Source organism: Lactuca sativa, chromosome 9, assembly GCF_002870075.4.
Source record: "Lactuca sativa cultivar Salinas chromosome 9, Lsat_Salinas_v11, whole genome shotgun sequence".
NCBI lineage: Eukaryota > Viridiplantae > Streptophyta > Magnoliopsida > Asterales > Asteraceae > Lactuca > Lactuca sativa.
In genome coordinates this window covers 83,424,670-83,568,848 of record NC_056631.2, presented here as the reverse complement: position 1 = coordinate 83,568,848, position 144,179 = coordinate 83,424,670, and the positions used below count along the sequence as shown (strand labels likewise).

Genomic DNA, 144,179 nt, shown 5'->3' with positions numbered 1-144,179 from the left:
AAAGTAACTAAAACTTTAATAATTCTCAATCTTAGTTACTTTAGGAAAAATGTAAAATAGGTGCTAACCCATGAAATTACACTTTGTACCTTACCAAGTCGTTAGTGGAGCATGTGTGGTTAACTGGCACACTAACAAGCCCTAGTAAGAGTGATAAAGGGTTAACCGGCACATCGATTAGGTGATAAAGTTAAGGGTACCAAGTCAATTTGCATGGTTATTCACACCTTTTTTGTGATCCTCGACATCCCATTCATAAACTTGAGAGGGCACAATCGAGATTTAAACATGCCATTGAAAGTTCAGTGAATCTCAAAAGATCTAGGAGTTTCAAATCCAATTAAAACTTAATAATTTATTTTGTTTTTCATGGTGGAAATTGGTAAATCGTCATTTACCTACCTTCAAATATTTTATAGCTTGGATTACGACATCTTTCTTCCAAGTTATGAAATAGTTTTTTGGGTCCTAGCCTTAATAATTCATTTGGGTGACTTATTAAGGACTCTTTATCTAATCTAAACTTGTCTTTCTTTCTTTTCAAATGTATTCCAACACTGCTATTGGCTCAAACCCTATATGCTCCTTTTCCATCATGAACTTATGTGGGAAAATCACTTTTGATGGGTCTAATTTCAATGAATGGATTAGGAACATCAGGATGATTACTCGCTACGAGAGGAAGGAGTATGTCCTTGATAAGGAACTGAGGGTTATTGATGAGTCGACTGCTACTCCTGAGGAGATTGCTGAGTACACTACCCATGAGAAAGATGCCACTAAGGTGTCTTGCATCATGTTGGCCACAATGACAGCAGATCTCCAAAAATCCTATGAAGATTTCCACCCTTTTGAGATGCACCAGGACATGATGGAAAGGTACCATTAGAGTGCTTTTCAGGAGAGGTATGGAATCATTTCCTCCATGATAACAACTAGGATGAAGGATGGTGAACCCATCACCAGCCACTTGCAGAAAATGCAAAGGTTCGTGGACCGGTTGCTAAAGCTTAATGTGGACTTTCCTGAGGACATGGCGATTGATATCATTCTCCATTCCTTACCTCTAAGTTATGATCAGTTTCGCATGACTTATCATATGAACAAAGAGGAAGTTACTCTTAGCAAACTTCAAGGACTTTTAAGGACCGCTGAAAGTGGACTTAAAGGTAAATCGGCTGTTACTCCTACTCATACTACAACCCCTGTTCTGACAATTAGGCACGGAAAGGGGAAGAAGAGGAAGACCCCTTCGAAGGGTACCAAGGGAAAGTCTCTTGATGGATCCTTTTCAAGTGGAACCAAAAGTGGTTCCATTCCTCCTTCTTCAAACCCAAAGGAAGCACAATGCTTCTACTGCCATGAAAAGGGGCACTGGAAGCGAAGCTGCCCCAAGTACTTGCAAGATGTTAGGGATGGGAAAGTAAAACCCACCCATGAAGGTATTTACACTGTATTGTCTAATAACTCGTCGCATACTGATTCTTGGGTTCTTGATACAGGTTGTGGTATTCACATTTGTGCTGATTTGCAGGGCCTAAGAAGAAGTGAAGAAGTGGAGCACGGGAAGATAAACTTAATCATGGGCAATAGGAAAGCATCACCTTTGACCAAGATTGGAGTTTATTCTTTATTGCTTAGTAATGGGTTAAATTTAGATTTGAATAAATGTTGTTACTCGTCTAAAATGGCGAGAAATATTATTTCCTTTCATAGTTTATACAAGCAAGGATTCGCATTTTCATTTGATAATAAAATTGGTGCTATTAATGCTTTTTATAATGATGTGTTTTATTTTAAAGCATTACCTTGTGATGGTGTATATGAAATTGTGTCGATTGTAGACAACCTAGGAAATAATGTATTACATATTGATTCTTCGATTAGCTTGGATAAAGCATCCTTGTGGCATTGTCGTCTTGGACATGTTAACAAGAAGCGCATAGGCCAACTCCAAAAGGCTGGAGTTTTGGAATCTTTTGACCTAAAGTCGGATGATAGTTGCGAGTCTTTTTTACTTGGAAAAATGACAAAGTCACCATTCATTGGTACTTGTGCTAGGGGTGAAGGTTTGTTGGACCTCATACACACAGATGTGTGTGGACCCTTCAAAACCGCCACAAGGGATGCTAACCGCTACTATGTGACTTTTACTGATGATTACAGCAGATATTGCTATATCTACTTAATCAAACATAAGTCAGAAACCTTTGAAAATTTCAAAGAGTTTAAGCAGGAAGTGGATAATCAGCTGGGCAGGAACATCAAGATACTCCGATCCGATTGGGGAGGAGAGTATCTTAGTATCGAGTTCCTTGACTATCTTAAGGAATGTGGAATTGTTTCACAATTGACACCTCCTAGGACACCACAACTGAATGGTGTGGCTGAGAGGCACAATCGAACCTTGTTGGACGTGGTTCGTTCCATGATGAGTCGAGCTTCGTTACCAATCTCATTCTGGGGGTATGCCTTAGATACTGCCACCCATATCCTTAATCTAGTCTCTACTAAAAAGGTTGCCAAAACACCTCATGAGATGTAGACTGTGAAAGTTCCCAATTTAGACCACATCAAGATTTGGGGTTGTGAGGCATTCGTGAGGTGCGAGACTCACGACAAGCTCGAAACTCGAAGTGAGAGGTGTGTTTTCATTGGCTCTAGGATCAACTCTCCTCAAAACTCCTACACATAACATCTCTTTTAATTATTATTTCATACTTATAACCCCTTTAAGGGTCAACTCTTATAACATCCCCAATTTCACGGCCAGAAAAGACCGATTTGTTTATGCTTTGTTTTATAAAATCAGAGTACTCCTTTGATTAAAAGAGTTGCAGAATTTGTTCCTAAAACAAAATATGATAAGGATTTATCAAAAAATTTCTTAAAAGAAACGTATTTTCATTAATTAACAAAATCTCGGGATGTCATGTTCCGATACAGATCAAAAGCATAAACAATATAAAATAGACCTTACAACAGTTATTTATAACTACTGATCTATAATCAAAATCCCTCGTCAACATCCAACTATGCTCTTGTTCCACTACCTGTAATTAGGCGTGTGCACCAAACCGCACAAACCGCATAAACCGCCCGTACCGCACCACACCGCACCACATAATGCGGTTTAGAACTTTTGCGGTGCAGTTTGCGGTTTGTTATATCGTTAAACCGCATTATGCGGTGCGGTTTGCGGTTTTCAATTTCAAAGTCGCGGTTTAAACCGCACCGCATATATATATATATATATATATATATATATATATATATATATATATATATATATATATATATATATATATATATATATATATATATATATATAAAAGAAATGGTATTGTTTCATCCCTAGGATCAATAAAATAGTAATAATTGTCTGATTACAAGTTCGTAACAGTTAGAATGTTGGTATGGATAAAAATGGATATGTTAATTAGCCTAAAATTAGTGAATATAGTCATGCAATAGGAATTAATTAACAAACGTATTACAAAAAACAACTTGTTTTTGAGTTTTTTGCAAAACATTTCTAGTTTCTAGTTTTATGTCTCAAAAGATCAAAAGGTTTTTTAGATTTTTAAAAAGTTATAAACTATAGCAACTCATCAAACCGCAAAACCGCACATAAACCGCACAAACCGCCCACATAAAACCGCACCGCATAACGTGGTTTTGAACTTTTGCGGTGCGGTTTGCAGTTTCAAAAAAAATCAAACCGCATATGCGGTGCGGTTTGCGGTTTTGACTTTAAACCGTACCAAACCGCACTGCGCACACCCCTACCTGTAATACAGAAAAACCGAGTGAGTCAGGCTTGGGAACCTGGTGAGCATATAAGGTTTTCAACCCACAATAATATAATTATTATATTTAATCATCAAACAATAAAGCCAATTACCCATCCTCATTATCTTATTTATTTCTTAAGGTTTTACCCTAAGAATCAACTATCCTTCCTTCATTCATTCCTAAGGATTGACCTAAGGAATTGGCACAAAGACCATTGCTGCCCGAGGTTAATCTACACAGTACTAAATCCATAGCTACCAAGGTTCATCTACATAGTACTAAATCCATAACTACCATCGTTCATCTACACAGTACTAAATCCATAGCTACCATCGTTCATATACACAGTACTAAATCCATAGCTACTAAGGTTCTTATATAAGGCACTAAATCTATAGCTGCCAGGGTTTTTAGAGTACACCGGTGAACATCAAGTCCACAACACCTACAAGTTGCGAGTCTGCTAGTGTTCCACTGGACTGTCTAGAATCGTCCGTGGTTGTCCTCCCTACTCTGCTGAATGACGGAGCCATCGTTTGGGTAAATGTTTTCACTCATTTTTCACCTGTCACCCTCATCTCGTGATCTATATCATCTTTCGTCTCATCCTCAAACTCATCCTTCATTACACACCAACTATTTTGTCTACCCATGTTCTACCCAACATATTTGTAGATACAAATTACATATACAATTTAAACCATTTAAAAACCTGTATAAAACATTCATTCTACATCCATCTCAAGTAAACAAACAATATATAAACACATAACACGTATTTCATAGCAAATATTTCATATCTATGTGTTAGAAGAAAGTAACTACACACTCACTTGTTAAAACGATTGTCGGACAACACTACAGCTTTTAAAATAATAATCTTCGATGAAACCCGGATATCTTCCAAAAAAAAACCGGGCTTCTCGCGGGCAGAGCTTCGACTCGGAAACTCTTTTCTTCTTGGGATCTTCGGGGATTCGGGACTCGCTTTGGGTCTCGGGATGATACCGGGGATTCGGGGGTATTTCTCGCAAAGTAGAAGAAAGAAAAAGGGATGAAGGAGTGAAAATTAGCAATAAAACCTGGAGGTCTCACTTTCTATTTATAGGGGCTGAACCTCGATTTATGCTGGGCGTACTCCGCTTTCGACATGTACGCTGGGTGTACTGGGTGAATCAGACCGGAAGCCTCACGACTTCGGATAAGCTCCGAATTAATATTTTTATTTATTTTATTTTATTTATTTAAAGACTTCAGAAATTCATAACTTCTGCATACGAGCTCCGTTTTTGACGTTCTTTATATCCACGCGTAGGTGAGACTATGCTCTACAACTTTCATTTAAACTCCGTCGGCTAATTATGACTTTATTTTTATTATATTATTTTTAGTAGGCCGGGACAGGAAAATTTCGTTATAAATTCAGAACTTCTTCATCTGACGTCCGTTTTCGCCTGTCTTACCTCCGTTGCACTACTATCGACGAGATATTCGATTCTTGTTTAGATTGTTTTGGCTAGAAATCACTCGATCTCAAATTTGAACTTTGGGCTGCATACTACTAAGTCGAAACTTAGAAAAATCATAACTTCCTCATACGAAGTTAAATTTAGACGTTCTTTATATGGACGGTCTCGGTTTAACATATTCTACGACTTTCGTTTAAATTACTAAGGCTAATTATCGCTCTATCGTAGATTCACTATTTACGTCACGCAGTTTCGTACCGGTCCTGTCACGCAACTTCGACATGTCATAACTTCTTCGTTATAACTCGGATTTCGGCATTCTTTATATATATCCGGAATCCTTGTCACGTCCACTACAACATAGTTAAGATTATTCATTCTAAACAATCTTTTATCAAAAAGTCACTTTTGATGCTTATCTTACCTAAATTGACTAGATCGGATCTACGGGCGTTACAACTCTGGTCAATGGTCAACACTCTTGTCAAAGTCAACCTTCGGGTCCAAGTCAACATTCTGGTTGACTCAACTTGCCGAGTTGGTTCATCACCTCATCGAGTTCCCGGGTCCATAAAACTCTGGAGTCTCGATCCTACTCTTCGAGTTCTTCCATGAACTTGTTGAGTTCCATTTCATACAAGTCGGGGCATTTCATTTACAACTCGCCGAGTTCGTCATTGAACTCGTCGAGTTCCTAATCATATCAGTTGGGACATTTTTCTCTCAACTCGCCGAGTTCATCCTTGAACTCTTCGAGTTCTTCCTCATACCAGTCGGGAAATTTGCTCTCAACTCGGCAAGCTCATCCTTGGACTCGTCGAGTTCTTTGATCATCAAATCCATAAAAAACGTCCAAGTCCCTAAGTCGTATGAACAACTCGTCGAGTCCCCCATAGCCCAAATCCATACAGTCGATTTTGTCGGGCTTAATGCATCTAAAACGTGGATCTGGTTCCCTAGGGTCGATATATCTTGTAAAGTTTCTAACTTTACGTGCATGTATGAGTTATTTAGCTCAAATAGCCCTAAAAAGTGGTTCCTATGATGCATGGGACTCCTATGGCCATAAAGTTGTCACCCTAGAGTCCCTCAAAGGCTCTGGATCTGAAGTTATTACCCCAAAACATGCTTGCATCCATGAATGGTTCCATATTATGCTCCATACGGTCCTAAACTACCCCATGAAGAGATCTAGTAAACAAATAGACAAGGTATAGACTTTATACCTCAAATGAACTGGAAATGAAGTTCTTCTTCTGGATCCAAATCTCCTTCCTTCAACCAAGCACTTCTAGCTTCCACTCCTTCAAGAAAACACCAAGGAATCACTCCATTTTCACTAACACACACTCACAAAGCTCAAGATGATGAATTAGGGTTTGTTGGACTATGGGAGGCGATAAGGGAGGCCATAATGGAGGTGTTAAGGTCTGTAAATAGGGTGCAAACCTTGAAAATTAGGGTTTCACTCTTGCAGCCCTACTCGTCTAGTCAAGGCTTCTCGACTCGTTGAGTAGACTTCAAGTCCCGCATCCAAAATCCCATTCCTACTCAACGAGTTTGGGGCCTCCAACTCGTCGAGTCCATTTGCAAAAATGAATGTTTTAATTTAAAACACATACCAGGATATGGGCGTTACAAATCTCCCCCACTAATTTTAGACTTCGTCCTTGAAGTCTGATGCATCGGGAAATAGCTCGGGGTAGTGCTTCCTCATCTCGTCGTCCGACTCCTAAGTCCATTCTGAGCCCTTGTAGTGCTGCCATTGCACCTTCACCAACTCAAACTTCTTGTTCCTCAGATCCTTCATCTTCCTGTCAAGGATGGCTACCGGCCGCTCGATGTAGTTCAGGCTGTCGTCCACCTGAATATCCTCTAGAGGTACTACTGCAGAGTCATCTACCAGGCACTTCCGCAGTTGGGAGACATGAAAGGTACTGTCGATTTGGCTAAGCTTGGCTGGTAGATCCAACCTATACGCCACCTTGCCCACCCGGGTTGTAACCCTGAAAGGACCAATGTACGTGGGGCCCAACTTGCCCTGCTTCCTGAACCGGATGAAACCTTTTCCAAGGTGACACTTTCAGAAGAACCATATCCCCGACCTGGAACTCTAGGTCCGATCGGAGTCTGTTGGCGTAGCTCTTCTGTTGACTCTGAGTAGTTTGAAGCCTACTCCTGGCCTGCTGTATCCTCTCCGTCGTCTTGAGTACCACTTCGATACTCCTCATGACCCTCTATCCAACCTCACCCCAACATATCGGGGTTCTGCACTTCCTCCCATATAACATCTCGAAGGGAGGACGGTCGATACTCGCATGGTAGCTATTATTGTAGGAAAACTCTGCCAAGGGAAGGTAGGTATCCCAGCTACCATCGAAGTCGAGGATGCATGCCCTCAACATATCCTCCATAGTCTGGATGATCCGCTTACTCTGACCATCTGTCTGTGGGTGAAAGGTCGTGCTAAAGTGCAGACGAGTACCCAACTCGTCAAGAAATTTATTCCAGAATTTGGAAGTAAATTTCACTTCACGGTCATAAATCACGAAAACTGGCACTCCGTGTTGAGCTACTACCTCTCTAATGTAGATGTCGGCCAGCTTCTTGGCTGAAATGCTCTACTTGATCGGTATGAAGTGGGCACTCTTGGTCAACCAATCCACGATGACCCAAATCGACTCCACCCCCTGTGCGGTCCTGGGAAGCTTCATGATGAAATCCATAATAATATCCTCCCACTTCTACACAGGGATGTCCAACGGTTGCATCTTTTCGTGAGGCCTTTGGTGCTCTGCCTTGACCTTCTTGCATCTCAGGCATCTCTCGACGTACCAGGCTACATCCCTCTTTATGTAGGGCCACCAGTAGTCAGGTGGAAGATCTCTGTACATCTTTGTTGCCCCGGGATGGATGGAAAATCTAGATTCGTGAGCCTTATCCATCAGAATCTACCGTACTCCGCCCCTGTACGGAACCCAGACCCTCCCATGCAGGTTCAGTAGCCCACGACTGTCATAATCAAACGAGGCCACCTGGCCTATGATTCGCTCACACATCCGACGCTCCTCCTTCATAACCTCAACTTGCGCCTCTTGGATCCGCTCCAAAAGTGGAGTCACCACCGTTACCCTCAAGCAAATGTCTCTGATCAGGGCTGCCTTGCGGCTAAGCGCGTTGGCCATAACGTTGGCCTTCCCCGGGTGGTAGAGGATCTCACAGTCGTAATCCTTCACCACATCTAGCCACTGACACTGCCTCATGATCAGATTTGGCTGATCCATGAGGTACCTCAAGCTCTTGTGGTCCATGTATATGGTACAATGGAACCCATAGAGGTAATTGCACCAAATCTTGAGGGTTAAAACAACCGCCCCAACTCCAGATCATGAGTCGGGTAGTTCGTCTCGTGAGACTTTAGCTGCCTCATGGCGTAAGCGGTGACATGCTCCCTCTGCATCATTACCACGCCCAAGCCCGAGATGGACGCGTCATAGTGTATTAAAAAAAATCCTCCACGCCCTCTGGCAGGGCTAAAATAGGCACCTCGAACAACCTCCATCTTAGCGTCTCAAACGCTGCCTGCTGCTCAAGCCCCCAACGAAAGACAACGACCGTCTTCGTCAACCGAGTCAAGGGTACTACTATCTTGGATAACTCCTGAATGAACCTTCGGTAATAGCCTGCTAACCCAAGGAAACTCCGAATCTCATATGGAGACTTCGGAACCTCCCATCTCATCACGGCCTCCACTTTGGCCGGGTCGACCAAAATACCATTCTGGTTGACATGGTGCCCAAGAAACTGCAGCTCGCGTAACCAGAACTCACACTTGGAGAACTTGGCGTACAAGCTCTCCCTCCTCAGGGTATCCAACACCTCTTGCAAGTGCTCCTCGTGCTACTCCTGCGTCTTGGAGTAAACCAAGATGTCATAAATAAAGACGATCACAGATGATCCAACATCGATCTACATACGTGGTTCATGAGGTCCATGAACGCGCCAAAATCATTGGTGAGCCCAAACGACATCACCACAAACTCGTAGTGGCCATAGCGAGTCCGGAAAGAAGCCTTCTGCACATCCTAATTGTTGGGTTTTGAGCATTCTAACACTCCTAAGTGTACATGCAACCCTAAATACCTTGGATCTATGTTTTCTCTATTATACGTGCAAATATTAACTTTCCAAGGTATTCATCCTAACTAGCATAATGGCATTGATTCATATGAATATATCAAGTTAGAATTACATACCTTTTTTATTTAGAATGTCTTCATGAAGCTTGAGTGCCTAGTGCCCCAAGTGTGACACCTCAAATGGTTCACACAACATCATATGCACTTGGAAAGACTTGAGAGAATTCCACACGTCATGAAAATCGGCTAGCCCTTTCTATTATCCATAGTGGACGCTTTTCCCAAGAGTATGATCTTTATATAGTGTTACAATTAGGGTAAACCCTAATGGTCATGGCCTTCCATTTCCTTGGATCCATGGGTCCAAATACACAATGGAGCATCCTATGGGTTTTAGCCCAACTTGATAATCCATGGAGCATTAGCCCACTATATAAGTATGGATGATTTACACAATCAACCCATATATTTAATTAGACTTCTTTTGATCACTTAATTAATCCTAGATTAATTCTTGATCAATACTAATTAAATAATCCTATTAATATATTAGAACTTATAATATATTAATAATCCTTAAGTGTTATTTCTCTCATTATGGTCTATCCAAATGCATGATGCCATGCAACCCAAATGGACCATGTCGGGTCGGGTCAAGTCTTACCAATTATAGTTATGGACTTAGACATTAATCCAACAGTCTCCCACTTGGATAAGTGTAAAACTATTATTGCGTATGAATTCAGGAACCGATCAGCAATCGTAGCTCTCAAAAGCTTCTGTTGAACTCTGACCTTGTCGATGAACTCTGACCTTTGTCAATGACTTGTCTGTTAGATAAGGGATCATATATTCCTCCATTCTAGATATCATATGGACTGAGACATGGATTATAATCATTCTCTCTGTCCATTTGTTGTTTCCCGATTTCCGATTTATGACGACTGACTAATTGAACAAATCAAATCAGTCCAGGCCCGACCAAGCACTTACATTTGTCGTCATCAAATCATCGAGGGCCCCACATATATCGATTTTATCCCGAAGGTAAAAGGAATGGATAAACTTTGACTCATATGGATTGTTCTACTACTTGTTGAATCACACACAAAGGCACATTTTATAACACCGAGTTACCGAATGCGTTTTCGTGCAATCAATGTACAACCAACTCATAGTAACAACTCATATCTCTAGGTTTGAAGAATATAAGATATTATTATCTCATGATCACTCGTGATAAAATCCATGAAGTGATTCCAATGAGCGCGGGTTGAATCCAATATTCAGAACTTATGAGCACTCATGAGTGTTGTAGCCCTTTGTCCAACATCTTAGACCTCTACAAGCCAACCCATGACAGTCTTAATTCATATCTACTTCCAACATATGACCGACTGTGGATGGTTTGAATAACTTAGTCATCCAGAACAATGACCTAGTTATTCAGGAAGTTAAAACATGCAAAGTGAAACACAATAATAATTGAATCCAATATGGTATCAAAACCTATGAACATAAATAAAACACCTTTTATTTATCATCATATGATTACACATTATTCATTGTATACTGTTTCAACTATCAACTTTATTCTTGAATTTAAAACAATAGTTGTCCCATGCTCCAAGCATATACACTATGTTTTCTAAACACTAGTCATGCCATACACCAAGTATGCATACTATGTTTGTCTATGATCTTTACTTTTTGAAATAAATCAATTGAACATAACTCCAATGATCCTCTTTTCACAGTCCCAAATCCTTAATGCAAATGCAAGAATTCGAAATTTATGCCATTTACTGAAATCTGTTAGATTCGAAACTTATATGCATTGATCCTCTTGTAATGATTATGCACAAAGTCAGAAACACTTAACAACAACCATTACAGAGCATTCCAAAGGAGATCAGCTCCTTGGAAACATCATTCTTACATTAAGTTTCCTAATCTTACACAGATTGAATAATTTCTAACTTTGAAACATTTCTAGATACCATTTTGACTATCACTTCTGAACAAGAGTTGCCTCTTTACAGATTATGTCAATATGGTCCTTCCAGAATTATCACTATACTTCCAACTTTCCTTGAGCAACCAATCTTTGGTAAACCTTAGATTGTCTTCAAATATTGTTTAATGCTTTTAGTCATATCCAATTCTAGACCTTTTCCCTTCTTAATGCCCCAGGCATTTGGAAAATTTTAGAAAGGATGAATATAGCACATGTAATCGATCCTATATCCGAAGCATATGGGACACGGTTCATGATGTCTCACATAAAGACTAAACCAGTCTTTTGATATAACATTTCCATTTCTATTTGCCAAGTTCTCATAATTCAGATTATGAAAAGGGATGCCATAATCATAATCGAGTTTTAGAACGCAAATAATGGACCTATATATAGAATTTTCTCATGTTGAGCCATTCCAACATATCATTCATATATATATATATATATATATATATATATATATATATATATATATATATATATATATATATATACTTGACTAAATTGATTAAAATCCCAATCTAAGCTTTTAGATTTGAGATGAAGTATAATTTCCTCTCCCTTAATTATAGCAAAACAACTCTTTCCCAATTGAAACCTTTTGTTTTCTATAATTAACATTGCTAACTGGCAACCTTTATCATAATTATCATGCTCCCACTAACATGATGATTATTAGCATAACACTTATGCTCCCACTAGCTTTGACATGTACTCAAAAATCAGCTGGACTTCTAGAAATCAATACTGTATTGACTTTCTTACCAAAGTTCAGATTTCTGATACTAGATTGCTTTGATAAAACTTTATCAATATCATACACCTTATCTTAGATAGCTCACAGGTGTGTCTAAAAAATTTGAAGAACTATGAAAAGGGATGCCGTAATCATAGTCTTGATTGTTTAGACCTTTGCCACTTCTCACAAGTCCATGTTAGTGTGCCGGTAAACCACACACGCTCCACTAACGACTTTGAGAATGCAAATATCACAATTGCTATCTAGCTAAAATCTACTTAGTAAAAGTGTTTCCTCACCATCATTTTCATGAATCGGAGAGAAACCTTATGACACTTAGATTTTATGGTGTATGTGTTCTTATCCATGTGAATTGTCAAAACCATAGTCATAAGACAAGGATAATGACAAATCCAAACTGAACTCAATCTTAATTTCTTGCCACCTGGCAGCTCAAGGGCCTGCCATTGCTTCCAAGTTGTTGTGCAACCAATTGAGAACTCTATGAACTCATATGCAAAACCAACTTTAATTGGAATGGGCACAGAATATGTCAACACGATAGGTTATGAACCTCAAGTCGTGTGCTAGTGAAGAACTTCAGGTTTTATTCTTGATTAGTTCTTGAGACTTTCAAGACCTTTAAGACTCCCACTGTCCTCTTGACATATAAGACTTTCTTGTCAGATATTCAAGAGATAGTGTGGATTCTAATCAAGACAAACACTTCACACAATTGGTCTAAGTTGCTCCATGTTTTTATCCAAAACATCACAACTTACCAATTTCAAATGTACAAGAGTAGAAAACTTTTACTCTTACATTTGACAAGTGTTTTAAACCTTCTTTAAGACATGTCACTCTAGTTACAATCTTGGAGTATGACTCTAAGACTTGTATTGGAATGAAGTATGACCCATTTTCTTGATTTAACCATTTCAACAATTCAAGATTCCTCTTCTTAGTCATAAGAATGCACTAAGATTTCCTTAGAGAACTAATTGTGCTATGGTTTCTTAATCATTAAGATGATCACAAAAACTGATACTAAAGTACTCTCCCATCTTTTTAGATTTGAGAAACTTTTATCTTTCTACCTAAGTTGACTCTTCTTATTCGCTCTGACTTACATTGAAACTTTCCAATGTTTCAGAATTATACTTAAGCCTGTAAGTATAACCATATTTACTAAACTTTAGTCAATCATGACGAGTAGTCTTATCGATCTAATTTTGTGGTGGACTTAATCAGTGCACAAGAATGTGTACTCGATCCCTTAGTCCTTTACTTGACTCACACATCCATGTGAACAAGTAATTAATCTTAATTTTCCAATGCTTGAAAGTTCTCATTCATCATACTATACAACTTGCATGATTCCAAGTTCCAGTCCAATTGAAACTTGGGTGATGAGGATCTTTCCTTATTTGGTTAATTTAGACATTACCACAAATGAAAGAATCAATTTCATATTTCCACTCTTGCTATTAATAGAATCATATAAGCAACAATTTTTTCACAAACGCCATTGTAAGGATACATAAAATAAATAAAATTAAAAATATCCTTTTTATTTTTAAAAACTTTACGGAAAAACTTATCCTTACAATCCATATGAAAACTTGTTGTTATCTATTCCTAAACAATATCTCATAACTCCTAAGAAGTAGCTCAAGAATCTGATCTTCAAACTATGCGATAGAAATCCATCTACGCGATAAGATTCAACATATTCCTTCTTTAAGTTTTTTTCACTTTTCTTTGATTCTTAAACATCAACATGTGACCCAGTCACATCATGTATCAAGAATCTCAGAATAGAAACTTAGTAGAGTTAGATAGTGAACTTTACCTGAAATAGAGTCAAACTTATTGACTTTAACATCCTTAGGTAAATTTGGCAGCTTTTCAACCAATGCCCCTTCCTTTGGCAATTTAACATATGGACGCTTTGGTAATGGAACATGGGACTATCACAGACTTAGCCTTTCTCTTTACCATTTGGTCAACCGAGTTGACTATGGCCGATCCCTTTCTACTGGGAAGAGAGAGCTTTACTGGATATCCTGTGTCACTATTTTCAATGTCCATAAGTTTTTGGAAGTTGATCTTAGCAAATAGATAAGATCATTAAGGGTCTTGTCATAGTCTGTTTCATAGGAGTCCCAAAGGAACTCACTATGTGACTTAGAAAGTAGTTGAGCCACCAACTTTCTCAAGACTTTGACACCCAACTCTCCTGGCTTGTCAATATGTGACTACATCTTGAAGATGTGACCACACATAGACTTTTACTTGCCAACAGGGATTGAGTGACCTTAAACTTTCAAGAACTTGTGGGTTAGGGAGAATAATTGGAGGAGGTGAAAGAAGTATGATTTCCATGGGACATCATCTTCATTTAGGAAAGTTTGTTTCAAGAGATTTGGGAAGATCATAAATGTCTAAACCAGACATCTTTTGGGAGATATTCAAGATAGTTGATTTAAAGTCCCTAATATAACACCCAATATGAAATATTAAGGCTAGGACCCAACACAATACTTTTATAACTTGGAAGAGGGATGCCGTAATCCAAGCTATAAAATATTTGATGGTAGGTGAATGATGATTCACCAATTTCCACCAAGATAAACGAAATGTATTATTAGGTTTTAATTGGATTTGAAACTCCTAGATCTTTTGAGATTCATTGAACTTTTCAATGGCATGTTTCAATCTCGAGTGTGCTCTTCAGGTTTTGTGATTGGGATGCCGAGGACCACAAAACATGGTGTGAAGTAACCATGCAAATATTCTGGGTACCCTTAATAGTTACCCCTTAATCGATGTTTCGGTTAACCACACACGCTCCACCGATACTATAATAAATATTAAGTTACCCTTTGCCTACCTTGTTAAGTCCAGGTTAGTGTGCCGGTTAACCACACACGCTCCACTAACGACTTAAACAAAGTGCAAAGTGTAATTTCATGGATTAGCACCTTATTCACTTTTTCCTAAGTAACTAAGATTGGGTATTTATAAAGGTTTAGTTACTTAGTATTTATCATTAATACTTTTAATGAATGGAGAATTATAGTCCTTATCATACCTGTTCGGCTAACGACCCTCCACCAGTCAAGGAAGCGGTGGGTGAGAGTGGACACCCATTAAACTGCCATTTTATAGGCAATAACCTTATACCACCCTTATAGACCGACTTCGTGAATGAGGCCTACTAACGGTAAGACTGACTTTACTCTTATACATATATATATATATATATATATATATATATATATATATATATATATATTATTAACTTATAATATTATAAAGTGTAAGGGTTGAATTTTAACTTTTAAAATTCTAAGGGCTAACTTGGAATTAAAGTATTCATAAGTGAAAATTTTCAAATTCCAAAACTTGAGGGCAAGTTTTGAAACTATTCAAAACTAATTAATTCCATAACCTATGTGTTTAAAGTAGTTTTAATCCAAAAGCTCTTCAAGTTCCATAACTTGAGGACAAGTTATGGAAGACTTCAAAATAATAAAAGAATGTAACTTTTATTTATTTTATAACTTATGGAATTAATTCAGGTTACTCATTTTATTTCTTAATGAAGTGACTCTTGAACCTCCATAACTTGAGGACAAAACTCTTCATTTTTTGTAACCATTGCCAACTTTTATGAGTTTTATGAAACTTAAATGTGACTTTTCATATAACTTGAGGACAAGTTACAAAAACACATTTTAGAATCAACTCTTAGATTAAAATGGATTGAAAACACATAATCAATTAACTTTTCAATTAATCTAAGCAATTCATAAGAACAAGATAATTCAAATCAAACTTTTTCATGTAATTAGTCTAAACCTTAAACTAATACAAAACATGAATCTATTGACAATTATCTTTGAAATTGGATTAGCATGAACATTACCACATCAAAAACAAGTTTATAAGTCCAAAAACATCTGAGGGTAATGTTCCTAGTCCAATTCTAGCCAAAAAAGTCGAATTATACTGTCTGGGTGTCCAACTCGTTGAGTGCATGAACAAACTCAATGAGTTGGATGCATTTTGCCTTGGACTCGACGAGTTCATCAGTAGACTCGGCGAGTCTGCTGAGCAGACAGCATAAAAACTCGATTTTCATCCAATTTTGCAAGTATAACAAGAAAACAAGCCTAGGCTCTGATACTGTGACATCCCCATTTTCTCGCCAGAAAAGACCGATTTTGTTTATGCTTTATAAAACTCAGAGTACCTCTTCTAATAAAAATGTTGCGGAATTTGTTCCCAGTAAAACATGATAAATACGCTATTAAATCATTTCCGAAGAAAAGTATTTTTATTAATTTTAAAACATTTGGGATGTCATTGTCAATACATAAACATAAGCATAAACCGAACTTACATTCATTATCACTAGTGATCTACATCTCTTTTAAATCTCTTAGTGTAATGTAACTTCACATCGACACCTGTGATACAAATAAACTGAGTGGGTCAGGTTGGGAAACCTGGTGAGTACATAGAGTTTTCAGCCCACAATAATATAATTATTATGTTTAAACATTAAACAATCAACCCAATTACCCATCCCCATTATCTTCTTTACTCTTAAGGATCTACCCTAAGAATCAACTATTCCTCATTCATTTATTCCTAAGGATCATCTTAAGGAATCGTCACGAAGTCCATCGTTGCCACAGTTTACACAACATACACTAAGTCTGCATAGTCGCCAGGGGTTAGGCATCAAGTCTGCATGATCGCCAAGGTTTACACAACGGGCACTAAGTATACATAGTCGCCAGGGTTTAGGCATCAAGTCTGCATGATTGCCAAGGTTTTGGCACCAAGTCTGCATGGTCGCCAAGGTTTAGAGTACACCGGGTGAACACATCGTTCACAACACCTACAGGTTGCGAGCCTGCTAATGTTCCACTGGACTGTCTAGAATAGTCCGTGGTTGTCATCCATACTCTGCTGAATGACGGGGGAATCATTTGGGAAAAGGCTTCTCACATCGTCCACCTCTCACCCTCACCTCGTGGTCTATAACACCTCTCAACTCATCATCAAACTCATATTCCATCTATTACATCTACCCATGCTTTACCCCAACATTATCGTAGATATAAAATACATATACAATTTAAATCATTTAAAACATGTATAACATCGTTCATCCAGCATAGTCAAAAAGTATTCAGATAATATGCACACATAGCACGTAATTTATATAAAATACTTCATATCTATGTGTAAGATGAAAGTAACTATGCACTCACAACACGTAATATATATTAAATACTTCATATCTATGTGTAAGATGAAAGTAACTATGCACTCACCTGAGAAGGTGGTGACTCGGTACTCGGACAACGCTTCGTTTACTTTAAAATAATTTCCTTCGACGAAACCTAGTATTATTGCCACTAGATTTTAGTCTAATATTTATTGTGATTAATTATTATTATTATTATTATTATTATTATTATTATTATTATTATTATTATTATTATTATATAAGCGTTTAAACAATAGTTTCCAACCACTATGTACGGACAGGGGCCAGACATAAAACACCGGAGAGAAGGACCATTCTAGCGTATAACACTTCTGAAATCCAACAACCATATGCGGCCCTTTAAACCAGATTCTCCGTATCGCGAGTAGTTAAAAAGATATTATAAAGACACTTATATAAGTCATAATAATAGTTCAAATATTTATTATAAGTTCATAATAACAATATTAATTTTAAATATAAGCTATATTAAAATAGGGTAAGCATAACTTACTTACAAGGGGATTTTAGCTACGAGTCGGACTCTGCAGGGGCAGAACTTCGTCGCTGAATCTTTCTAAGAAAGATTCGTGCAGCGCTTCGACGCACACCTTACTATACTAAAACTACAGAAAGAGAAGTCGAATAACGAGGGACCGAAATGCTCTGGGGATAAGAAGAGAAAGACTCTTGAATCAAGAGAATGGTGCAAGAAATATGAGAGCCCAAGGCTCTTATTTATACTAATTGATTTTTCAAAAACTACCCTCCATAATTACTTAATGACCTTATAGTTATATAAACAACTAAACACCCCTTTATAATACTATTTTAAATAGATTTAACGATATTTGTACTAACCTAATGTCGAAAGAACTCAACATTAGTCTTATAATGACCGCATTGTCGATACCTTTCTAATGATATATACATATGTATATATGTGTATGTATATATGATTTATACTTTATTTTAATACGTAAATATGCTATTATAAATTGTAACTCGTTTACACGAACTCCGTTTTTGACGTTCTTTATATCCACGCGTAGGTGGAGACGTACTCTATAACTTCCGTTTAGACTCTGTCGGCTAATTTTGACTTTATTTTTAAAGTTATATTTTTAATAGGCCGGGACATGATTGGTCCGTTAAAATCTTATAACTTCTTCATCAGATGTCCATTTTCGTCTGTCTTTTTATTGTTATGCTACTAATAACGAGATCTTCGATTCTCGTTTAGGTTGTGTCGGCTAAAAACCGCTCGATCTAATACTCAAACTTCGGGCTGTACACCGCTAAGCCGAAACTTCGAAAAATCATAACTTCATCATACGAATTTATATTTGGGCGTTCTTTTTGTGGATGTTCTCAGGTTAACATATTCTATGACTTTCATTTAGATTACTAAGGCTAAAAGTCGCTCTATCATAAATTCACTATTTACGTCTTCGCGGTGCCGTGCCGGTTCCGTCGCTAAACTTCGACGGGTTATAACTTCTTCGTTATAAATCGGATTTTGGAGATCTTTATATGTACGAAACCCCTGAGACATATTCTAAAACTTGGTTATTATTATTTATTCTAAATAATCTTTTGTCAAAAAGTTGTTTTCGACCCCTGTTATCTCTAAATTGACTAGCCTGGATCTACGGGCGTTACAGATACCCCTGTTGGGTTTTGAGCATTCTAACACTCCTAAGTGTACATGCAATCTTAAATACCTTGGATCTACGTTTTCTCTATTATACATGCAAATATGAACTTTCCAAGGTATTCATCCTAACTAGCATAATGACATTGATTCATATGAATATATCAAGTTAGAATTACATACCTCTTTGATGTAGAATGTCTTCATGAAGCTTGAGTACCTAGTGCCCCAAGTGTGGCACCTCAAATGGTTCACACAACATCATATGCTCTTGGAAAAACTTGAGAGAATTCCACACTTCATGAAAATCGGCTAGCCCTTTCTATTATCCATAGTGGCCGATTTTCCCAAGAGTATGATCTTTATATAGTGTTATAATTAGGGTAAACCCTAATGGTCATGGCCTTCCATTTCCTTGGATCCATGGGTCCAAATACACCATGGAGCATCCTATGGGTTTTAGCCCAACTTGATAATCCATAGAGCATTAGCCCACTATAGAAGTATGGTTGATTTACACAATCAACCCACATATTTAATTAGACTTCTTTTGATCACTTAATTAATCCTAGATTAATTCTTGATCAATACTAATTAAATAATCCTATTAATATATTAGAACTTATAATATATTAATAATCCTTAAGTGTTATTTCTCTCATTATGGTCTATCCAAATGCATGATGCCATGCAACCCAAATGGACCATGCCGGGTCGGGTCAAGTCTTACCAATTATAGTTATGGACTTAGACATTAATCCAACACTAATCTCTGACCCTCATCTGATGGTAGCTTGAATGCAAATATATCTTGGAAAACCAAGATGCCCTCTGTAGCTGGTCGAAGAGATCATTAATCCTCGGGAGTGGGTAACAGTTCTTCACCGTTACCTTGTTCAGCTCCCGGTAGTCTATACACATCCGATGTGACCTATCCTTATTCTTTACAAACAGGATCGGGGATCCCCAAGGCGAACTGCTTGACCTAATGAATCCCTTTTCTAATATCTCCTTCAACTATGTAGACAACTCCTGCATCTCAGGAGGAGCGAACCGATATGGTGCCTTGGCTATTTGGAGCCGCACCAGGGATTAGGTTGATCCTGAAATCCACCTGCCTCTCTGGAGGTATCCCAGGAAGCTCCTCTGGAAATACGTCCAGGTACTCTCGCACCACTGGTACATCACTCAGTCACCTTACCCACCTCTCGGGTATCCTTAACGTAGGCAACATACCCTGCGCAACCCTGCTGAAGGTAGCACCTAACCCTCGCTGCCGAACACAAAGCTGGTCCACATTGCGGCCTCTCGCCCTGAATCACCAGCTCTCCCCCACTTGGGGTCTTGACATGTACCATCTTCTGCGCACAGTCGATCACCTCCCCATTAGGGCTCAGCCAATCCATGCCGATGATAACCTTGTTCCCACACAACAAAATGGGAACCAAATCTAGGAGGTAACGCTCGTCATACAATCTCAAAACGCAATCTTTGAAAACCTCTGATGCCCGGACGGATCGGTCGTCAGCTATCTCGACCTCTAAAGGACAATCTAATATGCCTGAAGACTGAGAAAACCTCTTGCTAAGAGCAAGAGAGACAAATGATTGGGTAGCCCCCGAGTCAAATAACACCTGTACTGGAATGTCGTTCACATGGAACGATCCAAAACAAAACACATATACATAACACATAAATATAATAAACAACATATAACAAGAGTCATGGAGAAGAAAACATACCCATCACCACATCCGGTGTGACACGCGTCTCCTCGGCGGTCAACTGGAAGGCTCGACTCCTCACCACTGATGCATCCGTCTTGCCCTGTCGGCCATCCGTGATCCACATGGTCGCTGGAGCTGGTGTCGCTACTGGCGCTCCTCATGTCAATCTCGGGCAATTGGCCATTTTATGGCCCTTCTAATTGCAATGGCAGCAAATCAGGTCTAACGTCTGAAGGGTGGGGGTTGGGGCAGTACAATCCCTACCAAAGTGCCCTAGCTTGCCGTACTTATAGTAGCCCGATGATCCCAGTCTACAAACTCCCTCATGAGTCTTTCTGCATTTCCCACATCGGCTCCGACCCTGTTGGCCCTTTGACCTAATGTCAGATCCCTTGGGTTTCTTCCTCGAAACCCTAGTAACCTGCCCAGCCTCCGCCTTCCTCTTTCGGATGTGCTCAATATCAATCTCCCTCTCTCTCTCTCGCTTTGGCTATCATGTCCTCTTAGGTCGGGCATGCTGAGTAGCTGACATGTTTCCGGATGTCAGCCCTCAACATGTAACACCCAAAGTCTGGAAGGCCAAGAAGGGAAAGAAAACCCTAATTTTAAGGGGCGACTCGGCGAGTCCAAGGAGGAACTCGGCGAGTCCGAGCAGGATCCGGGTCGAGGAGTAAGTGACCGACTCGGCGTGTCGGCCAAGGAGACTCGGCGAGTCTGGTCTGTATGAGGAAAACCCTAAATCCGGGACTTGGAGCCTATTTAAATGTCTCATTCTCTCCCCTAGGGTTCCTTTACTGCCTCTCTCACCCAGAAAACGAACCCTAAGCCTCCATTGTTGTGCATTCAAGCTTCCATGCCATTTTTGGGTGATTTGAAGGAAGAAGAAAGAGGGGAATCATTGAAGCTTCAAGGATTGGATTTAAATCTAGAGTTTGTGGAACCTTTCTGAGTTATTGAAGGTATTGAGTCGTTTCCTTCCTTTAGATCTTCTATGGTTGTGAGATTTGGGGATTTTTAAGCCATGGTTAGTCATCCATTTGAGTTAGAAGCCGGATCTGGAGTTGCTACTTCAGATCTAAGCATATTTTGGTCTTGGGAAGCATAAAGTATCAGCCCTTGAGTTGATTACGGAGCCTCTTTGCCTTAAACCCTAGTTTATGGTGTATTTAGCCTAGATCTCCTTCTCTACATGTAAAGTTTGCAACTTTACGTGAGGAATAGGCTTGGGAAGGGTAGATCTACAGTTTGGAGTCCATGCATGACTCAAAAGTCCTCTGCATGTATGTAGATCTGAATGGACTCGGCGAGTCCTTTGAGTGGACTCAGCGAGTAGCATGAAGATTAGGAGGAACTCGACGAGTGGGATGAACAACTCATCGAGTCAGATGAAGTTGGGCAGGAACTCGGCGAGTTGGAAGAACAACTCGGTGAGTCAGGTCACGAAACCCCAAACCCTTCAAGTTGAGACTCGAATCAGTGATTCGAGTGGAGACTCGGTGGGTTGGATAGGTCAGGACTCGGAAATCGGTAGACTCGGCGAGTCGAGTCGCGATTGGAAGGACTCCTGGCTTATGAACTCAGCGAGTCAATAGGTAGACTCGGCGAGTAGGGTTGACCTGGAAGGTTGAACTTGACCAGGACTTTGAATTTGACCAGAGTTGACTTGGTTGACTGTCGGGAGTCAGTTAGACTAAGTGTTGCATTGATTTTGGTAGCTCGGGGAGCTAGTGGAGCAGGAGTTCAAAGAGTTGCCGGTCAGCAGCCAGTGGGATCATCAGCGAGTTCAGCCAGTGCAGGTGAGTTTCCCTTTGTGTGAATGGGTCTACGGCCACAATGCCGACCCATGTAGTTATGAGTAGAAGACTCGGGGGTTAGCCCTAGCCACAGTATGCTAGTATGATATTCAGGACGAGGTCCAATGATAGCGGGCGGGTGCCCAAGGAATGGTTTATGTGATAGTTTATACTTGTTGTCTGTGTGATACTTGTATGTGCCTAATAGGGAGGTGAGTGTGGGCGAGGACCCGTATCTCACCAATAGAAGAGTGTGGATGGTGTGCCACATCTCATTAGCAGCAGATCAGGGGTAAGGCCCGAGTTAGGGAAAGAGTGAATGTGGGCTGGGCCCGTATCTCACTATCAGTAGGAGTATGGACGGGGTTCCATGACTCATCGGTAGCAGGATAAGGGCGAGGCCTTCGGACATGATCCGTTAGTATGTGTTTAGCCTATGTGTTGTGATATGTTAGTGGGCGAGGCCCTATGACAGGCGAGGCCTAAGTGAAACAGATCTGTATCCGAGCGGGGCTCGAAGCCAAGCGGGGCCGTTGTAGCGGGCGAGGCCCTGATTAGCGAGTGTGGCCCAGTATGTGCAGTATGTGGTTATGCATGGTATGTGTTAGGGTGGGGAAATCACTAAGCTTCGTGCTTACGGTTTTCAGTTTTGGTTTCAGGTGCTTCCGGTAGCGGAGGGAAGAGCTCGGGGTGATCGCATGGCACACACCATAGACTAGACAGCCTGGGAATGTTTCCTCTAATAACGAACATGTATTTTGGAAATTAATACTCTGTTTATGTTTTGAAATGATGAATTTGCTTAGAGTAATGTTTTATTAAAAGAAATTTTTAGTCTTGAATTTTGGGACGTTACACAACATATCATAGTACCGGGTCTTCCTCATATCCTCATCCCTGCGTACTGAGGTACCAGTAAGGCCCTTTCCCTGAACTTGGCGGTAATATCCGCCACCGACTCAGTCGTCTGCCTCATATCAAGAAACTCTCTACCCAGCTGCTGAATCTCCACAGCTGGCGCGAAATCAGCCCTAAACCTAGTCACAAAGTCCAACCAAGTCATAGCCTCAACGGCTGCGGCTCCCAAAGAATCACTGACCGCATCCCACCAATCTCGAGCTCGGTCTCTCAAACAACCAGAATCATACCGTACCTTCGATTCCTCAGGGAAGAAGCTCATCAGCTGAGCAGACTCGATGTTTGCAGTCCACCTCCTGGCAACAAGGGGGTCCTTCACCCCGTGGAAGTCTGGCGCACCACATCCCCTGAAATCCTTGAAGGAGAATGTGCATGTCCCCGACTGGATATATGCCATATCGATGATCCCTTCCACGATCGACCTGAAAGTCCCTGGGGTCGCCTCAAGGATGCCTCTCATAATCTCAGACGCGATGAAATCGTGTAGTTCGTCATCAACTGGCTCGGAACCTGCACCCGAACCTGAACCTGATCCTGACCCAAACCGTGAACCTCCTGCTCCGTGACGAGTCACGACCATTCTGAAACAAAACACATAATCGTCAGAGTCATACATAACCTTGAGAGGTCTCACACACTCTACAAGTTCCCTGGTTCTATATCAGCCCTCCTTGACTCGAGTACGAATCCTCTGATTTTAGTAGTATGGGCTCATACTACCTTCCACATCTATCCGTACTTTCCTCAAGGATTACCTTAACTTCACCAAGTCCCTTTCACTACTACTGCTCACTGCACTAATCTCATCCTAGGCTTAACCTAGGGTAAGTCTCCAACCTACTCTCCGCCATCAGCTGCATAAGGAATCCATGCTACCTTTACCTAACTACCTCGCGAATACCAATACATATCACTAAGATCAAATAATTCTTCAAATGAGAGGTCCTACCCTACAACGTTGGACTCAGACAAGAGCTGCGAAATAGGGCTAGACCTAACCTTCTGAAATTATTTAGTCCTCTCAATATGTAACCTAACATATTCGTTTACTAATTAGCTAAAGATAACCAGAACTCCTAAAAGCACAAAGCAAGCAGCATTCAGGCATTGAGTAACCAAACCAGTCATATCCTATTCAGGCCATCATATCATTGACTAATCAGTTCTATTACGCAGTTCAATTAGCACATAAAGCATCTTCCTAGATCCTTAGCCCTAATGTAGCATGCAGTTCTCATACACATATAGCAGACATATAAAAGCATCCTTCCTAGATCCTTAGCCCTAATCTAGCATGCAGTTCTCATAATCATAACATATATGATAACAAACATGTATGAGTATCTTGGGGAAAACTTGCTTGTGCTCGGCCGATTGCACGCATCACACACCTTGTTCTTTCTCAAAACTCTTTATTTAGTCTTTTAGAAAAAAATATTTTCTTGTAAAATCTTTCAAATCCTCGATTTGAGTCCAGATACCCCCGAAGGTGTGTCCGAATCACTCAAACCAAGGATCTGATACCAACTTGTAACATCCCAAAAATACGGACAAAAAATTTCATTTTTGTTATAGCAATTTATAAAACAATTTATCGAAAACATCATTAAGTTATTTCATTTCATAAAAATCAATATATCATAAGTCTCAAAATCATGTCATAACATAGTAACAATGTCAGAGTACAAATCCCAAGAATCTCATATGCGGAAATCACATGTGCGATGCGCTGCTACTATACCGACTCCTTTCCCTTCGAAGAAGAAGGACCTGAAACAAAAACTGAAAATCGTAAATACAAAGCTTAGCGAGTTCCCCCATCATACCACATACCATATACATACTATCTAACATATCCGAGTACTGAACTACCCCTTCGGGTCCATAAAACTCTGGAGTCTCGATCCTACTCGTCGAGTTCCCTTTCATACAAGTCGGGGCATTTCATTTACAACTCGCCGACTTCATCCTTGAACTCATCGAGTTCCTCTACATATCAGTTAGGACATTTTGCTCTCAGCTCGCCGAGTTTATCCTTGAACTCGTCGAGTTCTTCTTCATTTCAGTCGGGACATTTGCTCTCAATTCGCCGAGGTCATCCTTGGACTCGTCGAGTTCTTTGACCTTCAAATCCATAAACATGTCCAACTCGCTAAGTCATCTTCTAGACTCAACAAGTCTGCTCAGTAATAGAAAAGGTTGGGGGACCACGACCAAACTCGCCGAGTCGTATGAACAACTCATCGAGTCCCCCATAGCCTAAATCCATAAAGTCGATTTTTTTCGGGCTTAATGCATCCAAAATGTAGATCTAGTTCCCTAGGGTTGACATATCACGTAAAGTTTCTAACTTTACGTGCATGCATGGGTTATTTAGCTCAAATAGCCCTAAAAAGTGGTTCATATAATGCATGGGACTCCCATGGCCATAAAGTTGGCATCTTTATGCCATGGAGTCCCTCAAAGGCTCTTGATCTAAAGTTATTACCCCAAAACATGGTTGTATCCATGAATGGTTCCATATTATGCTCTATATGGTCCTAAACTACCCCATGAAGAGATCTAGTAAACAAATAGACAAGGTATAGACTTTATACCTCAAATGAACTGGAAATGGAGTTCTTATTCTGGATCGAAAGCTCCTTCCTTCAACCAAGCACTTCTATCTTCCACTCCTTCAAGAAAACACCAATGAATCACTTCTTTTTCACTCACACACACTCACAAAGCTCAAGATCATGAATTAGGGTTTGCTGGACTATGGGAGGCGACGAGGGAGGCCACAATGGGGGTGTTAAGGTCTGTAAATAGGGTACAAACCCTGAAAATTAGGGTTTCACTCTGGAAATCCTACTCGTCGAGTCGAGGCTTCTCAACTCGTCGAGTAGACTTCAAGTCCTGCGTCCAAAATCCCATTCCTACTCAACGAGTTTGGGGCCTCCAACTCGTCGAGTCCCTTTGAAAAAATGAATGTTTTAATTTAAAATACATAACAGGATCCGGGCGTTACATACAAATTTATGAAATTTAACATACTAGACAAATCTGTTGCACTTCTCAAATTAATATGAATTCAGTTTCCTTATATTTGTTACAAAATATGATCAAATAACAAGATAAATTATAGAGTAAATAAAGAAATGAGAGTGAAGAGAACTTTTATTCCTATACTTGTGATGAAATCATTAACTTTCTAATACATATGGCTCACTATTTATACAACTAAAATAAAATGAAAGATGAATGCACATTATGATGGTGCATTATTACACTTAAAAACACATTGTAATAGTTATTACTAATGCTAAGTAATGATAGAGAGTATGGGAGAAATGGGGAATCCAATGATCATTCAAAAAATAATATTTCATAACACTCCCCCTTGAATGACAATTGTATCATGCCTCGTTAAAACCTTAATAGGTAAAACCTCATGGGAAAACCCTTTATTAAGGAAAAAGAGTACATGATTAATAATAGATATTGGAAACAATTGCCTCGTTAAAAACTTTGTTAAGAAAACGCAATGGGGGAAAACATAGCTAAGGAATAGAGTACAATATGCTTCTAACTCCCCCTGATCAACACATCGCTTGATTTCCTTGAAGCGCCGCATAGAAATGTTTCATAACATATTTTCAAATTTGGATGTAGGAAGTGCTTTAGTGAACAAATCGGGAATGTTGTTACTTGATTGAATTTTATGGATGTTGATGCCACACTCTTTTTGAAGATAACGAGTGGAAAAAACTTGGGTGGTATATGCTTGGTTTTGTCTCCTTTGATAAATACTTCGTTGAATGGAGCTATACAAGTCGTCTTATATTCATATAGTATGGTTGGAACATCCCTGTTAGAAGTTAGACCAAATTCTTGTGAATGTGTTGTGTTAAATTTCTTAACCAAATACATTCATGACTTGCCTTATTAATTGTTATAATCTCTGCATGGTTAGAATATGAAGCAACTAAAGTTTGTTTAACATAATGTCAATAAATTTCCTTACCTCCATAAGTGAATAAATAACCTGTTTGAGTTCGAGGTTTATGTGAATCAGATAAATATCCAACATTTGCACAACTAAATAACTTCGCATTTGATGAATTTGAGTAGTACAAATTCATATCCACTGTACCACGAAGATACCATAGAATGTGTTTGACTCCATTCCAGTGTCTTCTTGTTGGAAAAGAACTATATCTTGCTAATAAGTTTATCACAAAAGATATATTAGGTCTTTTATTAATAGTAAGATATATTAGTGCACCAATAACACTAAGATATGGTTCTTTAGGAAAAAGAAGATTTGCATGTTTTTTATGATGCTGAAATTGGTCCTTTTTGGCATCTAAGTGCCTTACCACCATTAGGTTAGTCATGGATGTGAGTTATTCCTATAAAACCTTTTAAACACCTCTTCTTGATATTAATGTACAAAAACTCCATTTTTGTGTGCTTAATTTGAAGACCCAAATATCATTTGACTTTACCAAGATCATTCATTTCAAATATTTCTTTCAAACTAGAGGTGACTTTTTCTAATTCTCTAGGAGTTCCAATTATGTCCAAATCATCTACAATAACATCAATTATGACAAATTCTTATCCAGATCTTTTTACGTATACATATGAGCTTATTGGATCATTTTTGTAGCCCCTTTTCAACCAAAATGAACTTAAACAGTTGAACCACATTTAGTCATATTGTTTCAATCCATACAAAGATTTATTTAATTTTACTGAATATACTTCTCGAGAATTAGAAGTTTGTGCTTCTGGTACCTTAAACCCTTCTAGGATTTTTCCAGTTTTGCATGTGCTGCCAAGCTTATTAGATAACAGAATGCAATTGCATCAACCAAGGAGCGTACGTTTCTTCAAAATCAATTTTGGGCCTTTGGAAAAAATCTTTTGCAACAAGTTTTGCTTTTTATCTCTAAAATTCATTTTTATCATTTATTTTAAGAACATATACTCATTTCTGTCCCACTGGTTTTACTATATTTTGTGTACGGACTATAGGTTTAACAACTATTCATGGAGTAAGAGAATTAAGCTCTTTAATGAATACATCTTTCCATTTTGGCTAATCTTTTCTATTTCTACATTCATCTACAGATTTGGGTTCAAGATATGTGACAACCCGATATTTTAAGTCAATGTAACGACCTAAAAGTCAAGGAATTGTAATCTACTTTTGATATAATAAAAGTAACGTCAAAAATAAAATGTTCAAAAGTCTCAATTGGGTTGCATAAAGTAATAAATATCGTAAAAGGGTTTTCAGAAATGTAAAGAACACAAAAATCCGAGTTATAACGAAGCAGTTATGACCAATCGAAAATCCACAGCAAAACAGGTAAAACGATGTTAAGCGTTAAACGTGAAATAACAATAAAATACTTTTTAGCCTTAGGTATCTAAATGAATTTCGTAGATATCATTAAACCATGAACGTACATAAAAAGAACGTCCAAATCTGACTTCATATGAGGATATTATGATTTTTCTAAGTTTCAGAATAGCAGTAGACAGCTAAAAACTTGAAATAAAGATCGAGCGATATTTAGCTGACACAACCTAAACTAGAATTGAAGATCTTGACAATAGTAATACAACGGTAAAAAGACAGACGAAAACGGACACCGGATGAAGAAGTTATGAATTTTTAATGGTTTTTTCCTGTCCCGGCCAATTAAAAATATACAATAAAAAATAACGTCAAAATTTGCCAACTAAGTCTAAATGAAAGTTGTAGATTATATTCTCACCTACGCGTGGATATAAAGAACGTAAAAAAATGTAGCTCATTTGCGAAAGTTACACATTTTAGAAGATTGGGGCACACAAACCGAGGGGAGTACGCTATGACGTACGAGGGTACGCCCAGCGTACTCAGTGTGTGGCCTCCGATTGACCACATCTCCCTACTACCTTCTATCTTGTCCCATCCGAAGTCCGGAGCCTGAAGAAGGCGTCATGCATGATGTACGCCCAACGTGCGCGAGTATGCTCAGCGTACGAGGGTTAGTTCCACTCCTATATAAAGGGTGCGAGGCTTCCGAATTCTTTTGCCAATTCACAACCTTTATCCCATATTTTCTCACTCTCGAGCCTCCCGAAACTATCCCGACGCCCCGATTACGTATCCAAGCTCTGAAAAAGGTCTGAAACTCCCGAGAAATTTTCCACTTTCCGGTTGAAGTGCTGCCCGAGAAAAGTCTCGTTTTCTGCAAATCATCACACTTACCAGGTGAGTTCATACCCATATATTTTCATGTTTTTACTATATTTTAGGGGGAAAATACAAGTGAAACGCAAGAAAAAATTATGTTAAAATGCAAATCGTTACATACAGTTTCTAATGCTTTATCTACATTTTGTGTATAAATGTTAAATAAGTAAAATAATGTTATTACAAATATCGTACTTTACATGCAAAGTTGGTAATACACTAAGGTTTATCATTCAAATGAAACAGACTTTTGAAAAACTATAATAGGTATAGTTTACGAGATATTCATGATATCTTACACTCTATGAACACTATAGAAAGGAAATGTTTACATTTACAAGAAAAAATGGACTTTTCATACGTAAAACAATTTGATACAAACTTTTGTGAGACATTTAACTTCATGTACTTTCAAGTACGCATTTGAAGTCCTGTGTTATAAACCATAATCTCCTGTAGGGAGTGCGTGATACTTGTGTATAGATCTATACGGGATTGACAATCCCGTACCTAAACTGTTAGCTACAGTTGGACCGACATGTCTGGGGTGACAAACGTCATATCATTCCAACGCCTGAAGAATGTTGCGAACAAGGCAGTCTAGGTCAATAGTACGGTTATAAAACTCACATGTAGTATTAAAACATTTAATTTACGGGGCTATCAAACGTCTTAGTGGTTATATATACATATATAAATCTACTTACACTATTTTAGGTATAGAAAATACTTATGCATTCCGGTTTTTTGGAACTTTTTAAACTACTATTCATTTATGGAATGTATTGGATTTTCTCGAAACAAACTTAGTTACTTTATACAAAAAGGCATACAATTCTTATACAAAAACGCCTATGAACTCAACAACTTAATTGTTGACACTTTTTCAAAACTACTTGTATTTCTCAGGGATTCAGTAATACAGGTAAACAACAACTTTTGGGGAAGGGACGCTAAGGTGTCAATTTCATACTCATTATATCATCATAATGTAATTTCTTTTGAAACATGTATTACAATCAACAATGTAACTTTTTGAATTATATTTATGATGGTTGTGTTTGCTTTCTTTACTATTTACTCAACTATTATGATACTACATGAAGTCATCCGCCCTCGAATGTTTCCTCTGATAACGAACATGTATTTTGGACATTAATACTCTGTTTATGTTTTGAAATGATGAATTTGCTTAGAGTAATGTTTTATTAAAAGAAATTTTTAGTCTTGAATTTTGGGACGTTACACAACATATCATAGTACCGAGTCTTCTTCATATCCTCATCCCTGCGTACTGAGGTACCAGTAAGGCCCTTTCCCTGAACTTGGCGGTAATATCCGCCACTGACTCAGTCGTCTGCCTCATGTCAAGAAACTCTCTACCCAGCTGCTGAATCTCCATAGCTAGCGCAAACTCAGCCCTAAACCTAGTCACAAAGTCCAATCAGGTCATAGCCTCATGGGCTGCGGCTCCCAAAGAATCACTGACCGCCTCCCACCAATCTCGAGCTCGGTCTCTCAAACAACCAGCATCATACCGGACCTTCGATTCCTCAGGGAAGAAGCTCGTCAGCTGAGCAGACTCGATGTTTGCAGTCCACCTCCTGGCAACAAGGGGGTCCTTCACCCCGTGGAAGTCTGGCGCACCACATCCCCTGAAGTCCTTGAAGGAGAGTGTGCATGTCCCCGACTGGATATATTCCATATCGATGATCTTTCCATGATCGACCTGAAAGTCCCTGGGGTCGCCTCAAGGATGCCTCTCATAATCTCAGACGCGATGAAATCGTGTAGTTCGTCATCAACTGGCTCGGAACCTGCACCCGAACCTGAACCTGATCCTGACCCAAACCGTGAACCTCCTGCTCCGTGACGAGTCACGACCATTCTGAAACAAAACACATAATCGTCAGAGTCATACATAACCTTGAGAGGTCTCACACACTCTACAAGTTCCCTGGTTCTATATCAGCCCTCCTTGACTCGAGTACGAATCCTCTGATTTTAGTAGTATGGGCTCATACTACCTTCCACATCTATCCGTACTTTCCTCAAGGATTACCTTAACTTCACCAAGTCCCTTTCACTACTACTGCTCACTGCACTAATCTCATCCTAGGCTTAACCTAGGGTAAGTCTCCAACCTACTCTCCGCCATCAGCTGCATAAGGAATCCATGCTACCTTTACCTAACTACCTCGCGAATACCAATACATATCACTAAGATCAAATAATTCTTCAAATGAGAGGTCCTACCCTACAACGTTGGACTCAGACAAGAGCTGCGAAATAGGGCTAGACCTAACCTTCTGAAATTATTTAGTCCTCTCAATATGTAACCTAACATATTCGTTTACTAATTAGCTAAAGATAACCAGAACTCCTAAAAGCACAAAGCAAGCAGCATTCAGGCATTGAGGAACCAAACCAGTCATATCCTATTCAGGCCATCATATCATTGACTAATCAGTTCTATTACGCAGTTCAATTAGCACATAAAGCATCTTCATAGATCCTTAGCCCTAATGTAGCATGCAGTTCTCATACACATATAGCAGACATATAAAAGCATCCTTCCTAGATCCTTAGCCCTAATCTAGCATGCAGTTCTCATAATCATAACATATATGATAACAAACATGTATGAGTATCTTGGGGAAAACTTGCTTGTGCTCGGCCGATTGCACGCATCACACACCTTGTTCTTTCTCAAAACTCTTTATTTAGTCTTTTAGAAAAAAATATTTTCTTGTAAAATCTTTCAAATCCTCGATTTGAGTCCAGATACCCCCGAAGGTGTGTCCGAATCACTCAAACCAAGGATCTGATACCAACTTGTAACATCCCAAAAATACGGACAAAAAATTTCATTTTTGTTATAGCAATTTATAAAACAATTTATCGAAAACATCATTAAGTTATTTCATTTCATAAAAATCAATATATCATAAGTCTCAAAATCATGTCATAACATAGTAACAATGTCAGAGTACAAATCCCAAGAATCTCATATGCGGAAATCACATGTGCGATGCGCTGCTACTGTACCGGCTCCTTTCCCTTCGAAGAAGAAGGACCTGAAACAAAAACTGAAAATCGTAAATACAAAGCTTAGCGAGTTCCCCCATCATACCACATACCATATACATACTATCTAACATATCCGAGTACTGAACTACCCCTTCGGGTCCATAAAACTCTGGAGTCTCGATCCTACTCGTCGAGTTCCCTTTCATACAAGTCGGGGCATTTCATTTACAACTCGCCGACTTCATCCTTGAACTCATCGAGTTCCTCTACATATCAGTTAGGACATTTTGCTCTCAACTCGCCGAGTTTATCCTTGAACTCGTCGAGTTCTTCTTCATTTCAGTCGGGACATTTGCTCTCAACTCGCCGAGGTCATCCTTGGACTCGTCGAGTTCTTTGACCTTCAAATCCATAAACATGTCCAACTCGCTAAGTCATCTTCTAGACTCAACAAGTCTGCTCAGTAATAGAAAAGGTTGGGGGACCACGACCAAACTCGCCGAGTCGTATGAACAACTCATCGAGTCCCCCATAGCCTAAATCCATAAAGTCGATTTTTTCGGGCTTAATGCATTCAAAATGTAGATCTGGTTCCCTAGGGTTGACATATCACGTAAAGTTTCTAACTTTACGTGCATGCATGGGTTATTTAGCTCAAATAGCCCTAAAAAGTGGTTCATATAATGCATGGGACTCCCATGGCCATAAAGTTGGCATCTTTATGCCATGGAGTCCCTCAAAGGCTCTTGATCTAAAGTTATTACCCCAAAACATGGTTGTATCCATGAATGGTTCCATATTATGCTCTATATGGTCCTAAACTACCCCATGAAGAGATCTAGTAAACAAATAGACAAGGTATAGACTTTATACCTCAAATGAACTGGAAATGGAGTTCTTATTCTGGATCGAAAGCTCCTTCCTTCAACCAAGCACTTCTATCTTCCACTCCTTCAAGAAAACACCAATGAATCACTTCTTTTTCACTCACACACACTCACAAAGCTCAAGATCATGAATTAGGGTTTGCTGGACTATGGGAGGCGACGAGGGAGGCCACAATGGGGGTGTTAAGGTCTGTAAATAGGGTACAAACCCTGAAAATTAGGGTTTCACTCTGGAAATCCTACTCGTCGAGTCGAGGCTTCTCAACTCGTCGAGTAGACTTCAAGTCCTGCGTCCAAAATCCCATTCCTACTCAACGAGTTTGGGGCCTCCAACTCGTCGAGTCCCTTTGAAAAAATGAATGTTTTAATTTAAAATACATAACAGGATCTGGGCGTTACATACAAATTTATGAAATTTAACATACTAGACTAATCTGTTGCACTTCTCAAATTAATATGAATTCAGTTTCCTTATATTTGTTACAAAATATGATCAAATAACAAGATAAATTATAGAGTAAATAAAGAAATGAGAGTGAAGAGAACTTTTATTCCTATACTTGTGATGAAATCATTAACTTTCTAATACATATGGCTCACTATTTATACAACTAAAATAAAATGAAAGATGAATGCACATTATGATGGTGCATTATTACACTTAAAAACACATTGTAATAGTTATTACTAATGCTAAGTAATGATAGAGAGTATGGGAGAAATGGGGAATCCAATGATCATTCAAAAAATAATATTTCATAACACTCCCCCTTGAATGACAATTGTATCATGCCTCGTTAAAACCTTAATAGGTAAAACCTCATGGGAAAACCCTTTATTAAGGAAAAAGAGTACATGATTAATAATAGATATTGGAAACAATTGCCTCGTTAAAAACTTTGTTAAGAAAACGCAATGGGGGAAAACATAGCTAAGGAATAGAGTACAATATGCTTCTAACTCCCCCTGATCAACACATCGCTTGATTTCCTTGAAGCGCCGCATAGAAATGTTTCATAACATATTTTCAAATTTGGATGTAGGAAGTGCTTTAGTGAACAAATCGGGAATGTTGTTACTTGATTGAATTTTATGGATGTTGATGCCACACTCTTTTTGAAGATAACGAGTGGAAAAAACTTGGGTGGTATATGCTTGGTTTTGTCTCCTTTGATAAATACTTCGTTGAATGGAGCTATACAAGTCGTCTTATATTCATATAGTATGGTTGGAACATCCCTGTTAGAAGTTAGACCAAATTCTTGTGAATGTGTTGTGTTAAATTTCTTAACTAAATACATTCATGACTTGACTTATTAATTGTTATAATCTCTGCATGGTTAGAATATGAAGCAACTAAAGTTTGTGTAACATAATGTCAATAAATTTTCTTACCTCCATAAGTGAATAAATAACCTGTTTGAGTTCGAGGTTTATGTGAATCAGATAAATATCCAACATTTGCACAACTAAATAACTTCGCATTTGATGAATTTGAGTAGTACAAATTCATATCCACTGTACCACGAAGATACCATAGAATGTGTTTGACTCCATTCCAGTGTCTTCTTGTTGGAAAAGAACTATATCTTGCTAATAAGTTTATGACAAAAGATATATTTGGTCTTGTATTAATAGTAAGATATATTAGTGCACCAATAACACTAAGATATGGTTCTTTGGGAAAAAGAAGATTTGCATGTTTTTTATGATGCTGAAATTGGTCCTTTTTGGCATCTAAGTGCCTTACCACCATTAGGTTCCTCATGGATGTGAGTTATTCCTATAAAACCTTTTAAACACCTCTTCTTGATATTAATGTACAAAAACTCCATTTTTGTGTGCTTAATTTGAAGACCCAAATATCATTTGACATTACCAAGATCATTCATTTTAAATATTTCTTTCAAACTAGAGGTGTGACAACCCAAAGTTAATCCGTTACATTACCCCGTTACCGTTAACGGAATACTCCATTGTATAAAAGTTCCGTTAATTAGAGGTCGTCAAATAAATAAATGTTTCATTTATTTATATCTTCATGTCGTTAAGTCGTGATAAGAGAAATAAAAAAACCTGTGATACACATTTTCATTTAAATGGAAATGTTAGTTTTATTATTACGATCACTAAATCGGGTGCGACCAAAAGCCTCGTTAAACGACAGTATCGGGTAGAATTTCACCAAGATCCAACTCCCACCCACATATAAAGGGGAGTAAACCCCATTTCAACCTTTTTCACTCTCTCTCTCTCTCTCTATACTCTCTCTCTAGACTCGTTTTCGACCCGAAACCGCAACCAAACGCTTCCAAATCATAAGTCCGCTTATCCTAGCTTATTCTAAACATTATGATTTGTGTTTATAGCTTAAAAATCGGACTTAGAAGCTGTTGAAAAGGAGTTTACGGCCTAAGATCCTCCTTAGGCCGTAAACACCTTATTTGAGGCCAAAAAGACCCAAACTTGTCCCTAAAAGCTTGGAAATAAATAGAGGAATTAGTCTAGGAGTGTTTGCTCATTTAAAACAATCAAATTAGGGCATAAAAGAGAGTTTACGACCCAAGCACATGCTTAGGCCATAAACCCCTCTAAATCATGCCAAAATGCCCCAAAAACACTCCCAAACCACCCTTAGGATTAAGACATAATTAAGGGACTTGCTACTTTGGGTTTAGATCATTTAAACACAAGGAAATGTAGGGGAAAAAGGAGTTTATGGCCCAGACATGTGTCAAGGCCGTAAACACCTTCAAACATGCCAAAATGTTGGTTTTTGTTCCCCAAATGGCCTTAGACATTTACCATTAAATACTAGGATTGTATCAAGGGCTTAAAATCAAAGATTGGAGGGTGTATGAGAGTTCACGGCCAAGCCATAGATCTTACGGCCGTAAACTCTCAAAGGTTGGTCATTTGGACCATAAACTCTAAAGGAGTGCCCTCTTGGAACCCCAAACACCCCTATAGCCTTGAATAATTACTAGAAGTGATATAAGGGCTTGAAACTTCACAAAACTCAAAGAATGAGAGTTTACGGCTGTAAACTCCCTTAGGAGTGTCCCTAGGCCATAAACTCCCTAATGAAGCCCTTAGAAGCCTTAAACTCACTCATGCCTTTTTGGGAAAGTACTTAGAATAATCCCATGAACAAGCTAGAAGCCTTAAAACACACTAGATACCCTCACCATGAGTTTATGGCCGTAAACTCATGGTGAGATGTCCCTGGGCCGTAAACTAGGTAATTAGAGTTTACTCTCGGAGAGTAAACTCCATTCCTAAGCCATACGCACCTTTAGACGCTACCCGGGACACCTAAACACTTATCTAAAGTGTTTTCCGCTCCTTTGAGTGCGTATATTTGTTTAATTAGTATTAAATATACTAATTGTATGTGAACATATGTTATCATATGTTAAATAGGTTATTGTGTGTGTTCGAGTCCTTGCGTGACACCGAACGCCCAAACGGCACCTTCGTCGGACCTACTTACACCAGGTGAGTTCATACCCCTGAATGAACCTTTTAAATGTTTTAACATGTTTTATAGGGGGAATACAAGTTAAACATGCCAGTTATCATATCAATCACATGTGATTGATAACCCGCATGCACAAGATTTTACCACTGTACACTGTTTTACCGAGTAGGGCACTATAAATGGCTTTCAAAAAGGGTTTTCACTTGTTCAAGTTCTTAGTTTTATTGCTTTATCAAAGTTCCATTTTCAAAATGATTTATGAAAGATTTCCAAAGATTTCTAAAGGTTTTCACACTTATTTTACCAAAGAATACAAATGTGATTTTCCTGAGTATAATGGTTTTTCCAAGGTTTTCATGTATACTTTTACTTGTTAGTTACTGCTGCTTCACTTATACTTATTTTTAAACTCCTACTCGATAACGCTTTCACTTTGTGATGCGTTTATACTTGGTATTGTCTCTATTTCGCTTATTCTTGTAGTCGCTTATACTTGATAGACGCTCTTACTTCACTTATCGTCGTTTCCACTTCGTGATACACATACACTGGGTACACTTATACTTCACGATTCGATTATCCCACTCTGTACGCTTATACTTCACGACTCGGATGTTCCATTGTACGCTTATACTTCACGACTCGGATGCTCCACTGTACGCTTATACTTCACGACTCGGATGTTCCACTGTACACTTATACTTCACTGTATGATACCACTTGATACACACTCAAGCGTAGTTAGATGTATGTTTGTGCTTGTATAGATGCATATAAATAATGATTGAAGGACTTAGGAAGGCTTGTCCGCCCTATTTCCTTTTCTTCGTTGAGATGTGGTCTGGTGGGATCGGATGTCCATCCGAAGGTCGTTTGATTCATTAGTTATATATTATGTACACAAGCATAAACATACGGGTCTTCTTCAGTAAATTTAGTTAAGAGTCTCTACCTCTAGGTCAACACTTACATTAGAAACCCACTACCCACTGTTTGGAAGTCATTACCCACTATTTGGGATGCATCTTCGGAACACGGCCTTCTCAGTTGTCTAGTTGGTAACCAGAGTCTCCTGTAGGGAAAGCGGACATTGTGTGTATAGATCTATACGGGATTGACACCCCCGCACCCTGACTGCTAGCTACAGTCCACGACTCACCAAGTCAAGGGGTGACAAATGTCACATTATATAGACGCTTATAGGGCGTCTGGTACTCTAGTTTCGGTTAGTATGGTTACGAGTATCCCGGGTTACCTTATAATTCATGGCCTTAAGGTAACAATATTCATCGGCAATTTACACTGTATGCTGGTAACTCATTTTCAGAGTCACTCTGTTTTGACCTTGCAAGATGTATCTTTCATTTGATACTGTCTGCGGTCTGTATTCTCCGTTTTGACCTTGCAAGATGTATCTTTCATTTGATACTGTCTGCGGTCTGTAATCACTGTTTTAGACCTTACCAGTTGTACCTTTCATTTGGTAACTTCTGGGGTCTGTGTCTTCTTTTGTTAGACTGAGCCAGACGTGTCGTTCGTTCGATACCCTCATGGAGTCTATGATTTCTTTTGCCTTAGTCAGCAGTCCTCACTGCTGAGGCATATGTTAATTCCCTGACTTCTCTTGCTTTCTTTAATAATCAAATTCAATATTTTGATAATGATAGCGATTAAGGGAAAACTACTTTTACCACATAACTCTGTCCAGTCTTAGTAGAAGGCTGCTTTTATTAAAGAAAATATAGGATTTTCTGGAAAGAACTCTAATACACTGAAATCTCTTAAACTAGTTCATTATAAGGTTATTTGAATAAAATGTCACTAAATGCTTATGAACTCACCAACATTTGTAAAAATGCTGATACTCGCTTTTCAAATAACTTGTATTCTCAGGTTAGCATTAGACAGGTACATCCCCGGAGCAGTTGATGAAGATAGCTTAGTGCCATGCCATACTTACTTGTATTTACTTGTACTCTTTGATGTATTGTAATGTAAGCATGTAAAATTATTACTATTAATGCAATGTTTTGTTGTACTTTGATTACTATAATGCATGTGTTGTGATACTTGACATGACGTCATCCACCCCAGAACGTTTCCGCCGTTCCGGTTTTGGGGTGTGACAGATTGGTATCAGAGCATTGTTTATAGTGAGCTAAGTATATCAATTCATTATAGATATACAAAATATAAACACAAAGGGATAAAACACTCTGACCAAGAATTATACTTTAAAATATAACCATATTTTACCAAAGTATAAAAACATCCAGAATCTGAACACTCGAACAAAAGTATCACAAGAAGAACAAGAATAAAAGTCGTTGAGCATTACCGTCAAACCTGGGCAGTTATGTACTCGTAAGCTGGAATAAATGTAACCTGATCAACTACATTTATTCGAGATGCGATGAACGTGTGCTTGGGAGTGATAGTGGTGTGCAACAGGTCTGAAACTTACCAACTAGGATTGCTAGAGCCAAACATAAAGTTAAAATACTATAGGAGTATTTTAGAACACTAAAAGATCCACACTAATCCCAGAATGAAACTCAGAAGATAAGAATCAAACAAGAATTAAAATACCATAGGGGTATTTTAGAATCCATAAACAACCTTGCGTGAATAACTAAAAAGATCCTTAGTGATATACCTACAACTACAGAGGGTGTACTCCCAAGGTTATATATAATAAGGATCCCATAGGCTAAGAGTGTGTGGTTTCGCTCTATTTCCTTTTCCTCTTTGGGATGTGGTTCTAGAGTAGTATGACATATTCAGAGGCCTATCGGATCTAAGCTATATATGATTTGTATACCCTGTGTAATCGTAGCAGGACTCGATATGGATCATCCAGTGAAATGTTAATAATCTCTTAGGATTCTCTAGACATTTCCATTCTCGCATGAACCCTGTAAACAACCCTATCCACTTCAGTGCTCGGCAGATGAGTTGATTCAGACCCAGAGGAGGTTCATTGAGAAAATTTCCTGTTCGGAAATAAATGAACCGGGTCGAGACTATTGAATGCACCAAGTGCCCATATTCTTCTAAGGACATCGGTGCGAAATTTGCCTAAACTTCCGAGATTCCAGTCATCCATCATGAAGTGGTGACACCCAGAGTCGGAATCAGAAGGAAGGCAGAGTAGAGATTCAATATGTCCATACGAGGAGAGAACCCTAGGAAACTACCCGAAGGAAACCAACGCCAATTCCAGTCAAAGATACGAGGCAGACCGAGGGAGCCAGTACATGGAACCCGAGAATTGTCTTCCCCTCGTGATTCGTCACGCTAATACACCCATAAAATAATACAATTTAGTGAGTTAGTGGTTACACTACTCACGCTATGTGTTAGGTAAATCGTCGTTTCCCGTTGCCAGATACACGATTAGGGCAGATCCCCGCATCTCTATTTGAGAGAATTTTAGCCATTTGCCCTTGTGAGACTCTCTTTCCGCAGTTTCGTTCCGAACCGTTCTCAAATCTCTCCAAGCCGGAGAGTGAAACCTTTCCCAGTATAAAGTTAACTTAGTAGGAACGACTCGCATCTTATGGCTTTTTTTTTCGATACTCATACACCCACTTCGATTACCAGGACTACATCATAGGGATGTAGGTCGACACTCAGACGACCAGTACTCAAGGAACGGGAAAAATTTATGCCTAATACGTTAAGGACAGAAATGTCCAGGGTTAACCATCGTCTCTCATTACCTTGTATTCCTTTCCGTGTAGGAAAACCATGCCACCGAAGAAGCGTAACCAATCCACAAGCAAGAAACCTACTCTCTTATTCGATGAAGCTACGTTCCAAGCTGCAGTCTCAGCAGTCGTAGCAGCTGTCATGGCTCACCTGAATGCTAACACCGCCAAAGTTATCAAGGGCCCTGTCGGGATTTCCAATCCTGGCGATGGACAACAGCAACCAACACATCCATACTCAGCCACCCAAGAACCTCACTCAAACCCACTAAAGAGAAAACTCAAGATTGAGGAGGGAAGTACCTCGGCTTAAGGACCTTCCGAAGGGCAACGAGCTGAGACAGTCTATAACCCTGTCAATCCTTCCCTCCCGAATCCAAGAAGACCATACCTAGGAGACCTTCCCCACTGCAGCAAGTGCAGCTACCATCATCATGGTGTTTGCCGAGAGCTCTATTGTGCTAGGTGCCACATGTTGGGGCATACTGCTCGCGTCTGCAGAACCCCGGTTGAGTTCATTACATCAACCACCAATGTGGCGACCCGTACAGTTTGCCACCTATGTGGTAAAATGGGACACTTCAAGAAGGACTGCCCAACCGAAGGGAAAGACAAAGACACAGGAGGAGCCTAACTCTACTGCTTAGGCAGAAGCATCAAGACACTCGTTAGATTTTGGTACGTCTCTCGATCTCAGATAACTAAACTAAATACATTAAAAGATTAATTCAAAATCTAAATTCTCCCCAGTAAGGCGAAAGTCGCAGCACTGTTATAAGATAAAAAAAAATCATCAGGTAAAACTATAATTGCTAAACATATACGCTACGGCCATGTATATTTAAGATGGACAGACCTAGAGTGAGCGAATGCCGACTCATTTCCTGTTCCTCGTTTGGTTGTGGATTTAGGGCGGGGTCGCTCAGTCAACAGTCCTGCCCACCTTAAATATACATGACTAGTATATGTGAGGCTATTATAGAAATGCCTTGTGAAAATCCACTCATGAAAAGATACTCTATTCAGAAACACTTAGAACTCTCTATAGTTCCGCGTCGATTCTATCGGTCCAGGTATCCACGGTAGTGATACACAGGACGAAACCCGAGACACGTAGAACTTGTGTGCCTGTTCGGCACATGACTCTATCGATCTTCACTTTATATCATGTCGGAGTGTGCCAACTTCGACGACCCTATTGATCATGGTTCGACTTCGTGCAACCATGTGTACATTCTTAGTGCTGTGTAAAAAGAACTTTCTCCGTAGCCACGTCGGCGAATAAAGGTTCTTCCAAACCTGAACATAACACAAATAATCAAACCTAATGCGATCCGTCAATCGTCTCTCTTATCTCAAACTTTCCGAAGTACCCAAGAGAGGGTACCGTGCACCGTCGACCGACCCCTCGTAGTCAGATGAACACCGAAGTGAACGACACTATAGAAACTTCATTAGACGACAACCAACTGAAGCATACTCCATAGATTCCCCGGGAGATCCTTCGCACCTCGCACATCAGGTTCGTGAACCCAGATAACAAAACTCATGAGACTGACCACTATAACTAGGTATATGCATAAATGTGGCATATAATTGAGATAAAAAAGATTTAAGGTGTGTGTTTCCTCCCTAGTCCTTGTTCCTCGTTAGGTTGTGGGTTTGGGGTGGAGTCGCACAGCTGAACATCCTGCCAACCTCAATTATATACTGCTGGCATACACCAAGTATTGGTGGTTAAGCCAAGCGTGAGCTCTACCACGAACCTCTTAGAAAAGTCCTTCACCCTATTCCATAACATAGGAGCCGGAATCAAGAGAATCACTGTGGGTTGAGCTGGTAAAGTTCCGAGTGATGAGACCCTATACCCACTAGATTTGACCTAGACCGAGAAAACTCAGAACCTTCAGAAGAGTAGTTGCAGTAGGTGTTCACACTACTTAGGCACCTCGTCCACCCAGTTATAGAAAAGTGGTGCCTATCATCATCCACCCTCTCGTATGGAGGAAATCGTCGTCGCCCTGTAGACGTTAGACTTCATTCTCCGAATTGAACACTAGGATACCGAGAACCACAGGATAACCTTCGCAGCCAATAATACTTGATCAAAGAGCGAAAGTAGTTGTGTTAAGCCTCATGACCCTGATCCCAAAGAGGTTATAGACTTGACACCAGTCCTGGTGTTAGTCAAAGGGTTATGCAGGAGCATACACTTTCCACGCTAGAATAAACCACAGTCTTAGAGATTCATTGGACTATTAGGTGTTCCATGAATACTATCTTACGCTGAGATAGTAGAAGCACCTCCAGAGATAGTCCGACACTCGTCTGGTGAAACCCTATCTTCCCGACCTCCAGGGTTTCCGCATTTCAAGCTTCGTTAGTGCAGATTCCTTTTTGCACAAGCTTGAGATAGACACACTACAGCAAACTGATAACCATAGTCACACAACCCACTCGACGATCTAGAAAGTCTCTATCAGCTAGTTGACAGGAAACGCGAAACCAAAGACCACCCGAGCTTTCTAAGAACCAACCTGAAGGACTACACTACCAGTACGGAAGAGAACGTTAGGAACTTCGGAATGACGATCACGCCAGTGATGATCTTGCCATAGAAATACACTATGTTCTAAGTACTGAAAAGCTCTACCATTCCGAGAGCTTAGGACCATCTGAGAATTCTCATGGAGACTTGGTCCAACCCTTTTCAGGCCGCTACTACCTTCGATATACCACAAGATTCACACCCGATCGATCCACTTCTTAGACTTGACATGTGATTTCCCGACATCACTCTTCGTACCTCACTCATCTTGATAGGAACCATCGAGAACTCTAACCTTGTAGATACACCAGTTGGAACCCATTAGCTACACTAGACGGAATCCGCATCCCGTACGTGAAGGTCTGTCGGAATGACAAACACAGACTAGAGTTCACTATGGAATGTGAGGACAACCGTATAGGAGGTACCCTCTTACCTATACGCGATCATTGATACCTACTTCCTTGCCTAGACCTGAATTTCGAGATGAAATTCCCTCTAACGGGGGGATGATGTGACAACCCAAAGTTAATCCGTTACATTACCCCGTTACCGTTAACGGAATACTCCACTGTATAAAAGTTCCGTTAATTAGAGGTCATCAAATAAATAAATGTTTCATTTATTTATATCTTCATGTCGTTAAGTCGTGATAAGAGAAATAAAAAAACCTGTGATACACATTTCCATTTAAATGGAAATGTTAGTTTTATTATTAGGACCACTAAATCGGGTGTGACCAAAAGCCCCGTTAAACGACAATATCGGGTAGAATTTCACCAAGCTCCAACTCCCACCCATATATATAAAGGGGAGTAAACCCCATTTCAACCTTTTTCACTCTCTCTCTCTATACTCTCTCTCTAGACTCGTTTTCGACCCGAAAACGCAACCAAACGCTTCCAAATCGTAAGTCCGCTTATCCTAGCTTATTCTAAACATTATGATTCGTGTTTATAGCTTAAAAATCGGACTTAGAAGCTGTTGAAAAGGAGTTTACTGCCTAAGATCCTCCTTAGGCCGTAAACACCTTATTTGAGGCCAAAAAGACCCAAACTTGTCCCTAAAAGCTTGGAAATAAATAGAGGAATTAGCCTAGGAGTGTTTGCTCATTTAAAACAATCAAATTAGGGCATAAAAGAGAGTTTACGGCCCAAGCACATGCTTAGGCCGTAAACCCCTCTAAATCATGCCAAAATGCCCCAAAAACACTCCCAAACCACCCTTAGGCTTAAGAAATAATTAAGGGACTTGCTATTTCGGGTTTAGATCATTTAAACACAAGGAAATGAAGGGAAAAAGGAGTTTATGGCCCAGACATGTGTCAAGGCCGTAAACACCTTCAAACATGCCAAAATGTTGGTTTTTGTTCCCCAAATGGCCTTAGACATTTACCATAAAATACTAGGATTGTATCAAGGGCTTAAACTCAAAGATTGGAGGGTGTATGAGAGTTCACGGCCAAGCCATAGAGCTTACGACCGCAAACTCTCAAAGGTTGGTCATTTGGACCATAAACTCTAAAGGAGTTCCCTGTTGGAACCCCAAACACCCCTATAGCCTTGAATAATTACTAGAAGTGATATAAGGGCTTGAAACTTCACAAAACTCAAAGAATGAGAGTTTACGGCCATAAACTCCCTTAGGAGTGTCCCTAGGCCATAAACTCCCTAATGAAGCCCTTAGAAGCCTTAAACTCACTCATGCCTTTTTGGGAAAGTACTTAGAATAATCCCATGAACAAGCTAGAAGCCTTAAAACACACTAGATACCCTCACCATGAGTTTACGGCAATAAACTCATGGTGAGATGTCCCTGGGCCGTAAACTAGGTAATTAGAGTTTACTCTCGGAGAGTAAACTCCATTCCTAAGCCATACACACCTTTAGACGCTACCCGGGACACCCAAACACTTATCTAAAGTGTTTTCCGCTCCTTTGAGTGCGTATATTTGTTTAATTAGTATTAAATATACTAATTGTATGTGAACATATGTTATCATATGTTAAATAGGTCATTGTGTGTGTTCGAGTCCTTGCGTGACACCGAACGCCCAAACGACACCTTCGTCGGACCTACTTACACCAGCTGAGTTCATACCCCTGAATGAACCTTTTAAATGTTTTAACATGTTTTATAGGGGGGGGGAGGGAATACAAGTTAAACATGCCAGTTATCATATCAATCACATGTGATTGATAACCTGCATGCACAAGATTTTACCACTGTACACTGTTTTACCGAGTAGGACACTATAAATGGCTTTCAAAAAGGGTTTTCACTTGTTCAAATTATTACTTTTATTGCTTTATCAAAGCTGCATTTTCAAACTGATTTATGAAAGATTTCCAAAGATTTCTAAAGGTTTTCACACTTATTTTACCAAAGAATACAAATGCGATTTTCCTGAGTATAAAGGTTTTTCCAAGGTTTTCATGTATACCTTTACTTGTTAGTTACTGCTACTTCACTTATACTTATTTTTAAACTCCTACTCGATAACGCTTTCACTTTGTGATGCGTTTATACTTGGTATTGTGTCTATTTCGCTTATACTTGATAGACGCTCTTACTTCACTTATCGTCGTTTCCACTTCGTGATACACATACACTGGGTACACTTATACTTCACGATTTGATTATCCCACTCTGTACGCTTATACTTCATGACTCAGATGTTCCATTGTACGCTTATACTTCACGACTCGGATGCTCCACTGTACGCTTATACTTCACGACTCGGATGTTCCACTGTACACTTATACTTCACTATATGATACCACTTGATACACACTCAAGCGTAGTTAGATGTATGTTTGTGCTTGTATAGATGCATATAAATAATGATTGAAGGACATAGGAAGGCTTGTCCGCCCTATTTCCTTTTCTTCGTTGAGATGTGGTCTGGTGGGATCGGATGTCCATCTGAAGGTCGTTTGATTCATTAGTTATATATTATGTACACAAGCATAGACATACGGGTCTTCTTCAGTAAATTCAGTTAAGAGTCTCTACCTCTAGTTCAACACTTACATTAGAAACCCACTACCCACTGTTTGGAAGTCATTGCCCACTATTTGGGATGCATCTTCGGGACACGGCCTTCTCCGTCGTCTAGTTGGTAACCAGAGTCTCCTGTAGGGAGAGCGGACATTGTGTGTATAGATCTATACGGGATTGACACCCCCGCACCCTGACTGCTAGCTATAGTCCACGGCTCACCAAGCCATGGGGTGACAAATGTCACATTATATAGACGCTTGTAGGGCGTCTGGTACTCTAGTGTCGGTTAGTATGGTTACGAGTATCCCGGGTTACCTTATAATCCATGGCCTTAAGGTAACAATATTCATCGGCAATTTACACTGTATGCTGGTAACTCATTTTCAGAGTCACTCTGTTTTGACCTTGCAAGATGTATCTTTCATTTGATACTGTCTGCGGTCTGTATTCTCCGTTTTGACCTTGCAAGATGTATCTTTCATTTGATACTGTTTGCGGTATGTAATCACTGTTTTAGACCTTACCAGTTGTACCTTTCATTTGGTACCTTCTGGGGTCTGTGTCTTCTTTTGTTAGACTGAGCCAGACGTGTCGTTCGTTCGATACCCTCCTGGAGTCTATGATTTCTTTTGCCTTAGTCAGCAGTCCTCACTGCTGAGGCATATGTTATTTCCCTGACTTCTCTTGCTTTCTTTAATAATCAAATTCAATATTTTGATAATGATAGCGATTAAGGGAAAACTACTTTTACCACATAACTCTGTCCAGTCTTAGTAGAAGGCTGCTTTTATTAAAGAAAATATAGGATTTTCTGGAAAGAACTCTAATACACTGAAATCTCTTAAACTACTTCATTATAAGGTTATTTGAATAAAATGTCACTAAATGCTTATGAACTCACCAGCATTTGTAAAAATGTTGATACTCGCTTTTCAAATAACTTGTATTCTCATGTTAGCATTAGACAGGTACATCCCCGGAGCAGTTGATGAAGATAGCTTAGTGCCATGCCGTACTTACTTGTATTTACTTGTACTCTTTGATGTATTGTAATGTAACCATGTAAAATTATTACTATTAATGCAATGTTTTGTTGTACTTTGATTACTATAATGCATGTGTTGTGATACTTGACATGACGTCATCCACCCCAGAACGTTTCCGCCGTTTCGGTTTTGGGGTGTGACAAGAGGTGACTTTTTCTAATTCTCTAGGAGTTCCAATGATGTCCAAATCATCTACAATAACATCAATTATGACAAATTCTTATCCAGATCTTTTTATGTATACACATGGGCTTATTGGATCATTTTTGTAGCCCCTTTTCAACCAAAATGATCTTAAATAGTTGAACCACATATGGTCATATTGTTTCAATCCATACAAAGATTTATTTAATTTTACTGAATATACTTCTCGAGAATTAGAAGTTTGTGCTTCTGGTACCTTAAACCCTTCTAGGATTTTTCTAGTTTTGCATGTGTTGCCAGGCTTATTAGATAACAGAATGCAATTGCATCAACCAAGGAGCGTACGTTTCTTCATAATCAATTTTGGGCCTTTGGAAAAAATCTTTTGCAACAAGTTTTGCTTTATATCTCACAAATTCATTTTTATCGTTTATTTTAAGAACATATACTCATTTCTGTCCCACTGGTTTTACTATATTTGTTGTACGGACTATAGGTCTAACAACTATTCATGGAGTAAGAGAATTAAGCTCTTTAATGAATACATCTTTCCATTTTAGCTAATCTTTTCTATTTCTACATTCATCTACAGATTTGGGTTCAAGATATGTGACAACCCGATATTTTAAGTCAATGTAACGACCTAAAAGTCAAGGAATTGTAATCTACTTTTGATATAATAAAAGTAACGTCAAAAATAAAATGTTAAAAAGTCTCAATTGGGTTGCATAAAGTAATAAATATCGTAAAAGGGTTTTCAGAAATGTAAGGAACACAAAAATCCGAGTTATAACGAAGCAGTTATGACCAATCGAAAATCCACAGCAAAACAGGTAAAACGATGTTAAGCGTTAAACGTGAAATAACAATAAAATACTTTTTAGCCTTAGGTCTAAATGAATGTCGTAGATATCATTAAACCATGAACGTACATAAAAAGAACGTCCAAATCTGACTTCATATGAGGAAGTTATGATTTTTCTAAGTTTCAGAATAGCAGTAGACAGCTAAAAAGTCGAAATAAAGATCGAGCGATATTTAGCCGACACAACCTAAACTAGAATTGAAGATCTTGACAATAGTAATACAACGGTAAATAGACAGACGAAAACGGACACCGAATGAAGAAGTTATAAATTTTTAACGGTTTTTTCCTGTCCCGGCCAATTAAAAATCTATAATAAAAAATAAAGTCAAAATTTGCCAACTAAGTCTAAATGAAAGTTGTAGATTATATTCTCACCTACGCGTGGATATAAAGAACGTAAAAAATGTAGCTCATTTGCGAAAGTTACACATTTTAGAAGATTGGGGCACACAAACCGAGGGGAGTACGCTATGACGTACGAGGGTACGCCCAGCGTACTCAGTGTGTGGCCTCCGATTGACCACATCTCCCTACTACCTTCTATCTTGTCCCATCCGAAGTCCGGAGCCTGAAGAAGGCGTCATGCATGATGTACGCCCAACGTGCGCGAGTATGCTCAGCGTACGAGGGTTAGTTCCACTCCTATATAAAGGGTGCGAGGCTTCCGAATTCTTTTGCCAATTCACAACCTTTATCCCATATTTTCTCACTCTCGAGCCTCCCGAAACTATCCCGACGCCCCGATTACGTATCCAAGCTCTGAAAAAGGTCTGAAACTCCCGAGAAATTTTCCACTTTCCGGTTGAAGTGCTGCCCGAGAAAAGTCTCGTTTTCTGCAAATCATCACACTTACCAGGTGAGTTCATACCCATATATTTTCATGTTTTTACTATATTTTAGGGGGAAAATACAAGTGAAACGCAAGAAAAAATTATGTTAAAATGCAAATCGTTACATACAGTTTCTAATGCTTTATCTACATTTTGTGTATAAATGTTAAATAAGTAAAATAATGTTATTACAAATATCGTACTTTACATGCAAAGTTGGTAATACACAAAGGTTTATCATTCAAATGAAACAGACTTTTGAAAAACTATAATAGGTATAGTTTATGAGATATTCATGATATCTTACACTCTATGAACACTATAGAAAGGAAATGTTTACATTTACAAGAAAAAATGGACTTTTCATACGTAAAACAATTTGATACAAACTTTTGTGAGACATTTAACTTCACGTACTTTCAAGTACGCATTTGAAGTCCTGTGTTATAAACCATAATCTCCTGTAGGGAGTGCGTGATACTTGTGTATAGATCTATACGGGATTGACAATCCCGTACCTAAACTGTTAGCTACAGTTGGACCGACAGGTCTGGGGTGACAAACGTCATATCATTCCAACGCCTGAAGAACGTTGCGAACAAGGCAGTCTGGGTCAATAGTACGGTTATAAAACTCACATGTAGTATTAAAACATTTAATTTACGGGGCTATCAAACGTCTTAGTGGTTATATATACATATATAAATCTACTCACACTATTTTAGGTATGGAAAATACTTATGCATTTCGGTTTTTTGGAACTTTTTAAACTACTATTCATTTATGGAATGTATTGGATTTTCTAGAAACAAACTAAGTTACTTTATACAAAAAGGCATACAATTCTTATACAAAAACGTTTATGAACTCAACAACTTAATTGTTGACACTTTTTCAAAACTACTTGTATTTCTCAGGGATTCAGTAATACAGGTAAACAACAACTTTTGGGGAAGGGACGCTAAGGCGTCAATTTCAAACTCATTATATCATCATAATGTAATTTATTTTGAAACATGTATTACAATCAACAATGTAACTTTTTGAATTATATTTATGATGGCTGTGTTTGCTTTCTTTACTATTTACTCAACTGTTATGATACTACATGAAGTCATCCGTCCTCGAACGATTCCGCCATTCTGGTTTGAGGGTGTGACAGATTGGTATCAGAGCATTGTTTATAGTGAACTAAGATATCGAACCACATAAGATATACAAACTATAAATGCAAAGGGACTAAAACTCTTTGAAAAAAACGCTTTCACACCAACCATACTTTATTAAATTAAAAAGTTAGTTTCATAAATGTACAAACACACGCAGGTAACAGTTTAATGTCATAGTTAGAACTATACAAAAGTATTATGACAAGTTGGATACTATGACTAAGCCTCAAAATATGTAATCAGATCTAGGATGAATATAGCCTGATCAACTATATTTATCCGAGATATGACCAACGTATGTCGGGGAATAGTCGTAGTGAGTAACAAGTCAAAAACTTACCAAAGTAACACTATAATCAAACCTACAAATTTAAATACTATAGGAGTATTTATGACACAATAAAAACTATAACAAGCGAGTAAACGACGACATTTCGTTAGGACTAGGATTGTCAATTAAATGAAAATTAAGCTTATAAAAACTAAATACCTTCACTGACGGAGCTATAATTGCAAAGTGCATACTTTAAGGTTACACATGATTGAGGTTGCATAGACTTAGGATTTATGAATTTGCTTTAGGCTCTTTTCCTTGTTTGGATGTGGTCTTAGAGTGAAGCTACTTATCCAACGGTCCATTCAATCTCAATTATATGTAATTTGTATACACTAGGTAATTATAGGAGGACTCGGTGTAGGTCTTATCAAAATTTTTCTCTTTACACTCAAATTCTATATATAATTCTCTTATCTCTATTCTTGATCAGACGAAATGGCAGGATTTCATATCCCCGGGGATCCCTACTACCCAAACCAGGGAAATGGAGGTTGGATTGAGGAGGATCCAGAAGAGGATCCTGAAGAGATTCCCGAGGAAGATCCAGAAGAGGATCCTAAAGAGGAGGAAGAGGAAGAAGAAGAGGAAGAAGATGATGAGGGAACTGACTTAGAACCCGAGGTTTACAATCCTCCCCAGGTAGTACCAAATCTCCGACGGGACTTTCCGGGCCTGGCGCCCCTCTGGTTTGTAGATCTGAAACGATGAAGCAGGGAACAAGGACAACGCCCGCCCAACGGCATGTGACAAGACTTTTATAACCTCAGTAGTGGAGGTTCGGCTGATAAAGCACTCCCTGTCATGGCTTGTCGTATCACCAACCAAGGTGAGCAAGCAAGGGTAAACGCCAACCAAATCATGGACGTTGGTGCCATTGCCCAAATCACGGTGGTACGTCTTCATCTCCTGGACGAAGAACATGATCGAACAATAGAGCACACCTTTTCCCTTCAGAAAGACATTACCGTTGCAAGAGCTGAGGTAAGGGAGTTCTAGAAAAACCAAGCCTCAATGGAGAGGCGTGTGATCGAGGCTGAACGCCAAGTAGCTCGAGCTTGGACTTCCACGACAACATACCATGGTCCGTAACGTACAAACCGCTCGGAGTAGAGCGCATACATCTTGCGCTATATATACTTATCGAGTGAGCGTTGGTGCTACTCTTTCCTTTATGTATGTAAAACCCAAGGACTGTGAGTACACAATTCGAGGGTCTGAATACGGTCAAAATTTCCCCTTTTCATTGATGTACTCTAGACCCCTGTTATGGTCAAATTTTCCTGATCGATGTATCGAATATTAATATCAATGAGATTGGGTATTTCATTAAATTCTTAAAATACTAAGGAAATCATGCACTTATTATTGTAAGTTTCCATTTCGCAATTAACTTACAAATTTGGTAATGTTTGGAACGTAAAGCATATAATACTAAGACTTTCAATAATCATTTCGGAAGACTTATCAAGATTAGTCTTTTAACATATGGCAGAATCATGCCGCCAAGAAGGAATCCCCGACGCATCAATACTATAGGAACACCAACACCACCTCCACCACCACCCCAATCACTGGACAATGCTGTTTTCCAGGTTGCCGTAACAGCTGCTGTTACAGCAGCAATGGAACAAATGAGTAACAATGGGTCGGGAGGAGGAATAAATAGCTCTACTAATGGACAACACCAAGGTCGTTCCGGGAATGCACTTACAAGGACTTCACCAACAGCAAACCCATATCCTTTAATGGGATTGGAGGAGTTATGGCTCTATCCCAATGGATAGAGAAAACAGAAGCAGTATTCGAGATCTGCTCATGCCAAGAAGGGAGCAAAGTTATATTTGCTGCCTGTACTTTCTCTGAACGAGCCCTAACGTGGTGGAATGGCCACGTCAAGTGACTAACTCTGGTAGTGGCTAACTCCTTGGGATGGGAAAACCTGAAACAAATGCTCATGTAAGAGTACTTCCCGAGAGGCGAAGTACAGAAGCTCGAGCAAGAGCTTTGGGGCCTTACTATGGTAGGCTCGGACATCACGACCTATACCAATAGGTTCAGTGACTTGGCAATACTTTTCCCGGGAATGGTTGCTCTAGAGAGCAAGAAGATCAAGAGATATATCTCGGGATTGTCACCCCAGATTCAAGGAAGTGTACTAGCTTCCAAGCCAGTTACTTTCGATAGTGCCAAACAGCTGGAACAGTCCCTCGTTGACGATGGTGTCTGCAAAGGATTCATGACTATAGTTCCGAAGCAACCCATAGAGAGCAACAACAACAACAACAATACCTAAAACAACAACAAGAAGAAGTTTTGGAACAAAAGGAAGGGTCAATCTTCGCAAGAACCTTCCAAGAAACAACAAATAGTGACAGTCCATCACAACAGAAATTATCGGATGATGCACTGTAATAACTGCGACAGGAAAGGGCACACTGCCCGTTTCTGTAAGGCACCGCCACAACCAATCACCCAAGTTCCTGGAGTCGGTGTGGGCCATGTGTGTTATGGGTGTGGTGAAGCTGGGCACTACAAGAGAGTTTGCCCTAAGTCAAGGAATGCTGGAGGCGTAGGAAGAGTGCTAGCAATAGGGCAGAACGAAGCAATAGCTGATCCCACAGTGGTTACGGGTACGTTTCTCCTCAATAGCACTTATGCATGCATACTCTTTGATTGTGGTGCAGAGAGGAGTTTCATGAGCCATGAATTCAAACACTTACTTAAACAAAACCCCAATCACTTAATAAGATATTCACAGTAGAAATGGCAAATGGTAAAATAAAAAGCACAAACAATATGTACATAGGCTGCACACTAGATTTAAATGAACACTTGTTTCAAATCGATCTAATGCCAATCACTATAAGAAGATTTGTGTAACATACCAAGTCAGAATCAAGAGCTCAGGGGGGGGGGGGGTAAAGTCTAAGTTTGGAAAAGAGGAACTCGGCGAGTAGGAGCTGCAACTCGTCGAGTCTAAGCGTGTGTCGGGCACATGTTAAGTGACCGGACTCGCCGAGTCGGAGGCTGGACTCAAAGAGTCCGTGCTGGAATGAGAAACCCTAATTTCTAGGTTTGCACCCTATATAAGGAACCTTAAGCCCCACCACGACCTCTTTAGCACCCCCCTTTGATGTCCAGAAGCTTTCCCCATCGTTTCCAAACCCTAATTTGAGAGTGAGAGGGAATTTAGTGTGTTGTGGAGCTTGGAGAAGAAGGATACTTGAAGCAAGAGTTAGGGAGATCATAGAGGAGCAAAGTGGATCTGACTTCTTTGCTTGTTGGCATCAGATTGAAGGTAAAAAGCTGTTGCCTTGACCTTGTTGTGCTTAGATTGTTCATAGATGAAGTTTTAGGGCCAAATTGTCATATATGAGTCTCTTTTCGAGTATGGGGTTCAGATATGTGGTTGCTAATACAGATCTAGACTGGTCTTGACTCAGAAAGTGATAGCTTTGGGGTTTGATTGAGAGTATCCTTGCCTTAAACCTTCATTTTTAGCTTGTTGGAGCTTGTTGAGCCTTGCATACACGTAAAGTTGGAAACTTTACGTGTGAATCTGACCCTAGGAGTCCATATCTACTTATTAGAAGCAATGGAATGGCCTGTAATCGTCTGAATGAAGATGTCACGAATGGACTTGGCGAGTCGGGCTAAGGATCAAACTTTGAGTAGTAACTTGGTGAGTCGAATGGGTGACTCGGCGAGGGGTTTGATGATGAGCTTGGACTTGGCGAGTTGGAAGAACAACTCGGCGAGTCTGTTCTTGGACTTGGCGAGTCTGTTCTTGAAGTCCTAACATTTTCTCGTTGAGTTGTGAATCGGTGATTCGAGGGATGACTCGGTGAGTTGAGCAGGAAGGGACTCAGAGCTTGTTGGACTCGACGTGTCTTGGGGCGACTCGACGAGTTGAGTCGTGGCATGGGAGTTTCTGAGCATAGGAACTCGATGAGTCAACAGGTTGACTCGACGAGTAGGGTCAACCAGGAAGGTTGACTTTGACTGAGGACTTTGACTTGGACCAAGGGTTGACCAGTTGTCTTCCAGGGGTATTTTGGTAATTATTGGTGTTTATTGGTTTTACTTATTTGGTAATGATCAGTGGTGGAGTTCGTGCTGGTGGTCGAAGCAGCGTGGTCTTATTTCGTCAAGTCGGCAGTTGCAGGTGAGTTATCCTCACTATATCGACATGGTCTAAGGCACCAAGGTCGGCCCTTTATCGGATGGGAATCCGGGTAGTTGTTTGTTATGTTATTGCTTTCCTATGTCTGTATCTTGGTATTTAGGATGGTATATGTTAGCGACCTGGTTAAGGTCGGTATCCTGGTATTTAGGATGGTATATGTTAGAGACCTGGTTAAGATCGGTATCCTAGTATATAGGATGATGCTATGTTAGTGACCGATTAGGTCGGTATCTTGGTTAGGATGTTGCTATGTTATGTGATCTGCTAGATCGGTTGATTAGTTGTGAATTTCTATATGATTATATGTTTATGTGCACATGGTTTGTTGGATTGGGGTTGGGTTGAGGCGGGTCCTGCTTTGTGCTGTAGGCCAACATACCGAGGGCGGACCGGTTAGACCGAAGGCCCGACGAACGGTCCGGATAGGCTGAAGGCCCCAAGAGAGCGGACCAGACATACCGAGGCTCGGAAAGTGGACCAGACAGACTGAAGGCCCAGTGCGGGCAGACCAGTCATACTGTAGACTCAGAGAGTGGACCAGGTGGACTGAATGCCCGGTGCGGGAGGACCAGTTATACTGTAGACTCGAAGAGAGAGTGGACCGGGTGGACTGAAGGCCTGGTGCAGGCGGACCAGTCACACTGTAGACTCGATATCCATGGCTGTTCTGTTTATGATATGATATGTTATGTGTATGGTATTGTGGTTGGTATTTTGGGAGTAACTCACTAAGCTTTCGGGCTTACAGTTTCAGTGTATTGTTTCAGGTACTTTAGGAGACCGTGGCAAGGCGAAGGCGTGATCGTACCGCTCCTCATGTTTTATGATTTATGTGATATGGTTCTAGGAAATGCTCTGATGTTTAAACTATTTTGAAAACAAATGTATGAACTTAATGGTTTTGGATGAATTAAAATGTTTTAGTTTGGCTCGTAATTTATGGTCGTTACACTTTGATGTCATCATCGATATGGATTGGTTAAACCTTCACCATGCTGATATACTTTGTCACGAAAGGGCCGTTCCCCTTAATCTGCCAAATGGAGAAACTCTTATCATTTATGGGGATAAACCTGATACCAATTTACAAATCATCTCTTGCGTCAAAGGCCAAAAATACCTGCGCAAAGATTACCATGTTTTCCTAGCCTATGTGGTAGATAAGGAAAAAGAAACGATAGATATCAAAGACATTCTAGAAGTCTGCGATTTCCCCGATGTCTTCCCTGAAGATCTTTAAGGAGTTCCACCGGAACGTCAAGTCGAGTTCAGAATCGACTTGATTCCCGGAGCTACCCCAGTAGCAAAATCGCCGTACCATCTTGCCCCGGCAGAGATGCAGGAATTATCCAGCCAACTAAACGAACTACTCAATAAAGGATTCATCAGGCCGAGCTTCTCACCTTGGGGAGCACCAGTCCTATTCGTAAAGAAGAAGGATGGATCCTTTCACATGTGCATTGACTACCGACTACTAAACAAGCTCACAATCAAGAACCGATATCCCCTACCGCGCACAGACGATTTGCTCGACCAACTCCAAGGAGCAAGCTATTTCTCAAAGGTCGATTTAAGATCCGGGTATCATCAGCTGCAAGTCCTGGAAGGAGATGTTACCAAGACGGCCTTCCGAACTCGTTATGGTCACTACGAGTTTGTAGTGATGCCTTTTGGATTAACAAATGCACCGACAGTGTTCATGGACTTAATGAACCGAGTATGTCGTTCTTTCCTGGACAAATTTGTGATCGTGTTCACAGATGATATACTCATCTATTCGAAGAGTAAATAAGAACATAGTCAACACCTCCGGTAGGTCTTGGAAACATTAAGGGCAGAGAAGTTATACGCAAAATTCTCAAAGTGCGAATTTTGGATTCGGAAAGTAGATTTCCTTGGTCATGTGGTCAGCAAAGAAGGGATACACGTGGACCCTTCCAAGATCAAGGCAATCGATAGCTGGTAAGCTCCAAGAACTCCAACGAAAATTCAACAATTCTTGGGCCTTGCTGGCTATTACCGAAGATTCATACAAAACTTCTCAAAGATTGCCAAACTCCTTACTGCCCTGACTCAGAAGGGTGTAACCTACAACTGGGGAGAAAAGCAAGACACTGCGTTCCAAACACTGAAACAAGCCCTATGCAGCGCACCTATATTGTCCCTGCCAGAAGGAACATAAGACTTTGTGGTCTACTGCGATGCATCAAACCAATGTTTGGGATGTGTTCTAATGCAACGAGGAAAGGTGTGACATCCCCAAACTCACGGCCAGAAAAGACCGATTTTGTTTATGCTTTGTTTAAAAATCAGAGTAACATTTTAAATAAAAGTGTTGCGGAATTTGTCCCAAAACAAAATATGATAAAGATTTATCAAAAGCATTTCCATAGAAATGTATTTCATTAAAAGACTTGGGATGTCATGTTCGTACAGATCAAAAGCATAAACAGTACAATATAAGCCTTACTACATTATTTCATATCTACAAGCCTATATCCGTAATCCCTCATCTAAACATCATATCTATGCTCAAGCGCCACTACCTGTAATACATAAAACTGAGTGGGTCAGGCTTGGGAGCCTGGTGAGCACATAGGGTTTTCAACCCACAATAAATAAGTTTATTAATTTCATCAATCAACAATAACCCGATTACCCGTTCCCGTTATCCTCACTTTACGTCCCTAAACACCTATCATAAGGGACCTAGCCTAAGGATCATCATCGGGACGGACACTACTGCTAAGGGGATTCCTCGGCAATAAATGTCCTAAAGGCAACCATGTGGGGGATGGAGTACACCGGTGAACACATCGTTCACAAACACCTACAGGTTGCGAGCCTGCTAGTGTTCCAATGGACTGTCTAAAAGAGTCCGTGGTCGTCATCCATACTCCGCTAGATGACAGAATCAACAACACCAACATCGAGGCCTCTCATCATTTTATCACACATCACCTATTACATCTACCCATGTTTTACCCCAACATTTTCATAGATATAAAATACATATGCAGTTTAAATCATTGAAAACATGTATAACACTGTTCATCCGACATAGATAGCAAGTATTCAGATAATATGCACACATAGCACGTAATTTATATAAAATACTTCATATCTATGTGTAAGCTGAAAGTAACCATGCACTCACTTGTTAAAGTGATGATTCCAAAATCGGGCAGCGCTTGCTTCTAACGATTCTATTTTTCCTTCGACGAAACCTAGCATTATTATCGCTAAATTTTAGTATAATATTTACCGTGACCAATTATTAGTCTTAGTATTATTATTATTATATAAGCGTTAAACAATATTTTCCAACCACTATGTACAGACAGGGGCCAGACATAAAACACCGGAGGGCAGGACCATTTTGGCATATAGCACTTCTGAAATCCAACAACCCTATGCGGCCCTTTAAACCAGATTCCCCGTACCGCGAGTAGTTAAAAAAAAATTATAACGACACTTATATAAGTTATAATAATAGCTCAAATATTTATTATAAGTTCATAATAACAATACTAATTTTAAATATAAGCTATATTAAAATAAGGTAAGCATAACTTACTTACAAGGGGGTTTTAGCTAGGAGTCGGGCTCTGCAGGGGCAGAACTTCGTCGCTGAATCTTTCTAAGAAAGATTCGTGCAGCGCTTCAGCGCTCACCTTACTATACTAAGCTACATAAAGAGAAGTCGAATCACGAGGGACCGAAATGCTCGGGGGATAAGGAGAGAAAGACTCTTGAATCAAGAGAATGGTGCAAGAAATATGAGAGCCCAAGGCTCTTATTTATACTAATTGAATTTTCAAAAACTACCCTCCATAATTACTTAATGACCTTTTAGTTATATAAACAACTAAACACCCCTCTATAATAGTATTATAAATGAATTTAATGATATTTGTACTAAACTAATGTCGAAAGAACTCAACATTAGTCTTATAATGACCGCATCGTCGATACCTTTCTAATGATATATACATATGTATATATATGTGTACGTATACATGATTTATACTTTATTTTAATACGTAAATATGCTATTATAATTTGTAACTCGTTCATACGAACTCCGTTTTTGACGTTCTTTATATCCACGCGTAGGTGAAGACGTACTCTACAACTTTTGTTTAGACTCCGTCGGCTAATTTTGACTTTATTTTTAAAGTTATATTTTTAACAAGCCGAGACAGGATTGGTCTGTTTAAAATCTCATAACTTCTTCATACGAAGTCAGATTTGGGCGTTCTTTTTATCGATGTTCTTAGTTTAATATATTCTACGACTTTCGTTTAGATCACTAAGGCTAAATCTCGCTCTATCGTAAATTCACTATTCACGCTTCCCGGTATCGTGCCGGTTCTGTCGTGAAACTTCGACGGGTCATAACTTCTTCGTTATAACTCGGATTTCGGCGTTCCTTATATGCACGGAAACCTTGAGACATATTCTACAACTTTATGTAGAGATATCGGGATTATCTCATACTTTAATTTTGACGCTCATTTTTATTCTTTATTAATTATACATTTATAATTAAATAATAAACACATATAATTCACATAATACTCAAATATTTCATCTTTATTACTTCAAAAAGAGTTACAAGAGTTGACCTAGACTATTACATTGACAAAAAATGCTTAGCCTTGAAACCCGGGCGTTACAATTCTCTCCCCCTTAGGATGATTCCGTCACGGAATCATGCACCAACAAACAGATGTGGATAGCGACTCATCATGTCATCCTCTGTTTCCCAAGTGAGATTCGACCCATTCGAATGTTTCCATCGGACTAGCACCAAGTCGACCATCTTGCGTCGTAACTTCTTAGTCTTACGGTCAACAATTGCCTCAGGCTCTTCGATCAACCTTTTATTTTCATCCATCCTTAACTCTGAGATTGGAATTATGTCGGGAACATCTCCCGTGAATTTCCTCAAATAACACACATGGAAGGTGTTATGAATACCATTGAGTTCTTCGGGCAATTCCAGCTTGTAAGCTTGGTTCCCTATCTTCTGAAGAACTTTGAACGGTCCAATAAACCTTGGACTCAACTTTCCTCGTTTCCCAAATCGTATAAGTCCCTTCCACGGTGAGACTTTAAGCAAAACGGAATCCCCAACTTCGAAAGTTATCGGTCGTCTTTTCTTGTCAGCATAGCTCTTCTGACGATCCTGGGCTGCTAACATCCTTTCCCTAATCACCTTCAACTTCTCAGCAGTCTCATGGACTATCTCGGGGCCCATAAACTGCTTCTCTCCGGCTTCAAGCCAACAAGACGGCGTACGACACTTCTGCCCATACAAGGCTTGATAAGGAGCCATCTTGATGCTCGAGTGAAAACTATTGTTGTAGGAAAATTCTACCAGAGGTAAGTGCTCGTCCCAATTCCCTTGGAATTCGAGGGTACATGCTCTCAGCATATCTTCCAGCGTCTGAATCGTTCTTTCGCTCTGACCATCAGTTTACGGATGATAAGCAGTACTCAAACACAACTTTGTACCTAACTCCTCTTGTAGACTCCTCCAAAACCTTGACGTGAAACGACTATCACGATCTGATACAATCGTAAGAGGGACACCGTGAAGTCTTATAATTTCCTTCACGTAAGCATTTGCGAGCTTATCCATAGACCACTTCTCGTTGGCTGCTATGAAGTGTGCACTCTTGGTGAAACGATCCACGACTACCCAAATCATGTCGTGACCGTTCTTCGTCTTGGGCAGTTTAGTCACAAAATCCATGGTGATGTCTTCCCATTTACTCATGGGTACAGGTAAAGGTTCCAAACTCCCATACGGTTTCTGATGTTGTGCCTTAACCCTCACACATGTTACGCACTTGGCCACATACTTCGCAACATCGAGCTTCATCATCGGCCACCAATAGTAGGGTTTTAGGTCCCTATACATTTTAGTGCTACCGTGATGAATCGAGTACATGGTCTTGTGTGCTTCTTCCATCAGAAGATCTCTTATTCCTCTCGTCTTAGGTACCCAAATTCGATCTTGGAATACCTTCAGTCCTCGACTGTTTGTACCAAACACTAACGTTCTTCCCAAACGTTCTTCCTTTCGGTCATTTTTCTCTAAAGCTTCTTCTTGAGCTTTCCTGATACTTTCCACAATCGTCGAGACGAATTCAATTCTTAACGCTCTTGGCCTTTTCCTTTCCAGATTGACTTTCCGACTGAGAGCATCAGCAACAATATTTGTTTTACCTGGGTGGTAAAGTATCTCACAGTCGTAGTCCCTGAGAAGTTCTAGCCAGCGTCGTTGCCTCATGTTCAACTCCTTCTGATTAAAGAGATACTGGAGACTCTTATGATAAGTGAAGAGCTTGCACTTCGTGCCGTAGAGGTAATGCCTCCATATCTTTAAGGCAAAAACTACCGCTGCCAACTCCAGATCATGAGTGGGGTAGTTCTTTTTGTGCTCTTTCAATTGTCGAGATGCGTATGCTATCACCTTTTCTCTTTGGGTCAAAACACAACCCAACCCGACTCCAGAAGCGTCACTATAAACCGCGAAATCTTCGACTCCATCGAGTAGAGAAAGTATCGGTGCTTCACATAACTTCTTCTTTAGCTTCTCAAATGCCTCATCGTGTTTCTCACTCCACGTATACGTAGCTCCTTTATGAGTCAAAGCTGTTAATGGAGCAGCTATCGAAGAAAAGCCTTGGATAAATCGTCGATAATATCCGGCTAATCCTAGAAAGCTTCGAATCTCCGTGGGACTCTTTGGACGTTCCCACTTCATTACAGCCTCGATCTTTGCGGGGTCAACCATTATTCCCTCCTGGTTAACAACATGACCCAAGAATTGGACTTCCCGTATCCAAAAGTCGCATTTGGAGAACTTTGCAAAAAGCTTCTCCTTCTTCAACACTTCTAATACTTCCCGTAGATGCTTGCCATGCTCCTCTTGGCTTTTCGAGTAGATGAGAATGTCGTCGATGAACACTATCACAGATTTATCGAGGAATGGTTTACAAACCCTATTCATCAAATCCATGAATGCTGCGGGAGCATTGGTTAGCCCGAATGACATAACCAAGAACTCGTAGTGTCCATATCTCATTCTGAATGCAGTCTTCTCAATATCCTGCGTTCTCACCTTTAGCTGATGATATCCTGATCTAAGATCAATCTTTGAGAAGTAGCTCGAACCTTGCAGCTGATCGAATAGGTCATCAATCCTCGGCAATGGATACTTGTTCTTCACCGTTGCCTTATTCAGCTCTCGGTAGTCTATACACATTCTCATACTTCCGTCCTTCTTCTTCACGAATAACACCGAAGCTCCCCAGGGTGATGAACTAGGTCGAATAAAACCGTTGTCCAACAGCTTCTGAAGTTGCGTCATGAGCTCCTTCATCTCCGTCGGTGCTAATCGGTAAGGTGCCTTTGCTATCGGTGTTGTTCCTGGTAACAAGTCTATACGAAACTCCACTTGCCTATCAGGTGGTAATCCGGGAAGATCTTCGGGAAAGACTTCCGGATAATCACACACAACCGGTATATTCTGCACCTCTTTCTTCTCCTTCTTGGCATCGATTACGAATGCCAAGTATGATGCACATCCTTTGGACAAACATTTCCTGGCTTTCATCAGGGAGATGATTCCAGAATTCACTCTGTGTTTGTCCCCATACACCATAAATGATTCTTTTCCGGGTGGGTTTACCTTTACTATCTTCTTTCGGCATTGAATCTCAGCATCGTTGGCGCTAAGCCAATCCATACCCAAAACGATGTCGAAACCGTTTAACTCTATGGGTAATAGCTCTTCGTGGAATTCGTTTCCGTTTAGGTCAATGACGATGTTCCTAATACGATTACTAACAGGTACGAATTTGCCACTGGCAACTTCTACAATCAGGGCATTATCTAGTTTTTCTACAGACAATGCTAATTTCCCACCAAATTTATGCGACACAAAGGAGTAGTTGGCTCTGGAATCAAATAGTATATTTGCAGGCAAACCATTTACAAGAAAGGTACCTGAAGTGATGTCTGCTGCCTCCTTTGCAGCCTCGAGCGTCATCTGGAAGGCTCTCGCCTTCGGCTTCGGTGGTATGTTGGGTCTTCCTGTCTCCTTCTTCTTCGGGCAGTCCTTCAAAATGTGCCCTTCTTCATTGCACCCATAACAGGGTTTCTGGTTGAGGGTGCATTCATTGGCGTAGTGCCCAGGCTTTCCACACTTGTAACAAGTGACCCCTCCGTCACACTTCCCAGAGTGCTTCTTCTTGCACTTGTCACACCACTTCGCTTCTGATCCTCCTCCCCTCGAACTAGACTTTGAGAATCTACTCTTCTTGTTGGACTTCGAGGATCCATTGAACTTCCGTTTCTCACCAACCTCAGCCCTCTCCGGACCTCTTTCCTTTTGTTGGGTCTCCACGTTCTTAGCTGCTCGAACAGCTGATTTCAGAGTGGTTGCCATCTTGACTGTTGGGCCAAAGTCAGCCGGCAGTCCGTTTGCGAATTTCTCAATTCTGGAAAGTTCGGTTGGCACTAGGTATGGAAACAACTTCATCTTTTCCGTAAATGCAGCAGCATAGTCATCGATGCTCATTCTCCCTTTCTTCAAATTTTGGAACTCATTGTTCAGATCAATCAGGTCTATCTCTGAACAGTACTGCGCCTTCAGTTGTTCCAAGAACTCATCCCATGACATTTTCAGAGCTTCTCCCCGTGGCATTGTATCTGCCAATAGCTTCCACCAGCTCAAGACTCCAGTTTTCAATTGTCTCACAGCGAAGACAGTCTTCTGCTTCTCGCTGCAGTCACAGCTCTCAAACACCATCTCCATCTCGTAGATCCAGTCCATAATCTCAACAGGCTTTGGGCTTCTTGAGAGACTTGGTGGTTTCGCACCCAAGAAATTTTTGTACATCCGCCCATCCTTGTTGTTTCTCCCTTCTGGGCCATCCTTTTGCTCACCTTGAGTCCCTACTTGACTCACTTGGCGGCTATAGTTCCCTTCCTCAGATGGCTCGGGAACTGGCTCTGTCGGTTCAACATGTATGGTAGGTTCGTCCCTATTTTCGTGGAGCATTCGTCTCATTTCTTCCCTTTGTTCAGCTAGCATAGCCTGAATCATGGCTTGACTCCAGCCATGGTGACTGGCTCAGGTGCAACTTCTTCAACAACAGGTATTTGCTAAACCACTGGGGGTTGGTTCCTACCTCCATTTGCGTTCACGTTTCCGCTACGGGTCCTTGCCATCTTGATCTATACACCGAATAAGGTGAATTTAGATCTTTATTTAGGATAGACGTTTTAAATCGTCCTTATCACTTCGAAACGTTTACATGCTAGTTCTAATATCGTAGTCGTACGTTTAGAATCCTAAACACATAAGGTTTCCAGATCCGGTCGGCAACAGACCATAGATCCGAACAATTAACAGCATATTATGCACAAAGCATTTAGCACATAAAAGTATTTTAGGCACAATTCCTAAAATAAGCTAGTGCTCACACCTCACAATGATCGCTTAGCATTCTAAGTTTAAGTCTAGAAATCCTACAAATTCCTAGTTCGCTTAAACTAATGCTCTGATACCAACTGTGACATCCCCAAACTCACGGCCAGAAAAGATCGATTTTGTTTATGCTTTGTTTAAAAATTAGAGTAACATTTTAAATAAAAGTGTTGCGGAATTTGTCCCAAAACAAAATATGATAAAGATTTATCAAAAGCATTTCCATAGAAATGTATTTCATTAAAAGACTTGGGATGTCATGTTCGTACAGATCAAAAGCATAAACAGTACAATATAAGCCTTACTACATTATTTCATATCTACAAGCCTATATCCGTAATCCCTCATCCAAACATCATATCTATGCTCAAGCGCCACTACCTGTAATACATAAAACTGAGTGGGTCAGGCTTGGGAGCCTGGTGAGCACATAGGGTTTTCAACCCACAATAAATAAGTTTATTAATTTCATCAATCAACAATAACCTGATTACCCGTTCCCGTTATCCTCACTTTACGTCCCTAAACACCTATCATAAGGGACCTAGCCTAAGGATCATCATCGGGACGGACACTACTGCTAAGGGGATTCCTCGGCAATAAATGTCCTAAAGGCAACCATGTGGGGGATGGAGTACACCGGTGAACACATCGTTCACAAACACCTACAGGTTGCGAGCCTGCTAGTGTTCCAATGGACTGTCTAGAAGAGTCCGTGGTCGTCATCCATACTCCGCTAGATGACAGAATCAACAACACCAACATCGAGGCCTCTCATCATTTTATCACACATCACCTATTACATCTACCCATGTTTTACCCTAACATTTTCATAGATATAAAATACATATGCAGTTTAAATCATTGAAAACATGTATAACACTGTTCATCCGACATAGATAGCAAGTATTCAGATAATATGCACACATAGCACGTAATTTATATAAAATACTTCATATCTATGTGTAAGCTGAAAGTAACCATGCACTCACTTGTTAAAGTGATGATTCCAAAATCGGGCAGCGCTTGCTTCTAACGATTCTATTTTTCCTTCGACGAAACCTAGCATTATTATCGCTAAATTTTAGTATAATATTTACCGTGACCAATTATTAGTCTTAGTATTATTATTATTATATAAGCGTTAAACAATATTTTCCAACCACTATGTACAGACAGGGGCCAGACATAAAACACCGGAGGGCAGGACCATTTTGGCATATAGCACTTCTGAAATCCAACAACCCTATGCGGCCCTTTAAACCAGATTCCCCGTACCGCGAGTAGTTAAAAAAAAATTATAACGACACTTATATAAGTTATAATAATAGCTCAAATATTTATTATAAGTTCATAATAACAATACTAATTTTAAATATAAGCTATACTAAAATAAGGTAAGCATAACTTACTTACAAGGGGGTTTTAGCTAGGAGTCGGGCTCTGCAGGGGCAGAACTTCGTCGCTGAATCTTTCTAAGAAAGATTCGTGCAGCGCTTCAGTGCTCACCTTACTATACTAAGCTACATAAAGAGAAGTCGAATCACGAGGGACCGAAATGCTCGGGGGATAAGGAGAGAAAGACTCTTGAATCAAGAGAATGGTGCAAGAAATATGAGAGCCCAAGGCTCTTATTTATACTAATTGAATTTTCAAAAACTACCCTCCATAATTACTTAATGACCTTTTAGTTATATAAACAACTAAACACCCCTCTATAATAGTATTATAAATGAATTTAATGATATTTGTACTAAACTAATGTCGAAAGAACTCAACATTAGTCTTATAATGACCGCATCGTCGATACCTTTCTAATGATATATACATATGTATATATATGTGTACGTATACATGATTTATACTTTATTTTAATACGTAAATATGCTATTATAATTTGTAACTCGTTCATACGAACTCCGTTTTTGACGTTGTTTATATCCACGCGTAGGTGAAGACGTACTCTACAACTTTCGTTTAGACTCCGTCGGCTAATTTTGACTTTATTTTTAAAGTTATATTTTTAACAAGCCGGGACAGGATTGGTCTGTTTAAAATCTCATAACTTCTTCATACGATGTCAGATTTGGGCGTTCTTTTTATCGATGTTCTTAGTTTAACATATTCTACGACTTTCGTTTAGATCACTAAGGCTAAATCTCGCTCTATCGTAAATTCACTATTCACGCTTCCCGGTATCGTGCCGGTTCTGTCGTGAAACTTCGACGGGTCATAACTTCTTCGTTATAACTCGGATTTCGGCGTTCCTTATATGCACGGAAACCTTGAGACATATTCTACAACTTTATGTAGAGATATCGGGATTATCTCACACTTTAATTTTGACGCTCATTTTTATTCTTTATTAATTATACATTTATAATTAAATAATAAACACATATAATTCACATAATACTCAAATATTTCATCTTTATTACTTCAAAAAGAGTTACAAGAGTTGACCTAGACTATTACATTGACAAAAAATGCTTAGCCCTGAAACCCGGACGTTACAAAAGGTCATCACATACGCCTCAAGACAACTCAAGACGCATGAAGTCAACTACACTACCCACGTCCTAGAGCTGCGAGCAGTCGTTTTCACCCTAAAAATCTGGAGGCACTATCTCTACGGTACCAAATGCATAATCTTCACCGATCATAAGAGCCTTCAACACATTCTCAACGAAAAAGAACTCTACACGAGACAGAGATGATGGGTTGAACTACTGAGCGATTATGAATGCGGGATTCGTTATCATCTGGGAAAAGCTAATGTAGTAGCTGAAGCTCTCAGTCGAAAGGAATACTCGGGCCACTGAGTGAAGTCCTTAACCATGACAATCTATTCACACCTGTCCACACAAATCAAGGAAGCTCAAATGGAAGCCTTGAAAACAGAAAACGTGGCTGGCGAAGCCTTAAGAGGAATGGATAAAAATCTTGAAGTCAAGGGTGACGGAGTTTGTTACTTCATGAATCGAATCTGGAAACCAAAGTTTGGTGGATTCAGAGACGTTATCATGAATGAGGTTCATAAGATTCGCTACTCCGTGCATCTCGGTTCAGACAAGATGTATCTGGACCTCAAGAAACTGTATTGGTGGCGGAACATGAAAGCCGAAATTGCTTCCTATGTAGGCAAGTGTTTGACTTGCGATAAAGTCAAAATAGAGTACCAAAATCCCTCGGGATTGTTACAACAACTTGAAATACCCGAGTGGAAGTGGGAGAGGATAACCATGGTTTGATAACTAAGTTACCCAAAACAGCGGACAGACTTGACACCATCTGGGTGATCGTCGACAGATTAACCAAATCCGCGCACTTTCGTCCAAAAAAGGAAACAGACAAGATGGAGAAACTAGCTCGAACATACATAAGAGAGATTGTGCGACTGCATCGTGTACCAATATCCATTATCTCCGACATATATAGTAGATTCACCTCATGGTTCTGGCAGTCACTACAAAAATCTATAGGGACGAGACTAGACATGAGTACCACTTACCATCCACAAACCGATGGTCAGAGTGAGAGGACCATTCAAACTTTGGAAGATATGATAAGAGCTTGTGTGATCGATTTTGGTAAGGCATGAGATACCCATTTACCACTAGTCGAGTTCTCGTACAACAATAACTATCACACTAGCATCAAGGTTGCTCCATTCGAAGCCCTCTATGGCCCCAAGTGCTCATCTCTGTGCTGGGCTGAAGTGGGTGATACGTAACTAGCTAGAGGACAAATACCTGACAGCACTCTCACAGGCCCGAAAATCATAAGAGAAATGACAGAAAGGATTGTCCAAATCCGGGAACGACTAAAAGCTTCAAGAGACAAACAAAAGAGTTATGCGGACAAAAGACGGAAGCCCTTGGAATTTCAAGTTGGGGACCGGGTACTATTGAAGGTCTCACCCTGGAAGGGGTTAATATGTTTTGGAAAACATGGGAAACTAAATCCAATGTATATCTAACCATTCGATATCCTTGCCAGGATCGGCTCGGTAGCGTACAAGCTTCGATTACCGCAGGAACTTAATAACGTACACCCTACCTTTCATGTGTCAAACTTAAAGAAGTGTTTGTCCGATGAGACCCACGTCGTCCCTCTGGACGAAATCAAAATCAACAAGAGTCTCCACTTTGTAGAGGAACCAATAGAAATCATGGATAGGGAAATTAAAAGAACAAAACGAAGTCGCATACCCATTGTGAAGGTCTGCTGGAATGCAAATCGAGGACCTGAATACACCTGGGAGCACGAAGATCAGATGAAACAAAAATACCCACATCTTTTCCCTAGTCCATAAATACTTACCTTAGAATAAATTTCGGGACGAAATTCTCTCTAACGGGGGAATGATGTGACAACTCGATATTTCAAGTCAATGTAATGACCTAAAACTCAAGGAATTGTAATCTACTTTTGATATAATAAAATAGCGTCAAAAATAAAATGTTCAAAAGTCTCAATTGGGTTGCATAAAGTAATAGATATCGTAACAAGGTTTTCAGAAATATAAAGAACACAAAAATCCGAGTTATAACGAAGAAGTTATGACCAATCGAAAATCCACAGCAAAACCGGTAAAACACTGTTAAGCGTAAAATGCGAAATCTCAATAAAATACATTTTATCCTTAGTTATCTAAATGAATGTCGTAGATATCATTAAACCATGAACGTACATAAAAAGAACATCCAAATCTGACTTCGTATGAGAAAGTTATGATTTTTCTAAGTTTCGGAATAGCAGTAGACAACTAAAAACTCTAAATAAAGATTGAGCGATATTTAGCCGACACAACCTAAATGAGAATCGAAGATCTCGACAATAGTAATACAACGGTACAAAGACAGATGAAAATGGACATCAGATGAAGAAGTTATGAATTTTTAACGGTTTTTTCCTGTCACGGCCTATTAAAAATAAAGTCAAAATTTGCCAACTAAGTCTAAATGAAAGTTGTAGATTATATTCTCACCTACGTGTGGATATAAAGAACGTTAAAAACGAAGCTCGTATGTGAAAGTTACGCATTTTAGAAGATTGGGGCACACAAACCGAGGGGAGTACGCTATGGCGTACGAGGGGACGCCCAACATACTCAGTGCGCAGCCTCGGATCGACCACGTCTCCCTACTACCTTCTATCCTGTCCCATCTGAAGTCCACAGTCCGAAGAAGGCGTCATGCATGACGTACACCCAACGTACGAGGGTCAGTTCCACCCCTATATAAAGGGTGCGGGGCTTCCGAATTCTTTTTCCAATTCACAACCTTTCTCCCATATTTTATCACTCTCGAGCCTCCCGAAACTATCTCGGCGCCCCGGTTACATATCCAAGCTCCGACAAAGGTCCGAAGTCCAAAACTCCCGAGAAATTTTCCACTTTCCGGTCGAAGTGCTGACCGAGAAAAGTCTCGTTTTCTGCAAATCATCACACTTACCAGGTGAGTTCATACCCCTATATTTTCTTGTTTTTACTATATTTTAGGGGGGGGGGGAATACAAGTGAAATGCAAGAAAAACTTATGTTAAAATGCAAATCGTTACATACAGTTTCTAATGCTTTATCTACATTTTGTGTATAAATGTTAATTAAGTAAAATAACGTTATTACAAATGTTATACTTTACATGCAAAGTTGGTAATACACTAAGGTTTATCATTCAAATGAAACACACTTTTGAAAAACTAGAATAGGTATAGTTTACGAGATATTCATGCTATCTTACACTCTATGAACACTATAGAAAGGAAATACTTACATTTACAAGAAAAATGGACTTTTCATACGTAAAACTATTTGATACAAACTTTTGTGAGACATTTAACTTCACGTACTTTCAAGTACACATTTCAAGTCCTGTGTTATAAACCATAATCTCCTATAGGGAGAGCGTGATACTTGTGTATAGATCTAGAAACAAACACAGTTACTTTATACAAAAAGGCATAGAATTCCTATACAAAAACGCTTATGAACTCACCAACTTAATTGTTGACACATTTTCAAAACTACTTGTATTTCTCAAGGATTCAGTAATACAGGTAAACAACAACTTTTGTGGAAGGGACGCTAAGGCGTCAATTTCAAACTTATCATATCAGCATAATGTAATTTCTTTTGAAACATGTATTACAATCAACAATGTAACTTTTTAAATTATATTTATGATGGTTGTGTTTGCTTTATTTACTATTTACTTAACTGTTATGATACTACATGAAGTCATCCGCCCTCGAACGATTCCGATGTTCTGGTTTGGGGGTGTGACGAGATCCTCATTTTCTTCCATAATCTCATGCGTAACATGATATGAAAAATTATCATCAAAGAATGTCTTATTTCGGTTCCATCTTATTCCTGTCATGACACAATTTATTGAGATCTCTTCATTTTCATAATTTTTAAGTACCTTAGTTTCTTTTGTTGTGTCATTGGGCTATTTTAGAACTTCAATAATATTTTAAAGATCTTTTGTTTTTTTTTGGACCATCAATTATATTTGCTCTGTTTCATTTTCGAGGGTTTTTGACTTTGGAATCGGCTGATCTTTAATGCTTCAGGCGTGCCTAAGATTCATTTGTAGTTGTATTTTTTCCCTTATGAGATATCAATTCTAATTGGAGTATTTATAGCTGGTACATGAGATATTGTTACTGTCTTAGGGTCAGTAAATGCATCTAGCAGTTGATTTGCTACATTTGTAAATGAATTATCTTTTTAATTTGAAGTTCACATTGAATTGAACGAGGATCTAAAACTGAAAGTAATAATTCATTTCATGAGATTTTATTTTCCATATTCTTTATTTCTCCTCATAATGTTGAAAAATATGATTCGTCAAAATAATAATCATCAAATATAGCTGTAAATAAATCTCCAGTTGACGGTTTTAAATATTTTACTATAGATGAAGATTCATATCCAACATAAATTCTCATTCTTCTTTGAGGACCCATTTTTATGTGGTAACGTCGAGAAATGGGTACATAAATTGCACATCCAAATGTGCTTAAATGGGAAATATTTGGTTCTTGACCGTAAACCAGTTGAATAAGGGAGAACTTATGATAACTAGTCGACCTGATGCATATAAGTGATGATGCATGTAAAATTGCATGTCCCCATGTCGATATAGGGAGTTTAGAATGCATTGGTAATGGTCTTGCAATTAATTAAAGACGTTTGATTAACGACTCAACTAAACCATTTTGTGTATGAACATATGTAACAGGATGTTCAATAGTTATCCTAATCAACATGCAATAGTCATTAAAAGATTATGATGTAAATTCTCCAACATTGTCAAGTCAACTTTTCTTAATTAGGTAATTGAGAAAATATGCCCTTAGGCAGATTATTTATGCAAGTAATCTTGCAAAAGCCAAATTATGACTAGACAACAAGCACACATGTGTCATTTAGTTAACATGTCAATTAAAACCATAAAATATCTAAATGGTCCACATGGTGGAAGAATTGGTCCACATAATATCCAAATTTGTTCAATGATGATCAGGAAAATTAAATTTTCTTTGAGAGCATGCAACACAAGAAAATTCATTAGCTTGAAAAATCTTCTGGTTTTTCAAGTAATGACCTCTTGAATTTTCAATTATTCTATGCATCATAACTGATCTGGCATGGCCCAACCGGTCACGCCAAACATTAAAGGTGTTATCATACCTTTAGTTTTCAATAACATGAGATTCAATCATTCTAATATTTATATAATACAATCTGAAGGACAATACGAGTAACTTTTCCGAAAGACTTTTCTTACCCGATATCATTTTTGTAATATTGAGATACTCTTTATTGCCATCATTAGTTGTTTCACCATGATATCTGTTAGAATGAATATCCTTAAAACTTAATAAATTTCTTGGTGATTTGGATGAAAATAATGCATAACCAATTGTAATTATTGTCTCTTATGGTAATACTATATTCGCTCTTCCGGAGCGTTCAATCATTTTTTTTGTACTACCTGTTATTATATTAACATTTTGCTTATCAAATTGATAAGTAAGCAAAATATTTATCATTATTAAAAATGTTATGTGTTATTGCACTGTCTGCAAGACATATATCTTCCTCATTTCTTTTATGAATATCCATATTTCTCTTCAACAAATAACTAAAACATAAGAAACATTCGATTTAGAAAATAAAGTCATATTTTATTTACTTTGAGAAGATTGTGGTGACATCATTTCTTATAAAATGAATATGACATAAAAACATAATAAATAATATGAAACAAAACTACATATTATTCTTCCATCACCATACATAACACCACGTGTCCCTTTTGGGTAGACAAGACAATCAGCAACATCAAAATGTGTTATTTATGGTTGATCTTCGTAAAAATCATTTTGAATAAAATTTGTTTTTATATTTTATTTTTCTTTAGATTTTAGAGAAGTTTGATAAAGATCAACAAAATACTTTAGAAAGCGGCATGCACGAGACCAATGACCGGTCATTCCACATCGGTGATAAATATTTTCATCTTTCTTTTTGCCTTGACCACTTTATCATTAGGATGTGAGTTTTTGTTGTTTTCCAACTTCTGGTGGTTATTTGTAATCTTGTTATTTTTATGATAATTATGATAACCTCCACGACCTTAGTTAGACCCACGACGATTATAATTATATGATGTTGCATTTACTTCAGGGAATGCACTAGAACCTGTCGGGATTGATTGGTGTTTTTTCACCAATAACTCATTGTTTTGTTTAGCCACAAGAAGACATGAGATTAATTCAGATTCTTTTTTAAACCTTGCTCATGATATTCTACTGCAGGAGCATGTTAGGGGCATGAAAAGTAAAGGAAGTTTTATCTAACATGGTTTCTCTAGTAAAAATACTAATCAAAATAAAGACTTGTATGTTAAGGAATTGTTAGTTACGAAATTCCATAAGGTAAGTTGCAAGCATTATATATGTGAACTTAAAAAAAAATACATACCTAAAAATGATAAGAACAATAAAGAGTCAGAGCTATATGGTAAAGTCGTGCTGATAACGCATTATAAAATATGATCAAATAAGAAGATAAATTATAGAGAAAAGAAAGACATGAGAGTAAAGAGAGTTTTTATTTCAATACTTGTGATGAAATTATTAACTTTCTAATACATACGACTCACTATTTATACAACCAAAATAAGATTAAAGATGAATGCACATTATACTAGTGCATTATTATACTCATAAAACACATTAAAATGATTGTTACTAATACTAAGTAACGATAAAAGAGTTATGAGAGAAATAAGAAATCCAATAATCATTCACAAACTAATATTTTATAACAATATTCAATTTATTCGACACATTACAATTCTTTTGAAAATATTTGCTCAATCAAACACTCTTTTAAATGATGGAATCTGCCAAAAATTGAATTTTGTCCTTTTAACAATCAAACATGAAACTAAATAAAATCTCAGATTCCTGTTCATTGGAATATTACGACCCAAATACGCCCAAAAATGACAGAATTTTCATGATGCTATTATATATATAGGTATCGTAGTAAATTTATAATGCTTAATATAATATCTAAACAATAAAGTCTTTGCAATCTTTAAATTTTAAAAATATCGTTTTTTAATATCAGTTTAAATATTTTAAAATTACAAGTTTCAAAAAATTTAATTATAAACTAAAAAGAATCTAACAAAATGGACGAGACCAAATAAACCAAACGAAAACCGGTTGATCCGGTCGGGTCCAGTCAAGATGAAAATCGGTCCTTCACTGATATTACTTTTGGGCTGGAGTTCTGGACCGGTTGTCTGCCTCTCTATGAGCTTGTTTGACTACTCCTTTCGTAGCAAACAGAATGTATTTTTGTATGTGGTTTTAATTAACTTTGTAAGGCAACCTTTTTGTACTTCAAAAAAAGTTCAGACATCTGAGATTAATGTCTGGAAAAGAAGTTAAATAACAGATAAAATGATGTTTAACACTTCTTTTCACTTATATGCATACAATCTTTTTCTAAACTAGACGTTGTATCTTGCTTATTAACTCTTGTTTAATCTGTTATTGAAGGGTAAAAAGTTCCTAGATTTCATAAGACCCAAGCATTCTTTTACATTCGAAGAAGAAGATCATATTACTTAAGGTTGATTAATTAATTAACTTTTTTCAAAAATACTTTGCTCGAAATGATGATTCTCGAAGGCTAGCAAGGTAGCTATTTCCTTCGACTTGAAATCATTACTTATAAATAGAGCGAAACCATGAACTTAGAGGAAGAAGAATAATTAAGAACATTGAAGAATATTAGAGGAAATCTAAGTTATTTATTACTCTTGATCATTGCTTTCGTTCCAATCTTGAATTGCTTGTAAGACTGCTTGTTTCACCATATGAGTGTCGATGGTCTCTCCATTTTCTTCACTCTGCAAGATTTTTTTTTTGTTTAGTTTAATGAGGTGTGATATGAAAAATATTGTGACACTTTAAGATAAAATTAAACGTTTTCTATTTTCTAGAGAGACACGTGGAGGAAATATTTGAAGTGTATTATTTTTTTGGACTTCTTGTATATATTTATTTCAATAGAAGACAATAATCAAGTGTACGATTCAAATTTTAGAGAAAATAATTGCCATGAATATTATTGATGATGATCGATCCAAAAGCAGGAAAATTTAAGATGCACCAAAATGCAAAACCGTTTGAAAATCCATGATCATGCATGAATATTAAGAAACTTTGCATGAATTATAGTCCTCTAATAAAAACCCTTCAGTTTGTTTAAACAGTTGAATTTTTTAAAGATAAGTAAAAAGTTTCGAGTTTATACACAATATTAGTGAATGATCGACAAGGAATACATCATCCCTAAAAAGTGGCTCATGTATATTAATTAAGAATTAATCTAGAAACCTAATTCTTTTTTTAGGAAACCTTAATGGAGAGAGGTAAGCCTCATTCAAACCTAATTCATTTATTTTTCTTTTATTAAAAAATATCACTGTTGGGTTGTACTTTATCAATAAAACAACACGTTTTTGGCTTTGTATGTATGAAGATCATTGAACCAAGCATAAAGCGGTATTCTCCTGACTCCTATTCATTTTCTGTAATCTAAATTTATATTTTTGAAATTTGATTATCGATGCTAACCAATAATTACCTCAACTCCAAGTGCTTCAAGTTGAAAACTGCCTTTACAAGAAACCCTAGCTTCCAACACATTAAGACTGAATTCTTCAAACACTTTCAACACAAAAACGAGTAGACCTGGGCAGCTTCTTTCTGAATATACATTTACTTGTATACCTTTTTCCAAATTTTCTACTGTAACCTGATTCAAATCCTGATAAAGTTTAGTAAAAAAAAGGGCGTATATAATCATGTGAAAAACTCTTATCGAGGTACACATACCATAGGCCATGAGTAGCTTGAGCTTCGAGCTATGTCTTCATTCAGAATATCTATTTTCTGTTTAAGCTCTTCTATGTACTTTGATGCATCAATTAAGATCGATGAATCTTTCGTCTACAACAAGTTTTTTTTTTTAACGATGTTATAGTGATTAGAATATGAAAAGATCAAAAGAAATTAATTTAGGGTTTGTATTTGGAACACTTGAAAATTAAAGATGGTTATTCGTGGTTTCAAGATTGATAAAGAATCGTATCTCTGAAAACTATAGTTGTTTGTTCGTATTATTGAACATAAAGAAGATATCTTTTTGCTAGACCCAAAACTTTTGCCCATTGATACAAACAAGTCACGGGTTTGAAATATAAAACAGCGTGTTATATATATAAGTTATTTTAAGAAAGACTGAACTTTTGTTTGAGGAAATTTAATCGAATGAAAAGAAAGATACAAAGAAGAAAGAAATGGGGATTATTACTGCATGAGAGTTTGTAACAGATCGAAGGAGTTGCAGCTTGTCATGCATTGCAGCTTTCTTGTTCTCCCTTGACACCATTTTTTTAGCTGTTTCTTTAATAATTGTTTTCTCCGTGGTTTGTAGCATCAATCTCAAGCTTTTTAAAGAGGGGACTCGAGCACTCAAATCAAAATGATCATTTTGTTTGCTACTTACATACGACTGTCTTATACTCTCTATGGAGTAAATACCAAAAAACACCCTGGAAAAGATCTAGAATTTGGTTGGAAACTCTGTATAATTCCAACACTACCCTTTTCTGTACTCTTATAGTTTCCAAGAAAATATGATCAAGATATACTTTAGTTATTTTCTATTATGGAATTGGACCCATAGAATTGATATTATGAATTTAATATTTTATGTCGAATAAGATGTTTTTGGTTGTTCATAAATCAAAAGAGAAATATAGTCCGACGAATTTGTTAGCGTACTAGTGATGTAATACTCTACACGTTCCGGCGCTTGTACTTTTGTAATTCGTACTTTTATCTAGTTTAAATAATAATTCTTTAAATAAAAGAGGATAATAGATATGCTAAAGATGTTTACACTAAAATTTACAGACTTACAAGTTATTTTTTTTAACAGCATTTAATTACGACTTTCAAGTACAAACGATTATGGGCGAAAAAAACCTAACGTCCAAAAAAGCTGAAAATTTGTTATATACGTTCAGACAATTAAATAAACCCTTTTTAGTTAACGGGGTCGTCTTTAATATGTTTGCTGCATGGTTATCTTTAGAAATTGTATTTAAACTTTTGTTTAGGGGGAAATGCAGTTAAATAAAGGATAATAATACTTAAATCATTTTTGAAGTATATATATGGTAGAATGGTAGTGAGGGCATACTTGTCAAATTACCAATATATATATATATATCAGATAAATTATAAGACAAGGGCATGACAAAGAATACTGGGGAAGAATTAGGAACTCGTGATCATTGTTTGGAATTAAAGGGTGAAAGTGTATATTATATATATATATATATATATATATATATATATATATATATATATATATATATATATATATATATATATATATATATATATGTTATTTTGTTTTTACTAACTATTGTATGCCAGAATGCACAGATCTGAACCACCAGATGGAATAGAATCAAAGGTAATAATCTGAGAGTCTATGATACTACAATATGGTAACTTGTACTATATAATCATACAAATTTCAGCATAAGGGCTTTTTAGTCAATTAACCTATATTAAAAAAAGAAAATTTTGGATTTTTAGGGATAATTAATTCCATTATTTTTAAAAATCTGAATATTTTAAATGAATTCAAATTTAAAAATTCTATTTTATTCTGTCAGAATGACAGAATGCCAACTATAAATTAGTAGATATATTTTCGATTTTATTCTTATAGAATATATTTCCAATGCAAACATTTTTGATAATTAACCTGATTTAAGAATTCTAGATTATTATTCATATACATCCAAGTTGGGTCTATGTTTTTATTCTTAATACACATCGGAAATAAAATACAAATTCATACATATTCTTACATACTAATATCATTATACATTTTAATATAGTTATACATATTCCAACATATTCTAACAGAATATCCACTTGATATTCGCATATATTCTTGTTGTTGAACTCGATTCCAAATATTTCTCTTGTATGATCAATATTGAATTCCTTCTCCATGCAATTCTGAAAGAATAAGATACATTACTCGTTAATATTACCCCTTAAACAAATATACTTGTTGTAAAAGAATATTGTGTTTTGTAAAAGAATATGATCAATATACAAATAAAGTCTGACATAATACATTACAGGATACACTTAAATAACATTCTTTTGCGAATTCTTTTACAAATAATAGGCATCAAATCGATGAGTGTTACTAACCTCATTCTAAAAGAATATTGTGTTTTCTCATTCTAAAAGAATTTGCAGGTTTAAATACACCAAAATAACATCAGAATGTAAACAATGATTATGAAATTGGTTCAAAAAACTTAAGGGCTTCATAAACAAATAATAATAACATAAGAAATTCTTCACCATAATAATCGAGTTATATTAGAATAACATTTTGTAAGAATGACTTAAAACATTGGTCACATGACATGGTTAATTGGCCTAAGTTTATGCCATCAAAGTTCACCCCTGGTGTTTATCACTCACAAAATTAGTCTAGCTTCACGAAATAATAAGACTAGTGTTAGTTGAGATGAATTGATAGCATATAGAACTAGAACATGATAAAACTCCCTTAAATGTGAAAATATGATGCAAAACCAACATCGAGAGACAAGAAACGCCCAATTTTCAAAAAGACAAATTCGGAAAGCTTAAAAGTTTGGTCAAAATCCTTGATTCGATCATCTTCGAATCTCTTGCGAGTATAATCGTATAAATATTATTCTCAAAATTGGAAAGTCACCTGGTGAATATGAGGACGGAGAGACCGGAGTGAACAAGGAGAAGACAATCAAGTGGATCTCGGCTTGCGCTGTCCCTGCAAGTCGCAACCAGATCTTGTTGTTGGATATCGAGGTTCAATTTAAGAACTACCAGATTATCATAAGTAATAGATTTTGGAATCATTTGAACTTTGAATATTAGGAATCTGATGGGGGGTTTTAGGATTTGAAAAAACTTAGTAAAAACGGATCTCATGTAGTTTACGCTTCATTGTAAATGTGGTCGTTATGGTGTCCGATGGTTGTGGTGATTTAGGGTGAGGAAGAATCAATTGTCGGGTGAGGAAGAAAAGAACGAGCCATTTTTTATTTTATCAAATGTTTTAAAAAGTAGAAAACTAAGTTAGATGAAGTCAAAGTAGTTACCCTAATTATAGGAAAGTATTTGTGGAAATTATTTTTTCTTTTAAAGGAAATTAATAAATTACCCTTATTAATTTAATTAATGATTAGTTTTTCCCTGAATTCTTATTGGTGCCTACAAGCACACAACAGTTATAAAAAGGGTAAATTACACCAATCGTCCCTCGTGTATATGCCAGAAAGTGTGTTTAGTCCCTATTTTTAAAAATTAACTCGGACCGTCCCTCATATGTTTAAAAGTTATGCATTTGGTCCCTACCGTTAATGGTGTTAAGTTTCTACTACTAAACCATGATAAAATGACATATCTACCCTTATTTTTATAATTATAATTATTTAAAAAATACACACTAATTTAAGACTCAACACCCCACCCTTACATCGAAGTTGTTCCTGTTGCTCTGCACGACCACGTACCCCAACTCGTTCATTTTAGAATGACGTAATAACATACATAAATCACATAATAAAATCCATAGGAAAAACACCAAATTAACTGGTAATTAGAATCAAACCCATAAATCACATAATCAAACCCATAACTCAGGAATCAAACCCAATAAGACCGATAAAATCAAACTCACGAATTATATACCCATTCAAGGATTCAATTACAAAGCATTCAAGGATTCAATTAGAAAGCTGAAGTCCATGATTCAAATAAAAAACAAAAAAAATTGAAAATTAGATGCAAAACACAAATGAAAATAAAAAATAGAAGACTATCCAAATCAAAATTCTGGCCAAGGTGATGTAACAATGATTTCAATTTCCAATTCTTAATGTTCTTGTTCTTTAATAAAGTCAGATTATATGTTCTTGTTTTTGAAGAATTACCCTTTCCACCGTCCACTTACCACCAACCACCACCCAACTCCCAACTTTTCCACGACCCAAACCAAACCAAAATCATATTCAAGACTACAAAAACCCACAACCTAGAAAGATCATAAAAAATCCTAGAAAAATTGATGACTTAGTAATCAAAAGGAAATACTTCGAACTTCTTGAAGGAATAAAACTTGATGAAATCGAAGCTTAAACCTGTAAAATCAGAGCAGAAGTAAACTCGATGACTTCAAAAAAAAGTAGAAATTGTCTTCAAAAAACTAGAAATCATCTTCAAAAGACCAAGATTTTGTCTTAAAAATCCCTATAAATGAAATCGAATCTTCGACCCACAAAATCTGAGCTAAAGGTAAATTCAATGACTAAAAAAAACTAGAAATCGTTTTCAAAAGCCCAAAATTCGTCTTCAATAGGACGCAAATTTTCTCTTCAAAACACTGAAATCGTAGTGTCTTTGTCTTCAAAATAAACCGAGACATCATCTTCCGTAAAACCCAGATTCGTCTTCAGTTTGGTGTACCTCAAACGATGCAACAAGAAAAATTAAGGAACACACAGGCCTTCCTATTTCTCTTCTTTGATGATGATGAGGTCCGACAGAGGGTTGTTGGAGGAGTGTCGGAGTGAGAAGAAGGGAAGGAGAACGATGGCTTTGGGTTTGACGGGAGAGTGGGAGAATGTTGGAGAGAGAGAGAGGGAGAGAGAGAGAGAGAGAGAGAGAGTCAATAGAGTTAAGGTTTAGTTTCTTTATTTATTTATTTTTGTATTTTTAGGTAAAAGACTGAAATACCCTGTCATGTGGGTCACTTAACGGAAAAACAAACGGTAAACGATGCCAGGGACGAAACATGCAACTTTTAAACATATTAGGGATGGTCCGAGTTAATTTTTGAAAATAGAGACTAAACATGCTTTTTGACACTTGCACGAGGGATGATTGGTGTAATTTACCCTTATAAAAAACATTTGAGCCTACCTTTCTCTCTCTCCCTCTCTCTCTCTCTCTCTCTATATATATATATATATATATATATATATATATATATATATATATATATATATATATATATATATATATATATATATATATGTATATATATATATATATATACATATATATATATATATATATATATATATATATATATAGTAGGGTTTCAAAGCACTCCATGGATGATGGCAATGGGCCCCTTGATGAAGTGTAGGTTAAAAGCCCAAGACTTGTCTTTTCCCTATAAATAGTCATGTATTATTCATTATTAGGGTTAAGAGTGAGGCAAAATGTAGCCGTCACGTGAGGTTTCTTATGTAGTGTTAGATTCTTTAGTCTATGCTTTAAGTGTAATTTATTCCTCTTGTTTGAATAAATCGAGTGATCATTCGACATAATCTTCATATTTGTGTTTGTTCTTATTTTCCGCATCTTGTTCATCAAATCTCAATTAGGGTTTTAATCCCAACAAGTGGTATCAGAGCGGGTCTTTGAAGATCTATTGATTTTTAAGTATCGGTTCTTGATTTGGTGATTTTATACACAAGTTATTGAAGATTTTTGGTGTTTTGGCGGTATGGAATCAAATTTTTTGTTCAACAACTGTTCATGAAAACTTATGTTTTCTATTACTGTTCATCTGGGTAATTTTCCTTTAATCCGATCTGTTTCATGCTTGTATTTTCTTATTTGAATCGGTTCCTTACTGTTCTTCCGTCTTTTTTTTTTGCCGAAATCCATTTGTTATTGTTTGTCTGATATTAGCTCTTCACTCGTGGCGACCGATTCACGATTATCCTCTATTTGTAGCCTAAATCGCTTTTTAGTTGATTTTTTGTTCTTCAATGGAATCTCATTTCTTCAAAATCGTTTGGCAACTTGTGTATTTATCCAAGCTTGTTGTTTGACCGAGATCATTGATATGAAACGATTAATATCTATCGATTTTCTATTGTCATTCTAAAAGTAGTTCGTATTTGTTGAAATCGGTGTATACAAAATAAGGTTTGAGTTGAAAAATCAAAATCTGGTAGATTTGTGGTCATGTATTTGGAGTGCATTTGTTATCAGAATCGATTGCAATTGTGAAGGTGAATCGTAATGAAAATTGTTTGATTTCGATGTGATAATTTTCCTGGTCTGGAAATGATTGGAAGAGAATGTAATCGGGATTGGATCTTATCTGAAGGATTGAATAGATCTTCTTGCGAGTCAAATTGTAAAAGTCAAAATCGGAACCATTTGAAACTGGGATGACGGAATCGATGTGGACGTGTTCGACACTTGAACTATAGTCGGAATTTCTATTAGAATCAGAAGTTCTTTGTGTTCGGAATTGCTTTGAAATTCTGTTCGAAATCACCAAGCGGGTTTTGCAATCGGAGCTTAAAACGTCGGAACAAATGAAATTGGATTCGCAGGTGGAATTGGGTCGAAATTCGTACTCCTCTGGCAATTGGAAATTAGACTACACTTGATTTGCAAACAAAGTCAGTGCTCATAACGAACGATTCATGGGAGTTATTATTTTTTTTTATTCGCAATTCATGAGTGGTTATTTGCCGATTTCCTGGTTGATTAATTGGGAACGGGAAGAAGATGTTAAAGATTCACTATTGGTCCCTGCAACTTCAGCAAATGGACACTTTTGGTCCCTGTTGTTTTCACAGATTGGTTGTTTTGGACCAATTCCAGATTTTGTTACAAATAAAGGGGTTTATTGGTGCATGATTACAATTCCAGCCCCTGTTTTTCAGCAAGTGACAATTTCAGCCCATTTTTCGAAAAATTTGCAATTTTAAGGGCTGGTGAACAGTTTTGAAATTTTTAACGCTCATATTTTTTCGTGAACAACAAAATAATGATTCCATCAAGTCTTGGCGGTTCGGAAAGTCGTTTTTCGTAATAACGTCAAATTTTCACGACTTTTTCGGATTTTATACTTCATCGTTAATATCGTTTTGTCACGGGGGAGCTTAGTAAATTTTTATCCATTCAAGATCATTCTCATTACCATTTGAAGGCTTTATAATCATGTGTTTGATTATAAATCGGGGGAGAATTTGGTATGGCCATTCGAAATTGGATTTCTGACTTTTCAAAGTTGAAGTTTTTTTTGATAAAGCTTATGGTAGAATCATGAAGGTAGCTTTTACAGCGGAAGTTCTTCATCGAGCTCTGTTAAAGCTTTTACAGAGAAGTATCCTTTACAGCGGAAGTTCTTTATCGAGCTCTGCTAAGGACTTGTTATATCTCCGACTTCTTGTATTTTCTCGATAAAGTGGCGTTACGAATCTTAAAGTTTGGGTTGTTACATGATATTTTTTGATGGCTTATATCATTAGCTTATTTGAAGATCATTGTGACTTGGAGGGGGAGCTCTTCAAAGACAAGAAGTGATTCAGTTTCTTTGTTCTGAAATGGGTTTTATGGCGAGTTTGGTTTTCATGAAGATTCTTTGGGATTACATTCGAAAATGAAGTTTAAAGACATTACTTCAGTGCTTGATTTATATATCCTAGAGCCCGTGTTTGAAGACTATTGAAGAATCAAGATTCGTGGGTTGCTTCATCTATTCCTCGTTGCAAGTTCTTTTTATTCGCTAGATGCTTGTTTTGGAAGTTAAAGAATTGTCATCCATTCCATACTTTGAGGGGGAGATTGTAGGGTTTCAAAGCACTCCGTGGATGATGGCAATGGGCCCCTTGATGAAGTGTAGGTTAAAAGCCCAAGACTTGTCTTTTCCCTATAAATAGTCATGTATTATTCATTATTAGGGTTAAGAGTGAGGCAAAATGTAGCCGCCACGTGAGGTTTCTTATGTAGTGTTAGATTCTTTAGTCTATGCTTTAAGTGTAATTTATTCCTCTTGTTTGAATAAATCGAGTGATCATTCGACATAATCTTCATATTTGTGTTTGTTCTTATTTTCCGCATCTTGTTCATCAAATCTCAATTAGGGTTTTAATCCCAACATATATATATATATATATATATATATATATATATATATATATATATATATATATATATATATAGAGAGAGAGAGAGAGAGAGAGAGAGAAAGAGAGAGATATATTATTTGAAAAAGCAAAATTTGCAATTTGCATGAGAACTTAAGAATTTTTTTAGTGAAAATTTTCTTTTTCAAAACCACACTACAAGAAATGTGTGCAATAGCGGCGAAGCCTTTAGTGGCGATGCTAGGCATTAGTGGCGAAGAAACTCATAATGCATATGAGTCCTCCATTGCGTTTCTTTAGTCAACAATCAACGGTTTCAGGCGTTCTCTCACTGCGAACTCCAGTGCAGATGAGATTCTTCGATTGACCAAGGAAATTTATACCCTTCTCTTCAACTCTGAATTCCCAGATAATCTCCAAGTCTCGGGGTTAATCAAGTCTCAGTTTAATGAACCTTCTCCATGATCGATGGCCTTAAGCAATGGTTTGAGGAACAACAGTTGGATGTTTCCTCAAAAGGTGGAAGTGAGTCCCCACTGCATTCTCATCTGCATCTCAATCAAAGCCATTCAAATCAATCTCCCCCACAAGAATCCCAAGTCATGGTCCAATCCATCAAAGGATTGTAACTCTGCAACTATCTCCAAGAAAAACTCCTCCAAGACAACCAACTCTAGTACCTTCTCCAAAGCAAACTCCACCGCAACCAGATCAACATCAACATCAAGAAATTCCACCGCAATTCAATAACCTTGAACCAATGATGTCATCAGAGCACTCAAATGATTCCCTTGATATGGTTCAACAGAAAGGATTGGAGTGCAGCCAAATTCGCAGAACAAATATGGAGAGAACATGGTTTTGACAAAACCATGGACGAGTCTCTAATCAACTCTTGGGTAAATCCCACACGAAGGCTCCTTGATGATGATTACAAACCTTACTTGACGTATGTTGAACCTCCATCCGATGGATATTGGGATATTCCAATCTCTCCCAATCCCAAATTCTTTACAGTCTTCGAGCCTTTTGATCTTGGCCTTCCTGATGATCAAAGAATCCCCCTCGAATTTGAACGTTTGAATTAGTTTCACGCTAAGAATGGATCTGACTCCAAAAATATCTAGTCCAATGACAGGCCTGAAGCGGTTCAGAATTACAAGGTGGGGAAGTTTATGAAAACTGACTTTGTTCAGTACACACAAACCCAGAGAGGAGCTTACTACATTCGGACGTAGGCGGACTTTCCCTGTATGAACCCTGAAGAAGTGTTCCTGATTGCTAGAGTCTTGCAAGTCAAGTCCGAAAAGCACCCAAAAATGAAAATTGCTTATGAGAAAGTTTGTGAGTTTCTCAAGGCACTTGTTTGTGACTTCGGAAAGATATATGCGGATATCCACCTGATACTTTCCAAGAAATTCAACTTCCTTGAGCTTGGGTCCACACCAAGCTTCACTGAAGGCTACCAAGAAATGTCTCTTGGTGCAACCAACTTCCTAGAATTAGGGGTTGTGTGCAAAAAGGCTAACAATCGCATCAAGTACTTCATTCCTATTACTATGATGCATAGGCTGACTCAAAAGCAACTAGAAATGACTCTAACTTCAGTTTAAAGGTCCAAACACACAACAAATGAAGTAAAGTTTGAGATAACAAGAAGAATCAACTGGCTGGGTGAAGTGAGAAAGTGTTGGTCGATCCTTATCAAATTCTTGAAACTTGATAAATGAAGAAGAAAGTTGAAGAGGTCACTTTGGGGGAAATTATTAAAGCAAAAAGTGACCCTCTTAAACTTAAAGATTCGTAGTTCATTTTTCTACCACATCTCTATTCTATCTACCGAAATCAGTCTTGCCACTGTAGCGGATGTTTGTCTACCGCAGTTGAAGTTTTTGTTTTGAACCAAAACCTCTCTACCACAATGAAGACTTGTTACATCAACTGACTTTGAGTGTTAGCATTATATTGTCCAGTGAACCTTTCATGGTCATTAAGAGTCAGTAGTTGATTATATTTTATTCAAGTTGTAACTTTATGGAACTCTATAAATAGAGTCTCCGTCTTCATCAATTTAACACATCTCTTTACCACTACTTCTCATCTTATCTCTATAAACGATCTTTTTGAACTTTCACTCTGAAATACTAAGATCATTTTCTCATATCACTATCTTTCTTATTATCCTCTAAGATCCTCTTCACCTTAAACTGATCACATATACTAACTAGTGTTTGAATGAAAACCTCGTTATGAATCGGTTTGGTGTATAGTTGATATAACTTGTTGTCATTTACATTTCCTTTACTTTTCAACACTTTATAATTCCGCAACTAACCTTCTAACAAATCTAACTTATTATTGTTGAGCTTTTATGATCCTTTGAGATTAACTTATTTTGCAACCATAATCGTGTACTAATGTTTGTTCAAGTGTGTCTCAAAAAGTTTTTCTCTCAACAGAAACATAAAAAATTAGGTCCAATTTTGACAAAAATTAGAACCGTAGCTTATGAAAACAGCCCTAAAACTCGTTCAAATCAAAAAATGTGCACTAATAACAACTAGATATTCGATTACCACTAAGAAGAGAGGTTAAAAATTGTACCTTTGTGGAATAAGCAAGAAATAAAAAGTAGGAGGGAAGAGTTCTTCGTGGGAAATGTAGCACGGCGAGAGGAGTGATAGGTTGAAAAGTGAACAAATGGTCGAATGGTAACAAATAAAACCCTGATATTTACTGTTGTTAAATCATCAACACGTCACGGTGAGTCCACCACGTCGTGGTAGTTACTTGAAATTCGTGAAATTGGTTTCTGGAAAGTCACCACCTCGTGGTGTAATTCACCACATCGTGGTGTTAGAGAGAAATTATTTTTGACCAAATTGTCAATTAAACTACCACCCCACACTCATTCCATGCTATTTCTCCCAACAAAGCTCATATAAAAATTCAGAGGAATGAAAAATAAAAAATAAAGCAAAAATAAAGCAAAAATAAAGAAAATAATGAAAAACGAAAGAAAATTCAAACTCAAAACCATGGGTTGCCGCCTGCTTAGCACTTCTTTTTGTGGAGTCATGAGCCGGACTCCTTTCTGCTTTACGTCGATCTGGCTCGTGCAAATTTCACAATTTCCCCTTCTTTTCTTCATATGGCATGGCTTCTTCATAGTACTTTACTCTATAACCATTGACCTTTAAGGGAGTTCCATCTCTTGATATTAACTCAATGGTTCCATGTAGAACCTTTTTGCCCTTTTTGAAAGTCCTTGTGTCCTCTTAATCTTGCGTCATGCCATTTCTTCGTTTTATCTTTGTAAATTAAAGAGCTAGTGTATGCTTCATTTCTTAATTCTTCAAGAGCATTCATTTGCATCAAACGGTTGGTATGAAGTTCAGTTAATTCAAATTTACAAATCTTCAAAGCCTAAAAGTGGTACTTGAATTCCGAGTATAGTTTCAAGATTTCTTGATTTTCTTTCCCGAACACACATCTCCTTATCATCCCATCTGCACAGCTTATAAAGAGGTATGGTTCATCCCAAAAATAGTACTTGACTTTCGAGAATAGTTTCATCTTTTGCTATCGAGTCAATTCTTTTGGAAATTAATCACTAGCCAAGAAGTTGGCTATATCCGCATACCAAGGTACCTCTCCCACGATTAGCATTAAATATTCTTCGGGAAAGTTGTCTCCAATCTTTTTTGTCTTCCAACTCTTACAAGTTCGGGTTTTCTAGTCTTGAAAAGTGATCGACCGCCGCGTTCTCCATTCCCTATTCATCTGTTATTTCAATGTCAAATTCTTGTAAAAGCAATACCCAATGTATCAATCTTTGTTTGGCATCCTGTTTGGCGAAAAGATACTTAAGGGCATAATGGTCAGTAAACACAATTGTTTTACATAAATTTATCAAAATCATAAACCACAACAAGAAGCTCCTTTTCAGTAGTAGTATAATTTTCTTGAGCATGATTTAATGTCTTTTTTGCATAATATATATGTTGAAAATGTTTATCAACCCTTTGTCCCAAAACAGCTCCAACTGCATAGTCACTAGCATCACACATTAGCTCAAAAGGAAGACACTAAATTGGAGCGATCATGATAGGGGTACTAGTCAATTTCTCTTTCAATAATTGAAAGGATTTAAGGCATTCTTTAGAGAAGTCAAATGTAGCATCCTTCAAGAGAAGTTCGGTCATTGGCCTTGTGATTTTTGAGAAGTCCTTGATGAGACGGTAGTAAAATCCCACATGGCCTAGAGAACTTCCCACACTTTTTACATTAGTTGGAGGTGGCAACTTTGCTGTAGTATCTACCTTTGCGCGGTCCACCTCTATCCCTAATATTGAGACTTTGTGTCCCAATACAATTCCTTCTTTGACCATAAAGTGGCATTTCTCCCAATTTAAGACCAAGTAGGTCTTTTCACATCATGCAAGCATTAGATCAAGGTTGGACAAGCAGTCTTCAAAAGAGGAGCCAATAACCGAGAAATCATCCATGAAAACCTCCATAAATTTTTCAATCATGTCGTGGATGATGGCCACCTATGCACCTTTGGAATGTGGCTGGTGCGTTGCACAATCCAGATGTCATTCTTCTATATGCAAAAGTCCCACTCGGCCAAGTAAACGTGGTTTTTTCTTGGACTTGAGGATCGATAGGAATTTGAATGTATCATGAAAAACTATCTAAAAAGCAGTAATATAGGTGACCGGATAACCTTTCGAGCATTTGATCAATAAAAGGTAAAGGGAAATGATCTTTGCATGTGGCATCATTTAGCTAACGATAATAAATACACACACGCGAACCGGTTACCGCTCTCGTTGGAATTAGCTCGTTTTCTTCGTTGGTAACAATCTTCATGCCTCCATTTTTTGGTACCACGTGAACCGGAATTACCCATTGTCTATCGGATATTGAATATATGATACCGACGTCTAAAAGTTTGACTACCTCCTTCTTCAATACTTCATGCATGTTCAGGTTTGTCTTCTTTGGTGTTGCACCACTGGTTTAGCCCCTTCTTCTAGATTGATTTTATGTGAAAAATATGAGGGACTAATGCCCTTGTTGTCGGTAATCTTCCATGCTGTGGCATTTTATCTTTTCTTGGGTACCTCCACTAGGCTTTCTTTTTCATGTTTAGCGAGATCAGATGCTATGATGACTGATTTTTATTGTCCTTCTTCAAAAATGCATAATCTAGATGTTCGGGCAAAGCTTTGAGCTCAATTTTTGGGTTTTGGTTAGTGACCACGATGTGGTTCTCCTGCCATGTCGTGTTGTCGTAGTTTTAATCATTAGATCGTGAAAAATTCAATGACCATGTCGTGGTGTCAGTGCCACATCGTGGTGTTTCTACAACTTCTTTTATCACTTCGTTGTATTTGCTTTCCACTAACAGCTTCTGTAGCTCTTCTATATCAAGTTCAACATAAAAATCTCCTTCTTTTAGCTCCGTATATCCCTCGGTTTCCTTTTCTTTCCAACCTCCAAGCTCCTTCTCTAGTAATTCTTCAAACACGTCAATTGAGAAAGCCATTTATCACTAATCCTTGAGTGTTGGATTGCTCTATTAACTCCAAAAGTGACAGCTTCCTCTCCAACTCGAATAGTGAGTTTGGACTCTCTAATATCAACCAAGGCTTAGGTGGTGCTTAAGAAGGTCCTTCCAAGAATGATTGGGACTTGTTCATCTTCTTCCATATCAAAGACAATAAAATGCACTGGAAAAACAAACTTGTCAAATTTCACTAATAAATATTCACATATTCCTCTTGGAAAGGTCATTGTCTTGTTTGCCAAATGAATGACCATGAAGACCTGTCTTGGTTCGGGGAGATCAAGCTTCATGATGAACAAGTAAGGCATCAAATTAACTATTGCTCCCAAGTCGAAAAGAGTGTGGCTAGTGGCTAGATTTCCAAATTGACAAGGAAGTGTTAAGCTTCCTAGATCACCGCTCGAGTAGAAAGTTCATTTTCTTCCTTGGCTTTCTTGTAATCATCATAAGTTATCCACTTCTTCTTGGGTTTTATCCAATCTTCCTCATATCGATCACCGCTCGAGTATAGAGCTAGAACCTTTCGGTTTCCATTTTCATCAAGATCAAAGTCTTTGGTTAAATGCGGCCCATTACAATTTTCACACCCCACTGACATAACATGGATTGTTTGATCCATTTTAGTCATCCTCCTATCCATGTTATATAACATTTCTAAGACTACAAACATGTCTTTCGAAGCTGAATTAGTCGATCCCCTTGATATATCATTTCTTGAGTTATGGCACTCTCTCGAATGTTTAGAAAATTCTTCAATAAGCTCCTTAATTTAAGCAGGATTCTTCTTGGTTCATGGTCCTTGAGAATCAAGGAGTTGCCTTGTAGTGACATTTACCCCATCATAAAATATTGAAACTTTTTGTTGTGCATTAAGATCGTTTTGGGGACAATTTTGAAGTAATCCCTTAGAGCCCTCCTATTCTTCAAATAGCGACTCACCAATTTTTTGTTCAAATTTAGCAATGGACTTTTTTTTAGTTTAGCCACCTTTGATGGTGGGAAAAATTGTTCTAAGAATTCCTCAATCATTTTTGCCCATGTAGTGATCCTGTCGGGTGGAAGTGCCTTCCACCAATCCTTTGCAGCTCATTTGAAGGTGACCGGAAGCATTCTCAACAACATCATTTCGCGTGGAACATTCGAGATGTTGAAGTAGTCATAGATGTCACTGACTTTATCATGATGCTTGTAGGCATTTTCATGATCTTAGCCAGTGAATGGGATCTCTTTTAGTGCAGCAAGGATGTGCCCCTTTAGTTCAAATGTGGTGGTGGTTGGAATGGCTGGTCGCACAAGACCCGGACTGGTGTTGTCACAAATTCTTTTCTTTTATGTCTCCATTGAAATGTCAACAATGGCTGCCATGAAGTTGTCAGGTTCGCTGTCTTGTTCGCTTTCTTTTTCTGATTTGGAGTCACCTTCTTCCTTGTTTGTTTTGTAATCAGTGTCCTCATTCACACGATTGTTCTCAATGATTTTGTCTTTTGGGGTTTTTTGGATTCTTCCACATGCTTTCCCTTCTTCTTACTAAAAACCAATATGAGATTCTTGAAAGGTGATTCCTTTGGTGTTGCAGATTCTCCAACTTCCTTGTCCATCTTTTTTTTTCGAAAAGATGACTCTGGGTCTTTAAGTGGTGGTATGAAAGGTGTATTGGATCCACAGGTCATAAACTACTACAACAAAAATAAATCAAATGCATAAAAGAAAAATAACGAAAAGTAAAAATTTACTGTTACGACACCACGACGTGATGATAATGACCACGACGTGGTGAGTCTAAGAGAAGAAAAACCTAATACAAAAATTTAAAAGCAAATAAACAAAAAATTCCTAATAAAATAGCAGATTCAAATTAGCTAAAAATGGACTGTTCCTCGGCAACGGTGCAAAAAACTTGATGCATAAAATAATATGCACTAGTTAATCCAACTAATGTGATTAATTATTTCCTAAAGCAGTGTACCTTGTTGAAGATAGTGTAGCACAATAGACATGTATCAAACACAGGGAACAAGATTATTAGCTAAATCTTATCTACTACAAACTAAATTACTAAAAGATTTAGAAAAACGGTTTTCTCTAGCTTTTCAAGACTAGAAAGTTAATTTCCTAAACTAACTACCTAACTATCGACTATTAAATCAAATATTAAACTAAAGAAAGAAGAACACAAGATGAATTATACCAAGGCAATTGAGTGACTTTCGTTTAGTTTCAGATTTACTTGTTGTTATGGTTAATGTATGGAAGTGCAATGGATTTTTGTTTTATTGGTTACAGATTCCTAAGATGACCAAGTTAGTGCTCATTAACTTAATCCTTTAGCAAACAAGCTCATTCATATGGTGATCAGGCGGATAAACTAACAAGTTTACTAATGTTCAGTTCGAGTTAATTTAGACTTATAACGAATTGAATAATTTTGTTTTTAGTAGATCAATTCAATATATGATTGGTCTTCATATATTAGCTCCAATATTTATTTACCCAATTTTCTATTTAACCCTAGGTTTTATTCAAAACTCTAGTCCTATAATTTTGCGATTCACAAAATCATATGATTCAAATTCAATTAAGAAAGATGGTTATACAAACATAATTAAATTTAGTAGTAAACAGAAAAAACAATTATCATCAACACAAAAGGTTCTTTAATAAGCTAAATCAAACAAATAACCAATAAAACTAAATCCATACCATAGATCAAACAATAAATAGTCAAGTAACCTTACACCGAATTGAAGTCACAGGGTTTTTGCCCATGATTTCAACAATCAAACAGTTAAAAACAAACTTCAAAGAAATAGACATGATTAATTAAGTAGAAAGTCTTAATTTAGAATTGTATTGCTTAAATGCTCCCAATGCCTTAGCTATAATCGACTCCTTCACTCCCAAGCTTCAATTCTGATACTTTGCCTTCAATAATCGACAATTGCTTCCAGAAAAAGTTTCCAATTTGGAAAAAAGTGGCATATATTTATAGATTCCCGAAAAATAGATCACCACGACATTGTATGGCCACCATGTCGTGGTCTTCGTTGTTATCTCGTATTCGACAAAAGTCTTCTTAATGTATCAAGAAAGTCCAAATTGCCACGTCGTGGTAGGGTCACCACGACATCGAGAGTGTAATCTTTCTTCAATTTAAAGTCTTTTTTCATACACCTAGCTTCTATCTTCCAGCTTCCTGCTTGCACCAAACATGTCTTTTACCCCTACAATACAATACATAGAAAATTAAGTACCTTTTGTTCTATAAAGGGCATAAAAGTAATTAAAAATATTAAGATATGATGTACAATTATATGTATATATATATATATATATATATATATATATATATATATATATATATATATATATATATATATATGCACATATCAATAATCATATGTGATTGTTTATACAAATTATGTTTATGTTTCTAATCACAATTGCACATATGTGATGTATATCATAAAATGTTCACACCAATTGATAATTATATATGATTCTCTTTGATTTAATGTTTTTGAAAAATCATCTTGTAATCACATATAAGTGTTGAAATCATATGTGGTTATATTCATAATCACATGGCATTTTGCAAATAAATGATTATACAAGAGTATGGCTTGTTTTATATGTACAATTAGATGTGATTGTTCATATAAATTATGTTTATGTGTGTAATAACATATGATTGATGTATAAATCATACAATGTTCACTACAAATGCAAATTATATGTGATTTAATCTATATTGTGATAATGACATGTCATTGTATATAAAAGATGTTTATATTTCTAATCACATGTGATGGATTTTATATATATAATGACATGTGATTATACCAAAGTGTGAGTTTTTTATTTCTTTAATCATATGTGATTGATATAGAAATTATGATTAAGCGTCTAATCACATATGATTCAATCTTCTTGTGTATGTGTTCATAACTGAATTAAATAATAATATGCATGATTCTGTAATGTTTTACTAGTATAATCACATGTTATTATAAATGTATAATAAAAGAATCTTCATAATCATATGTGATTTCAATTTAAATGTATAATCAAATAATCTTCCTAATCATATGCGTTGGATGTATAAATCTCACAGTGTTCATAACATAGGCAAATCAAATGTGATTTAATATATATATTGCTAATGAAATGTGATTGCAGTAATCATATGTGATTACATTAATAATCACATGTGATTGTCGAAATCTCATCGCATTGTACAAAGAACAATATATTTTATAACTGTTAAAAATATCTAAATCATATATGATTCAAAATGAAACATTATCTAAACATTATTTTTGTTAAATAAAAAAATAGACACTATTTTGTACAGTAATAAACTATTATGTTCATATTCATCTAATAGAAAACTAAACATTGTCTTAATAAAGCATCAAACATTGATCTATTCAAAATCACATTCACCACTTCCTAATCTAATATCCGCCACTTCACCTTCACATTCACATTCACCATCTTCACATACACCACTTCACCTTCATAATCTTCCACATTCATGATCTCCACAATCTTACCTTCAATCATCCTTATTGACTATCTCCACCATCACTAATTTTAAAATCAAGGCCTTCAACCTCTCTTGGATTTTACCACAAGCTTTTTTTGCATCATCTTCTCTTTTCTGTTTATCTTGTTTGTTGTATTCATGTACAAGCTCCATGATATCATCCTTCATGTAATTTATTTCATAATTGATGATTTCATAAACATATATGGCTCTGATATAATCCAACAATGCATCCTGAGCTCCTTCTTTTGGAAATTTTGTTTTTATATTTTGTCTGACCCATGTATGTTTCCATATATCTCATCACAAATACTCCACAGTCTGTTTCGTTCTTATTTGTTTTCCATAACAAATCTGGTATATGTGGTTTGAGATTTAGGTCTTACAAGGCATGAGATCTTGGATGCTTGATCTCATGTAAATATATTGTGAAGTAATTTTGCTGAAAAAAATACGAGAGTTAGTCACATACAATAAAATATAGAAAATTTTTATTAATATCTACATAATCTCTTGTGGTGACAAGTATAATATAATTTTCTTGCTTGAATTAAAATCTAAAATCACATGTCATTATAAATGTTTATTCATATTTATATAATCACATGTGATTACAAATATTTTACATAATCAACTATGATTACAAGCATGAAAAAATGTTTTATTCTTGAATTTAAACGTATAATCATATAATATTTACAAATATTTATTCATATTTATATAATCACTTGTGATTTTTTTATGTAATGACTTGTGATTTTTTTATGTAATCACATGTGATTACAGATGTAAAATAATGAAGTTTTATATATGATACCTATATATAATAATCAAATGTTACTCATGTTTTTTGAGTATAGGCATGTACATGTCTTTGAATGTTGCCCCTTAGTTGATTTTTTCACGTATCACGATATTTGCATTTTTAAGGTTAAAAATAAATTGGAACATGTGTTCTTGCAAGAAAAAAGGGAAGAATATCTGCATATAAATATTTATTGTTATATTAAGGAAGGATATAAACTATAATAATATTTTAAGTAACTTACAAGATCAACATTTTTCATTTAATTTTTTTCTTCATCTCCTTATAACTAGTCACTGATGGATTGCCTCAAGAGTTTGTATCTCTTCTCATATTTTTTTTCTTTGCCTCCATTTCCATTTTTTTCATTCCTTTACCTAGCTTTTTCTTCGTTTCACCTTTTGTTGGTTTTGGAAGTGGCTCATCCTCAATGTACTTTGTCTAAATGGTGAATCATGTATGATTCTATGTATAATCATATATGAATTTAAATAACAAATGTTTATTCACTTATTGAATCAAATATTTTTAACTTACCATCATTTGCATGTTGAAGAATACTTTATATGTAGATTTTTTTTTTTAAGTCTCTATCATTCTCATTGTAGTTTAGCAGTTCAGCTCAGGAGTCAATTCCATCTGAAAAAATATTCTTCAGGATACAAGCTTTTAAATACATAACATAAACTACTCATTTGCTTATTGTCAACATCACTTGATCACTGTAAATATAAAAACCATTTTGTTAGTTCATATTGTTATATTTATTAGTGTAATCACATGTGATTGGTTAATGAAAAAGTATACTTAACAAAACTTTTAATCATATGCGATTATGTTTGGTAAGCACATGTGATTAATAGATGTTTAACAAGTATGCTTAATGTGATTATTATATTCATAACTGTAATCACATGTGATTGATCCATATTGAAAAAGTATACTTAACAAAACTTTTAATCATATATGATTATGTTTGTGAAGAGAATAAAACTTATAAGATCGATTAGATTCAAACAGGTAAAGAGATCAAACATCAAGAATGAAGAACAAAGTTGTGACGAATGGTTAAAAGCACTGCCTTAGAAGAGCTCGATTAAGAACTGCTACTGTAAAGGCACAATAAGGTTACAAGATCCTTAACAAAACACGATGCTTGCATGCACTATAAATACTCTAACCCTAGCACATTAATATCAGGTGGACAGGCCCAGCCTATTACAAAGTATTAAATAAAACAATAGAATACATTTATTGACACAACACTAAATAATCCTAGGAATATCCTCCTTTGTGTCAATAAGGAAGGTAGATCCTTCATTGATGTTGAAGCTTTTGCACTTTGAACAACTTTGGAATTATTCCATGTAAAGACTTGTGAACCATGACATACCAATTGATCATGTCCAAATATCACTTCTTGTCCGCAACACTGTTCGCTTTATTTTGACTTACAAAGTCCACAATGTATTCGAGACAGGAGGTGGAGTACATATGTTTGTCTGGCAAGTAGAAGCAAGTTCTGTGAAAGTTTGCATCTGGCCTCTCTCTTATCTAAAATGCGACACTCTAACCCTTCTTTTGTATCCTCCCCAACTTCATTGTATCAAGGTCCTTTGGTGGCTCTTTAGGGAGAACAATGTGTTTCTTGTACAGAACAACGACAATATCCACGTCTATCTTCACAATCTCTTGGATGTAGTAGACCAACATTCGTTTTAGATGTCCAATAATAGGCTCGAACTTCCGTTGATCCTTCATCAGTAGAAGTAACAGAGAAATCCAATTGAATCGGTTGAGTCGGGGCAGATATGCGAGAGTAAATTCGTGAGTTGAACTCATAGACCCACAAGAAACCTTGAAACGAGCATTGATGAAGCTCTCAGTTTCAATTGGTCCATACACCTTAACAACTATAATCTTCTTTGAGCTCCACGTTTCGTACTGTGGCCTTATGTGGTTAAGATAAAATGAACATAGCGCTTGATTAGCACTTTATCACCCGGAGAAGCATTCACAATTAAGTCAAAGCTGCGAAAGAGAAAAGCCTTCGGAGTAATAGGCAAATCGAGTTGTAAATCCGAAGAATTCTCCAAGTTGAAAGATCCGGCCAACAGGATCAAGCCAATAAACGTCCGGATTTTCGATGGCTTCTTTCAAAATTCGCTCAATTGTCCACAAAGGAAATATAGTTTTCTGAGCTTTCAGTGTATCCTCTGCTTCACGAGCAAGCCTTTCTTTCTCTTCAGCTTCTCTGACTATATGATTATTTTCATCAATTTCAGCTTCACGAGCCTTCCTTTGTTTCAACTCATGCTCATTAGGTTCATCCTCTTCATTATCATCGATAATGTTCTCTTTGCCTCTCGAACTTGAAGCTGCATTAACCTTCGGTTCGTTTATTTTAGGCTTTTGTTCTTGAAAATCATCAACAACAACTAGTTTCTTGACACTTTCAGTTGTCACCTTCTTTGCCTCTTTCTTTGCTTCTCACCCTTGTTTTGGAATGGAAGATTCCAAAACACCATGAATCTTGTCAAACACAGAGAAGATAGGCTGCAATTTCTCTATGAGATGTTGACAAATAGAAACAGTAAGGAGAGATTTGTGAGTCTCTATCAGATTGTGTAACTCATCTGTGAGATCCCCTAATTTCTCGGCCAGAAAAGACCGATTTAATTTATGCTTTTTAAAATAAAATCAGAGAAATCTTTTTAAAAGATGTTGCGGAATTGGTCCCCAAACAAAATATGATAAAAGTTTATCAAAACCCCTCATTAAGAAGGTATATGTTTTCCATATATATATATATATATATATATATATATATATATATATATATATATATATATATATATATATATATATATATATATATATCTCAAAACCTCGGGATGTCATGTTCCGATACAGATCAAAAGCATAAACAAGACATTATAAGCCTTTCAACAGTTATTTACAACTACTGTCCTATAATCCAAAAATCTCTCGTCGTCCTCCGACTATGCTCGGGGTCCACTATCTGTAACATAAAAAGCAGAGTGGGTCAGGCTTGGGAGCCTGGTGAGCATATAGGATTTTCAACCCACAATAATAATAAACTTACTAAGTTAATAAATCAACAATAACCCTGATTACCCGTTCTCGTTATCCTCACTTTATGTCCCTAAACACTTGTCACAAGGGACCTAGCCTAAAGAATATCATCAGGATGGACACTACTGCTAAGGGGTTTCCTCAGCCATACATGTCCTAAAGGCAACCATGAGGGGGATGGAGTACAGCGAATGAACACTCTCAGCTCATTAACACCTACAGGTTGCGGACCTGCTAATGTTTCCTACTGGACTGTCTAGAAAGTCCGTGGTCGTCATCCAAACTCCGCTAGATGACTGGATCTCAAAACACATCGAGGCCTCTCATCAATTTTATTTTTATCACACATCACAATCTACCCATGTTCTACCCAACATATTTGTAGATAAAAATACTTATACAGTTTAAAACTTGTATAGAACATCAACACAACAATCACCTCAAATAAACAATTAATATATTTACATATAGCACGTATTATAAGGTAAATACTTCATATCTATGTGTAAAATGAAAGTGACTATACACTCACATGGTTTGATGATAATCGGGCAACAATTTGTTTCCTAAAACGATTGTTTCTAATAAAACCGGGAGTTTTATTGAGAAACCGGGCTTTGTAAAAGTCGGGCTTCGAAACTGAAAAGATAAATTTTCCTGGCTTCTCGGCCACTTCGTGGAGTATTCCGGGCTTTACAATCGATATCGGGGCTTTGCGGGATGTTAAGATGAAGAAAATATGGGTTTATGGGTTAAATATGGCAAAATTCCAAAAGTAACCGAGAGCCTTCGCAGGTACCCTTCTATTTATAGGGTCCGAAGTCCTGATCCAAGGGCTGAGAGTCTTCTGATCCGACGACTGAGAGGCTTCGCAGGGGGGTGGCTCGCACGAGGATTGCGCGTGCGAGGGGCTCATTGGCAGCTTCTGATTGGACCGCGGCCTACTGGTGCACATGCGAGGTTCGGAGCTAGGCTATGCGAGGGTCGGAGCTAGGCTATGCGAGGCTCGGAACACGCGGCAACAGGGCGAAGCTTCGGCCGGAGAGCTGGCTGCTTCGGATTGGGCCTCCTCCTCGGTCGAATTAGGATCTGACGCGTGGCTTCGCATGACTCAACAGCTCGGTGACTCAGCAGCTTGGTGACTTAGCAGGACACGTGTCACATTCTAAGCGAGGGTGACGTGGCAAAGTGTGACTATGCGAATTTTCTCGATTTTCGCGCCAAAACTTCTAAAATCCATAACTTTCGCATACGAGCTCCGTTTTTGACGTTCTTTATATGCACGCGTAGCTAAAATTACGCTCTACAACTTACGTTTAGACTTTGTCAGCTTATTTTGACTTTAAATTTTATTTTATTATTTTTAACAGACCGGGACAGGAAATCCGTTAAAAATTCATAACTTCTTCATCCGACGTCCGTTTTCGTTAGACTTTTTACCGTTGTGCTCCTAATGACGAGACCTTCAATTCTCATTTAGGTTGTGTCGGCTAAAAATCGCTCGATCTAAAATTCGATTTTTTAGCTGTCTACTGCTAAACTGAAACTTCGAAAAATCATAACTTCTTCATACGAAGTCAGATTTGGGCATTCTTTTTATCGAACTTCTCGGTTTAACGAATACTACGACTTTCGTTTAGATTACTAAGGCTAGAAAGTAGTTTATCGAAAACTCACTTTTTACGACATTCAGCACCGTGCCGGTTTTGTCGCGAAACTTCGACAGGTCATAACTTCTTCATTATAACTCGGATTTTGGTATTCTTTATATCCCCGAAATCCTTGTTTCGACCACTACAACTTTATGTAAAGATATCGGGATTATCTCACAATTTAAGTTTGATGCTTATTTTTATTCTTAATTAATTAAACGCTAATAATTAAGCATAAAACACATAATTCACATAATATTCACATAATTCCTTTTCATTTCTTCAAAATGAGTTACAAAGGTTAACCTAGACTATCAACTCAATATAAATGCCTACGCTAGAAACACGAGTGTTACAATTCTCTCCCCCTTAGGATGATTCCGTCCCCGGAATCATATATCACCAAACAAATGCGGGTAGCGACTCATCATGTCACTCTCCGTTTCCCAAGTAAGATTTGGTCCACTCGTATGTTTCCAGCGCACAAGCACTAAATCGACCATCTTGCGTCGTAACTTCATAGTCTTACGGTCAACAATTGCCTCAGGTTCTTCGATCAACCTCTTGTTTTCATCCAACCTTAACTCAGAAATCGGAACTATGTCGGGTACATCTACCGTGAACTTTCTCAAGTAACACACATGAAAGGTGTTATGAATACCCTCCAGTTCTTCCTGTAACTCTAGCTTGTAAGCTTGATTCTCGATCTTCTGAAGAACTTTGAGCGGTCCAATAAACCTTGGACTCAACTTTCCTCGTTTCCCAAATCTTATAAGTCCCTTCCACGACGAGACTTTAAGTAAAACCGAATCTCCAACTTCAAAGGTTATCGGTTGTCTTTTCTTGTCAGCATAACTGTTTTGTCGATCTTGAGCAGCTAACATCCTTTCCCTTATCACTTTCAACTTTTCAGCAGTCTCATGGACTATTTCAGGTCCCATAAACTGCTTTTCCCCAGCTTCCAGCCAATATGATGGCGTTCGACACTTTTCCCCATACAAGGCGTGATAAGGTGCCATCTTAATGCTTGAGTGGAAACTATTATTATAGGAGAATTCTACTAAAGGTAACTGTTCATACCAGTTACCTTGGAATTATAGGGTACATGCTCTCAGCATATCCTCCAATGTTTGAATCGTTCGCTCGCTCTGACCATCGGTTTGCGGATGGTAAGCTGTAGTCAAACACAACTTGGTACCCAATTCCTCTTGTAGACTCCTCAAAAATCTCGAGGTAAAACGGCTATCATGATCGGACACAATCGTTAACGGAACACCGTGAAGCCTCACAATTTCCTTTACATAAGAATTCGCAAGTTTATCCATAGACCACTTCTCTTTGGCTGCTATGAAATGGGCACTCTTAGTGAAGCGATCAACGACCACCCAAATCATGTCGTGACCGTTCCTTGTTCTGGGCAGTTTAGTCACAAAATCCATGGTGATGTCTTCCCATTTACCAATGGGTACGGGTAAAGGCTCTAAACTCCAATACGGTTTCTGATGTTGTGCCTTAACCCTAGCACAAGTTACACACTCGGCCACATACTTAGAAACATCGAGCTTCATCGTCGGCCACCAATAATAGGGCTTTAAATCCCTATACATTTTTGTACTACCGGGATGAATCGAGTACATGGTCTTGTGAGCTTCTTCCATTAGAAGAGCTCTTACTCCGCCCGTCTTAGGTAACCAAAACCTATCTTGGAATACCCTCAACCCTTGGTTGTTTGTACCGAACACTAATGTTTTGCCCAAACGTTCTTCCTTTCAGTCACTTTTCCCTAAAGCTTCCTCTTGAGCTTTCTTTATACTTTCCACAATTGTCGAGACAACTTCAATTCTCAACGCTCTTGGCCTTTTCTTTTCAAGGTTTACCTTCCGACTGAGAGCATCAACAACAACATTTGCTTTACCAGGGTAGTAAAGTACCTCACAGTCGTAGTCCTTGAGTAACTCTAGCCAGCGTCGTTGCCTCATGTTTAATTCCTTCTGATTAAAGAGATATTGGAGACTCTTATGATCAGTGAAAAGTTTGCATTTAGTACCATAAAGATAATGCCTCCATATCTTTAAGGCAAATACTACCGCTGCCAACTCCAGATCATGAGTGGGGTAGTTCTTTTCATGTTCCTTCAATTGCCTTGATGCATACGCTATCACTTTATCCCTTTGGGTCAGAACACAACCTAACCCAACTCCAGACGCATCACTATAAACTCCGAAGTCATCAACTCCTTCAGGCAACGAAAGAATCGGTACTTCACACAATCTCTTCTTCAACTTCTCAAAGGCTTCCTTATGCTTCTCATTCCAAGCATAAGTAGCTCCTTTGTGGGTCAAAGCTGTTAATGGAGTAGCAATCAAAGAACAACCTTGGATAAACCTTCGGTAATATCCAGCTAATCCTAAAAAGCTTCGAATCTCCGTAGGACTTTTTGGTTGTTCCCACTTCATTACAGCTTCAATCTTTGTTGGGTCAACCATTATTCCTTCTTGGTTAACCACATGACTTAAAAATTGGACTTCTTGAATCCAAAATTCAGATTTGGAGAACTTTACATACAGCTTCTCCTTTTTCAGGACTTCTAGCACTTCACGCAGATGCTTTTCATGCTCCTGCTTGCTTTTCGAATAAATCAAGATGTCATCTATGAATACTATCACGAATTTATCTAGGAATGGTTTACAAACCCTATTCATCAAATCCATGAAAGATGTTGGGGCATTGGTTAGTCCGAACGACATAACCAAAAATTCATAGTGTCCATATCTCATTCTAAACACAATCTTTTCGATATCCTGCTCTCTCACCTTTAGTTGATGGTATCCCGACCTAAGATCGATCTTTGAGAAATAGCTCGAACCCTGCAAATGGTCGAACAAGTCATCGATCCTTGGCAACGTGTACTTATTCTTTATCATCACTTTGTTCAGCTCTCTGTAATCGATGCACATTCTCATGCTTCCGTCTTTCTTCTTTACAAATAACACAGGGGCTCCCCAAGGCGACGAACTAGGTCGAATGAAACCTTTGTCCAATAACTCCTGAAGTTGTGTCATAAGTTATTTCATCTCTGTTGGTGCTAATCGATAGGGTGCTTTTGCTGTTGGCGTCGTTCCTGGTAACAAGTCGATACAAAATTCTACTTGTCGATTAGGGGGCAATCCGGGAAGATCTTCGGGAAAGACTTCCGGATAATCACACACCACTAGAATATTCTGCACCTCCTTCTTATCCATCTTAGCATTGATCACGAACGCTAGATATGATTTACATCCCTTAGCCAAACACTTTCTGGCTTTCATTAGGGAAATGATTCCAGAATTTACTCTGCGTTTGTCTCCATACACCATAAACGACTCTTTCCCTGTCGGGTTTACTTTTACTATCTTCTTTCTACATAATATTTCTGCACCGTTGGCGCTAAGCCAATCCGTTCCTAAAACTATGTCGAATCCGTTTAACTCGATAGGTAATGATTCCTCGTGGAACTTATTCCCATCCAAGTCAATGAGGATGTTTTTCATACGATGGCTAACAGGTACAAACTTGCCACTATCAATCTCGACTAATAAGGCATTAACTAGCCTATCTACAGGCAAAGCTAGCTTTCTACCAAATTCATGCGATATAAAAGAGTAATTGGCTCCAGAATCAAGCAAAATTTGGGCAGGCAATTCGTTTACAAGAAAGGTACCTGAAGCGGCATCGACTTCTTCTTTTGCAGCTTCAAGTGTCATCTGAAAGGCTCTCGCCTTCGGCTTTGGTGGTAGATTGGGCATTGCGGCATCCTTCCTCTTTGGACAGTCTTTAAGAACATGCCCTACTTCATGGCACTCAAAACATACCCTCCTGTCGGACGGACACACGTTGGCATAATGCCCAGTCTTTCCACATTTGAAGCAAGTCACATCCTCACTACATCTCCCAGAGTGATTTTTCTTGCACTTCTCACACCATTTCACTTCACCTCCTCCTCCTCAAAACTTCTTGGACTTAGAAAATTTGCTTTTCTTGTTGGAACCCAAAGTTCCTTCAAATTTTCTCTTTTCACCAACTTCTGCCCTCTCCAGACCCTTCTCTTTGATCTGAACCTCGACATTCTTAGCAGCCCAGATGGCGGCTTTCAAAGTGGTTACTTGCTTAACCATCGGACCAAATTCCGCTGGTAATCCGAGGGCAAACTTGTTGACCTTAGAGAGTTCAGTTGGAACTAGATGAGGAACTAGCTTCATCTTTTCCATAAAACTAGCAGCGTATTCAGTAACGCTCATCTTTCCTTTCTTTAAATTCTGGAACTCATTGTTGATTTCCAGAAGATCCTACTCAGAGCAGTACTGCAATTTCAGTTCTACCACAAAATCTTCCCAAGACATCTTACTAGCTTCACCCTTGGGCATCGAATCAGCTAGTAACTTCCACCAGCTCAACACACCAGACTTTAACAGAGGGATTGCAAGTGCGTTCTTTTGTTTGTTGCTGCACTCGCAACTTTCAAACATCGTCTCCATTTCGGAGATCCAATTCATGACTTCCATCGGTGTCGGACTTCCAGATAGACACGACGGTTTAGATGCCATGAAATCTTTGTATTTGCATCCGCGTCCATCAACTCCTCCATCCTGGTTGTTTTGTCTAACTATCGGTGGGTTGGCTTGACCAAGAGTCCCACTGTAATTCCCTCCTACTGATTGCCCTTCATTCAATACGGGCTGTTCAACAGGCATCGTAGTCTCTTCCCTATGTTGTTGTAGTAATCGCCTTGTCTCCTCCATTTTGGCGATCTAACATCATCTGGATCATTGCTTGTACCCCAACCATCGTCATCGACTCAGGTGCAGCTCCTACAACAGGTACTTGCTCAACTACTTGAGGTTGAGGCTGTTGATCCCTGTATCCGTTTGCATTTGCAGCTCCACTATGAGTTCTTGCCATTACAATCTATATAATGAATAAGGCGAATTTAGGTCTTTATCCTTGTTAGACATGTCAATTCCCTTATCACTCCGAACAAATAATGGCACACATGGCAAACACATAGCATTTAGCACATAAGGGCATTTTAGGCATCTTCCCTAAAATAAACTAGTGCTCGTGACTAAAATATGGTAGACACTAATCTCACAATCATCACTTAGCATTCTAAGTTCAAGTCTAGAAATTCTACAATTTCTTAGTTCGCTTAAACTAATGCTCTGATACCAACTGTGACATTCCCTAATTTCTCGGCCAGAAAAGACCGATTTAATTTATGCTTTTTAAAATAAAATTAGAGAAATCTTTTTAAAAGATGTTGCGGAATTGGTCCCCAAACAAAATATGATAAAAGTTTATCAAAACCCTTCATTAAGAAGGTATATGTTTTCCATATATATATATCAAAACCTCGGGATGTCATGTTCCGATACAGATCAAAAGCATAAACAAGACATTATAAGTCTTTCAACAGTTATTTACAACTACTGGCCTATAATCCAAAAATCTCTCGTCGTCCACCGACTATGCTCGGGGTCCACTACCTGTAACATAAAAAGCAGAGTGGGTTAGGCTTGGGAGCCTGGTGAGCATATAGGGTTTTCAACCCACAATAATAATAAACTTACTAAGTTCTTCAATCAACAATAACCCTGATTACCCGTTCCCATTATCCTCACTTTATGTCCCTAAACACTTGTCACAAGGGATCTAGCTTAAAGAATAACATCGGGATGGACACTACTGCTAAGGGGTTTCCTCAGCCATACATGTCCTAAAGGCAACCATGAGGGGGATGGAGTACAGCGAATGAACACTCTCAGTTCATTAACACCTACAGGTTGCAGACCTGCTAATGTTTCCTACTGGATTGTCTAGAAAGTCCGTGGTCGTCATCCAAACTCCGCTAGATGACTGGATCTCAAAACACATCGAGGCCTCTCATTAATTTTATTTTATCACACATCACAATCTACCCATGTTCTACCCAACATATTTGTAGATGAAAATACTTATACAGTTTAAAACTTGTATAAAACATCAACACAATAATCACCTCAAATAAACAATTAATATATTTACACATAGCACGTATTATAAGGTAAATACTTCATATCTATGTGTAAAATGAAAGTGACTATACACTCACATGGTTTGATGATAATCGGGCAGCAATTCGTTTCCTAAAACGATCGTTTCTAATAAAACCGAGAGTTTTATTGAGAAACCGGGCTTCGAAACCGAAAAGATAAATTTTCCGGGTTCTCGGGCACTTCGTGGAGTATTCCGGGCTTTACAATCAATACTGGCGCTTTGCGGGATGTTAAGATGAAGAAAATATGGGTTTAGGGGTTAGATATGGCAAAATTCCAAAAGTAACCGAGAGCCTTCGCAGGTACCCTTCTATTTATAAGGTCCGAAGTCCTGATCCAAGGGCTGAGAGTCTTCTGATCCGGCGGCTGAGAGGCTTCGCAGGGGGGTGGCTCGCACGAGGGTTGCGCGTGCGAGGGGCTCGATGGCAGGTTCTGATTGGACCGCTGCCTACTGGTTCACATGCGAGGTTCGGAGCTAGGCTATGCGAGGCTCGGAACACGCGGCAACAGGGAGAAGCTTCGGCCGGAGAGCTGGCTGCTTCGGATTGGGCCTCCTCCTCAGTCGAATCAGGATCCGACGCCTGGCTTCGCATGACTCAGCAGCTCAGTGACTCAGCAGGACACGTGTCACATTCTAAGTGAGGGTGACGTGGCAAAGTGTAACTATGCGAATTTTCTCGATTTCCGCACCAAAACTTATAAAATCCATAAGTTTCGCGTACGAGCTGCGTTTTTGACGTTCTTTATATGCACGCGTAGCTAAAATTACGCTCTACAACTTCCGTTTAGACATTGTCGGCTAATTTTGACTTTAAAATTTATATTATTATTTTTAACAGACCGGGACAGGAAATCCGTTAAAAATTCATAACTTCTTCATCCGACGTCCGTTTCCGTCAGACTTTTTACCGTTGTGCTCCTAATGACGAGACCCTCAATTCTCGTTTAAGTTGTGTCGGATAAAAATCGCTCGATCTAAAATTCGAGTTTTTACATGTCTACTGCTAAGCTGAAATTTCGAAAAATCAAAACTTCGTCATACGAAGTCAGATTTGGGCGTTCTTTTTATCGAACTTCTCGGTTTAACGAATACTACGACTTGCGTTTAGATTACTAAGGCTAAAAAGTAGTTTATCAAAAACTCACTTTTTATGACATTCAGCACCGTGCCGGTTTTGTCAACTCAATATAAATGCCTAGGCTAGAAACACGAGTGTTACATCATCATCCACATCAGCAACACAACTGCGAATGGCAGTGTTCTCTGACTTGTGATCAACAATCTAGTTGTTGACATTTGTTAACTTGATAGAAAGAACCTTCACACGCTCAGTTTTACCAAAAAGCTCATCCATGATCTTGTTTTCATGAGCTTGATCAACTCGAAGCTCTTCGATTTTTGAAGAGATGAAAGTGTGGAACTCTGCATTATCTGACTGTATGGTGGTGCAAACTTTCTCAAGAGCATCCTTTTTAGCATGAAGAGAAGTTCCAAGATTGGAAATCACCTGATTCGCTTTCATAGTGTTGGACTCAAAGGATATTTGGAATGTACCCATCAAAGCTTGAGCATCAGAAAGTAGTTTTGCGAATTTTTCGGTCATATCCTTGCAAGTTTTTGCAGAATCTTCAACTGCTTTATTGGTGAGAGCAAGGTTGGAAGCATGCTCCTTTGTAAGCATTTCCAAGAAGGATTTGACAGAGCCTGGGATTATTCCTCGCTTGACGAGGCTTTGGAGGACTCGATTAAGGAATCCAACTTGGAGTTTAGTTCTTTGAACTACTTCGCACTCATGGGAGCATCGTCTTCATCACTTTCTTGTTGGACGTTGAAAGGACTAAAATGAAAATCGTCAAAGGCGTCCTAGTCACCATCAAATATAGTGTCTGGATCATCTTGATGCAGTGGTGAGATGGTAGCAGACTCTGTGCCAATATAAATACCAAAAGCCCTTTCCCCCATATCAGATACGTTGGTAGTGACTGGTGGCGAACTTATGATCGTTGTTGTAGTTTCTGTGAACAGTGGAGTCGATGATGAAATTGAAGCTGGAGGTTGCGAAACTCACATAGAAGCATTTGGGCAGGGACCAATTGAGATCGGAGTTGTTGTAGCAGTGGGTGACGGCGGAGAAAAATCTTGAAACAAAATCATCAGAAATAGGAACTGAAGTTGGCATTGTGAAATTTACCTCAGGATTTGAAGTTTTAGCCTCCAAAACCATAGGATGCGAAGTCGTAGCTGTATGATATTCGTGCTGGACTCGCTTAGGAATGCAAATGTCCGAGATGGTGTTGGACTGCGAATCCTCCTCGGCACTTGGAGTAGGAGTCCTTGTCTTGTGAGCAACTTGCTTAATTCTCTTCTTTTTTGGAGCCAGAGTAGGTTCGGAGGGTCCAGCCTTCATATTTCGCTTGTCCCCTTTCTTAGGTTTATCAGCCTCCCCTAGAACCTTTCACATTTTAGAGGTCATTGGACGAGGACCAAAAACTGGTAGACTGCGATAGGCTCGAATAACATCACTCGCAGCTGGGACATTATGAAGCATCATCTTTGGGATTGATCTGATGAAGTCAAATCATGAAGTATCTAACAAGATGATGTTCATGGTGTGGAAAATCTGAATGTTAGCCATACTTGAACCCTCTATCACCGGAATGCTAAGCCAATCGATGGCCCTCTGAAAAACGCTTGTCCAAAAAAGTGCACCGTAAATCTTGTTGTGACGTGTTGAAGAAAGTGTACTCTCGACAAGTTGAGCCTAAAGTACACTCCCGTAGTCGTGATTAATGTCGAAGTAAACACCATACATGATCATCATGAAAAGCTTATTGGCACAGTCAGATCTTGTTACCCTTTCAGAAAATCTTTTGAAAATAAGGGTAAACAACGCATTCCACACTAGCGGTAAGTTAGGCTTCTTGAATTTGGAGACAACTGCAAGGTTTTTACGATATCACATATTGTAGAACATCTCCAGAACTGTAGAATTGGAGATGGATTCTGGATCAACTAGGTCACGATGTAATACTCGTGTTTCTAGCCTAGGCATTTATATTGAGTTGATAGTCTAGGTTAACCTTTGTAACTCATTTTGAAGAAATGAAAAGGAATTATGTGAATATTATGTGAATTGTGTGTTTTATGCTTAATTATTAGTGCTTAATTAATTAAGAATAAAAATAAGCGTCAAAATTAAAGTGTAAGATAAGCCCGATATATTTACATAAAGTTTTAGTGGTCGAAACAAGGATTTCGGGGATATAAAAAATACCAAAATCCGAGTTATAACGAAGAAGTTATGACCTGTCGAAGTTTCGCGACAAAACCGGCACGGTGCTGAATGTCGTAAAAAGTGAGTTTTCGATAAACTAATTTTTAGCCTTAGTAATCTAAACGAAATTCATAGTATTTGTTAAACCTAGAAGTTCGATAAAAAGAACACCCAAATCTGACTTCGTATGAGGAAGTTATGATTTTTCGAAGTTTCAGCTTAGCAGTAGACAGCTAAAAACTCGAATTTTAGATCGAGCGATTTTTAGCCGACACAACCTAAAAGAGAATTGAAGGTCTCGTCATTAGGAGCACAACGGTAAAAAGTCTGACGAAAACGGACGTCGGATGAAGAAGTTATGAATTTTTAACGGATTTCCTGTCCCGGTCTGTTAAAAATAATAATATAAAATTTAAAGTCAAAATTAGCCGACAAAGTCTAAATGGAAGTTGTAGAGCGTAAGTTTAGCTACACGTGCATATCAAGAACGTCAAAAACAGAGCTCGTATGCGAAAGTTATAGATTTTAGAAGTTTTGGCGCGAAAATCGAGAAAATTCGCATAGTCACACTTTGCCACGTCACCCTCGCTTAGAGTGTGACACGTGTCCTGCTGAGTCATGCGAAGCCACGCGTCGGATCCTGATTCGACCGAGGAGGAGGCCTAATTCGAAGCAGCCAGCTCTCCGGCCGAAGCTTCGCCCTGCTGCCGCGTGTTCCGAGCCTCGCATAGCCTAGCTCCGAGCCTCGCATAGCCTAGATCCGAACCTCGCATGTGCACCAGTAGGCCACGGTCCAATCAGAAGCTGCCACTGAGCCCCTCGCACGCGCAGCCCTCGTGCGAGCCACCCCCCTGCGAAGCCTCTCAGCCGTCAGATCAGAAGACTCTCAGCCCTTGGATCAGGACTTCGGACCCTATAAATAGAATGGTACCTGCGAAGGCTCTCGGTTACTTTTGGAATTTTGCCATATTTAACCCCTAAACCCATATTTTCTTCATCTTAACATCCCGCAAAGCCCCGATATCGATTGTAAAGCCCGGAATACTCCACGAAGTGCCCGAGAAGCCCGAAAAATTTATCTTTTCGGTTTTGAAGCCCAACTTTTACAAAGCCCGGTTTCTCAATAAAACTCCCGGTTTTATTAGAAACGATCGTTTTAGGAAACAAATTGCTGACCGATTATCATCAAATCATGTGAGTGTATAGTAACTTTCATTTTACACATAGATATGAAGTATTTACCTTGTGATACGTGCTATGTGTAAATATATTAATTGTTTATTTGAGGTGACTGTCGAGTTGATGCTTTATACAAGTTTTAAACTGTATAAGTATTTTTATCTACAAATATGTTGGGTAGAATATGGGTAGATAGTGATCTGTGATAAAATAAAATTAATGAGAGGCCTCGATGTGTTTTGAGATCCAGTCATCTAGCGGAGTTTGGATGACGACCATAGACTTTCTAGACAGTCCAGTGGGAAACATTAGCAGGTCTGCAACCTGTAGTGTTAATGAACTGAGAGTGTTCATTCGATGTACTCCATCCCCCTCATGGTTGCCTTTAGGACATGTATGGCTGAGGAAACCCCTTAGCAGTAGTGTCCATCCCGATGATATTCTTTAAGCTAGGTCACTTGTGAAAAGTGTTTAGGGACATAAAGTGAGGATAACGGGAATGGGTAATCAAGGTTATTGTTGATGGATGAACTTAGTAAGTTTATTATTATTGTGGGTTGAAAACCCTATACGCTCACCAGGCTCCCAAGCCTGACGCACTCTTCTTTTTATGTTACAGGTAGTGGACCCCGAGCATAGTCGGAGGACGACGAGAGATTTTTGGATTATAGTCCAGTAGATGTAAATAACTGTTGAAAGGGTTATAATGTCTTGTTTATGCTTTTGATCTCTATTGGAACATGACATCCCGAGGTTTTGATATATATATATATATATATATATATATATATATATATATATATATATATATATATATATATATATATATATATATATATATATGGAAAACATATACCTTCTTAATGAAGGGTTTTGATAAACTTTTATGATATTTTGTTTGGGGACCAATTCCGCAACATCTTTTAAAATGATTTCTCTGATTTTATTTTAAAAAGCATAAATTAAATCGGTCTTTTATGGCCGAGAAATTAGGGGATGTCACACACGACCTTGAGGAAGACACAGGAGGCTACAAAACCTGGACTTTAAGACGTGGGTTTTCTGGTTACTGATTTCAAAGGTAATCATCTTCCCCTTTGAGATAGCTAGCAGTTGAGTACGCCTTGGACAGATGAACCGAGGGTACGTTCTCAGTTTCTGTCAAAGCAATAACAAATGGAGAATAGCGTAGGCATTCAGTTAATGGTTAGAGAAAGGTGTCATACTTGGATGGCTCAAAGTCCAGAATTAGATTCTGGTTAGCCTTGATGTTGAGAAGTGTTGAGTGTGTCATTTGTTCAGTGGCTGAAGGGGTTTCAGATGAGGTGGCCATTGTTGCTTGGTGAAGAAGAAGATAAATAGTAGAGAGAGAAACCGTCGGAGAATTTCGAGTGCTTTTTGAAAGTGGTAAAGAAATAATGAGGCGTCGAAATCCTTTTTATACCATTTGATAAGTGAGAGAAATCCGACGGTTGGCTAACCAAGTCACTGAAAACATGCCTAAAAAGACGTGAGTCAGGCGGCATGACATCAAGTGTCGTTTCAAACTTCACGCTCCTAAATTCAAATCTTATCCATTAAATACCTTTGTTTCAGTTGCTAAGTTTCGTAGTTTCTTACTTTTGCAAATGATCACCATTTACAGTACCCGGAACCTAAAAGTAACCATTAGGACAACGAACCAGATTTTTGAAAATCACTAGGATCTTCGTGCAAGAGTATACCAAAGATAAAGAAATGAAACAAGTTTTCTAAGGTATTCTAGTGATGTCATTAAAGACATAAAGTAGATAGATCACATGCAACGATATCTTCCTACGCAGTCAAGAGAGACTTTGAAGTGCTTTTGTGGTGTCCCGTTAAATTACGATCATCTGTTTGTGGAGAAACAACGAAAGGCTTCTTTTAATACGACAAATGGGGTGGCTTCTTCTTCAACTACGTCCGAAAGTCAATATATATCCGAAGTTCGTATAAAGTACTTGTCTGACCAGTTTAACCATAAGAACAAGTATGCTTTGGAAATTTTTGGAGTGGTTGGATAATATAGAAATCTCAAGAAAAATAAAAACTGAATCTTATGGGAAGAAAAGTCTTAGGTCTAGAACATTTCATTAAGATCTCGCAAAAATAAAAAAAGAGATTTCAAGGTATGAACCACAAAAGTGGAGTTTCATCAATTCCATGGTGATTAATCTAGAACATTTAAATCGTTAACCGTTAATTCATAAATGTGTGTTGAATTTTGGGTTTCACTCAATTCATGGTTATAATGAATTTCAGATCTTAAAAACAGAAATTGTGCAACCATAAACCTTAGTGGTAACTTCTGAGAGTCTCAAGGGTTACGAGTGTGGAAACGAATGTGATGGAGAACTATTGGAGATGGTTCTGAAGATAAATGTACCTCTGCTATACGAAAATGAAAAAACAGTCAACTCTTAACTCAATGTGAGAAGAGTAAGGTAGCTTAATGACTTATGTGGATTTTAGCCTGATTGGGAAGAAATGATTGGTATTATCATTTCATTAAGGCTTCAACATAGAGTTTCCGAGGTTTCGGAATACATGCAGCAACATGCTTCGAGGGATACTTAACTAGTGTAAAGATTAAAAATTCAATACCTTGCCCCATCATTCGTAATTGAGAGTATCATGATGGAATTTGTCAGTCCTGCTCAATTATCTATTATGTTGATGTTTTATAAAAATAGAAAAAAAAATAAAAAAAATAGAAAATATTTTTGGAATTTTGATGTAACGACCCGTCTCCGGTATGATGATTCCATAGTATTTATTTAGAAGTTTGCAAGAGGGACTCGGCGAGTTCATAGCCTGACTCGCCGAGTAGGGACGGGATTTTCGAGCACGTGTTAGTCGGTGACTCGGCGAGTCCATATTCGGGACTCGGCGAGTCTGCCTGCCTAGAAGAAACCCTAAATCCCCGGGTTGCTCACTATTTAAGCCACCTTATAGCCCCCATTCTCGCCTCCTTCACCCTCAGAAAGCTGTGAGAAACCCTAATCCATCCTTGAGTGATCTAAGTGTTCTTGTGTTAAATTTTTGAAGGATTGAAGAAGGAAAAGAAGAAAGGAGCAAGGAGAAGAGTTGTAGAGCAAAGATTCAAGGGCAAATCAGAGTTCTTTGAGGTATTCTTCGGATTTCCCTCTGTTTTATGCTTTAAACCTCCATTAGAACTCTTCTAGATCTAGTTTGATGCTTTTCTCAAGCCTTATGATTGTATGGATACCCTATTTCGTCAAGATATCCTTAGATCTGTTCATTTAGGAGTTGTAGAGCCCAGATCTATTGCCTTTTTGAAGTTACCTTGCATAAGAACCCTAGATCTACCCTTTTAAGTCCTTTTTAGCCTTTATCTCCTTTTTCATGTGTTTGTACACGTAAAGTTGGAAACTTTACATGGTGAATCAGCTTTTTGGACTCAGATCTATCATTTGTATGTAATGGATTCAAGCAGAATCGAGTTTAGAATAGTTGCATGGTTGTGACTCGGCAAGTCGGAAGAACGACTCGGCGATTCGAGTCGCGAGTCCCCGATTTCTTCCTTTTTGAGTGATGCCGAGTGGGACCAGTGAGTAGTAGGGTGGACTCAGTGATTTCGAGGTCAGACTCAGTAATGGAGGGACTCGGCGAGTTGTTTATACAACTCGGCGAGTCCAAGGCAATCTTCTTAAGCTCAAGAGCAGGTCGTCGAGTTGTTCATATGACTCGGCGAGTCGGATGCAGATTGTCTGAGTTCTTGGATCGAGAGATTACTCGTCGAGTCGATGCCATACTCGACGAGTAGCCTCGAGTGGGGTTGTGAAATGAGATTAGAGACTCGGCGAGTTGGCGGCCCAACTCGGCGAGTCAGGTCAACTGTGAGTTGACTTTGACCGAGAGGGTTGACTTTGACCAAGGGTAAAAGAGTCATTTTACCCCAGTGTAGTGCTTAGTATTTGATTAAGTGTGTTTATGGACTTGTAGCCGGGGAGATACCGGAGCAGCAGCAGCAGTTAGCTTCCAGAGCCATTCACACAACAGCCAGTTCACGAGGTGAGTGTTCCTTCCAGTAGTAACAGGTCTAAGGCCACAATGCCGGCACGTTTAGCTAACAGTCAGCTTCGGACCTCGGTCCGATGTAGTAGTTAGTATGTTTGATGCCTTCGTGGTTCAGACAGGGTTATGTGTTTATGCTAGATGATATGTTTAGGCCATGATCAGTCAGCTTCGGACTTCGATCCGATGTAGGGGACAAGGTCCCAGTCAGCTTCAGACTTCAGTCCGATGTTAGCTTCGGACTCCGGTCCGATGTAGGGGACGTAGGTCCCAGTCAGCTTCGGACTTCGGTCCGATGTCTCAGTCAGCTTCGGACTTTGGTCCGATGTTCTAGTCAGCTTCGGACTCGATTCGATGTAGGGGACGAAGGTCCCAATCAGCTTCGGACTTCGGTCCGATGTAGGGGGCAAGGCCCCGGTTAGCCGGACTTCGGTCCGATGCAGTGGGCAAGGCCCAGTATGTGCTTTATATGTTATTGTGTGGTATGTAGTAGTTTGGGGGAGCTCACTAAGCTTCGCGCTTACAGTTTCAGGTTTGGTTTCAGGTACTTCCGCAAGCAGAGGGAAGGGCTCGGGATGATGGCATCGCACACACCACAGCCACAGTTTTTATCCTGGGAGTTGATCAGTTATCTTATATATGTTTTGATACAGTCATGACACCGTTTTCTCATTTGTATTTTTGTATGGTTTTGAGATTTGCAACACATGGTTTTATTATGATATACTCTGTTTTATGATTATGGTTATATTAAAAATGAATTTTTTTCGGGTCGTATTTTTGGGTCGTTTCAAGTTGGTATCAGAGCCTTGGTTTGAGGGATTCGGATACACTTCCGGGTGTATCTGAACTCAAACTAAGGAAAAATAAAAGGTTTTTGAAAAGAAAAATGTTTTCTAAAGGAATTTTAAAAGCGCTTAGAAAGAAAGGAAATTTTTCTTAAAACGAGATAAGGGTGTGGTGCATGTGATCAGCCGAGCTCAAGTAAGTACTCCCAAATTACCCATACAAGTTATTTGTTCAGTTTCAGTTTCAGTCGAACAGCATGCTAGTATAGGACTAAGGATCTAGGAGGATGCCTTATGTGCCTGCTTTATGTGTTACTGCTTTATGAGCATTGCATGCTAGTATTGAGTAGACAGCAGTAGGATATCCTATTTAGGTTATGCCTAATAGTATGAGCTTTGCATTATATGCTAGAGTAGCTTCTCGTTATGAGAATAGTTTTGCCTGAGTATGTTTCCCTTATCCGAATGTTGCTTGCTTTGTGCTCTGTTGGACTCTGAGCGGTGGGAGTTAGCCATTAGGTGAATACGTCACATCACATGTGATCAGGGTTGAATAATCTTAGAGTGCTGGATTTGGCCCTATTGCGCAGCTCTTGTCTGAGTCCAACCGTTGTAGGGACGGGTCTTTTATTCGAAGGATTATCCGAGCCTCATTGCATGCGATGGTATTCAGGTGGTGGCTAATCAGCATTACAAGGAGGCCTTCGGTAGCTGAGGACTGGTTTGAGTGGAGTCAAAGATTTCCCTAGGGCAAGCCTAGGATGAGAGTAGCAGAGATCGGTAGTAGTAGAAGTGACTTGGTGGAGTCAAGGCAGCTCTTGAGGAAAGTACAGATAGATGTGGAAGGTAGTATGGGCCCGTACTACTGAAAGTAGAGGATCCGTACTCGAATCAAGGAAGGTCGAGACAAGACCAGGAAGCTAGTAGTAGTATCAATGATCCCTTGAGATATTTCAGTTTTCTGATGTCGTTGTGATGTGTTTCAGCATGGTGGTTTTGCGTTCGAGACCAGCAGCCGGCAGTGGAGGTGCCGGGGAGGGATCAGGTTCAGGCTCAGGGGACGAGCGTATGGATGAGCAGACCAGAGAGTTTCTCTCTTCAGAGATTACTCGTATCATTGTAGAGCAGACTCCTGTGATCTTCGGTTAGATGAAGGAGGGTATCCTAGAGCTGATGGACGAGAGATTGGGCACCTTCCGTGCCGAGGTGGCGGCCATGATGGGGTCGCGCACTTTTACATTCAGGGAGTTCAGGGCATGTGGAGCTCCGGACTATCACGGGGTGCGGGACCCCATAGCGAGTACTAGATGGTTGGTGGATGTGGCCAACGCGTTCCGCACTAGCAGGTGTCCTGAGGGGGACAAGGTCAGATTGGCGTCCTGTCTTCTGAAGGACAGGGCACGGGATTGGTGGGAGGAGGTCGGACATACCATTGGAGATGATGTAGCGTTGGATGCCATGACCTGGGCTGATTTCTCTACCAGGTTCAGGGATGAGTTTACACCAGTTATTGAGGTGCATCAGTTAGCCAGAGAGTTTCAGGACCTCACCCAGACTACAGAGACGGTGGCGGAGATCACCGCCAAGTTCAGGGAGAGGGCTCTTCTTGTTCCTCAGTATGAAGCTGATGAGGAGATGAAGAAGGCCCGTTATCATGAGATGTTGCGGACCGATATCCGCCAGTTTGTGAGCCGGTCCAACTGTAAAACGCTGGACGATATGATTGCTAGGGCTCGAGAGAGGGAGATTGATCCCGAGATGGAGAAGAAGAGGAAACCGGAGGCAGTTTCGGGTTCAGGCAGTTCGGGCAAAAAGCCCAAGGTTTCTGATTACAGGTCCAGGTCCCAGCCGAGCCACAGTCAATGTGGCAGGTGTGGGAAGATGCACGATGGGGTGTGCAAGGCAGGGAGTTCCGGCTGCTTCAAGTGCGGTCGGACTGGGCATTTGAGCAGGGATTGTACGGCCCCTGCTACTGTTGTTGCAGCATCAGATCTGATTTGCTTTCAGTGCAATCAGAGGGGACACAAAAAGTCCCAGTGTCCGAGTTTAGCTGCAGTAGGGAAGGTGGTTGCACCTGCCCCTGCTACCTTGAGGATTACAGATGGCCGGCAGGGCCGAGCTGAGGCGCCAGTGGCGAAGAGTAGAGCGTTTCAGATGACAGTAGAGGAGGCGCGAGCAACTCCTGATGTGGTGACGGGTATGTATCTTCCCTTCATCTCTTTATTTTATTGATTGATTATTGCTTATGATTGTATGTTTTATATAGGGTCGTTCTCTGTGAACGGCATTTCTGCTATGGTATTATTCGATTCGGGGGCTACCCGATCATTCGTATTGCTTGCGCTTAGCAAGAGATTTAGCAGAGCTCCAGGGGACATGGATTGTCCATTAAAGGTTGAGATAGCAGATGATAGGACCGTGAGGGTCGGCAGAGTGCATAGAGGGTGTTCTCTTCAGTTGTTTGATGAGCAGTTCTCAGTGGACCTGGTTCCTATTCCCCTGCGAGGGAATAAGGTTATTATGGGCATGGATTGGCTAAGCCCCAATGGGGCGGTGATTGATTGTGAGCTTCAGCTAGTGAGGGTCCGCACTCCCAGTGGGGGAGAGTTAGTGATTCAGGGCGAGAGGCCCCCGCGCGGACCGACCTTTTGTTCCGCCGCAAGGGCGATGCGCTATGTTCAGCAGGGTTGCGCCGATTATGTAGCTTACGTCTTGGATGCCCGGGAGAAGGGCAAGACGACAGTTGATGATGTTCCGATTGTGCAAGACTTTCCGGATGTATTTCCCGAAGATTTACCGGGAATACTTCCCGAGAGGCAGGTTGAGTTTAGGATCGACCTGATTCCTGGTGCGGCTCCGATAGCCAAGGCACTGTATCGCCTAGCTCCCCCTGAGATGCAGGAGTTGTCTACGCAGCTGCAGGAGCTGTTAGACAAGGGTTTCATTCGGCCGAGCAGTTCGCCTTGGGGAGCGTCGATCCTGTTTGTGAGGAAGAAGGATGGGTCGCATCGTATGTGTATAGATTATCGGGAGTTGAATAAGGTAACGGTGAAGAACCGTTACCCACTTCTGAGGATAGATGATTTGTTTGATCAGCTTCAGGGAGCGTCTTGGTTCTCCAAGATCGACCTACGCTCCGGTTATCATCAGATGCGGGTTAGAGATGAGGATGTGCAGAAGACTACTTTCAGGACCAGGTATGGTCATTATGAGTTTGTGGTGATGCCATTTGGGCTCACCAATGCCCCAGCCGCGTTCATGGATCTCATGAATCGCGTGTGTAGGCCGATGCTGGATCGGTCAGTGATAGTATTCATAGATGACATCTTGGTGTATTCCAAGACGCAGGAGCAGCACGAGGAGCACCTGCGGGAGGTGCTGGAGGTTTTGAGGAGGGAGAGACTTTTCGCAAAGTTCTCCAAATGTGAGTTCTGGTTGCGCGAGGTGCAGTTCCTTGGTCACCTCGTCAACCAGAAGGGTATTTTGGTAGATCCGGCCAAGATAGAGGCCGTGATGCAGTGGGAGGTCCCGAAGTCTCCATCTGAGATTCGTAGCTTCCTAGGATTGGCAGGGTATTATCGGAGATTTATTCAGGATTTCTCCAAGATAGCAGTGTCGCTCACCCGACTGACCAAGAAGTCGGTGGTATTTCGTTAGGGGCCTGAGCAGCAGGCAACGTTCGAGACCCTCAGACAGAGGTTGTGCGAGGCTCCGATCCTTACCTTGCCAGAGGGAGTAGAGGACTTCGTAGTCTACTGTGATGCCTCAATCACAGGTATGGGAGCAGTGTTGATGCAGCGAGGCCATGTGATAGCTTACGCCTCGAGACAGTTGAAGCCTCACGAGGCTAACTATCCTACCCATGATTTAGAGCTAGGGGCGGTTGTGTTTGCCCTCAAGATTTGGAGGCATTATCTTTATGGGGTCCGTTGTACTATTTACACAGATCACAAGAATTTGAGGTACCTCATGGATCAGCCAAGTCTGAACATGAGGCAGAGGAGATGGTTGGATGTGCTAAAGGATTATGATTGTGAGATCCTTTACCATCCAGGGAAGGCCAACGTGGTGGCCGACGCCCTAAGTTGAAAAGTGTCGGCAGCCCCTATTAGAGATCTGTGTTTGAGGATGACAGTGATCACTCCATTGTTGGAGCGGATCAAGGAGGCTCAGGTGGAGGGCCTCAAGGAGGAGAGGCAGAAGTGTGAGAGGATAGTGGGCCGAGTAGCCTCATTTGATTATGACAGTCGGGGATAGCTGACGCTTCACGGGAGGGTGTGGGTACCGTACTGGGGTGGAGTACGAGAAGTGTTGATGGACAAGGCTCATAAGTCTCGATTTTCTATCCACCCAGGGGCGACGAAGATGTATCGAGATCTTCAACCTGATTATTGGTGGCCCTGCATGAAGCGAGACGTCGCCTGGTATGTTGAGAGATGCCTAACCTGCAGGAAGGTCAAGGCGGAGCACCAGAGACCTCACGGCAAGATGCAGCCGTTAGACATTCCCGTGTGGAAATGGGAGGACATCACCATGGATTTTGTCACCAAGCTTCCCAGGACCGCACGAGGAGTGGATTCGATATGGGTAGTGGTGGATCGGTTGACGAAGAGTGTTCATTTTATCCCGATCCAGGAGAGTATATCGGCAGAAAAGTTAGCCGATATCTATGTGCGGGAGATCCTGGCACGTCATGGAGTGCCGGTATCGGTGGTGTCAGACCGAGATGTCCGTTTTACATCCAGATTCTGGAAGCGGTTTCACGACGAGATGGGTACTCGTCTTCATTTCAGCACCGCTTTCCACCCTCAGACGGACGGGCAGAGTGAGAGGACGATTCAGACTCTTGAGGACATGCTCAGGGCATGTGTTCTAGATTTCGGTGGCAGTTGGGATACGTACCTTCCGTTAGCGGAATTTTCGTATAACAACAGTTACCATGCGAGCATTGATCGACCTCCCTTTGAGATGCTTTATGGGAGGAAGTGCAGGACCCCGATTTGTTGGGGCGAGGTGGGTCAACGAGTCATTGGAAGCACGGAGGTGGTGCTCAAGACGACCGAGTTGATCCAGCAGGTCCGTAGTAGACTGCAGGCTGCGCAGAGTAGGTAGAAGAGTTACGCCGATAGGAGGCGTTCAGACTTGGAGTTCCGGGTGGGTGATATGGTCCTTCTGAACGTCTCACCTTGGAAGGGTGTTATCAGGTTCCGGAAGAGGGGCAAGTTGGGTCCCAGGTTTATTGGTCTTTTCAGGGTTTTGGCCCAGGTGGGTCGGGTTGCTTATCGGTTAGATCTTCCTGAGGAGCTTAGTCAGATCCACAACACTTTCCATGTGTCTCAGTTGAGGAAGTGTTTGGTGGATGAGTCAGCAGTCGTTCCCCTAGAGGATATTCAGGTTGATAGCAGCCTGAATTATATTGAGAGACCGGTCGCGATTCTGGATCGGAAGACAAAGACCTTGAGGAACAAGGAAATTCAGTTAGTGAAGGTGCAGTGGCAGCACCGGAAGGGGTCTGAGTGGACGTGGGAGGCTGAGGAGGAGATGAGAGAGCACTACCTGGAGTTATTTGCAGATTCAGCCGTAGCAGACTTCGAGGACGAAGTCTGAGCCAAGTGGGGGAGAATTGTAACGACCCGTCTCCGGTATGATGATTCCATAGTATTTATTTAGAAGTTTTCAAGAGGGACTCGGCGAGTTCATAGCCTGACTCGCCGAGTAGGGACACGATTTTCAAGCACGTGTTAGTCGGCGACTCGGCGAGTCCATATTCGGGACTCGGCGAGTCTGCCTGCCTGGAAGAAACCCTAAATCCCCGGGTTGCTCACCATTTAAGCCACCTTATAGCCCCCATTCTCGCCTCCTTCACCCTCAGAAAGCTGTGAGAAACCCTAATCCATCCTTGAGTGATCTAAGTGTTCTTGTGTTAAATTTTTGAAGGATTGAAGAAGGAAAAGAAGAAAGGAGCAAGGAGAAGAGTTGTAGAGCAAAGATTCAAGGGCAAATCAGATTTCTTTGAGGTATTCTTCGGATTTCCCTCTGTTTTATGCTTTAAACCTCCATTAGAACTCTTCTAGATCTAGTTTGATGCTTTTCTCAAGCCTTATGATTGTATGGATACCCTATTTCGTCGAGATATCCTTAGATCTGTTCATTTAGGAGTTGTAGAGCCCAGATCTATTGCCTTTTTGAAGTTACCTTGCATAAGAACCCTAGATCTACCCTTTTAAGTGCCTTTTTAGCCTTTATCTCCTTTTTCATGTGTTTGTACACGTAAAGTTGGAAACTTTACGTGGTGAATCAGCTTTTTGGACTCAGATCTATCATTTGTATGTAATCGATTCAAGCAGAATTGAGTTTAGAATAGTTGCATGGTTGTGACTCGGCGAGTCGGAAGAACGACTCGGCGAGTCGAGTCGCGAGTCCCCGATTTCTTCCTTTTGAGTGATGCCGAGTGGGACCAGTGTGTAGTAGGGTGGACTCAGTGATTTCGAGGTCAGACTCAGTAATGGAGGGACTCGGCGAGTTGTTCATACAACTCAGCGAGTCCAAGGCAATCTTCTTAAGCTCAAGAGCAGGTCGTCGAGTTGTTCATATGACTCGGCGAGTCGGATGCAGATTGTCTGAGTTCTTGGATCGAGAGATTACTCGTCGAGTCGATGCCATACTCGACGAGTAGCCTCGAGTGGGGTTTGAAATGAGATTAGAGACTCGGCGAGTTGGCGGCCCAACTCGGCGAGTCAGGTCAACTGTGAGTTGACTTTGACCGAGAGGGTTGACTTTGACCAAGGGTAAAAGAGTCATTTTACCCCAGTGCAGTGCTTAGTATTTGATTAAGTGTGTTTATGGACTTGTAGCCGGGGAGATACCGGAGCAGCAGCAACAGTTAGCTTCCAGAGCCATTCACACAGCAGCCAGTTCACGAGGTGAGTGTTCCTTCCAGTAGTAATGGGTCTAAGGCCACAATGCCGGCCCATTTAGCTAACAGTCAGCTTCGGACCTCGGTCCGATGTAGTAGTTAGTATGTTTGATGCCTTCGTGGTTCAGACAGGGTTATGTGTTTATGCTAGATGATATGTTTAGGCCATGATCAGTCAGCTTCGGACTTCGATCCGATGTAGGGGACAAGGTCCCAGTCAGCTTCGGACTTCGGTCCGATGTTAGCTTCGGACTCCAGTCTGATGTAGGGGACGTAGGTCCCAGTCAGCTTCGGACTTCGGTCCGATGTCTCAGTCAGCTACGGACTTTGGTCCGATGTTCTAGTCAACTTCGGACTCGGTTCGATGTAGGGGACGAAGGTCCTAGTCAGCTTCGGACTTCGGTCCGATGTTTCAGCCAGCTTCGGACTTTGGTCCGATGTAGGGGGCAAGGCCCCGGTTAGCCGGACTTCGGTCTGATGCAGTGGGCAATGCCCAGTATGTGCTTTATATGTTATTGTGTGGTATGTGGTAGTTTAAGGGAGCTCACTAAGCTTCGCGCTTACAGTTTCAGTTTTGGTTTCAGGTACTTCCGCAAGCAGAGGGAAGGGCTCGGGATGATGGCATCGCACACACCACAGCCGCAGTTTTTATCCTGGGAGTTGATCAGTTATCTTATATATGTTTTGATACAGTCATGACACCGTTTTCTCGTTTGTATTTTTGTATGGTTTTGAGATTTGCAACGCATGGTTTTATTATGATATACTCCGTTTTATGATTATGGTTATATTAAAAATGAATTTTTTTCGGGTCGTATTTTTGGGTCGTTTCATTTGATTTTTCTGAAAAAGAAATATAACATAATTAAAATATTTTTGGTTTACGAATTTTCTGAAAAAAGTAATAAAAATAGAAATAAATAAAATATTTTTGGATTTTGAATTTCTAAAAAGAAGTAAAAACAAAAAAAATCGTCAAGTAAAAACACACGGAAATTACAAAAGTATATAAGAAGTTCCGAACCTCCGAATGAATAGTTGACAACGAGCCACTACGAGCATTCACAGATGAATAGTAGACTACAAATAATTGTGAGCTTTAGTGGATGAACAGTAGACTACGAATAGCTGCGAGCTTTCGCGGATGAACAGTAGACTACAAATAACTGTAAGCTTTCGCGGATGAATAGTAGACTACAAATCACTACGAGCGTTCACACTAATTCACAGCTCAACAAATACTTTCCTAGTGTGAAGGTGGTTTCGGAACTGATTCAGCTTCAATCATTCCTAAGCCTTGAAGAATATGATTAAAGGTTCGTTCTGGTAAGACTTTTATAAAGATGTCGGCCAGTTGATCAGTGGATCTAACAAATTATATCTCAATATTTCCATCTTCCACGTGATCTTTAATAAAGTGATACCTCAGTGTGATGTATTTGGTCTTGGAGTGCTGCATTGGGTTGTGACAGATGCGAATGGCGCTTTCAACATCAGAGTATAAGGGTATTCTTTTCATTTTTATGCCATTGTCCCTTAACTGATTGTGAATCCATATCACCTGCGAGGTACAGGAGGCAATCGCAATGTATTTAACTTCCACAGTCGATTGTGAGACGTAGGTCTGTTTCTTTGATTGCCAACTGACGAGTTTGCCGTCAAGAAATTGACATCCTCCAGTTGTACTTTTGTGATCAGGACTGCAACCTCCGAGATCAGCATGAAAAAATGCTTGCATAAAGAACCCCGAACTAGATGAGTACCAAATTCTGAGCGAGGGTGTTCATTTTAGATACCTGGAGATGTTCTTCACATCTATCATGTGGGGTCGTGAGGATTTGCTTGAAACCTGCAACAATATCAAATTGAAAACAACAACAATCTTAACGTTTTGGGGCTCAATCTTGGAGATAAACAAATTGAACATGCAAAATTCTATTTTGGAGAATAATGCAGTCCTATTCGGCTTTTGTTGTGCTCTCGTAATAACTCCTGTAAAAGCTTCTCCGATTACTTGTGTGTTGGGATCATCCCTGATCCATTTGGTTATGGGAGGATAGTTTGGTTCATAAGATGGATCCAGTTCAACATTTATTTCTTCAACTTCAGATTGAGCATCCGATTCATCATTCATATTTTCATTCTCCCCCTCGAATGATGGATTTGGCTCTACATTCGGAGTTGAATCCTCCCCTAGAATGGTGGTTCTAAGATGATTTTAGGGTATTCATTCTCTCCCTGAACAAGTGTATGAGAGGAATAGGTTGAAGTGAAACCCTCCCCCTGCTTTGCAACTTTCGCAGCTTGTGGTCGAGACGGAATTTCAGAGTCTATTAGAGTGGGTGGCTTGTGCTCAATATCTTTCGCAACATCATTAATAATCCTTTTCAGTTCGTCTTCTTTGTTATCTGCTTCCTTGGATTCCGAAGAGATTGCCTGGTATGGTTCATCAAAAAGGTTCATGAATTCCTCATAAAGGCTAGATAGAGGAATTGTCATTGGACTTTTCACAGGAAAAATTTCCTCTGATTGGGAGTCATCCTTCTGATACTTCTTAAGATAGTGTCATCAAAAGTGACATTGTAGGTCTTTTCGATTCTTCTTGATCTCTTGTTTAGAACACGATATGCCTTTAACGATAAAGAATACCCCAAGAAAATTCCTTCGTTAACTTTCTCATCAAATTTGTTCCTTTGTTCTTTAGAATTAAAGATGAAGCACCTGGAACCAAAGACATGGAAAAAATTATCATTGGGTTTTCTTTTATTAAGAATTTCATAAGTGGGTAATAGAGAATCTTTTGTTAAGGAATGATTGGTTTTGTGTGAAACAAGTTGTGCTGATAGCTTCCGCCCAAAAATAGAGTGGTAGGTTCGCAAATGATAGCATGGTTCTCGCAGCTTTGCATAGAAATCAGTTTCGCCTTTCAACGACCCCGTTCTACTGAGGAGTGTAAGGAGCTAAAAAAAATTGTGAGCTACTCCTTTTTCAGTCAGGAATTCTTCAAACGCTTGGTTTTAGAATTCCGAATCATTGTCACTACGAATGTTACGAACCAGCTTTCGTAGTTGAAGCTTGATTTGTTTTATAAAGTCCTTGAGCTTAGGTGTAGCTTCTGATTTCTACTTAAGAGAATACACCCACGTAAATCTAGAAAAATCGCCAACAATTACTAAAATGTACTTGTTACCACCAATGATCTCAATGGAAGATGAGCCACATAGATCAACATGTAAAAGCTCAAGTGGCTCAATCACTTTGGTGTTTATGATTGTTGGATGACTCTTCCTGCTTTGCTTCCCTAGTTCGCAGGCCGCACAGAGATGATCCTTCTCAAGCATCAGCAATGGTATCCCTCGCATGTGATAACCAAGTAAGAGTTTATTGATGTCTTTGAAGTTGAGATGTGAGAGCCTTCGGTGCCAAAGCTAAGTATCATCCGAAGGTGCTTTCGTAACAAGGCATATGGCGGGCTTTCCTTTGATAGGATTCGGATTAAGTGGATAAATCTCGCCTTTTCGCTTGGACTTCAACATCACAGTCTTGGATTTCTTCTCGATTATCTCCAATCCCTCATCATCGAACGACACTTTCAAGCCTGTGCCTACAACCACTTGTGATACGCTTAATAAGTTGTGTTGCAGGCCTTCCACATAGGCTACCTTTCAAATAGAAAATTATCCATTCATAATCATTCCATAGCCCTTAATTTCCCCAAGAGAGTTATTTTTGTATTTGACTCTCCCTCCATCCTTCAGTGATCTGAACTCTCATAATTCTTCCTTCCTTCCTGTCTTGTGACACAAGCAGCCACTATCAATGTACCATTCGGAGTCAAACTGCTCGTCATGCATCACCTACAAAAATTAAAGAGATTTAGGAACCTAAAGTTGCTTGGGTCCATATGAAGTTTTCACAGACACAGGAAATGTTATTGCTTCATCAACCAACTAAGATCGTTTAATTAGAGTGGAATTATCTTTCTTAGTGATTTTAAAAACAACGATCCTTTTCATTTGTAGGATTATTTTGAAAAGAGGCTTTGCTTTTGTTATTTTTGATTCTTTGCTTGATAATCCTTTTCTCAACCATCCTTTCCTTTTTCAAGTTTAATTCAGAGTTTTTGGAATGAATTTTTGACTCCGAGACAACCTTTTCTTTGCCTTTTGTATCTTTTGATATTTTGGCAGATTGGGAAACATTAGGTTTTGTTTGCTCAAAAGATTTTGCTTGTTTTGAAAACTGGGGTTTTTGAGAAACTTTTGATTTTGAAATCGGAGAAGAAGATAACTGAGTTTTTGAAACATTTTTAGGATTCGGATTTGAAGATACTTTCGCACTAAGATTTGCTGATTCTTCTTGATGAACAAAGTTTGGATTTTTAGATTTCCATAAATGATTTCTTTCTTTTAGATTTTTATTATATCTAGCATTTCTTTGAAGTTTCTGAGCAGTGAGTTTCTCTGCAGACTTATGAAGATTAACCCTAGGTTTTGACTTTCTAATAGGGATTTCAGACTTTGCAGATGAACCATCAGTTAGAACATTTTTGGTTCCACTCAGACTTCCTGTTTCGTAGCTAGAATTGACTTTATTCAAAGGTTCGCCACATATCTTCTATTCGTCTTCCAAGAGGTCATTTATGAGAGACCTTTGATTTCACCTACATTGTCAATAGCGGCAGACTAGAAGAATTCATCGCACCCGTCAACGTTTCTTCTTCAACGATGGACGATAGTTCGTTGGTCCGATTTTTGTTAAGTCCTGAAGTAGCAAAGACCTAGTTCAGAACAGTTTGAACCTTTGAGAAAACAATTTCTTTTTCTTTTAAAAATATTTTTACCGTTTTTATACATGCGAACGTACTCAACAGAATTTTCAGAAATCAATTTTTTTTGTAGGTTTAGGTTCGCTTTTAACAAATTCTGAGCAATCAACCTCATCCTCCATAGAGATCTCAGTCATGTCACTATCATCATCAAATCTAGAAACATTTTCAATGTCAAGTGTATTATCTGAACTTAATTTAGTGCATACAGAGTAAATTTCTGTAAAGTATCAAATTTAATTGTTTCTTTATCTTTTTTTGCTCAGAAACTGTTTAAGCATATTCTTATGCTCTTTGGACTGTATATAACAGTGAATTTTGCCCAGTCAAATTTTATATGCATCAGAGACTTCGTCAGATGACAAGATGGATTCGCATTTGAAACATTCTACATTGATTTCGTCCTCTTTCATTTCAAGAAAAGGCAAAATCATTTTATGGATTTTCTTCCCTATTTCACAATCGATGTGCAACTGAGTGATATTAGCATAAAAACATTTAGCAATCAAATAGTAAATATTCCGTTGTTTGAAAAGCCCCAAGTTGCTTCTTTGTGAATAAATTAATTCATCCCTAAACCTAGATAACTCCAACTCTAACTTCTCAATCCACATCTACATTTCCTCACTTTTTGATGTTACCCAACTGATTTGATCAGTTAAGTAAGTATTACATAAACGAGTTCTCTTTAAACTATCACTTAAACTAGAAAATGTAAATATTAATTCTTTTAATTCAGTTTCATATCGAGAGACAGGAATATATAAGGATTCGAGAATAGAATTTACCTTGTTTATCATCTTCTCACATTTGCTTATCTGCCCTGTGATGGGTTTCGCAGTGAAGCAACTGTCAGAAGTATCTCCCTTTTTGCTCTGAAACATCATTGTTGACCATGATTCATTTTCCCTCTTACTCCAAAGCACCAACTTTCGCAACAAAGCAATTTCCATGAGTCGGTCTGCGAACCTCATCATCCTCCGAGTTAGTTGACCAAACTTCAACTCTTCCAAACTTGTCTTCATTTTCTTGCACAATAAAAGCAAGTTTAGCGTTATCATCATTCTTCTTTTCCTTGAGCTCCTCTATCTTGAGAAGGTAGTAAACTTCATTCTTTTCTTCTCCTTCACCCTTCTTCTCATTGAGCCTCTTCAACATGGACTCCTTAACTAAATGATTCTTTCCATGACAATAATTACTATCATATCCAAAATCTCCTACTAGCTTGCCATCTTTCTTCATTTCTTCCTTCTGAGGGTTGTTGATACTCTCACCCTTCGTCTTCTCAGAGCTGTAACTTCATTTCAAGTTTTGGTTTTTGTTGTGTCCACAGTTCTTTTTGGCGAACTTCCTTGGGTTTGACACCATTAGTGCATAATCCTCCTTTGAGAGTTCACAATTCGAACAAGTCCGTCTTCGAACCTTCTTCTTCTATAACCTACTTGTTCTTTGCAACTAATGCCAAAGAACCCATCCCCGAAACAATCTTCGCTTCTTTTGTGACTTCTTCCTCATGAGACCTAATAATTCCCACAAGTTTCGCTAAAGTGTAGGTTTTGAACTGCTCATGCGCTTTAACCATTGACACAACAACTTTCCATTCTGGCTTCAAACCGTTAATGAATATGACCTTTTATTCAATCAGTTCGTGTCCAATCTTATTTTTCACCATCATGCTTAAAAGATGATTGTACCGGTTGAAAGTTTGGTCAAGTTTCACCTCAGGCTTCTGGACAAAAGCTCCAAACTCCGAGAGAAGCAACGTCTGAATAGAATGCTCAAGATCGGCATCACTAGAATAGAGTTATTTTAGCCTGCCCCATATCTCTTTTTGCAGTTTCACAGGCACTCACCAGAAGAAAGGTGTTTGGAGGTAAAGCGAATCTAATTATTCTCATCGTTTTACGTTACTGATTAACTTGTCTTGCTTGTCCTGTGGAACATCTTTTACTTCAAGAAGAAGACTATTGTAATCGGCTTGAGCTTTATCAACTTTTCTTATACCAGTGTGTTCAAACGTATGTACCGTCATGCCTTCCCATATCAAGGAACCATGATCTTCAAGTCCTTGAACGTAATCCTCGAAGTTTAGTACCCACACCTTATATTCATATTGAAAGAGAATAGGGATTCATGTTGTAGAACTAATACTGCTGGATAGGTTGAATGAAAAAGTATGAAAATCTTCTAAGTGCATGATTTTGATTCAATAAAAACCTGTAATGAACCAGATGTGTAAACCCAGTTTAGGGTAGAATGAAGATCTAGATTCAACATCAATAGTCGTTAGAAAAACTATGAAGATGGCAGATAATAGATCCAATAAAAGCAAAAACCCAAATAACTCTTTTAATAGAAGAGATGTGTATAAATTACACAGTCTCCTGACCTGATACCAATTAAAGAGAATAAAACTTATAAGATGGATTAGATTCAAACAGGTAGAGGAATCAAACACCAAGAATGAAGAAAAAAGTTGTGTCGAATGATTAAAAGCACTGCCTTAGAAGAGCTTCATTAAGAACTACTACTGTAAGGCAGAGTAGGGTCACAAAGATCCTTAATAAAACACGGTGCAGGCATGCACTATAAATACTCTAACCCTAGCACATTAATATTGGGTGGACAGGCCTAGCTCATTACAAAGGATTAAATAAAAAAAATACAATACATTTATTGACATAACACTAAATAATCCCAACAATTTGCAATCACATGTGATTAATCAATGTTGAACAAGTATGTTAATGTGATTTTTTATAAGTGTTAATCATATATGAATAACTTACTATTTGCTTCGTCGTAAGTTGAACAACCATTCACAGAGCATTTCTTCGCCATATGTTAAATTTGTCTTCAAGGAAATGGTTCGTTCTTTATATGGGGACCACCTTTTTTCTATAGGATTCATCTTCCTCTTTTAGCGAGATTCTTCTGTGATATTTTGCTTTTTTGGAACTTTAGGCACAATTCGTTGTTTTTTAAATCACATTTTTAAATATGTTTGGTTTTTGAGCTTGAACTTCTTACACTATAGCTTCTTTTCCTTTGAGTTTTTCTGGTCGAGCAACAATTTGCAATCACATGTGATTAATCAATGTTGAACAAGTATGTTAATGTGATTTTTTATAAGTGTTAATCATATATGAATAACTTACTATTTGCTTTGTCGTAAGTTGAACAACCATTCACAGAGCATTTCTTCGCCATATGTTAAATTTGTCTTCAAGGAAATGGTTCGTTCTTTATATGGGGACCACCTTTTTCTATAGGATTCATCTTCCTCTTTTAGCGAGATTCTTCTGTGATATTTTGCTTTTTTGGAACTTTAGGCACAATTTGTTGTTTTTTAAATCACATTTTTAAATATGTTTGGTTTTTGAGCTTGAACTTCTTACACTATAGCTTCTTTCCCTTTGAGTTTTTCTGGTCGAGTAGGATTCTGTGATTCATGTTTGGTTATAATTGTTAGAAATATTATAATCATATGTGATTATATATAAAGCATAAAATGAAAAGAAATTTTGAAAACTTATTATTACATAATCACATATGATTATACAGTTAAGAAATATTGTAATTATATGTGATTTTAAAAACATGTGATACTAAATTTAAAAAATAAGAATCATTACCTCTGGTGGTGTTAGTTGGCTTATGTTTAGATGATATGATGGCATTTGGCTCCTCTCTTTATTTTTTTATAATCTTGCATTGTTTTTCATAAATAGAGTCGACCTCATCATCATTAATGAAATGTGATTCTGAAAATTAGATTGTGTTCCCAAGAATACTTGTGATAGTTTTCTCTATAGTGTTGTTGACATTGTCAACATCTTCTTTATTTATAGTATCTATAAAAATCACACAAATGAGAAAAAATTAGTATATTTTTCTAAAAAATATAAAATGTTCAAATTAAATTTTATTTAAATAAAATCGTAGTCTATATTATCATATGTCTATATAAGTGTTAAACACATTGTAATTATATGTTATTATAATTAAAAGTGAATATAATTATTTAATCATTTTTTATTGTAATCATTTAGTCACACGATATTATATATAAATACCAATATTTATTTGAATGTTCATATATGATTATACAAAAAACATATCAACATATATATAGAATATTAAAGGAAGAGGTTCAAGTAATTTACATTCAAAAGATTGTTATATTGTACAAATTATATACAACAACAAAATTTGAAAGAACTAATACATAAACAATTGTTTAATAATTAAATCACATGTGATTGCATATATATATATATATATATATATATATATATATATATATTGATATGTCTTTGGAATTATAATTTTATAATTTGTTATTATATTATTTTAATCACATGTGGTTACATAAAAATATTGATATGTTTCGAATAATCATATACGATTATACAAAAACATATCGACATTTAAAGACACTATTTAAGAAAGAGTTTCATATAACTTAATCACATGTGATTATAAAATGACATACAATTTAATCATATATGACTATGAAATTACATCAAAAAAGACTATTAAATTGTACAAATTAAATTTAAAAGAATTTAAAATAAATAAAAAGAAAAGTTGTTCTTCAAAACAATATTTTTAACAAATAACAATATTGAGTAAATTACACGAATGGTTCCTATGGTTTAGGGTAATTTGCATGTTTGGTCCATAACTTATTTTTTTAACTCGGAAGGTCCCTACTGTTTTTTTTGTTACGCGCTTGGTCCCTGTCTTACCTAAAAAGACTATTTTCCCTTGATTTTTTAATTTATATAAATAAACATACCTCGAACCTCACCCCCTCACCTTACCTTACCTACCCCATAGTTTATTCTTGTTTAAATAATAGTCTTTTTAGGTAAGACAGAGACCAAGCACGTAACAAAAAAAAAACAGTAGAGGCCAATCGCGTAACAAAAACAAAAAATATGGACTTTTCGAGTTAAATAAATAAGTTAAGGACCAAGCGTGCAAATTACCAAAAACCATAAGGACCATTCATGTAATTTACTCAACAATATTCAATACCTTCTTCTTTACCTATATTTTTTATCACCAATTTTGTATATAGTAAAACATGTTAATAATCATATATCATTATACAAATATTTTATGTTGATCTAATACCTAGTTTAGAAATATATACTCATATTTACCTCTTCCTTGAACATTTTGTTTTTGTTCACCACTTTTTCTTTCTTGTTTATCAACATTCTTCCCATCCACACCTGAATATAATTAAAAAATATATTAATAACATGGGATTATAACATATATACTCATATGTGAATATAATCACATGTGAGTATAAAAAATATAATCACTTGTGATCATAATATATGTAATCATATATAATCAAGTGTGAATATAATCGCATGTGATTATAATATATATAACCATAAGTGATTATAAAATATGTTATCCTATATAATGATATGTGAATGTAATCACTTTTTATTATAACATTTGTAATCATATGTAATCATATGTGGTTTTACAAATATATTTTATTAACGTATAGTATTGTGTGCCTCCTGCTTCAACATCGTCTTCTTTATTATCACCACCTGTTTTTCCTACATTTTCATCTACATTATTGCCATCCAAACTTGTATATTAATAAAATTTATAACCAATCATGTGTGATTTTACAAATTTTTTATATTAATTATATTTGATTTAGAATTAAAGATTATTGCTTTCCTCCATATTCAATATTGCTCCCTCCTACATCATGATGACCAACATTTTCATTATTCCCAGCACCTTGATCATTATCACTACTTTGATCTTCCCTACCAACTTCATATTCCTCACCACCTGCATATATGTAAAATATGTAGTTAATATTCAAATATTATTTACCAATATATATTAGTTTTACATGTTTTTTAAACATTCTCTTCTCCCTTATCATCAATACGTTTTTTACCAACTCCTTCATGTATATTTCCATGCAAACCTGTATATATAAATAAAATACGTAGTTAATCACATGTCATTCTATAAAGATATTTATAATAATCATAAATTTTTCAGAAAAATATTCTATTACTTACCTCCTCATTTAATATCTTTCCCTCCTTCATTATTATTTTTTACTTCATTTTCCTCTCCTCCTATAAGATTATCACCGCCTTCACCTCCCTCATCCATGTTTTCTTTGTTATTTTCCTCTTATGTAACATTCTCACCGCCTTCACCTCCTTTATCCTTATTTTCTTCCTGATTTTCCTCTTTTTCCTTTACATTTTCACCGCCTTCAACATTTTCATCATCATCATCATCATCATCATCATCATCATCATCATCAATTTCCTTTTATTCATCACCATCTTCATTCTCATCATCAAAAATAGCTTCCAAACTATTTTTTAAATGATTTATTGTTACAATTTTAGGGAATTTGTTTACTTAATTGTCGGATAACATTTTTAGCTTTTATACTTCGTCATAAGCATTCCGTTATAACCCTAAATCACAAATGAATGAAAGTATATATTAACATATATGATTAAATATTAATATTATTAAACAATGAGAAGTTTTTTTTTATCTAATTTTTAAATTATGTTTACCCCCTCATTCAACTCTTCCTCTATGAACTCTTTCTTCTTCTTCTAGCTTCAAGAACATACAAAATTACTCAAGAATGGCTCACACACTCAAAAAATGCTCTAGGGTTTCGTGGATTAGGGTTTAGGACTTAGAGGCTGGAAATGAGACCATAAGGTAGGGATTAAGATGCTTAAATATGGTGCGAAACCCCAAAATTAGGGTTTCACTCTAGCAGACCTAGTCGCCTAGTTGAGGGCTCTCAACTCGTCGAGTGGACTGCTTAAAACCCCGCGTCCAATCTTGTTTCTACTCGACGAGCCTAGGGCTCCCAAATCGTCGAGTAGCTCTACAAAAATAAATAAATTATAATTAAATGCGTTCCATGAATATTGCGTTACAGAGAGTGTGATTTTGGAGCATAGAAGTGTGTTGGTGGCCATTTTAGAGCTTATTCAAGAAGAAGAAGTTAGTAAGCAATCTTGGGGTGACATTGGGCTTTAAGATCCTGCATCTAGTTCAACTTGAGGAACTTTTGGAGGTATAAAGTCTTATTCATGCCACCTTATTCATTAGATTTAGTTAGGGTTTGCTATATTGCCCCCTTTTGTTTTCATGAATCATCTCCTGGGAGTTTGAGCAACTCTAGAGTTTAAGAAGAGTAGATATGAGGTCCCTTGGTTCATTAGTACCATAAAAATGTAGTCTTGATGGGTGTTTTGACCTCATACATGAGCTAAGACCCTTGGAAAGGTCTTAGTGGGTTGTAAATGGTTGTTGGGAGCATATCGAGCATGCAAAGGCATAAAGTTGCCAAATTTATGCCTTAGGACGTCTTAATCGACTCAGATCTAAAGTTGGACGTTGAAATCCCATGTATTAAGCACTTAATGGTCAAACGTGCACATCCTACTTGTACGTTGTGCTTAAATTTGCATACGCAGTGCGTACTACTTGAAGGGATAGTACGTTGAGCATACTAGAGTGGTTCACACTCCAGTTGGGTATTGGGCTTCATGTGAGTTGGCAAGCCCTTTAGGCTGTATTTAATTTTGGGCCTGGTCATATTTTGGGTAGTGGTCTGATTTATATGTTTTTGGCCATGGTTTTTGTAGTTGGGCCGTATTGGGCTATGTGGCCCATTAATATATTTGGACATGGACTTCAGGCTCATTAGCAAAGGGAAGACTCTTGGTCCATTATGAAAGGACTTGGGCTAAGAATGTGTTTGGGCTTAAAGGGAAGGCCCATTTGAGGAGTTAGGCCAAATTTGGAAAATTGGGCCATTAGTAGGTTTTTATGGGCTTTATAATTTTAGGCCTTGACGGTTTTGTACTTGGGACTTAGTTATGAATCTTGTTGGGCCAGGGGTAAAATGGTCAATTTAACCCCAAGTATGGATTATGGATCATGGTTTGGGACCCAAGTGCAAATTGGGCAATATTTCGATATTGACAGCTCGAGGAGTTGTCAGGGCAGCAACTAAGAATTTCTTGTAGGGAGTTTCAGCATTCGAGGTGAGTCTCCTCACCATACCAATGGGTCGAAGGCATCAAGGCCAGCCCATTATGTGTTGTATGGTATGCTAGTTGGTTAGATGTTAGCTGGTATGTTAGTTGGTTAGATGTTAGCTGGTATGCTAGTTACGTATGTGGTGTGTTATTTGATAGTGTCTTTGTGATACTTACATGAAAGACCATGGGAGTGCCCATGACACTTGGTTATAAGACCATGTGGGGGTGCCCATGGCACTTGGTTATAAGACTATGTGGGGGTGCCTATGGCGTTCCAAGTAAGACCATGTGGGGTGCCCATGGCATTCCAAGTAAGACCATGTGGGGGGGGGGGGGCATGGCATCCTGGAGTAAGACCCCGGAGGGTTTCTAGGGCATCCTTATATGTTTATATGCATGGATTATGTGATTGATATGGATTATGTTATTATATGGATTATGTGGGGGTATGCTCTGGGGAACTCACTAATCTTCGTGATTATAGTTTTGTTTATGGTTTCAAGTATCATTGGTTTGGAAAAGAAGGGCCCGACTTCATCTCTGCACACACACCCGTCTTTTCTACATTATGTGATTTTGGGACGTAACTCTGATAAATGTTTTAATTAAGCGATGTTTTTGAATGATTGGATGAAATAACATATGTGTTTTACAAAAATGAAAAATTAATTTTTTTACCCTGGAATTTTAGGTCGTTACAAGTATGCGCAAACATGATTGTGAATGTTCGTATGTAAAGTAAAACATTACCCTTCTCACGAGTGAATGGATTTCCTGAAAAAAAAAATATACCAACTAGGTAAGCGCTAGGATTAGTGAGTTCTCCCAATATACATCTATTTGATGGTGATGAAGTTGCAAGCAACTGGTGGTGACACATCTCGAAATATGGGTGGTGTGTGAGACAAACCGCACAAATTGTCGGAGCGTGCCTCTACGCGCAAGAATTTTTGTTTTCACAATATTTCCATAACTTCTCCGTACGAGCTCCCTTTTTGATGCGTTTTATATCCATCTGTAGCTATCAACTAGATCTACAACTTTTGTTTAGACTCCTTCGGCTAATTTTTAGATTATTTTTAACGTTATATTTTCACAGGCATAGACTATTAAAGCCCTTGCAAAAATGTGAACTCTCTCATATGATATCCACTCAACTATCTTTATATTGACAGATAGGTATAGGAGAGGTCTTCAACTGTCGTTTGGATTGTTTTTTCTAACAATTGACCAATCTTAAATTAATTTTCTATGTCGCACATTAGTATGCCGAAACTTCGAAAAATTACAGCTTCCTCTTATGAATTCAGATTTGGACTTTCTCAATACGCATGATTTTTGTTTAAAGACTACTATGACTTTTGTTTAGATCTCTTACGCTAAAAAGTGATTCATAAAAAATTCACTTTTTATGTTATGTAGAGCCACATCACATTAATCGTGAAATTTCAAAGAAGCATAACTTCTTCATATGAAGTATTTACGCATTCTATATATCTATGGAAATTGTATCAACATTTCATATGTATCTATGGTGATTACTTCGACAAAAGAGTAATATATTTCTACTTCGAATTTTATAAACAATGGTTTATATTGAATCCTATGGAACGATAAAAATGGGATGTTACAAGCTAACTGTTAGATGTTTCGTATTAAATGGCTGTTTTTTGGACTAAACTGGCCAATGTTTGAGAATTGAATTCATGATTGTTCTTTATATCTTAGGCTAAATGTTTGTATTCCAGAGTGTAAAATAATACCTTTGACTTGTCCTAGTTGTTCCTAATTTTAATACTAATTATAAAAAAAAAAAAATCTTATGTGCCACTAAAATAGATTCTAAATGGGCTGTGTTATATAATACGAAATTTATTTATGTATTCCGAAATAGAACTTTGCATTATGGAGTTGTTCCATAGTGGTATAGAGTTCTTTTCTATAGTTTCACTTTCTTAAATGTGACTCGAGCATATGGATCATCTTAATGGAGCATTTGGATCATGTTCATGGAGCATTTGGAGCACATGGAACTCAATGGAGCACTTGGGGTTCATGGAGCATGTGACAAAGGAATGGAACAATTGAGAAGGGAATGGATCCTATGAAAAAGGAACAGATCAAGCGTAAAACATAACGAATCATACATAATGGGGTTTGGAGCACCTGGAAAAGGTTTGGAGCACTTGGGAGTGATATGGCGAAACAAGGGGACCTTGTTGCGACATATGATAAAGGGATGGATTGAGAGGGATGCTGTTGCACCATGGCATTCTTTTTTTGTGCCAGTCTGTTCCCTCTTGCGCAATGTGGGGCTCTTCTTGCGCGATGAGGATACCTCTTGCGCAATGGGGTACTACTCATGTAACATGATGTATGCTCTTTCTGCCATACATGGCCTTGTTGTGCCATGCATGTTCCTGTTGTGCCATGGTGGTGTTGTTTCTCAAATCTTGATGTTCTTGTGCCACACTTGAAGTCACTTCCGCCATCCATATTGATGTTGTTCCATGATGGCTCAAGATGGATAATCTTAGTCCTTGATGAGCCAAGTATGTTATAAAGTCCTCTATGATGCTCGAGATCATTCAAGGATGCTCAAAAGTTAGTATTACTCAAGGATTACACCATGTTGTGCCACCATGATGGATGTTGAGCTATTAGTGTGCATGATGTGCCACTTTTACATCATGTGTAACGACGTAAATTTTCAAAAACATTTTTCATTTTTAAATCATATTTTTAATCATCAAATCAATGTGAAACAAACTATATCCAATGTCATCATAACAAAAAATCCCAGAATCTCAAAAGATTTCAAATATATAATCCTCTCAGTGTGTACGAATCATGTCGGCGCCTTTCCACGGTCCTCGCTAGTACCTAAAACACACAACACAACAACTGTAAGGATAAATTCTTAATGGGTTCCCCAAAATACCACATACAACACATACGCCTTTCCATGCCATAACTATGTGGGACCCTCCTATCCATGTGTCTCAGGGGACTTCCCTCCCGAATCCCGATAGACCTTCCGGCCCTACCTGTATCGACCTTCCAATCCGTAACCTCCTGACCTTCCGGTCCATGTCCTCTTGACCTTCCGCTCCATATCATCTTGATCTTCCGGTCCTCATCATACATAGCATACATAATGCATACAAATCACATATCAACATATAGCACATACATCTCATAGCATATAAGACCTTCTGGTCACACATAGGTACCCTTCCAGGTACAATATAGTGAGAAGACTCACCTCGGGTGACTTGGTATTCTCGAACTCGGTAAAACCCGGTCTAGCCTCCACCTAATCACATGTAATAAGCACTCTGATCAATACAACTCTCAAGGCTAGAATAGATCCTTCTCTTAGCACTCTCAGAAGGGTAAAAGACCATTTTACCCCTCTCAAGGCTCAAAGACCCTAACATTGACCAAACCCTTAAAGTCAACCAAAAGTCAACTCTCCGGGTTACACTACGCGTACCAAAACTGTACGTTGGGCGTACCCGACAACCTCACAGAAATGGGGAACACGACCCCTTACGATGCGCGTACTGGGATTACGCCCCGCGTAACTCCCAGTTTCAAACTCCTTAGCTTTTGGGGTCTTAAACGGTTATGACCCACGACCAACTTTTGGATCTGACCACTTCAAACCGTCTTAATCCATAAAGTTGGTGGATTTAAGCCTTTGCATGGCTGTGAGAGTCACCAACACCCAAATCTCTCCACTTTCAACACTCTAAAGCTCATAACTCAAGCATGACTCCATAAGAACAACCAAGATGGGATTTTATGGATCTACATCTCTCATAACACTGAAATGGGACAGATCTAGGTCCATGGAGCCCCTCTTGCTCATAAAGTGTCAACCTTTGGGACTTAAACCCTAGAAATGGACCATAAAACACCAAACCAAAATAAAGAGGAAAGTTCTGAGCTTTTTACCTCAAAGTGAAGCTCCTTCCTCTGAAAAACTCAGATCCAAGCTGGAACTACAAACCCTAGCCTCCACAAGCTCCCCTCATTCTTCTTCACCAACACACAAAGGCACATTTAGCTCAAAATACTTACACACAAGCTTTAGGACGAAGAAAATGCTCTCTTAGGGTTTCACTCTCTGAAATGGTGGCTGAGGATAAGGCCTTAGCATTCCTTTTATAGTGCACAAGCCTTAAATTAGGGTTTGCATCTGGGCCCACTATGCCCAGCGTAACCCTAGGTACGCCCAGCGTACCTAGGCGAGTCTGCGTCCAACTTAAGTGCATGAGTACGCGCAGCGTAATTACGCCCAACATACTCATTTGCAACACTTTCCTACTCAAGGGCCATTCTTGACAACATGACAAAGGAGAAGGGTTAAATAGATGTACCTAAATTTCGGGATGTTACAATTCTCCCCCATTAGAACTAGACTATGCCCTTGAAGTCTCATGTTGAAAACAACTCCGGATGCTGCTCCCGCATCTCCGACTCCGGCTCCCAAGTCACCTCGGATCCCCTCCGATGCTGCCACTGGACCTGAACCAGGGGCACCTTCTTGTTTCTCAGAACCTTGATCTTCCGATCCAAGATTGCAATCGGTCTTTCAACATAATTTAGACCCGCATCCACCTGAATATCCTCTAGCGGTACTACCGCCGACTCGTCGGCTATACACTTTCTCAACTGAGACACGTGGAAGGTATCATGTATCTGACTCAATTCCGCGGGTAGCTCCAACCGATATGCTACCCTGCCCACCCTCGCGGTCACCCTGAATGACACAATATACCGGGGCCCCGGCTTGCCCCTCTTCCTGAATCGAATCACTCCTTTCCAAGGAGAAACTTTCAGGAGTACGAAGTCTCTGACATGAAATTCAAGCTCGGAACGTCGCCTATCTGCGTAACTCTTCTGGCGACTCTGAGCTGTCAACAACCTCTGCCTGACCTGTTGTATCTGCTTGGTCGTCTGAAGCACTATCTCAGTGTTGCCCATCAATCACTGCTCTACCTCTCCTCAACAGATGGGAGTCTGACACCTCCTCCCATACAACAACTCGAAGGGAGGCATACCAATGGTCAAATGGTAGCTATTGTTATAGGAAAACTCAGCCAACAGCAAATACGTGTGCCAAATCCCTCCAAAGACCAACACACATGCCCGAAGCATCTCCTTGAGCGTCTGAATAGTCTGCTCACTTTGTCTGTCCGTCTGAGGGTGGTAAGCGGTACTTAAATGTAGCCTCATGCCCAACTCCTCGTGGAACTTCTTCCAGAACCTGGAAGTGAAACGTACATCCCGGTCTGATACGATCGAGATCGGCACTCCATGCCACGATACCACCTCCCTCACATACAACTCTGCTAACATCTCAGCAGAAGAGCTCTCACTGATAGCAATAAAGTGAGCGCTCTTTGTCAGCCGGTCGACGATCATCCAAATTGCGTCGAAACCCCTTGCGGTCCTCGACAACTTGGTGATGAAATCCATAGAAATTTGTTCCCACTTCCATTGGGGAACTGCGAGTGGCTGCAACATGCCATGCGGTCGCTGGTGCTCGGCCTTAAACCTGCGACAAGTTAAGCACCTCTCAACAAACCATGCCACATCCCTCTTCATACAAGGCCACCAATAATCCTTCTTCAGATCCAAATACATCTTAGTGGCCCTGGGATGGATTGAAAATCTCGATCTATGCACCTCCTCCATCAAAGTGATGCGCGCCCTGCCTGCATACGGCACCCAAATCCGACCTTGAAGGGTCGTAAGCCCGCAGTTATCGGTAATAAACTCTGGCACCTGCCCAACCACCTGCTCTATCTTACGGTTCTCCGGTCTCACTGCCTCTGCATGGGCCTCCTAAATGGTGTCCAACACCGGAGTCATCACTGTCAACCGCATACAAATGTCTCAAATCGGGGTGCTCTCCGCCCTACGGCTCAGGGCATCAGCTATGACATTAGCCCTGCCCGGGTGGTACAGGATCTCACAATTGTAATCCTTCACCACGTCCAACCATCTCCTCTAGCGCACTTTCAGATTGGGATGGTCCATCAAATACCTCAAACTCCTGTGGTCTGTGTAGATGGTACACCGAACCCCATACAAATAGTAACGCCAGATCTTGAGGGCGAACACCGCTGCCCCCAACTCCAAATCGTGGGTGGGATACCTCGTATCATGAGGCTTCAGCTACCTCGATGCATACGCTATCACATGCCCCCTCTGCATAAGTACTGCACCCAATCCCGATATCGATTCGTCATAATACACAACAAAATCCTCCATTCCTTCCGGGAGGGCTAGCACCGGGGCTTCTCACAATCTATGGAGAAGTGACTGAAATGAGGTCTGCCACTCCGGACCCCATGAAAAAGCAACACCCTTCTGGGTCAACCTAGTGACAGGCGCGGCGATCTTGGAGAAATCCCTGAAAAATCTCCGATAATAGCCGGCCAATCCTAGAAAATTTCTGATCTTGGTGGGTGATCTTGGCACCTCCCATCTCATAACTGACTCAATCTTAGCCGGATCGACCAATATCCCATCCTGGTTAACAAGGTGTCCTAAGAACTGGACCTCTCGTAACTAAAAATCACACTTGGAGAATTTGGCGAAAAGCCTCTCCGACCTCAATACCCCAAGAATCTCTGTTAGATGCTCCTCGTGCTGCTCTCTAGATCTCGAATAAACCAAAATATCATCAATGAACACTATCACCGACCGATCCAACATCGGCCTCCACACCCGGTTCATGAGATCCATGAATGTTCCTGGTGCATTGGTGAGCCCAAAAGGCATCACCACAAACTCGTAATGCCCATAACGAGTTCTGAATACCATCTTCTAGATATTTTCATCCTGCACTCTCATCTGATGATATCCCGACCTCAAGTCTATCTTGGAGAACCAAGACACCCCCTGCAATTCATCGAACAGATCGTCGATCCTCGGTAAAGGATAACGGTTCTTTACCGTCAACTTGTTCAACTCCCGATAATCAATGCAAAAAGGATCGGAGCTCCCCATGGTGAGTTACTCGGTCTAATAAACCCCTTCCCCAGCAGCTCCTGAAGCTGCGAGGATAACTCCTGCATCTCTGGCGGCGCAAGGCGATAAGGCGCCTTGGCGATAGGCGCTGCCCCCGAAACCAAATCGATACGGAACTTTAACTGCCTCTCGGGGGGCACACCTGACAATTCCTCGGGAAAAACATCCGGGAACTCGTACACTACCGGAACCTCATCAATCGAACTTGGCCTCCCAACGGCCACTCGTGTGTCCATTACATAGGCTACAAACCCACTGCAGCCCTGCTGCAAACTTTGCCTTGCTCTGGCAGCCAAACAAAACGCGGACCCACATCGGGTACCCTCGCTATACACCATAAGTACTCCCCCACTATGGTCTCGTATCGTCAGCAACTGACGCTCGCAGTCAATAACAGCCCCAAATCGGCTCAACCAATCCATGCCTACTATGACACACACATCCCCCATTGCAATCGGGACCAGATCTATCGGGAACTCCACACCGAAGATCTCGAGTATACATCCTCGAATCACATCCGTAGCATACACCGCTCACTCGTCAGCTATAGAAACTCACAGAGGTCGACTCAGCGCCTCTTGTCGGATACTGATTTGCTGACTAAATGCCAAGGAAACAAATAACCGACTCGCACCCGAGTCAAATAACACCAAAACAGGTACAAAATTAACAAGAAAAGTACCTACACATTACAATATAAGCAAAACACCTCAAACTCAACAGAAATAAATGAAAGAATACATACCAACCACGACATCGGGTGTTGCATGGACCTCCTCTACTGTCAATTGGAAGGCTCTCCCACGAGCCTTCGGTGCCTCGGCCTTCACTGACCGTACCTCAGTACCTCGCACGGCGGCAGGGGCAAATCCCTACTGTGCTCCCTGTGCTGTCCCTTGCAGATGCGGACACTCGACCTTCCGATGGCCCGTCTGGTTGCAATGAAAGCTAACCATGAATCCCTTAAGGAAATCCTTGGCTATATACCCCTCCTTAGCACATTTCTAGCAAGCACTTGATCGACAGACCCCGTCATGTACCTTGCCGCACTTTCCGCAAGTATGGCCCTTCTGGCCTCCAGATCTCGAATCGGCGGGCTTTGCCCGCTTAGCTGATGGCTGAGACTGTGCCAGCCGCCGATCCATCCCCTGAGACTCGGCCTCCTTCCTGGCCTGAGTCTCCAACTCAATCTCCCTCTTTCGGGCATTTGCCTGAAGCTCAACAAATGTCCGGTAAGTCAAGTTCGATACGAACTCCTGAATATCCCTTCTCAGAATGCTCAAATACGAGCTCATGCGTGCCTGCTCAGTAGACACCTGCTCAGGGCAGAACACCACCCTCTCATGAAACTTCCTTGTAATCATAGTAACCGAATCAGTACCCTGCTTGAGGGTCAAGCACTCCTGAGCCAACCGCTCCCACTCTACTGGGGGAACATACTCATCTCTGAACATGGTGGTGAACCTCTCCCAGGTCACCTCAGAAATCTCCGCAAGAGTGAAGCTCGCCGTCATGAACTTCCACCAGTCCTTCGCTCCCAAGCGAAGTTGGTTCAGCTCGAATCGTACCCTCAAATGCTCCGGACATGAACACGTGTAGAAGCATCCCTCGATATCAGAAATCCATCTCATCGCAGTGATCCGATCCTATGTCCCATCAAACTCTGGTGGCTTCATGTTGCTGAACTCCCAAAACAACAACGAGTCACCTCCCTGAGGCCTAACAGCAGCCACAACTGTAGTAGCTGCAGCAGCCGCAACCTAAGTCACTATTGCATACCGCTCATCAAAAGTATCAATCAATGTGTTCTTGATAGACCCAAACATCTCCGGAATCTCGGCTCAGATGGCAGCAGCCACCTCCTCATGAATCAACCTGCAGATCTCCTCCTCGCTAGCACCACTGCTCTCAGATCTGTAGCCTGTCCCAACCATGATGTCTCTCTGCAATACAACATAAAATATCAGAGACCCGCTCGAGCATACTCGCACTTGATAACACATCCCTACTTGTTCCCCAGTACCATAAGGATTCTTACTTGGACTGCACACTGATACGGTGTCTTCGGTAGTATGGGCCCTTATACTACCGTACACACCGCATTAGTATTCACCCCAAGTCCTCCTCCTTGGACTCAGTTCACAAGTAC

General features: G+C 38.9%; 1 protein-coding gene across 1 annotated transcript; it reads right to left on the bottom strand.

The window, feature by feature from the left end:
* Positions 1 to 74,603: 74,603 nt before the first annotated feature.
* Positions 74,604 to 76,618, bottom strand: LOC111885344 (uncharacterized). The gene is made up of 4 exons (XM_023881600.3): positions 76,435 to 76,618; positions 75,957 to 76,070; positions 75,706 to 75,876; positions 74,604 to 74,965 (listed from the first exon to the last, which is right to left on the bottom strand). Exons 1-4 carry the CDS (start codon positions 76,558 to 76,560, stop codon positions 74,870 to 74,872), a joined length of 507 nt encoding a protein of 168 aa, XP_023737368.1. The 5' UTR covers positions 76,561 to 76,618; the 3' UTR covers positions 74,604 to 74,869.
* Between the last annotated feature and the right edge of the window lie 67,561 nt (positions 76,619 to 144,179).

Excerpts from the sequence above, each read along its gene's own strand:
- LOC111885344 (XM_023881600.3), bottom strand. The coding sequence starts at position 76,560 with ATGCTACAAACCACGGAGAAAACAATTATTAAAGAAACAGCTAAAAAA. Across the intron at positions 75,877-75,956 it reads CAAGCTACTCATGGCCTATG|GTTACAGTAGAAAATTTGGA; the intron begins GTATGTGTACCT and ends GATTTGAATCAG. Across the intron at positions 74,966-75,705 it reads TTGAAGCACTTGGAGTTGAG|AGTGAAGAAAATGGAGAGAC; the intron begins GTAATTATTGGT and ends AAAATCTTGCAG.